This window comes from Acanthochromis polyacanthus, chromosome 14 (genome assembly GCF_021347895.1).
Source record: "Acanthochromis polyacanthus isolate Apoly-LR-REF ecotype Palm Island chromosome 14, KAUST_Apoly_ChrSc, whole genome shotgun sequence".
Classification (NCBI taxonomy): domain Eukaryota; kingdom Metazoa; phylum Chordata; class Actinopteri; family Pomacentridae; genus Acanthochromis; species Acanthochromis polyacanthus.
In genome coordinates this window covers 6,099,801-6,243,979 of record NC_067126.1, presented here as the reverse complement: position 1 = coordinate 6,243,979, position 144,179 = coordinate 6,099,801, and the positions used below count along the sequence as shown (strand labels likewise).

Sequence of the window (144,179 nt, the reverse complement as noted above, 5' to 3'; positions counted from 1 at the left end):
CAAAACTACTCAAAATTTGTTCAAAATCACCTCAAAACCTTCCAAATGGACTCAAGATAAGTTAGAAATAACTCCAAATTTGACCAAAGTCACTCAAGATTTGTCCGAAATCACCCAAAAACTTTTCAAAAAGACTCAAAATTAGTTCAAAATAACTCCAAATTTTACCAAATTGACTCAAGCTTGTCCAAAATGGCACAAAATCTGTCCAAAATCACCCAAAACTTTCCAAAATGACTCAAGATTTGTTTAAAATGGCTTGAAACTAATCCAGAATTACTCCAAATTTGTCCAAAATCACCCCTAAACTTTCCAAAAAGACCCAGGATTAGTCCAAAATAACTCTAAATTTGACCAAAATGACTCAAGATTTGTCCAAAATGTCTCAAAATCTGTCCAAAATCATCCCAAAACTTTCCAAAATTACTCAAGATTAGTCCAAAATAATTCTACATTTGACCAAAATGACCCAAGCTTCCCATCTTATTTCCTATTTTAATATATTCACCTCACACAACTTGGAAAGTTTTTGGAGACACCTAATCCCTTCTGTTTTTCTGATGAGAAAAGAAGAGCATGTAAGAAATGTAGTTGAATCTCAGTGGAGTGAATCATCCAGGCTTCTTTGCTTTAGTTCTTTCCTGTCAAAACAAGGGAGTAAAATGATGAAACAGCAGTTAACGTTTGAAGGTAAACCTTTTTACACATTTGAATGATGTTTTTGTTTTTATTCTTAACTTACTCCCAGGACCGGTTCAAACCAATCTGTCACCCAAATGAGCTACATCTTTAATTATGCAGAACTTCAAGCCTTAATACAATTCAAACAGCTGATTAATAAAAACATTCACCCTCTCTACAGTCATCATAAAGGAAGAAAAAGCTATAGAAACCGCAAATCTTTTGTATTCCAGGCTGTAAACGTGTTTGTTTCTGCTGTAAAGTTGCTCGTTTTAACATGGAGGTCTATGGGGACTGACTCGCTTTGGAGTAGCCTCTAGTGGACATCTGAGGAACTGCAGTTTTGAACGCTTAAACAAGGAAACTGCAAAGGTATTAATTAAAATAGATGCTTGAAAGGTCCAGTAGTAGACAGTTTATGAAAGTTAGTTTGATAGGAAGGATTTCAACTCTAAGGATAAAAATTTATCTCAGAATAAACTTTTAATAGAACAGAAATGTTTGTGTTAAGTGCAAATAAAAACCTAAAGTGGTGCAGAGCTGCTGTACAGTTGTGTCTCCTCTCATGCTGGGAAAACTGAACTCCTTGTTTCCTGCACAGAGTATTTATGGCTATTTTAAACCACCGTGTTAATATTTTTAGAAATACTCAGCCGCTACATCTCATTTCATTCCACACTGAGTGGAAGCTATTAAAGTAATAACCCGACTTTTAACCGTTATAGTAGATTTACAGGAATCATTTCTGCAACCTGTTTCTGCTTAAATCATTTTTTAGGTTTCTGCTTTACTGTATTTTTAATGAAAAAAATAGGATTTAATACCTAAAATGGAAATGTTTTGATCTGCTTCTTACACTGCTGCTCACAGACTTTTGTTTTCGTTATATTCTTTCTTCTTTTTCCAATAATAAAAACACTGGATCACAACAGTGATTTATTGATGATATATAATGATGCCACCTCCATGCACATTGAGGAATCTATAAAATAACTTTTGTTTTAAGTCTCTGTCGTTCCAAAGGTAAATCTTAATGCTGCATATGTGATATGTTAGATAATGTGGTTCTAGTTGGAGAGAGTCCTGGTCTTAACTCTGCTCAACATCTCTGGAAACCCTGAATATGAGCTCAGTCTTATCGCCCAGCATCAGTGTTGCACCTCACTAATTCTCTTGTGACAGAACAGGAGAAAATCCCCTCAACTTGTTTCCAGAAGCTTGTTGGAAACCTGAAACCAGAAGCGTTGAAACTGTTAGAGCTGCAGATGAGATGTTCGGCAGTAACATATGAATACACCCGTCAGGCGTCCAGCAGATTTAGCAAAAACACTCCAAAAGTCCCACATTGTGCCCGTTTTTATTAATGAAAGTCTCACGTTTCCAGAATGTCTTTCAGTTTTTAACCAAAAAACAATGCAAAGATCCTTCATTCTACTACGAAGGTAAAATTAGTTTCTGTAGTTTTAAATGCAGCTGCTGGCCACGCCTCCTTCAAGAAGAAGACTGTCTCTGCATCTGTGATTGACTGCGCAGAGCGAAATCAGAATGAGAAACAAATATTTTACTGAGCTCAGCTGCTCCCATTCAAAGTCTTAGCTATTTAAGCAGTAGAAAGATAAACGTAAGTAGAAAATATGTCCTGATTTTTTTAAAGTATACGTTTTGCTGCAAAATGTACATTTAAGTATGCAGTGTAATAAATAATAGTTGTGTTTTTGCACAGAGGCGTAGTTATTGCACCGTATTTAGAGTCAACTCAAGAAGTAAATATGAGTTTACTGCTGGCAGGTGAAACTAAATGAGTCAAATTGATCACAGCAAGAAGATATGAGACGTTTTCTGTCATCTAACCTTTAGTTTACATGAAAATATCCCAGAATTCAAGTATTTGGAGAGTTTGTTAGACAGCGTTTCAGTGAATAAATAAAATGAGTAGTTTAGTTGTGTAGCTTGACTGCCGGTTAACATAAAGTCTTGAAGTTCTGTTTCAGTCACTGTCTTACGCTTGAAATATATGTGAATGAAAACAGCTTTATTGTGAATTCAGCTGTGTTTTATGTGAGCACAGTGAGAGAAGCTAACGGATGCTAACAGCAGCTGAGTTTAGATTAAGCATGAAAGCACATCTAACCCACTCAGTCCTTGTTGACAGATTTCAACTTTCCATTGCTCTCAGTTTCATCTCTACAGTTTCCACAAAACTCTGACCCCTGAAATGAATCATGATTCTGCTGCGCAACCCTGCTGATGCTAAAATACCTGTTATTGTCGTGACGCCGCCATGAAAAATCCAGCAATCCACCAGGTGTTTAGTTCTTCAGATGCTGGCAGTGCAGGAAGACTCTCGTGTTCCCTCCTGCAGCAGAACATTAGGTGTGATTTACTTGTGACTTTTAGCAGCTCTAGAAAGTAAATAAATCAGGTGCATCTCTATGTTTTCACAGCTTTAAATTTACCTTTTAGGTGTTTATAAAACTCATAAAACACATACAAGTGATTTTAACACCATAAAACCATCTGGAAAACCTTAGTTCTAGTGAAACTTTAAGTGCTCTCAAGTCTTCAAATGATTTAGAGTGACATGAATAGAAAACTGGTAGTTCTGCCTCTTTATTTTTTCACTCCGCTACTGTAGATCCTGTCGGAATACAAAGCTGGAATGCATCACTTCATGTTGTTGGGTGTGTTTTGTCTCCTGGGAACAATGTGGAAACCAGATGTGGTGGTGAAGTGAAGCTTTATTGTGACATTTAGTGGGAAAGTAGCATTTTGTCCACATTAAAACAGGAAATGTCAACTAAGAACAATGGATCGTCTCTCTATTTTCCTCTTCTGGTCTTTATTTAGTCACTGAGGACACTTTCTCATTCCGGTGAATGAGAAAATGTCTCCAAACTTTTGACTTGTAGTGTAAGGTGCAGTTCTATGTGTGTAAATAGAAGGTGTGTATGCGTGTATTTCAGATTGTGTGGATGTGAAACTGTCTTTTCTTGGTTCTGAGGACATTTGACAAACATCGATGAGTGATAAATTCATAACGGAGAAAAAGAACCGCCCAGGAGGTGTGTAGTCAGCAGCTTTACAAACAGAAGGCTCTATATAAAACAGGTTTTATGGGCTCCGGGGCATTTCTACGTTTCCATACGGTCTCTTATCACCTTCCTGCTAGCGGTCGACGGAGGTTCAGAGGTCGCAGCTCGTCCAGACGGTTCTCCAAACAGCCCGAGGCTGAGTCCTGACAGCTCACATCGCTCTAACAGAAAGTCTGTCTGAGAAAGCTGCAGCAAAGACGGACAGCATAAACAAAGACCTGCTTTATTTACATGAATATTTAACGTACACGCAGGTAGGAAGCACATCTAGAGGCCAAACAGGGCATGTTACAGCTAAAAATATCATGCAGGGACTATACTCTGCATTAATGACACATAACCTCCTTGGCGGAGGTAATAAAGATCCAGTTCATGATTTGGCAGATTTAGGAACAAACAATCACAAAAAAACTACATTTTCTGGCTCCAACTTTCTCAAATGTGACTTTAAACTGCTTTTATAAGTTTAAAATGGTGATTATTTTTAATATATTTATGATCCCTGGGTTAGTTGGACAAAAACAAGTGATTTGAAGACTATTTTTCTTGTATTTCTAACATTTTCGAGACAATTTTATTAAAATAAAACACATTTTACTTGCAACCTTGAGTGTATTTGACTGCAAATAAGCATTTTCAGCTGCATTTGTTAACTCCAGCTATTTCATTTGTGACTTTTAGGGTTTTTTTTTTTTACTTTTAAATGATTATAAATCGAATATGTTTAAGTTCTCTTGGTGTATTGGTCAAAATCTAGTGATTTAAAGCCTGTTTTTTTTTTTTATTCTTACATTTTAGTGTCCTAAAATGAAAAAGAAACACATTTTAGTTGCAACTTTGCTGCACATATCCATTTTCAGCTGCATTTCCTGTCTCCAGCTTTCTCATGTTGACTTTTAGCTGCTTTTTTTTGCACTTTTAAATCTCTATAATTTAATATCTATGCAACCTCCCGTTACTTTTCTCCACATGTATTTCTAGTCACACAGATGATCAGAACCTGACCTCAGAGTAAAGGTCTTGCTGTTTAATCATCTTTACTCCCGTAGATGTTCTCTGAAACCTTCCTGCTGTTCGTTAGAATAAAAACTCCCTCACTAAACGCTTCTCGGAGGTGTTTCTGCGTGAGTCTGCAGAGATTAAAGCTGTGATGTAGTTTTCAGGTTAGAGGCGACATTTAAATGCTGCATGAGGAGGGAATCCCCTCTGTGATCGTCTGGTTTCCTGACGCTTAGTTCATTCGTTCTCCGGGGTTTCCCTCAATACAAACTTCACTCCGTCCATCAGCGGTTTGATCTCACCTTCTGGTTTTCCCATCAGTGACACCACACAGGAAAGGAAAAAGCTCTTTCTGTGAGGCACGCCTTCTGAAATGAGATCACTGGATGATGAATGAGTGTTTTCTGCTGATTTAAAGTATGTGAAGATGAGATGTGTTGAGATGTGTATGCTAAAATGAAATAAAATATAATTTAATTTAATTTCTGGACAGTACATGAAGCTGGGATGAAGCAGGTCAAACTAATTTTCAATTTTTTGTACTTTTGAGCTTATATTTTCATTTTCTTTTCAACTCAAAGACCCCACACTTTAACTTTAGCGTGTCTGTCACATTGTTCTTATTAATTTTGCTGCACTTCTTCAACAGTCTGACATCTATTTTATTTATAAATTATTTTTTGTCTATTTTTATCCCCTAATTTTTTAAAACTTTATTCCATTGTTCATTTTACAGTCTTTTACCATTTATTTATGTATTTATTTTATCAGTTTAAATACGTATTTTTATGCCCTCTAATTATTTTATTATTATTATTGTTATTATTATTATTATTAGCATATACATATATTTTTACCCTTTGATTCTTTTTTAAAACTTTATTTCATTGTTCATTTTATTTTCTTTTACCCTTTATTAATTTATTTATTATGTATTTATTTATAGTTTAGCCTTTATTTTTCTTTTATTCCACTTGTTCTTTTCCTACTTTTTTCTTTCCCCTCTATTTCTGTTATTATTACAACTATTATTATTGTTGTTATTGATGATGTTAATAGTGTAGTATATTTTGTTTTACTTTATTTTTTAGGGTATATTTTTATCCCTTTTTCTAAATTTTATTTCTTTCATTGTTCATTTTACCTTCTATTCATTTACTTACTCATGTCTATGTTATTATTATTATTATTTACTCCTATTATTATTATTTTTAGCCTCGTGTTTATGGTTTTACCTTCTATTTTTATTTGATTCCACTTGATCTTTCCCTGTTCTTCTTCTTTCCATTCTATTTCTATTATTATTATTATTATTATTATTATTATTATTTGTCCTCTAATTGTTTTTTAAACTTTATTTATTTCATTGTTCATTTTACTCTCTTTTTCCTTTATTTATGTATTTATTTCACTTATTTACTACTGTTATTATCATCATTTTAAGCCTTGTGTTTATGGTTTTGCTTTCTATTTTTCTTTTATTCTATTATTTTATTCTACCCTGGTGTTGTTGTGTTATTTTATTTTGAAAATCTTGTACCATGTCTGGCCTGACCAGCCTTCCTTCAGTTTTTAAAAGCTGCTCTGTAAATCATTGTTATTATTTTGTGCTTGTAGCTTCTGTTAACTCTCAGACATTCTGTCTCAGATTGAAATCCCTCCTATCAGGAAGTAGTGCTATCAGGGGGATTCTGGCTTTTACTTTCCAAACAAGCATCACATTCATGTACGTTGCGTCATCCTCTGCAACACACCTCTGGCTCGGCGAGGAAGAACTTTTCCTCCTCGGGGGAACGTCTGCAATGCAGCTGTGGTGTTTATCAGTGAAGCAGAGGAATGTTTTCTATTGGTTCTGGTGAAAACGGCAGAATGGAACCAACTTTCTTCCACAGAAATCTGCAGCAGCTCCCCCAGCTGTCGGCCTTATCGGTGCTTCCTGTGTAACAGAAAGGTCTGCCAGCAAACACAACAGCAGCCTTTTGCCCCATTTCCAACCACACCTTCAAATATTCACTGGAATCTGCAGTAGAAATGATTTAAATTCAAACTTAGAGGTTCAGCTAGCATCTTACCGGTCCAGAAATGGAATAAATGTTACCTTAGTGGTTCTGGTACAGGATAATATCTGGTCAACGGTGGCCTTAGAGACAAACATACAAAATATTGTGAATTAATTTGTCTGGATTCAGAAGAAAATAAAATATGATTAAAAAAACATCTACTGACTGTTGTTTTAGCAGCATGTGGTTAACTAGAGTTTGATACAGATTAATGGAATATGGATGTAAAATCGTTTCTACTTTGTTGGGTAAATGTGGTTAACCCTCCCGTTGTCCTCATTTACAGGCATCAAAAAATATTGCTTTCTTGTCTGAAAAAAATCCAAAAATTCAGCAAAAAAATTCCCCAAATTTCTGAAAATTTGCAAAACCTTCAGGAAGAAAATTTCAATAATTCCTTAAGTTTCCTTTAAATTTTTATTTTTTAAAATCCACCAAATTTGACAAGAAAATTATTGTAAATATTTTTTTTAAAAATTAGTAAAAAAAATCTTCCAAAAAAAATCGTAAACAGTAAAAGTAAGTAAGTAAAACTTATAATATTTTCTTTAAGAATATTCACACAAAAATCAACCAAAATCCAATGACTTTCACTGGATTTTGGTTGATTTTTTTGTTAACGTTCTTATAGAAACATTTTTAAAATTTCTTTTTTCCACCAAAAAATGTTCAGTTTCCCAAAAATCTTGAAAATGTGGACATCAGAAGTTTCACTGTGAAAATATAATTTTTTTTCAACATTTTCAAACTTTAAAGTGGGTCAATTTGACCCACAGGACGACACGAGAGTTTAATCAAATGCCGTCTAATACAAACATGATGTTTGATGACATAATTAAAGATATTTAAAGACTTCAACCCTCGTGTCATCCTGGGGGTCAAATTGACCCATTTTAAAGTTTAAAAATGTGAAGAAAAAAAATTCACAGTGAAAACTTTTTCAACAGTTTTGGGAAGTTTTTGGACTATTTTTATTGCAAAAAAAAAGAAATGCTAAAAAAATGTTTCTTTAAGAACATTCAGAAAAAAATCAACCAAACTCCAGCGAAATTCACTGGATTGTATGCTGAATGTTCTCAAAGAAAATATTAGAACTTTTACTGATATATGTGGAATCACTTTAGATATTTCAGGATTTTTTGGAAAATATTTGTTCATTTTTTGAAAATATTTTTTAATTTTTATTTCTTGCCAAATTTGGAGATTTTTTTTTTTTAATATAACTTTTAAGGGGATTTTTAAAAAATTTCTTCTTGAAGATTTTACAGGTTTTTTAATATAAATTTGGGGAATATTTTACTGAGTTTTTGGATTTTTTTCAGACAAGACAACATTTTTTTTGATGCACATAAATGAAGACAACAGGAGGGTTAACATCAGTTCATAGCTAAAAGTTTGTGGGGGGTTTTCAGCTGCACTCAGAGGTGTTTCTAGTATTCTGTCCCCATTTGGGCTCAGTCTAAATACTGAACTGAACAGTTCTCTGTGGATGCATTTACCTTTTTCCATTAATGTGGAATCTGGTGCCTAGTTTTTGTGAAGTAGACTTGATTACAGCAGAGTTTTTCCATCTACATTGTGTATAAATATGATCTAAACAGAGAGCAGACTTTGTGTTTGGTAACTTCTGACTGACAGACACACCTGTTCTACATACTTATTCATATTTACAGTAGTATTTCTTCCAGGATGACAGTGTTCTTGTCCACGGTTCATGACGGGTCACTGGATGGTCTTATGTGAATGATGTGACTCATCCGCGTTGGCCTTTCCTCTGACCACATCTGAACCCAGATGAAGGTCTTCTAGTGGAACGTCGTGATCCAACACCTCACTACTGAGCCCTGCTCTGGTTTTTCCTTTAATTTGTCGCCCATCTCTGTGTAGAGATTCATAACCACAGACTGAGGAGAGGCAGTTTGTGTTTTTTTGCACAAACTTAATTTCCTGCATTTAAGTGAATTGTAATGCACTATTTGCTTCTTTTCTTCAATTTGTGGTTGGGATGTTTTCATTTAGGGCTGCTCAGCGGCGTAGTGGTTAGCACTTTCGCCTTGCAGCAAGAAGATCCCGGTTCAAATCCCAGGGTGGGCCTGGGATCTTTCTGCATGGAGTTTGCATGTTCTCCCTGTGTATGGGTGGGTTTTCTCCAGGTACTCCGGCTTCCTCCCACAGTCCAAAAACATGCTGAGGTTAATTGATCACTCTAAATTGCCCGTAGGTGTGAATGTGAGTGTGATTGTTCGTCTATGTATGTAGCCCTGTGACAGGCTGGTGATCTGTCCAGGGTGTCTCCTGCCTTCGCCCGAGTCAGCTGGGATAGACTCCAGCACCCCCCCGCGACCCTGGTGAGGATAAAGTGGTATATAGAGAATGGATGGATGGATGTTTTCATTTACATTAAATTAAACACCAAATTTCAGTCACCATTTGACAATTCAAAGTCTAAATGAAATATATAAAATAACTTCATATAAAATAATTCATATTTTATAATATTTAATTTATATTAACGTACCCTTTTAACTTATATAGTAAAATACATTAAAAAATGTATATATTACAATATTTTAAAGACATAAATCAATTGTTATATAATTAATATCATTTATGTCATCAATTTAGAATGACAAGCATCACTTATTTCTGATGTTAATGTCCAGTTTAAAATATTTTTTGAAGCATCAAATACTTAATTTCTCACAACTTTGTGAATTTTAAAGCTGTAAATGCTGCTATTTTAATACTATTTTATTCTTTTCTGCTTCAAATTATGGTTTAAATGTTTGTATTCACATTAAATAAAACACACTGGTAAATTTTTATGCATTGTTCAACAGATCTAGTAAAATGAATAAAATAATTTATATATATATATATATATATATATATATATATATACATATAATTCACCAAGAGTTGCAAAAAGGACAATACTTTAGACAGTCTGAACTAAAGAAAAACAAATAAATTATTCTTTTTTTAAAAAAATATTGTAATCTATTTTTATTTCATTTTTAAAATATATATGTGATACAATAAAGTATGTATCATAATATTCATTTTTTTAAATAAAATAAAAATACAAAGTATCATATGTAATTATTTCATATATTCCATTTTAGGCTTTGAAACATCAAGTGGTGCATGAATTTGGTGTATTATTCAATGTAAAAATTGTGATTATGATTAAATTCACACATTCAGTGTAAATAAAAACATTTCAATCATAAACTGATGCAGGAAAGACAGGAAATTAAGTATTTGTAGCTATAAATAAAGAATATTTTCGAGCAGACTTCAGCATCAGATAAGGAAGGAGACTCCTCAGACTTAGTCCGCTTCCTGGAGACCGTCCCGGTTACTTGGCAACGCAAAAACCTCGCCGACCAATCAGAGGCTTCGTTCGGCGCATTGGTACAAACAAACTGGAGCACTTTACGACTCTGTATTCTGCCGATGATGAACGCTGGACTTTAAGGTAAATACATGAACTTCTTCCCGTAGCTACAAATAGGTATATTGTTCTCGTTGCGGTTTCAAATAGTAAAATACACGGCGGAGTCACGGAGGGACTGTGTCGCGTCACGGCGGCGTCTCTCCCTCCGTGGGTGGTGCTCCGGCGGTATATAACAGGCGTGTCTCCGGCGGACGGTGTGGTTCAAACGCTGACTTTTTACTCGGTGCATGTGTGTCTCTCAGGCGGTGGATTATGTGGAGGTGTGTGCACGAATTGCCAAGCTAACATCTGTTTTTTCGGGGGACTTTGAATTCTCACAGAGCACCATTTTGGAAACGTATGTACCGTTTTCTTCTGTCTCTCTCTCTCTCACGTATGTCGGGTTTGTACGACGCTGGTATGTGTTTTGTCAAGTTTGAGTCGCTAAATTAAAGAAGACAAAAAAAAAAGTTTACACAGCTGGAGCCATGATTTAGAAACGTGACACCGGCTGGGAAACGTTAGTCTGGTGTTAAGATGCTGTTTGAGCTGTTTTAACTCGCATTTTTGTTAAATCTGGAGGATTTAATCGCCATATGGATCGACTAAACAACCATATTTAACGGTACTAAGTTTTAAATAGCGTTAGCAGTTAGCACTAAGTTGTTGCACTCGCCAGGGGTAAATTAACAATCAGCTGGAGCAAATAATTGCCGTTAACGTTTGGAGGAAACGTGAGTATAACGGTGATTTGTCCGGTGGAGGTGTTTTTTTTTTTTTTTTTTTCACTCCGGGACCGGCGTCGGTTTCGGGGCACTTTAAGCTAGCTCTCGCGCTGTTTGTACTCTCAGCGGTTCTGGAATGAAAAGCCGGGCTCGTGCGTTGCCGTGAGCGTTTCTAGAAGCCTCACGCGCTCCGTGCTCCGGTCATGTGCCCCCCCCCCCCCCCCCCCCGCTGCTGTTTCAGTGACTTTGAGTGAAGTTTTATTTACATTTATATGTGGGTTTTATGGACGTTTTCACACAACTTCTGAACCGGACCCGACTAAATACTGAAGGTGTTTGTGTTTTATCGTGACTTGGGATTAACTAGACTTCTCTGATTTGCTTGTTTTGTGTTATATGAACCCCGAGCAGCAGTTTCTGGGTGTTTTTGGTCACATTTGTACTCACTGCGGCCTCAGCTTTGTTGCAATGTAGGAGGCTAGAAAGAGAACAGGTGCCCACGTACGTTACTGATACTGGGGGGAAAAAGTCACTCTACAAACTATAAATCTATGGCTACATACATTTTCATATCTGCTCTGTCTAAACACAGACTGCAGATCAGCTGACTTTCACGTCGTTTTGAAAGTTTTATTTACTTTTATTTGTTGGTTTTATGGACATTTTCACACAAATTCTAAGCTGAATCCGACAGGAAATCAGCCGAACTTGTCTGATTTGTATGTTTTTGTTTCTTTTGTGTCATATTTAACCATCTGCACCCCAAGCAGCAGATTCTGGGTGTTTTTTTTTGGTTTTTTTTGGTCACATTTTTACTCACTGTGGCCTCAGTTCTGTTCTGATGGAGGAGGCTAGAAAGAGAACAGGTGCCCACGTGTGTTACCAATACTGGTGGAAAAATAGTTAGTGGCTCCACCAACTATAGATATATTACTACTTATATTTTCATATCTGTTCTGTGCAAACACAGCCTGCAGTTCAGCTGACTTCCATGTAGTTTTGAGAGTTTTATTTGTATTTGTTTGTAGTTTTATGGATGTTTTCACACAAGTTCTAAACTGGATCTGACTAAATACTGAAGGTGTTTGTGTTTTGTGAGACAAAAGTCAGCTAAACTTTTCTGATTTGTGTGTTTTTGCTTTTGTGTCATATTTAACCCTCTGAACCCCAAGCAGCAGTTTCTGGGTGTTACTTTTGGTCACATTTTTACTAACTGTGGCCTCAGTTTTGCTCCAATGTAGGAGGCTAGAAAAAGAGAACAGGTGGCCACATGTGCTTCCAATACTGAAAAACCTACTCACTCCACCAACTGTAGATCTGACTACTTACATTTCCATATCTGCTCTGTGAAAACGCAGCCTGCAGTTCAGTCAAATAGTCTCTGAATTTTTGTTGCTTCATTGCTGGACACAGTTGAGCCATTAATGGTTTGACTTCTACACCAGGGAGTGCAGAATTATTATTTATATATATATATATATATATAAAATTTTATTTTAATTTTTTTACAGAATCCTGTTAGAGTAAGCACTGCATTTTTTTTGTCAATTATCTTAAATGAGATTTTGACAAAAGTCCCAACTTTAAGATTGGATTTTGTTACTTTGCACGGTCATAAATGTTGAAAATTGGACAATTATGGGTCTCTTAAATAGTCTTTTTCTTTTTTTTTCTAGAGATAACATGCATTTCAAACTTGCCATCAGGTTTGACTTTTAGGCTACATAGCAAACACTTTTGCACATTTTTAAAATTACATTTCTTTTAATAAAATAAGATGCGTAGCGTTAGCAGGTTTTGATGAAATAAATGCTTCATTTTTTTTGCAAATTTTTTCAATAAACTTAAAAAAGCTAAATAAGTCGCATAGAGTTAGCAGGCCTTGACATAATATCCCTTTAGTGTCCTGACAAAACGTTGCATCGCTCGTGAGTAGTTCAAGGAAAGTTGTAATGTTGGACGTCTGACAATTCTGGCTCTGATAAATGATGTAATTTTAATTCTTTTTTTTTTTTTATAAGCTAGCCTGCCAGGTTTGGGTTTCAGACACCACAGCTAAAGCTTTATTTTTGTCATATTTCTTTAGATTTTGCACTTTATTTTTTCCAAAAAACACAGATTTCACCTGAGAATGAGTTTTATAGCTTATTAACATGCTGTGACAGTCACAATGTTGAAAAACGCTGCTAGCAGATGCTTTATTTTTGGTATTTTCTTTAAAATGAGGCTTGTACAATGAAGACATTTTGATGAAATACTTGGATGTTAAGCTTGGGTTTTGTTATGTTTCCTGGTGGAACAGCATGTCAGAGATGCGTAGTTAGAGGAGGGTCATAATGGTAAAAACCAGACAATCTGGGTCTGATAATTGGTGTAATGTTGGTGATTTTTAAAATATATTTTTAGCAATAACATGCCTTTTAAAGTTGCTGCCGGATTTGGGGTTCAGACGTCACAGCAAACACTTTATTTATGGCAGTTTTTAAAAATGAGACATGTATGGTAAAGAGGTTTTGACCAAATACCACGATTTTAAGCTTGGACATTTATTTTTAATGTTTTCTTACTCAACAGCATCCTACAGACTGTGTAGCTCGAAGGTCATTGAAATGTTGAAAAATCTGACAGTTCTGTGTGTGATAAATGGTCGGATTTTGATGATTTAATAAAAACCAAATTAAAGCTGGCATTCATTTTAAAACTTACTGCCAGATTTGGGCCACAGAGGGCTAAATTGGTTTGGTTGGTAGATTATTCTTGCTTTGTGTCTCATTTAAAAGCCTCCTCTAACACTTTTCTTCTTTCCTGCCCTCCTAGTTAATCTGAACTTTGTGTGAAGATGGATAACCGGGAGGAATCAAAGAGTTGTTCTGTCAGCGTCCTGACCTGGGAGCAGGTGAGCCGGCTGAATGACGTTCTCACCGAGGTGGTTCCTGTCCACGGACGGGGGAACTTCCCCACCCTGGAGGTGCAGCTCAATGACATTGTGGCTCGAGTTCGCTCACGGTTGGAGCTGAGCGGCATCAGGGTGAAGGACGTCCGGCTCAACGGCTCCACGGCCAGCCACGTTCTGGTGCAGGACATCGGCTGGAGCTACAAGGACCTGGACGTCATCTTCAGGGTGGACCTGCCACACGAGGCTGAGTTCAGGCTCATCAAGGACGTGGTGCTGGGAACCCTGCTGGACTTTCTGCCAGAGGGTGTGAACAAGGAGAAAATCACCCCCATGACTCTGAAGGAGGCCTACGTCCAGAAGCTGGTCAAGGTCAGCACGGAGCAGGACCGCTGGAGTCTCATCTCCCTGTCCAACAACAATGGCCGCAACGTGGAGCTCAAGTTTGTGGACTCGATACGGCGCCAGTTTGAGTTCAGCGTGGACTCGTTTCAGATCGTGCTGGACTCCATGCTGTCCTACTACGAGCTGGCCCAGGCGCCCATGTGCCAGGCCTTCCACCCCACCGTCAGCGGGGAGAGCATGTACGGGGACTTCAACACGGCGCTGAGCCACCTGAGGAACAAGCTCATCGCCACCAAGCGGCCCGAGGAGATCCGGGGCGGCGGCCTGCTCAAGTACTGCAACCTGCTGGTGCGGGACTTCCAGCCGGCCAGCCAGGAGGAGTTCAAGGGCCTGGAGCGCTACATGTGCTCGCGCTTCTTCATTGACTTTCCTGACATCGGAGAGCAGCAGCGCAAGGTGGAGGCATACCTCCAGAGCCACTTTATTGGCGAGGAGAAGAGCAAGTACGAGTACCTCATGATCCTGAAGCGGGTGGTGAACGAGAGCACCGTGTGCCTCATGGGCCACGAGCGGCGGCAGACCCTCCACCTCCTCTCGGCGATGGCCTTCCGGGTGCTGGCGGAGCAGAGCACCATCCCTGACGCCTCCTGCGTCACCTGCTACTACCAGCCGGCGCCGTACGTCCGAGACCTCAACTTCAGCAACTACTACGTGGCCAACCAGAACATTCCCACATGGCTGCCATGTAACTGACGCAGCAAACGGGAGGGCATCGCTGCTGCTGCTGCTGCTGTTTGAGAAGAGAGGAGGAATAAAAATAACATAAAAATAAAAACATTAATGTAGAGGCAATAAATGCTATGTTCCTCTCAAGGCACAATTATTTAAGTGGACAAGTGTTTTGCTTTTGTTTTGGAATCCTTTCTCATTCCTTATCTTCAGAGTTGTCTAGGTCATTGGATAGAAAGTGACATTTTTAAGTGTTATTTAGATTTAATTTTCCTCATGTTTGCTTGTTTCCCTGTTTATTATTCTTAATGGAGTTGTGTTATGTGCCTTAACCTCCAGGTTTACCCCTCCAGTACTTTAAGTATGGGCTATTGTTTGAAGAAAGGGAAGATAACGTACTGTAGCCTTCAATTTGGTTTTGTTGTTGAGGGGGAAAAAGAAAAAGTGAATCGCAGAAAAAAAAAAAAACAGAAAATGTTAAAAAATATTATTGTGGAATGGGTAAAAAAAAAATAGGTGACGGCGGAAAAAAGGAAAAAAAAAGCTGATCACCGGTGTTAGTTTACTTGGGAGGTCTAAAAGGTGGTACACTAATAACTTTAGGTCACATCCAAATCATTGGGCAGTGAGAGCTGTCAGCGTGTAAATATCTGTCCTCCACGTCTGAGGCCATGCCTGATGTGCCAGCAGTGCCTGTGACTTGTAAAACAATGCAAGAGAAATGTGTTTTTTTATTTTCCACTGTGAAGTTCAGCCCTCCTCCCCGTTTATCCATTCAGAGTGGAAGCCTGGTGTCGGATAGACGAGCTCCTGCGTGTTCTTTGAGGAGTTTTATCCTTCTCCCTGTTTTTTGTTTTTTTTTTAAAAGTCGCTCGGCGGTGACCTCCGCATATCCCAGTCCTCTGGTTATTGTGGGAGGCTGGCTGACAGGACCGGGGGGGGGGGTTCCTGCCCTCGCCGAGACTCATGGAGCACTGGGCCGACTGGCTGCCTCTTCCCTTAAAAGGAGCAGCACATGGAGGCTCGCCGGGTTCTCCCTCACCGCCCTGAAATGGGATCTGGAGCTGCAGCGGGCCGTCTATAATTACTCCTCTTTTCCTGGGGCAGCTGCAGCGGCGTCGCCACCTTACATGAGCGGATCTGAATGGCCGAGACCACGCAGCGTTTGAACCCCTTTTGTGGTCATGCAAGGACGATGCGACGCCACCCCCCCACCCCGTTCAGACGTGATTAACGCTCCGACCCGCGGGCCGCCACAGCTGTGACGGAGTTGCCCCCATGAATTTCTATTTCCAGCTGAGCCTATTATTAGCTGTTAACTTTTTTGAACACAGTGCAGCTCTTGGCCTCAGCTGTTCCTGCTGCCGGCCGTCGACTCTCGAGAAAACTTCTCATGACGTATGCGACCACTCCCATCGCCCCCCCGGTTCCTCGGAAGCCTAAATCGGGCTCCTCACGGCCGGTGTTGGCTCCAGATAAACTCTTATCAGGCCCACCCATGGGGGATCGTGGTCTTCTCGGTCACATCTGGGCGTATCGAGCCACTCCATTTTTGTAGGAAAGCTGCCGTAGTGTTTAGTTTTTTTTAGACAACAGGTGAGGTGTCACACGCCGTCTCGCTCCGGACCAAAGTCTGCTTTACAACCAGCAACTGAAGCATTCAAGTGCCTGTCACTTCTGAGCGTATCTTTTTAAAAAGGGTTTTTTAATGGTGATCAGGAAGGAAAAAAACAAACAAAAGTGCTTATTTTTTCTAGCGTCTCTAAACCCTGTGAAAGTTTGACTGTCATCACTGTACTGGTTTGTGGGTGAATGCAAACATGCTTTTTGGTTGGGAGGAATGTTTTTTTTTAAATTTAAATATTATTTACCCCCCTTTATTTTATTTTATTTCAATCCCAAACCACACTTTCCCTTAAAACCCATCTAGTCATTGCTATTCTCAGCCGTTTTCTTGTTTATTTTTTTCCTTAAAAGTTTTGTTTGTTTTTTTTTCTTGGAAATTCAACTCTATTCGCAGCCTTAACTTAATCGGGTTAAAATGAGTTCTTCTGCCCCGTCTTTGGAACCAAAGCGACACCTGAAGTGCACTGAGGAGGCTGGAGGTGGACCAGCCCAGACTCCCGTAAGACCAGAAGCACTTTAAAGACCTCATTTTACTCCCAAACCAACCGCCTGAGAGGAATGTACATAAGCTAAACTTTGCTGGAGGGAGTCGAGCTGGTTCTCAGGGACATGGACTGTTTTTGAGGACGATGGTTTCCCCCCCTTTTTTTTCTTTTTTTTCTTTTCTATGCGTGAATTAGAGACGCCCACTCCTACCTGTCTTCAGTTTCTCTCGTAGGCGGCAGACTTTAGCAGTGATGGGTTTTATCGTGACCCGGTTGAAGTCGTCTCCTCGCTCGTAGCGCCGACATCCATCACCAAAGACAATCTTTGAAGGCTTTGAGGGAGGAGAGCTTTCAGAATCTCCATCATTCCTCTTTCTTTATCTCCTCTGAGCGATGATAAATCAGATCCTTTCAGAAACTGAAGTCTGCCGTTCATAGGGAGGATGAATCTTTCCTCTGGCTCCTTGTTGACGGGTCGCTCGTCAAAGAAAATACTTGTATTTTCTCGACACCTGATGGTGAACGCAGCCTGGAATGTATGAATCCCGTGTTCACGGTTATCGTAGCTTTTTCTTTTCTGCTTTCTTTCTGTGAAAAGCTTTACCTTCCCCCTCCAGCTGAATCCCTTCCTTCGTCAGGGTTTGTCTGTATGTTCAGCTCTTTGTGAGTGACGGAAAAAGCAAAAAAAAAAAAAAAAACTAAAAAATGAAGAAGATGAAAAGTAGTTTGCCTTTTTTATTTTCTGGCCTCCACCTTTTCTTTCTGCTGTAAACTCGTCGGTGTTAGTCTCTCGCTCGCCTCGGCTTCAGTTGCCTCGTTCGTTGGGCCGTTGTTGATCTTAGTGCAGCGTGTTTTGTTGTGTTTCTTTTCCGTTACAACACCTGTAGATGTATGTTTGAGCCGAGCGGGTGCAGGGAAATCTGCGGATTAGACTTGTAGTGATTCTGCCTGTCCGAAGTCTTACACCAGAGGAATGTGACGGAGCCTCTCTGGAAGCTCTCTACAGTTTCTATACGAAGAGTTGTGAATTTTTTTTAACCATTTTGCAGCAGACGTGTGTTTACCGCGTGGAGGTTTGCATGTGTGTATGAAGGGATGCCTGTGTTTAAAAAAACAAAACAAACGGGGAAGGGGGTTAAAAAGTTATGAAATTTTGTCGCACTATATTTTTTTGAAATAGATAATGCAAGGAGGAGCTTTTGTCGGCTTTGTGACGATGACTTTTGATGGTTACAACCATTATGCTATTTCATTTTTCAGCACTTTTACCTCATTTGAGTTTTTCCTTGGAATGGAAATGTACATCAGGAAAATGTGTTTGAAGAGGAAATAATCAATAAAGAGTATTAAATGCAACGTCTGTGTCGGCTCACGTCTCCTGTGTGTGGCTGTAGCTCAGAACTGGAAGGCAGGGGTGTCCAACATGCGGCCCGTGGGCCAAAACCGGCCCTGCAGAGGCTCCAATCCGCCCTTCAGAGTGTAAAAATTACAGAGAAGTCATCAACTGCAGATTGTAAATTAGCCAAACTATAAATTTAAAATGATTTCTAGACAAGTTATGTTGATCTTAGAGTAAAATACTCGATTGTTCTTTTGTGTCTCATTTGTCGTATTTTGTCTTTTGTCTGAGTTGTCGTTTGCCTCATGTTTTTGTTGTTTACTTTTTGTAACACTTGTTTTTTGTCTTGTCAATTTGTGTTTTGCTTTTTTCATTGTTTTTTTTTTTCTTGTTTTTGTTGTTTTTATGGGGTTTTTGTGTGGCTTGTGTCATTTGTCGTTTTGTTTCTCGTTTTTGTCATTTTGTCTCGGTTTTGCTGTTTTGTTTTTTTGGTCTGGCTTTTGTTTGTCATGTTTTTGTCGTTTTGTTTCCTTTTTTCTTGCTTGTTTTTTGTCTTGTCAGTTTTTTTTTTGCTTCATTTTTTTTGTCTTGTCATTTTGTGTTTCGCTTTATTCACCGTTTATGGTCGCTTTGTCTCATGTTTTTGTCTTTTTTTTCCTCATTTTGATCGTTTTTTTTCGCTTTATTCGTTGTTTGTCTCACTTGTCGTTTGTACATTTGTCGTTTTCTCATTTTTGTCTTTTTTGTCCTGTTTTTGGGTTTTTTTGTCTGTCATTTTGTCTCATGTTTTTCTCATTTTGGTCGTGTTTCGCTTTATTCGTTTTTTTTTGTCTGACTTTGTCGTTTTGATCGAAAGTAAAATACTAGATTGTTCAGTTCCAGATACAGACTATAAAAATGACCCAAAATAAGCAGTTTCCTCTGAGTAGATTCTGTAAAAAAGTAAAAATTCTGCTCTCCTCTGTGCAACCGTCAAACCATTAATGACTCACCTGTGACCAACAGTGAGTCGTCTAAAATTCAGTGACTATTCGGCTGAACTGCAGATTGTGTTCACACGGAGCAGAGAGGAAACAAATTAAAAAATTAAGTTTAGTTTGAGGAGTCACCAGTTTCTTTTTTTTATCCAATATTCTTAACACATACAGACTGAGTTTTCTCTACTTTCAGTCATAATTGTGCTGTTTTCATAGAGGTACAGGACTTTATATTGCCGTGAAAAATGAGCCCACAGTGAGTAAAACTGCTTTGGGTTCAGAGGGTTAACAAATCTAACAAAACTTTTTTCCCCTTAAAATCAGGAAATAACCCAGAAGTTTCTTTATTAAATATCTTGTTTGTGAATTTTAAAACTCAGATTTATTCTACTTCATTCCACATCTCATGTACAAAGAAATAAACATTAAAAATACACCATTTGAACAAACAGGATTCTGTTAAAACTAAATAATTCTGGACTCCTTTGTGGAACCGTGAAGCCATGAGCGGCTCAGCTGCAGCCAGCAGTCGCTTTACAAAAATTCAGGGATTTTTTGTTTTAAATTTGGTGTCAATGGAGATGAGAGGAATTTTGTGAGAGCTGCTTCCAGCTTTTAAAATTTACTTTATAAATAATCATCAGCAACACCTTCTTACAGTTTCTGTTAAGACTTGAACAAAATCCTATCAGGAGATCTGTTTTAGGTGCTATCAGTTCAGTGGAAATGTTTTCAAAATAATACAAAATAGCATTTTTCAAGATACTCTGGGAAGTAAGTAGGCAAATGCTATGTGTGTTGTTTTGGCTATTAACTTCATACAAAGTGAAATAAATGGAGAAAAATATATTATTGTTTAATATTTACTGCTTTGATAGCTCATACTTCTGTCTCTTCACCACTCTGCTGCAGGAATCCTTGTTTTTAGTGCAAATGTTTTTAAAATGAAACAATACTTAAATAACAATTGTTAAGACATTAAAGACGTCCTTAGCCCAATAAAAATCAGGAAAATATAAAGTTATGAATGATTTTTTTTTGCCAGTTAATTTCATATAAAGTGCAATAAATGGTAAAAAAAAATAATAATATCTTTTAATATTTACTACTTTGATATCTGATGCTTCTTTCTTTTCACCATTTTCTGCTGCAGGAGTCCTTGTTTCAAAAGTTAAGTGCAAATGTTTTCAAAATAATACATAATACTTAAACAGAAGCTTTCAAGATGCTCAAAGACCCAAGTAGGCAAATAAAACTAGCCTTGCAGCAAGAAGACCCCCGGTTCAAATCCCGGCCTGGGCCTGGGATCTTTCTGCATGGAGTTTGCATGTTCTCCCTGTGCATGTGTGGGTTTTCTCCGGCTTCCTCCCACAGTCCAAAAATATGATGAGATTAATTGGTTACTCTGAATTGTCCGTAGGTGTGAATGTGAGTGTGATTGTGTGTCTGTATATGTAGCCCTGTGACAGACTGGTGACCTGTCCAGGGTGTCCCCTGCCTTCACCCAGGTCAGCTGGGATAGACTCCAGCACCCCCCATGACCCTAGTGAGGATAAAGTGGTGAATAGAGAATGGATGGAGGGATGTTTTTTTGGCCAATTGACTTCATGTAAAGTCCTATAAACTGAAAAAAAATCTTTTAATCTTCCCTACTTTAATATCTAATAATTCTGTCTCTTCACCACCTTCTACGTATTTCTTTAAGATTCTTTCTGTATATTTGCTGCAGAATTAAACCCCTTTGTGACGGATGTAAATCTTAAACATTTGCACTAAAATGTTGTGAAATGAAGCCCCGATCGCTTCGCTCTGGTCAGAAGAAACGTTTCATTTCTGGACCCAACATGTTTCCGATGGCTCCAGCTGGAGTTAAACCGTCCTGTCGAGTTCGGACTTGTGGCATCCTTTAACCACAGATGTTTTCCGTCTCCATCACCGGGGAAGCGGTTAGCGGGGAGATCCGCCGGCTCAGCAGTCAAGCTCTAAATCCATGTTCTTGCTGATGCGAGTGCGGTGGAAAGCGCTGGTCCTGCTGCCAGAGTTTTTATTGGGTAATAACAGCCTGGACGTCGCTCTTAGTGAGGACGGTCCTTTAGGAGGACTTCAAAGTCCTCGAAACACTTTGTAGAGTCTCTGCTCATAACCGAACATGAAAAGGAAGCTTTGGCTGCAGATTCGTCATGTGTGTGTTTATTCTCATGTTTTCTTAACCAAAGCTCGAGGTCGTGTGTAAATCTGCATGTTTTTCCTCCATCACGTTTGCTCGTTTGTCCTCTGATGGTCTCTATCAAGATTTTCCACTCAAACCGCAGAAAAATTTGAGGAAGTTTCCCAAATGACGGCAAAAGTAAATGACAAATTTCTGCTGTTGTGTGTCAGACATTTGCAACAACTCAAAGTGGACGGTGGGGAAGTATTTTGAATAAGCGATGGGAGCTGAAGTGTTGACCGCCAACTGGGAAACGTTTCACCATTTGGGTTTTTTACCAAATGAGACTCTTCTTGTCCACTTTGGTTGCATTTCGTCAATTGTGTGCAGTTCAGTGCATCACTACAGTAGAGGCCAGATGTGGAACTTTACCACATTCAGTACAAACTCCATCCAAATATCGACTTTTTGTACAGCTGCTACAATAGAGCCTTTGATTTAAGTCTGTTTTACATAGGTTACATCACAATTATCTGAGAACTTCTGTAGACAGTGGCTCAAAAATTGCATGAAAAGCAGCAAAAGTGTCACAAATGTTAATATAGATTTGGAAACCCAAAGGTTCCCATGTTAAAGTATTCCAAACAGACATGTGCTTTTAGATGAATGTCCATTTTTCACACCTGTTGTCAAAAACTGTCACTATGGAACACATTTACATGGGGTTTTATGGTTCCCATTTGGACTTCCCACACCAAAAAAAGAATTTCCTGTTGGATTATTGATAGGAAGTTGGAATATTTTACAGAACAAAGCTGCTCCACGAAGCTCCTGGTTCCAACTCGAAGGGATGTAGCAGCAAAATAAAGTTAAACAGCTGGAAAAATGGAAGTTAATGCAACATAAATCACTCAAATGAATCACCTAATGCAGACTCCACAGTATGTATCAAAATATATCACCACAGACTGCAGTTCAGCACTAAACTTTTTGTTGTTTGTTTGTTTTTTTGTTGTTTGAACATTTAAAAGCTGAGACGGATTTATACTATTTTGTTCTGCACTTCTCAAGTAAAAAAATGTTAAAAATATACCATTAGAACTATCTGGATTCTGTTAAAAATAAAAAATTCTTGACTCTTTGGTGCAACCGGCCATTAGTGATTCAACTGCAACCAACAGTTATGTTGCAAAAATTCAGGAACTTTCCAGATGTGAAGGAATGTTTGTGCACAGATTTAGGACTGTAATGACGTCCAGAGAGCACGTCTGATGTGGCTAATCTATGGTATGAGATAGGGTGTTTGGTGCAACTTTCACTACATTTTGTAAGACACGTGATCATGTGAAATGAGTCAACTCACCTTAGTAAAACTTCCAGTTCCAAAGAAACGGGAAGAGCTTCCAATGCTGCTATTGTAGTGGCTATTGGATCCAAACAAAGGGGCTTTTTCACAACATGGATTTTACACCAACACCACGAAAAAGACAAAACGCCAAAACAAAAACAGTCTGACCAACTTTGACTGAAAATCTTCCAACTTTCAACCATTTTTAAATAGAATTTTCCAAAAAACTAACTTTTAATTCTAGCAGCCAAAGACTAGAAATGATTATGTATCATTATAGAAGATATATTGTCTCTCTGTGGTCCTTCTGCCCATTGGATCCCATTTTGAGGCAACTCTCAAGTTTTATCTAGAGGGCAGTGAGCCCTTTGGGAACCAATACAAAGGTATCCCAAACTGACATTTGTGTAAAGTCAAGAAGTTTTGTAAATGGACATCCCAAATGTTGTAAATGATCCAGATCAGGGTCAATGGGACAATCTGTCAGTTGGGTTGGTTTCCAGATCATTAAAACTTTCTTGTGTGAATGATCTGAACAGCAAAAAGTTTCTCGATTGGACTGCTTCATTAACTTCAACCTTTAATTTATTAAATCCAACCCTGACCTCTTTTCTCCTGAGGTTTTTCTGTTGTTTCATGCAAATAAAGCTGCAAAAATCACAATGAAATTCTAAGTTTTAGCATGTTCAGAAGAAATCTCACTCAAATTTGACAGAACTTTCAATCATTTTAAACAACTAACTTTTTATGCTAGCAGCCAAAGAGAAGAAGCGATTATGCATCCTTGTAGGAGAAATATTGTGTCTCTGTGGTCCTTCTGCCCATTGGATCCCATTATAGGTCAACTCTCAGGCTTTATCTGGAGCACAGTGAGCCCTTTGGGAACCACTACGAAGGTATTCCAAACTGACTTTTGAAACTAAAGTTTTGTAAATGGACATCCCAATTGTCAAGAAAGCTCTCATTCCACATCAAATGCGACATTTTTTGCCATCAGTTGGGTTGGTTTCCTGATATTACAACCTTGTCGTGTGGACGACCTGAACAGCAAAAAGTTTCTTGACTGGACGTCAAACAGGACGAGCCATCAGTAACTCGAAAAAATTCCCTTTTGGAGGAATTTCTTTGCAGGTAAACAGACATGGTTTCCATTTGTCAAAGTTCTTCTTCCATTCAACAAACGTGCTCTCTGGACTTTATTACAGTCCTAAATCTGTGTGCAAATGTTCCTTCACATCTGAAAAGTTCCTGAATTTTTGCAACATAACTGTTGGCTGCAGTTGAATCATTACTGGCTTCACGGTTGCACCAAGGAGTCAAGAATTTTTTATTTTTAACAGAATCCAGATAGTTCAAATGATATATTTTAAACTTTTTTTAACTTGAGAAGTGCAGAATAAAATATTATAAATCTGTCTGAGCTTTTACGTAAATGTTCAAACAACAAAAAAACAAACAAACAACAAAAAGTTTCTTGACTGGACGTCAAACAGGACAAGCCATCAGTAACTCGAAAAAGTTCCCCTTTGGAGGAATTTCTTTGCAGGTAAACAGACGTGGTTTCCATTTGTCAAAGTTTTTCTTCTATTCCCTCCATACTCATGTTGATGCTGCGTCATCAGATTTAACCTTTAATCTACTAAATCCAACCTTAAACACTTTTCTACTGAGAGGTTTTTTGTAGTTTGAAACAAAAATCACACAACTTCTTATCTCTTCAATGAAAATGTGGTAAACCAACATCTTCACTGTTAAAAGAACTCTTTGACTGTACAAACTAGAGACTGGTGCTTTAAATGCAGCAAACCAACTGGGTTTCTCTTTAACAAACACTGCAGCTGGACCAGACACCTGAAAACTCTCTTTTCCCAACCAAGAGTTTATTAAAATCACTTGCAAAGCAGCACCTGTCATCTGGCAAAGACACCGTTTCATCCGTCTAAGTTTGTTTTTCATGAAACTGGTCTTCAGGGTGAAACTTTTTCTTCATTATGTTCACAACCCAAAGAGCAAAGCCCATTCTGATGAACTCTACATGTTTTATTTAGTCTTCTTGACAACTTTTTAAATAAAATCCTGATACTTTTGAATTAGAAACAAGTAAGAAACTGAAACAGCAACGCAAGCCAATAATCATTGTGATGGAACCAAACCAGATGTGTTGGTTTTAGCCAGTTTAGTACAAATCACAGACATTTTGCTGCGTTGCAGTGATTTCCCACCTACTACATCTTTTTTTCAGGATTCGATTAAGTTTGATCTTTCTATCCATGTAGAAAGTTACTTTTAACCCTCCTGTTGTCCTCATTTACAGGCACCAAAAAATATTGTTTCCTTGTCTGAAAAATTTTTTTTTAAAAAGTCCCCCAAATTTATGAAAAACCTTCAGGAGGAAAATAATAATAATTCCTTAAAAATGTACTTAAAAATTTTTATTTAAAAAAAATCCAAAAATTCAACCAAAAAAAATTCCCCAAATTTATGAAAAATCTTCAGGAGGAAAATTCCAATAATTCCTTAAAAATGTGCCTAAAAAGTTTTATTTAAAAAAAAATCCCCCAAATTTAGCAAGAAAATTCTAATAAATATTTTCAAAATATGAGTAAAAATCTCCCATAAAAATCGTAAAAATATCTGAAGTGATTCCATAAATATCAGTAAAATTTCTAATATTTTCTTAAGAACACACAAAAATCAACCAAAATTCAGCAAATTTCGATGAATTTTGGTTGATTTTTATGTGAATGTTCTTAAAGAAACATTTTTAACATTCCTTTTTTTTTCACTTAAAAATGTTCAAAGATTTCCCAAAAATGTTGAAAATGTGGGCATCAGAAGTTTCACTGTGAAAATATTTTTTCCCCACATTTTCAAACTTTAAAACAGGTCAGTTTGACCTGCAGGACGACACGCGGGCTAAATGTTGCTGTTGTGGACTAACTGACTTGTGCGTGATGCATAGACCCAATTTCATTTATTAAATTCAAGACTTTCCCTTTAAATTTGCTCATATAAATTAAAACTAAGATAGAACCACTGTTTGTGAGGTTAAATCTACATTTTCTGGATAATTATTCTTTAATTTGGCCAGGAATTACTGTGAATGCTTTAGATTTATTTTAAATAAGTTGCTTTATTGAGGACACAGTCATTCTGTCTCAGGTTGTAAAACATCAGAGATGCAGTGGGAATACACTATATTCCTCTTTATGTTCCACTGAAGAATCACATTTCAACATGGACGTGTTTCTCTGGAAGCAAATTCCTTGTTTGCTCTGGATTTTCCACAGAATTTACTCCCGCAAGTTTTCGACAACCTGGATCATTTCATCAAAACAGACCACGTGGTTAACCACTTTGTCTATTTTTAAAGAGTTTCCACCTAAAAGATCATTCCTGAATTCACTGAGAGGTCCACAACTGTCTGGCCAAAACACACAACCTTGGCCTCGATGGATAAGAGATACTGAGGAACACACAAGTAAATTTCTCTGTCAACAGGCCGAAATGTAAAAGCTCTGCCAAAACAAATTTGTAAAAGAGAGCAAGTCGTAAGAATGAGTCACTGAATACTGATGCTATCGTCCTGAAGAGCTCAGCTGCAGCTTTGTAGAAATGAAGGTCTGGATCTGTTGGTGAAGTGTGTTTATCCTACTTTTATACATATTTTGGAGAAAAAATCGAATGGAAATGGCCAAATTTGACAAAGAACAGATATGAATTCCTCCTTCGGATAAGTTTCGAATACGCTGTTCCTGCTTCTTGAGTTGTCTTTGTCTCTAGACAGCATGAAAATGGAGCACTAACTCCTGGGGAGTTCTCCTTATTTTTGTCTCATATGTGGTTAGTTTCTTCTTCTTCAAGACATTTGGACAGTTTGCAGCGCCACCTTCTGGCGACACTCTGCAGCCCAGTTCAAAGCAACTAATAAAAATGACAACTTATTTGCTTTTTTTAAATTTCCTGTAAAATTTTAAAATTTGCTTCCAATTTGTCAGCGCTTGGCAACCCAAACTGTTGACTGCACCGATTAAACAGACCAAAGTGAAGGATTACAGCATGCTTTCAGTAAACTTCATCTGATTTGGCCATTTCCATTAACTTTTTTTTTATTGTAAGACAAATATTAACATACGACTTTTCTTCTAAGTTTTTACATTTTAGAGTTGCACATCTCCTACTGTACTTTAAACATGTCTTATATTGTGAATGCATCGACAGGATCAGCGCCTAATTTTGTTGTTCACAAAAATTATGTTTGCCCTGTTCATTTTTGCGGAGCATGGTGGTGGCAGTATCATACTGTGGATCAATGTTTCAAGAGCCATAACTTGACAAATAATGTGGATTGAGTCTTGAAAATACCTTCAAGAAGCACTGAAACATTGACGGTCCCAACAAACTATCAAACTTACGGCAGATTTCTTGTGTTTACTGAGCAACTAAAGGTTTGACATGGAGCTGTTTTATTATTGGTTAGTTCCATTTGTTTGTCTCGTGCAACAAAACAAGGATTAAAATTTGGTTTTACACTTTTCCACCAATTTTACAGGTGGTAGAAATACAATCAGAAACGCAGTAAAGAAGACGAATGGAGGCTAGTAATAAATCGGTTTACCTCACTTATACCAACCCAGCTGACCCTAGACAGCTGGTTCCTAACAGTCAGACATGGATATATGTTTCTTGTTTTTTTATTTCTGTATCAGGATCTGTTTTGGTTCATTATAACCTTGTTAGCGAAGACTTATTCATTGTGTTGGTAAAGGGTGCAAAGAAAATGGCACAAAAGTCGACATGACCCCAACAATTTTAGGAATATTTGAAGGGTTTGGAAGCAGAGTGGTCTAAACCCCTTTCTGTAGTTCTTGGGAAAATAGGTTCAAAGTTTTGTGTTTTCAAGAATGGTGTAACATTGGGAGCACCACTGTAACTCTATATTGGGGTTGTGGGTTTAGACTAGTGAGCCACGAAAATCTAGACCATAAAATATTACAGAAATGTTACAATCTCAGTTTGGATTTTTTGTGGATTAGACCACTTATCTTCTAACTCTCTCATTTATCTGAAAAACTAGTGTTACCTATGAGACCAGATTTTTTTTTGACACGTTTTACTCAATAATATGCGCAGAAAAAGAAATGAGGTGTGAACTTTCCCGTTCACGTAGAAGCATGTTGGGTCATTTAAGTCACTCTTGGTTAAAAATACCCAGCAAACTTCATGTGTTGTGTTGTTTCTAACCCTATTTTATTAAGCTTCAGCTTTTCCATTCTCATTCAGACCAGTTTGTGATCACCCACACTCTTCTTCACAACTTGCTTCACCTTTTCTCGGCTGCAGCGTCTCGTTTCCTGAGTTTCAGAAAGAGCAGAGCGAGGCGTCCACGAGGGAGTTTCAGGCCCACAACAAAAAAACCACACAACCCCGGCGCGCCCCTCTGCTGCTCATGCAAACACACCTCCATGTGCACACGCCGACACAAAAACCCCTCCAGCGGCCAAACAATGCACGATTTCTGGAAAAATACCGGTACAAGTAAGCAGAGGGCAGCGAGACAAAAGGCTGGTGGACAGAGCAGAGAGGGTTTGTTGGGGTCGGTGGAGTCAAACACCTGCTGCCGGTTTGACAGCAGCTGAATCCTTTGCTGTTTCACTGCGGACTTTTTAATAGCTCAGAGCTTTACTGCACTTGTTTTGTCAGTCCTTTAACAGACAAGAGTACAGTACCGTCATTTTTAACAGGGGTCAGTAGACTTTCGATGAGCTATTGCTCTGATATTGGACTTTTAGTGGTTGTCATGAGAATTTTCACTTCAGATTTCAGTTTGCTTTGAGAAATCATCCAGTTACAGAGGTGATTTGATTGTATTTGTCCAGGATTATTGTCTGTCTTTGTCAAAATTTGACGAAAAACAGATAGAAATACCTCTTTTGAATCAGTTATTTCTACTTATTTTTTTGTCTTTGTCTCCAGACAACATTAAAAAAAATAGAAAACCTTTTCTGAGGGTTTCCCTTCATTTTTGTCTCATATACTATATTGCCAAAGGTATTGGCTCACACATCCAAATAATCAGAATCAGGTGTTCCAATCACTTCCATGGCCACAGGTGTATCAAATCAAGCCCCTGGGCATGCAGACTGCTTTTACAAACATTAGTGAAAGAATGGATCGCTCTCAGGAGCTCAGTGAATTCCAGCGTGGAACTGTGATAGGATGCCGCCTGTGCAACAAATTCAGTCATGACATTTCCTCGCTCCTAAATATTCCACAGTCAACTGTCAGCTGTATTATAAGAAAGTGGGAGTGTGTGGGAACGACAGCAACTCAACCATGAAGTTGTAGGCCACGTAAACTGACCTTCAAACTTGATGTGGCCTTCAGATTAGCTCAAGAACAGAGCTTCAGCAGAGAGCTTCATGGAATGGGTTTCCATGGCCGAGCAGCTGCATCCAAGCCGTACATCACCAAGTGCAACGCAAAGTGTGGGATGCAGTGGTGTAAAGCACGCCGCCACTGGACTCTAGAGCAGTGGAGACGCCTTCTCTGGAGTGACCAATCACGCTTCTCCATCTGGCAATCTGATGGACCAGTCTGGGTTTGGCGGTTGCCAGGACAACCATACTTGTGGGACTGCATTGTGCCAAGTGTAAACCCAGATAGCAAAATATGGGTGAATCAATGTTGAATCTATGTTGAGACCTAAAGTAGAAATTCTACAGAAAGCGCAAGGTTGATAAAATGTTGAGTCAACATTTGCTTTTCAACCATAAATCACACTTTACCCAGATAGCAAAAGATGTTAAATCAATGTTGAATTAGGGTTAAGAAGGTTGAATTGTGGTTACGGTTGAAGACTGATGGTTGGATCAACGTTGATTCAACAACATTTTGTCAACATTGAAGTTAGTGTTTAAAAGATGCCATTGAATCTACATTGTATTTTGGTTTAATTAAAATGTTTGACAGGTCAATGTTTAATTAATGAATCTATGTTTGCAAACATGTAAATCTATGTAAGCAAACGTTGACTCAACATTTTATCAACCTTCCGCTTTCTGTATAATTTCTACTTTAGGTCTCAACATAGATTCAACATTCATTCACCCATAGTTTGTTATCTGGGAAGTTTGGTGGAGGGGGGATTCTGGTGTGGGCTTGTTTTTCAGGAGCTGGGCTTGGCCCCTTAGTTCCAGTGAAAGGAACTCTGAATGCTTCAGCATACCAAGACATTTTGGACAATTCCATGCTCCCAACTTTGTGGGAACAGTTTGGAGCTGGCCCCTTCCTCTTCCAACATGACTGTGCACCAGTGCACAAAGCAAGGTCCATAAAGACATGGATGACAGAGTCTGGTGTGGATGAACTTGACTGGCCTGCACAGAGTCCTGACCTCAACCTGATAGAACACCTTTGGGATGAATTAGAGCAGAGACTGAGAGCCAGGCCTTCTGGTCCAACATCAGTGTGACCTCACAAATGAGCTTCTGGAAGAATGGTCAAAAATTCCCATAAACACACTCCTAAACCTTGTGGACAGCCTTCCCAGAAGAGTTGAAGCTGTTCTAGCTGCAAAGGGTGGACCGACATCACATTGAACCCTATGGATTAGGAATGGGATGTCACTTATGTTCATATGCGAGTGAAGACAGGTGAGTGAATTTTGGCGATATAGTGTATGTCTCATATGGCCAAAGTTTGAGATTTTTGGATGTTGACAAACTGTTTTTATCACAGGGATCTTGTGGAGGTTATTGTCAGAAACATGAGTCTGTCACAAAAAATAATCACGCTCTTTCACAGATTTATTAACAGTCTTGAAATATGACAACATCTGCTAGGTCAAAAATATACATACAGCAACTATAATATTCGATTCAAGTTGTCCATTTCCTCCTCAGTTCCGTTCTTCTGGTTTCCATCTTCTGGTTTCTCTTTGACTCCTCTGGACAGAATTGGTTCAGTTCAACTAAACTTGTCTTTCTGACTCAGACTTGTTTCTTCATCAGTCCACAGGTTCTTCTATCCTGATGGAACCATTTCTTTACCACGTCTGATGTGTGTTTGGCCTCATTGTCTTGTTGAAACATCCAACTGTGTCCAAGATCAACCTTCTTCTGATGGTTTTAGGTTTTCCTGAAGAATGTGGAGGTGATCCTCCTTCTTCATTATTCCATTTACTTTGTGGAAAGCTCCAGTTCCACAGAGCATGATACTGCCACCACCATGCTTGATGGTAGGTTTGGTGTTCTTGGGGTTAAAAAAAAGACCTGCCCAAGACAGTCTGAAACCAGGACCAAAATCACACCTGGAAAAGTCCAAAAAGATGTTCCAGACCAGTCAGAATACAGTCTGAAACCAGTTCTAAACCAAAACTGACACCATTTAAAAAAAAAATAAAAAAAAATCTGAAACCAGTCCTACAAAAGTCAAAAAACCAGCACAAAATGGGGACCAAAACAAAACCTAAACTGCTCCTAAAAAAAGTCCAAGATCTGCCCATGACAGTCTGAATCCAGTCCTCATCCAGGACCAGATCCAGAGTAAAATAAATCATAAACCAACTTTAAATCACATCCAAAACCAGGAGAACCAAGACTGAAACCAAGCTTAAAACAGTCCCAATAAAGTCCAAAAGCAATTCAACATCCAGTCTGAAACCAGTCCAGAAGTTCTTCTAGAAAGCCTCAGAGCATGATACTGCCACCTCCATGCTTGATGGTAGGTTTGGTACTCTTGAGGTTTAAAAAAGACCTGCCCAAGACAGACTGAAACCAGTTCTAAACCAGTCCTAAAATGGTTTCAGGTGCAATAATTCAGTTTCACGTACAACATTGTCAATGTAATGTGCTATATTTTAGTTTTATTTTATTTTTCTGGTGAAACATTTCACATTTTCATGTGTGATTTTACTTATTACCCTAAGTATGATTGCAAGAATTACTTTCTACTGTCATATTCCAGTCTTATTATAGCATTTTTATTTTATTCCTGTCATGTTTCATAGTTATATCTTATTATTTTTCTGCTTTTTAGGCGCTGCATTTTTTACGTTATGTCACTTTGTTATTTCTGAGAAATATCATCAAGTTTTATCTTATCTCCATAAATTCAGCAGCAAACTCAGAGTACTGAACAAAAGAACACCAGACCTTTGTCCTTTACCGTACTGGTGGTTTTAATCAGAATTAGAAGCATAAAAACAGCTTTACCTGCAGCACAACTGCACCTAGTGAGGGAGCTAACGTTTTATTGACATCATTGCTCTGCAAACATCGACTCGTCTCTTGGAGATAAAAGGTCAAGAGTGACGTTTGGCTTCTGTTTGTGCTCCAGTGGTGTCTGCAGGGGAGGTTTTTTCGTCTTGTTTAACTACACCCACGTCTGTTTGACTGAGTGGGACAGGGTAAAGTTAGCATGATTAGTCATCACCAGAGTAGGAGGTGTTCCAGGAATCGTCAGACTGTGATGTGAAGGATGTTTCAGCGATGCTCCAGCAGCCACTGAAGGTTTCCCAGCTGCTCACATGTGAACAGTTTGAATGGAACTCATCTGTGCTGTAATTAACGGTGAAAAATGCTTCCACCTCGCCTCGGTTGCTTCCTGTTTTTGGGGTCCTCGCGGTCAGCGTGGATTAATTAGCGCTCTGCAGCACACCATCCAGGAGTAATGAGCTCCGATAGCATCTGTTTCTGGGATGATGGTTTCAATGATGTGTTCATGTGTTCGCTGTGCAGACGGAGGCTTGATGTTGTCAAAAGTGACTGGAGGATAAGTTGCCATGACGGCCGACTAAACAGGGATGAGCACATGTACCTGGATGTGAAGCCTCAGTGAACATCCAGGAGTTCCTCTGGTGACTCTGGGAGCTTTACCGACTCATTTACTAATTACTTCTTGGAGGCATCACTGATTCCTTGCTCCGAATATTTCACTGCAAACATCCTAGACTGTTCCTTTCTTCTCTTAAATTTTAATCTTCAGGTTCTAAATGAAAGATATGCAGCTTCTACATGATGTCCCTACAGTCTGGACACACAGGAAGTCTCATTAACTCTAATTTGTTTGCCTCAACAGATTAAATACGACTTTGTAAATGGGCGTGAAGTATGGACATGCCGAAAGATAGCAGATGAATTTAATGCTCATCAGTCAAGGAGGATTTCACTTGGCTTTTCCACGGTGGTGAAGGTGGCTAAAAAGTTTAAAGAAACAGGCAGTGTCATGGACAAACCCTGTTCTGTTTGACCAAATGTATCAGTCGAAACGAAACAATTGGTCATGGATGAAGTTCATGCTAGCACTAAAAAAATACCCAACCCTAACCCAATCTTTCCATATGTCCATCCTTCACGTCCACTGAAAGGTACCAGTTCAACGCTTTCTTCTATTGACAAAGCCATATTTAATCTGTATAGGCAAAACAATTACAGTTAATGAGATTTCCTGTGTGTCCAGACTTTAGGGACACTCTGTGTAACATCCAGAACCACCGACAAACTCAACAAATCCCTAATATGCAAGACCTGACCCACCAGTTATAATGATTTGCGATGACACGCATCAAAATCTGCATTCAGAGTTTGCTGTAGAGTTAAATGAATGAATGGATGGATAACTTGTTGGTGTTGCGACTAAATGACATGGTGTTGGGTTGGAATTCCACAAGTTCATGGAAAGCAGGATCGGCAAGAAGAAGGTCAGACTTCATGGTCTATGAGAGCAAAGCTTGTGAAAGTTTCTGCATCCATAAATAATCTTCACTCCAGAAAGATGTCCACTGTGGGGGATTCTTATGGTATTACTGTGTTGCTGAGCTTTATTCTGGTTTTTCTAGAGAGGAGAATTCAAAAATCTTAACAGTTTTAAGTCTTTTTTCTCTTGTCATGGTTAAAATCGTCTTTCTGAGACAGCAACTTCAAACGCCAACAAACTGGACTCACTGAGCTCTAATTCAGTTTCAGCGATAAGTCGAGATATGTAAAATACTTGACGCAGCAAAAGAAAAAAACTGCTCTGACTTCTGAGAAACACAGCTGGTCTTGTGGGTTTCTGCTGACAAAATCTGACAGGATAACAAGAAGTTGAGGTTTAACCCTTTAAAAAAGCTGCTTAGTGAAGATTTTATCATACAGAAAACGGAAACTGTTTGTTTCTGATCCTTTAATCGCTGAGATAATTTAGGACTAGAAATAACTAAAAGTATGTGGACACTCAAGAAATACGCTCATAGCTGACTGCTGAACATTTAGTTCCACTAGTAGCCTTTAATAAGTCTGTTTTAGAAAGAAAACCCCAGAATATTTAGAAGTACAAGTAAAGATAGATGTGCTGCATTAATATTTCCTCTAACCCTTTAATGCAGAACGTCTTCCACTGGATATGGGTCACTTTTGACCCATGTTGTGTGTGAGAAGGTTAAAGCTCTAAACCCTAAAACCTGCTGATGGGTTAGGAATGCACATTTATTTTTTAAAAAATACGCAATTTATCAGAGTCAGAATCTGTAAAAACCAAATGAATAATTGGATTTTCAAATTTTTGATAGTCGATGAACAACTTGAGTGTTGAAATACAGAACCAAATCTACACTTAAAATCACAATATTTCTTCAGAAATGTTACAAGTTTGCTAAAAAAAAATGTTTGGACAAATCACATTCTGTAAAAATCAAAAAATTCTGGGATCCTTTGCACAACTGTGAAACTATTCATCACTCCGCTGTGACCAACAGTCACATGATAAAAATTCTGGGATTTTTTGGCAGTGTCACTATTTTCTCCAGTATAGGTTAAGATTGTGTTTTATACAGTTATACCATTTTTTTATTTCATTTTTCTTTGTCAGAGCCAGTAATTACAAAAACAAAAGGAATCATTGGATTTTTATCTTTCTGACAGTCCTTGAACGACTCGACTGTTGAAAAACGTGAGCAAACTTAAGCTTAAAATCATGATATTTTATCAAAATCACTTCATTCAACATGTTTTGTTAAAAAAAAAAGCCAAATAAAACCATTTGGACAAACCACATTCTGTAAAAATAAAAAAATTCTGGGATCTTTTGCACATTTGTGAAACTAATCGTGGGCCAGCTGTGATGAACACACACATGACAAAAATTCAGGGATGTTTTTGGCTGAACTACAGAGGAAAACTGCCAGAAAGGCATCATTATATATCTGTTCTATGCACTTGTGAGCACAAATGAAACAGTTCTTTGTGATTTCTGGTGTTAAAACGGCTTTAGAAGCATTTGAGCCACTTGTACTTGTGGTTGTTGTGTTTCTATAGAACTGCAGGACTTGATGTTGAGCCACAGTGAGTAGAAATGAGACAGGAACTGATTGATGAACTTTAGATACTGTGAGATATTTAAATGAAGGTGATTTGACTCGCTGATGGTTTAAAATCACCTCGTCTCACCTCTGCTCCTCGCTGACAGATGTGCTGTTTGACAGAGTGCAGCTGGAGGCCGATCAGACATCCGAAAACAGTTTATAATAGAAGCGGCATGTCAGAGAACATTAGGAGCACACAGAGGAACTCAGGGCCAAGATCTGCTGTCAGAACCCAGAGGAGATGAACACTTACGTAATCAGACGTGTGCTGAAGTCTGCATGTATCGACATGAACCAGATGATCAGATCTGTGGGGTTTACTGGTGTTAGAGCAACTGGAGGGTTTAGTTCTGGGAAGGCAACCATCAGAGCGTAGAAAAGGACTCGAGAACACGATGAAATTCTCTGTTTCAGCCACAGCTGGCTTCATCCTGCCACCTGTTGTCTCCTGTTTGAGCAGCTTGTTTGATTCCTGAGGAGGGAGGAAGGTTTGCACAAGCTGCTCCACTTCTCACACTTCTTATTTTCCACCTTCGTTAGTTTCCGATGCAGGTCAGAGTCCGTCCAGGTTTAACGTGTGACGGAGCTCCAGGCAGTGAAGATGAGTCTCAGATTATGGAGGTGTTAAATCCACAATATTTACTGCTTCTGATTTTGGGGAGCAAAAATGTGATCTTTATAAAACAAAACTCGCACTCTAAAATAAATATATTTTAAAAATCCTGTACAGCTAAATGATGAAAATGACTGAAAATATCTGCAAATTAATCATATTTTTAGATGATTTAAATACAGTAAACTAGTGTAGTTTCACAGTCACATAACATAAAAGAACAAATTACCATTTGTGATTAAAAAAATTAATTTGCAGTGCAAATATTATGTACTTAAAGTATTTTACAGTAATGATATAAATTAATTTGTTTAAAATAAATTTAATCTGTAACTTACCAAAACTAGGAAGATCTGTGAAATAACAGCAACAAAAAAAAATTCAATCCTTTTTCTGTGATTTTTATTAATTATTTTTATTTATATATACATTTTGTTGCCTTGTTTTTCTACTTAAAATGCATATTAACTTTTTTTTAGTGACTTTACTCATTATATATTTAACAAAGTGAGGGAATTCTAAGATTTATCATTTTACTGTTGTTTACGTTTTCTCTGAAATATCGTGTTTTTCTTAATTTAAATTATAATTTTTTTAAAACTGAAGTTTACCACACCACGATGCTACCTCCACCATGCTTCACGTCATGATGCTGCCACCACCATGCTTCACGTCATGATGCTACCTCCACCATGCTTCACGTCATGATGCTACCTCCACCATGCTTCACGTCATGATGCTACCTCCACCATGCTTCACGTCATGATGCTACCTCCACTGTGCTTCACGTCATGATGCTACCTCCACCATGCTTCACGTCATGATGCTACCTCCACCATGCTTCACGTCATGATGCTACCTCCACTGTGCTTCACATCATGATGCTACCTCCACCGTGCTTCACATCATGATGCTACCTCCACTGTGCTTCACATCATGATGCTACCTCCACCGTGCTTCACATCATCATGCTTCCTCCACCATGCTTCACGTCATGATGCTACCTCCACCATGCTTCACATCATGATGCTACCTCCACCATGCTTCACGTCATGATGCTACCTCCACCATGCTTCACGTCATGATGCTACCTCCACTGTGCTTCACGTCATGATGCTACCTCCACCATGCTTCACGTCATGATGCTACCTCCACCATGCTTCACGTCATGATGCTACCTCCACTGTGCTTCACATCATGATGCTACCTCCACCGTGCTTCACATCATGATGCTACCTCCACTGTGCTTCACATCATGATGCTACCTCCACCGTGCTTCACATCATCATGCTTCCTCCACCATGCTTCACGTCATGATGCTACCTCCACCATGCTTCACATCATGATGCTACCTCCACCATGCTTCACATCATGATGCTACCTCCACCATGCTTCACGTCATGATGCTACCTCCACCATGCTTCACGTCATGATGCTACCTCCACTGTGCTTCACATCATGATGCTACCTCCACCGTGCTTCACATCATGATGCTACCTCCACTGTGCTTCACATCATGATGCTACCTCCACCGTGCTTCACATCATCATGCTACCTCCACCATGCTTCACGTCATGGTGCTACCTCCACCATGCTTCACATCATGATGCTACCTCCACCATGCTTCACATCATGATGCTACCTCCACCATGCTTCACGTCATGATGCTACCTCCACCATGCTTCACATCATGATGCTACCTCCACCATGCTTCACATCATGATGCTACCTCCACCATGCTTCACGTCATGATGCTACCTCCACCATGCTTCACGTCATGATGCTACCTCCACTGTGCTTCACATCATGATGCTACCTCCACCGTGCTTCACATCATCATGCTACCTCCACTGTGCTTCCCATCATGATGCTGTCTCTTTTTTAAAGACATTCTTTGTGCAAAGAATGAGCAGAATTGAAGCAACAGAACAGAGTTAAACTTTTGAGTTTTTGTCTGGGTGAAACTCCAAAAACACTGAAAACTACTTTTCCCATGATGCAACTCTACAGTATTTCCCTCTCAGACATATAAACACACATATTTTTATATGTAGAACTGTCTAAACGTGTAAACTTGTCGTACAGTGAGTAGTTTAACGGATGTTTGAGGACTGAGGATGAGTGAGTCTGTAACTGCCTGACTGAACGCTTATCCCATTAGTGTGTTTTATTTCCTGTAAACCGCCACATTTACTGCAGCTATCGGTTCTCTGCAGGACTTCATGTTTCACAGCTGCTTCACTCGAGATGGAAATAACTGTAAATCTCTCACAGCCCAAACCCGAAGTGTTGCTTTAAAATAACACTGACGGACTTTTCATAAATGAAAATGTAGCAAACTACAACTCACACTGCATTGCAGCAGGAAACATCAAATCACAGAAAACAGGATTTACAGCCTAAAACTGTTTTATAGAAGTAAGCAGCTGTTTTGTTAGCAAATGAAACATTAAAGTTGAAACAAAGCACATCTCATTGTTTGTTTTCTCAGAATCATGGGTATTGTAGTTCTTTCATGACAAATGCACTTGTTGCATGTCTATTTCATGACACAGGTGCATAAAGCTGTGAAACACTGTGTAAATTGCAAAAAATGCATGTATTCGTGTTTATTTATTGCAATATTTTAGGGTCTGATGAAGGTTTAGCACCAAAATATTATAAATAAATGTGTTTTTGCAATTTAAACAGTGCATAGGCATTTGTTTGGGAATCAATATTGTCGAGTTTTGAATGTAAACAAGCTGCAGGAAGAGTAAACTACGACTCCCAAGTTGCGTTTTAGCAAGAAACATCAAATCAGGCGTAAAAATCTTTCTAATAACCGAACATAAATCATGATTTACAGCCTCATTCACTTTTTGTAGAAGTAAGCAGCTGTTTTGTTGACAATTTCAGCGTTGTAATTCTCCCAAAACAATTCTCATTGGTTTCTCCTCCGTAGCGATGATGCTGAGCAATTTAAACAGTCTGTGGGAACTTGTTTTGAAACCGATTTTGATTGTTTGAGTGTAAGCAATGTAAAAATACTGAAATTTCTCAGAAACAAAGATAAAAATATTCAAATTACCATATCATCCAGGAGAGTTCAGTAATATGGTAAATGGTCCATATTTATATAGCGATTTACTATACCTCTATACCTGCAAGGTACCCAAAGCACTTTACATTATACGTCACATTCACCCATTGATGGCAGAAGCTGCCACGTAAGACGCTAACCACCTTTGCTCAGGGACACCTTGACATGAGCACAACGAGCCAAGGATTGAACCGGCAACCTTTGGGTTACTAGATGGCCACTCTACCCACTGAGCCATGCCGCCCCAATAGTCAGCCTGTTATTTAGAAGCACACATGGAAATATATATATATGTATATATATATATATATATATATATATTCTTGTAGCGCATCCTAGTGGTCAAATGATGCAACAGTTGCAGAGAAAATACTTTGTTTTAGAGATTTAAATGCTCACCAGACTCTTGGTAATTCTACACGATTATGCATTTCAACACTTGTTTTTGTTAATATTTGCTAATAACTCAAACGTTTTGCTGACATTTTTGTGAATTTTGCAGATTTTTCAGGTACCGTCACAGTTTTGTGAGCAAAAAGTTAAATGTACCTCCAACTGTGAACTATTGGTGGCGCTGGAATGGTCTATGCACTGATATTAATCTTGGCATTCAAGAATCGGGAGATTTCCTCTAATCAATGTGCCAAATTTCACCACTTTTTACCTTAAAATAGTTGCTCTAATGGACATTTAGCTCCTCCCACTTTGCAGCTCCATCAATTATAAATGACTTTACTGCACTGCCCGGTGGGGACAACAAAGGACATAAATCAAATACACCCGTGTTTTAGTTGTCTCCAAGTGTTGATTCCAGGTGAGACGCTGTAGGTGGATCAATCAGAGGAAGTTTGGAGGCTTTAAACACAAATGGAGAAGCAGAACCTCAACAAAGGTGAGAACAACAACCAAATGAGTGGCTTTAAACTTGCAACTGTGCGTCTTTACGCAGCAGCTACTGTGGTACAAACAGTGCTGAGTTGGTGTGTTAGTCGGAAATGCACAAATATGCTGTGTAAAGACGCGTAGGAAACTCAAAGTACAAATACAATGAATTATAGTATTTGTTACACAAAAATGTAAATAATTCCTAAACATCATCCACAAAATGTTCGGAATGTGCAGCAAATCTGACCCTTAGACATTAAAATCCATATTTCTTCAGATTAACATTAAAGTAAATGAATTCATAATTGATGTCTACATTTTTTTTAACCTATTTGAACCTTTTAAAAGCTGTTAAACTGAATTCAGGCAGAAAATGTGACATAAAATCAGATGTAAAAGAGGCAAAATCAGTTAATTTGGGTCCGTTTTATAGAATTAAGCAGCCATTTTGTTACCATATTCAACAGTAAGGTTCTCCTTAAACAATCCTCACTGTTTCTCCTCCATAGCAGTGGTGCCGAGGCTCATGGGTATTGTAGTTCTTTCAGCACAGAGAAACGTATTGCCGCTGCCACCACTGTGCTTCACTTTATGAACTTATCAGACAGCTTCCAGTTCATGCACGTCAACAATGAATCTTCTGAGCATACTAAGGTTAATCAAGGAGTTCCTCAGGGTTCTGTCTTAGGACTGATACTGTTCACATTATACATGCTTCCTTTAGGCCATATTATTAGGAAGCATTGTATTAATTTCCACTGTTACGCTGACAACAGTCAGTTGTATTTATCTGTGAAACCAGATGAAACTAATCAGCTAGCTAGACTGCAAGACTGTTTTAAGGACATAAAGACCTGGATGACCTGTAATTTCCTACTACTAAATTCAGACCAGACTGAAGTCATTGTATTTGGCCCCAAACATCTTAGAAACTCGCTTTCAAAGCAAATAGTTACTCTGGATGGCATCACATTGGCCTCCAGTACTACTGTGAGGACTCTTGGAGTTATTTTTGACCAGGACATGTCCTTTAACTCACACATAAAGCAAGTCTGTAGGACTTCCTTTTTTCACCTGCGTAATATTGTAAAAATCAGGAACATTCTGTCTCAGAGTGATGCAGAAAAATTAGTTCATGCTTTTGTTACTTCCAGGCTTGACTATTGCAATTCCTTATTATCGGGTTGTCCAAATAGTTCTCTCAAACATCTACAGTTGATCCAAAACGCTGCTGCGAGAGTACTGACAGGAGTTAGCAAAAGAGATCATATTTCCCCTATACTTGCTTCTCTTCACTGGCTTCCTGTTAAATCCAGAATAGAATTTAAAATCCTTCTTCTGACATATAAAGCTCTTAATAACCAATCTCCATCATATCTTAAAGATCTCATAGTACCATATTATCCTAGTAGAACTCTTCGCTCTCAAACTGCAGGCTTACTTGTTGTTCCTAGAATTTCTAAAAGTAGAATGGGAGGCAGAGCCTTCAGTTATCAGCTCCTCTCCTGTGGAACCTGCTCCCAGTTTGGGTTTGGGAGGCAGATACCCTCTCTGTTTTTAAGACCAGGCTTAAAACGTTCCTTTTTGACAAATCTTATAGTTGGGGCTGACTGGGTGACCCTGAGGGGGTCAGCTGGTGTCTTCATAGCACAGCTGACTTCCTCCTTTGACATTCCTTCGTTCTGCCCCTAGTTCTGCTGCTATAGGCCTATAGGCTGCTGGAGGACCTCTCTGGATGCACTGAGCCCTTCTCTAATTAACTATCTATGCATTTACTATATATACCGTTATTTCATGCTTCCACCACCGTGCTTCACCTCCTGAGCATGTAAAAAGTGTTTTATTTTTCTGTGAGGTGCTGTAAAGTAGAAATATAATGAAGCTTGGAGTGGAGATATTTAACCTTAGTGTCGTCCTGCAGATTTTAAAGTTTGAAAATGTGGAGAAAAAAAAATTCCACAGTGAAACTTCTGATTTCCACATTTTAAACATTTTTTGGTGGAAAAAAGAAATGTTTAAAAAATGTTTCTTAAGAACATTCACATAAAAATCAACCAAAATCCAGCGAGTTTCACTGGATTTTGGTTGATTCTTTTGTGAATGTTCTTAAAATATTGGAAGTTTTACTGATATATAAGTAATCATTTTAGATGTTTTTAGGATTTTTTCGGAATATTTTTACTCTTTTAAAAATATTTGCAAGAATTTTCGTGCCAAATTTGGGGGATTTTTTAAAAAAATAAATCTTTTAAGTGAAACTTTTAAAGAATTATTGGAATTTTCTTCCTGAAGGTTTTACAAACTTTTAGAAATTTGGGAAATTTTTTTCTGAACTTTTGTATTTTTTTCAGACAAAGAAACAATATTTTTTGGTGCCTGTAAATGAAGCCAACAGGAGGGTTAAAAAACGTGAAATTACTGACCAATTTTTGTTTATTTCATGAAGTTTTTCTGTTTAATTCTGCACAGTTTGCTGCTTCTTTCTGACCAGTGGTGTGTTTGTCTGTTTAAAACTCTGATTTATTGGGACTGTGGACGGTGTTCAGGTTGTGTTTGTTCTGCAAAAGCAGCTTCCTGCACACTGTAAACAATCCCACAATTTCACTATTCTGAACAGAACTGAAGTGTTGCGTTCCTTAAAAAAGAACCGGGTGCATCAACGGGGATAATGTGTTTACATGCCTCAGTGTCTCGGCTGGTATCAACACGACGCAGATGTTTCCTACAGTAAGTAAAGGCAGCTTATCTCCTACTGTACGTCTGCTGCAGCCAGATACAGAACGCCTTTTTATAGACACAAAAAAAATGCATTTTATATTTGTAATTTTTAATTTTGTGTTGTGAGAAGCTTGAGTTTGCATTGAAATTAGTTTATCTTGTTTGTTTTTCAAGGTAAAGATGAGAATTTGTCTTTTTTATATCAGCAGAGCAAGTTAAAACTAAAATACTGAGAGGTAATTCTACTTATTCCACTCTGTGAGAAACAATGTCCTGTTTTAGATTATGTCTCTGGAACGAGAAGCTCCAACAGAGTTCAGAAAAATGAACGTGTCCATGATCTCGCAGCGTTTTTCTTTATGGAGCTTCATAAATATGCGTCCAAGAGGCTGGAACCCACCGATGTGAGACTGCAAGCTGCTGAACTTGTTTGTTTTCAGATGAATTGTCATCAAGAAGTAGCTGATTTACTAAACAGTGTGAGGTTTATTTCCAAAAAGCAAACGTGGAGGTTTAAGTTTAGCTTTAGTCGAATTATGGGCAGGAGAAGGTTGGAAAAAGTCAAACAAATACCTCAAAAAAAGATGAAAGAATCTGTGGATACTGTAAAGCTCCACTCATGCAGATGTACACTGTAAAAAAATTAATTGTAATTTTTTTGAACAATTTATTGTTACTTTACAGATTTTCCCAGTTTTCTTAAAATACAGATAATATCTACATACTAGCCATTAAAAGGGTCTTTTTTTTTTAGAAATGACAATTAATTAGTTTTTTCATTGTTTTTACTGCATTTAAATAAAAAATATCATTATTTCACAGATATCCGACATTATTTGAAAGAACACTGGATTAAGAAGTGAAACATAGGAGATAATATCTACATGCAAACTATAAAAAAAGAAAATAAAAATGGGCCAAAACTGTAAATGATTTCCACATCAAAATTCTGCATTTTTTTCTACGATAGTTTTCTTTATTGCACTATTTTTACTGCTTTAAATTCTCAAAAAAAATGGCTTTTTTAAAACAGATATTTACTACAGATGAAAACTACTAAAAGGACAAAGGACATAAAAAGTGTAACTTACAAGTGAACTGAAAAAATAATGAAACAATATCAACAATAAAAGTCAAAATGTACCTTTTACTATCATTTAAACTAGCAAAAAAATTGTTATTTTGCAGATATTCCCTGTTATGTGAAAGAAAATTTAGTATATTAAGGACTGAAAACTGTTATATAATAGTAATAATTATAAAAATTCTAAAACTGTGTATTTGGATGCATTTCATTCTGCTAAAAAATATTATTTTACAGATATTTACTGTTTATGACATATTTCTTTCACAGATTTTTTCTGAACCCTTGCTGCCAGACCTTCTCAGTTTATTTCATGATCATGATTTATTTTTTTATTCTGTAGTTTAGTATTTGTCTCTTTTATAATGTGCTTATAGCGCTTCACCTCATGATGCAGCCACTGCCTGATATTTTAGTTTATGACTTTGTCTGGAAGGTGGAATGTTTGGTCAACGCTTCGTTAATGTGTCTCAGTTTAAAAATAAAATATTTGTCCCTTCACCTCTTAAGACTTTTCTGTAGCACGTTTCTGCAGTTGGTTAATTAGTGTTTTAAAAAGACACAAACCCAATAAAATGTGTGGTTTTATGTAAAATAAAATCAGCTCATGAGTCTCCTCTGGTGGCCACATCTCCTCTGCCCTCTAAACACTTTCACTGCTTTCATTCCAGCCAACATATGTTCAGCTGAACCTCTGCTACATTTCTGAGCTGATAGATGGCAGAGCAGCAATGAGCCAACCAAAGAACACTCAACACCATCTGCTTTTCTTTAATCTATCAGCAGTAATCTGTGTTTTATGGACTGCTGGATTGTAGTCTTCTTCATGGTATGTTGCTTTTTTATTTCTTTGTCCTGGGAATTCAGTTGAAAATTGGTGCAGACATTCATGGTCTCCAGAGGCTGAATCCTGAATGTCTCTGATGGAGCTCGTCATCTTTGAACCATTTCTGTGGAGCTTCGACTCCAGGATTTCTCTACACTTTGCCACTTTCATTTTACCCTCTACCTTTATGAGCTCTCCAGGACCTGAAACATCTCCACGTCATGATGCTGCCACCACCATACTTCACACCATGATGCTGCCTCCACCATTCTTCACGTCATGATGCTGCCACCTCCATGTTTCACACCATGATGCTGCCACCACCGTGCTTCACATCATGATGCTGTCACCACCATGCTTCACATCATGATGCTGCCGCCACCATGCTACACATCATGATGCTGCCACCTCCATGTTTCACACCATGATGCTGCCACCACCGTGCTTCACGTCATGATGCTGCCGCCACCGTGCTTCACGTCATGATGCTGCCGCCACCATGCTACACATCATGATGCTGCCACCTCCATGCTTCACGTCATGATGCTACCACCTTCATGCTTCACATCATGATGCTGCCACCACCGTGCTTCACACCATGATGCTACCACCACCAGGCTTCACATCATGATGCTGCCACCACCATGCTTCACACCATGATGCTACCACCACCAGGCTTCACATCATGATGCTGCCACCACCATGCTTCACATCATGATGCTGCCACCTCCATGCTTCACGTCACGATGCTACCACCTCCATGTTTCACGTCATGATGCTACCACCTCCATGTTTCACACCATGATGCTGCCACCACCATGCTTCACGTCATGATGCTACCACCTCCATGTTTCACACCATGATGCTGCCACCACCATGCTTCACATCATGATGCTGCCACCACCGTGCTTCACATCATGATGCTGCCACCTCCATGCTTCACGTCATGATGCTACCACCACCATGCTTCACATCATGATGTTGCCACCACCATGCTTCACAACATGATGCAACCACCACCATGTTTCACACCATGATGTTGCCACCACCGTGCTTCACATCATGATGCTGCCACCACCATGCTTCACACCATGATGCTGCCACCTCCATGCTTCACGTCATGATGCTACCACCTCCATGTTTCACGTCATGATGCTACCACCTCCATGTTTCACACCATGATGCTGCCACCACCATGCTTCACGTCATGATGCTACCACCTCCATGTTTCACACCATGATGCTGCCACCACCATGCTTCACATCATGATGCTGCCACCACCGTGCTTCACATCATGATGCTGCCACCTCCATGCTTCACGTCATGATGCTACCACCTCCATGTTTCACATCATGATGCTGCCACCTCCATGCTTCACAACATGATGCAACCACCACCATGCTTCACATCATGATGTTGCCACCACCGTGCTTCACATCATGATGCTGCCACCACCATGCTTCACACCATGATGCTACCACCTCCATGCTTCACATCTAACCAAAAATATGTAAAGGAAGCTAGTTTGTAATGTAAAAAACAAACTTTTAGATGTATTTTTTCTAGTTAGATATGACAGCTCCTGACTGTATCTCTGTACCAACATGTTGGCGTTGATGCACAGCTGCAATAAACAGCAGCAGCTAATTAGCTTTCTGAATGTATTTACCTTTACTTTTACTCATATCCAGCCTCACAGATCCACTAAAACGACTACTGACCCTCTTTTTCTTGCACTTTTCTGTCACGCCAGCTTGCTGTGCTTCAGATTTTCCTCTGGTTTTCAGCTATTTGCTTCTGCAGACATTCAAGTTGTTGTTTTTTCTTGCCTCTATTATTCTCTTTTATTACGCTGAAGACCAGACATCTCGGATCAGCACAGATTTTTCCTCAGGGTCCTGAATGTTTGGAGTTTGCGGTTGAACGGGACAACCCGACACGTTGGCCGAGCAACAGCGAATAAAGTGAGTCCCTCTGCTGCAGTATGGGTGTTCAGAGCAGGGAGACCTCTCAGCAGGAGGAGAGGTAACGACGCTGGAAACCGTTCAGCTCCTCGGCCTTCACCAGGAGGTCTCATTAGTGCGCCCACACGCTTTTTATGGCTTTGACCGTGATGTTGACCGAACACACAGTCTGGTCACATCACGCACGTCAGAATTTGCCCCTCTTTCTTGTGCTGCTCCTAATTACTAATATGGACAGTTTCTAATTTTTTATCATCTGGACATCAGACCTGGTTTGAATGAGCCAGAGGTCACAGAGTTGCTGAATGTGAGCTTCAAAGGAAACGCTGAAGCCTGTGAGCATGTATCGCTCATGGAAGGCCTAATTACATCCACACATGGGAGGTTTTTGACTTTCATTTTTAGCTTATTTCGAGTTTCAGGTCTCTGCGTTGCATTTGCGGTTGTTTTTTCAGATAATTTCTCGGTAATTTGTTTGGATATGTGTGGCTGTGTGAACCCTGTTAACCTGTAAACATGAATCATTCTGACCCACATCCTCCCTACAGGTGTGAGGAGCAACGCTGGGTTTTAATACTGGAATATTTCCCACATTATCAGTGAAGAACAGCTGCACACCACTCCAGTTAAGATGAGTCACCAGGATCTGGGGTTGAGGTTTGCTTTGACCAGGTGAGAATGTTTCTGAGTTTTAGATGACTTTCTTAAACTAGTTCAACTCTTCAGGGAACATTTATGCTTAGATCTACAGTGTTTATAAGACTATTAACCCATCTTTTTGTCTTTTTTTTTTTGCTTCCCAACACTGAATCATATTTGTTTTAATTTGACTTTTTGTACTAGAGATTACAAAAAGACTCTTTTATGTCACAGTGCAAACAGATTTCCACAAACTAATGTCAGTTAATTAAAAATATAAAATAAAATAAGTAATTGGATGATTGTTCACCTCATTCCAGTCAGTTTCTAGTAGATGCACCTTTGGAGTGTTACAGTATGGGTCCTGTGTTGGTCACCTGGATGCTGCAGTCTTTACTTCATTCTTCTTTGTAGATCTGTCAGGTTGAATGGAGTGAACAGACAATAATTCTCAGTTGGACTGAGGCCTGGACTCTGACTTGGCCTCCAGAACTTTCAGCTTGTTGTCTTTAAACCATTTCCGTGGAGCTTTGGCTGTTTGCTTCAGATCTTGGAGGAAAACTAACCTTCTCCAAGTCTCAGTTCTCTCCAGACTGCATCAGGTTGTCCTCCAGGATTTCTCTAGGCTTTACTGCATCTATTTACCCTCTACCTTTAGAAGCCTTCCAGGACCTGCTGCTGAGAAACATCATGATGCTGCCACCACCGTGTTTCACAGTGTTGATGGTGTGTTTGTGATGATGTTCAGTCTTTTGTCTCCATCAAACATATCATCTAGTCTAATGGACATAAAGCTCCATCCTGGTCTCCTCAGACCAAAGAACCTTCTTTCAGGTGTCTTCAGAGTCTCCACATGTCTTCTGGTGAACTCTAGTCCAGATTTAATTTGAGTTTTTTCCATCAGAATCTTTCTCTTTGTCTCTGGTGAAGAACTGGTGAAGAACAGACAACAGTTGTTGGATGAACAGTCTCTAACATCTCAGCTGCTGAAGCTGGAACTCCTTCGGAGGAGTCATGGGAGTCTTGGTGGCCTCCATCACTAGTCTCCTTCTTCTCGGTCTCTCAGTTCTTGAGGACGTCCTGCTCCATCAGATTTATTCATGTTTCATCTTCCTTCCATTTCTTAATGATGGATTTAACTGGACTCCAAGAGATCTTCAGGAACTTTTTTCTTGTTTCATCCTGACTGATGCTTTTCAGCAACCTTTTCTCAGAGTTTCTTGGAGTGTTCTTTCGTCTTCATGGTGTAGTTCTACTGGGTACTGATCCACCAGAGACTGGACCTTCTAGATAAAGGAGTCTTTATACTAGAATCACTGAGATACATTCACTGACCTCAGATGTTCTCTGCTTCATTAATTGGCAATTAAATGTCTTGAATGTCCAAATCACAGGAGCTGAAACTTTTAGCTGCAGGTAAAACTGTCATAAATGAAGCTTTTTGGTGCTACAGAGACATGTTTGTTTGGTTCAGACCGAAGCAAAAATCACCTCATTTTTATTGGTTTTTTTTACAGTGGAAATAAAATCAAAAATGCCTACTTTCACTAAAAGTATGACTCATATTGCAGTCATAATATTTGTCAGGTTTATTTCTTGTGCATGTCGTTCAGCTCCAGTTCCGACCTTCACATGACATGCAGACTAATTTACTCAGCAGTATTTCGTTTTTCATCCACATCCTAAATTATTATTATTATCGTAGCTAATAGATACTTGTAGAGGTCCTGGCTGTGCTCCTGCAGTATTTAGAGTCCATCTGCGGTCACTGATTGAACCACTAAAAACTCATTTCTGTGTCTGCATATTTAGACGTTTATTCCATGAAAATAATCCCCGTCTGAATCCATTCTCAGCCATGGGTTTGACTGCTGTATAAAAAAACACTCTAAGGACAAGTTAACAAGGAAAAAACTCCATTTTCATTGCACTAAGACTTCACTTTGGGTGAAATTACGACATAATGAGCTCGTTTTTGAGGGAAAATGTTAAACAAAAACAGTATTCTAAGTGACATTTACCTAATTACAACATTTCCATGATGTTCTAAAGCTCATTTCAGTGCGTTAATTTTACTTCTTTGCAGCTGCATTGGTTCAGTCGCTGTTGTTTCATCTCTTGGATGATTTGAAAAAGTTCCTCCTCGACTCTCACACCGTGGAGATTTATTATTTAACAGTGACTCTCTCTGACTGCTTTTCTAACCTCACAGTTTCCAGCAAACAGCAGAAGGCAAAGCAGTCAAATGTCAAAGTCCCGAAAGCCAAAAACTAACATTTTGGTGTGAAAGTCTTTCCCCTCTGGTGGAGATTCCGTCATATAAAGCTCCAGTCAGCAGCTGTGGTCGACTTATTTTGGCAGAAATGCTGGAAACCGGTTGAAACTGCTAATTAAGAAAGTCGACCTGACAGATTCTACACACCGGCTTCTCTAAAGGTCACTAATTAACGCTTCACACACTGTTTGTTTGCTCTTGTTTGGCTCAAAGTCCCAAATGTCATCCCCAAAAGCCTGGATTTAGCCACAAGCCAAAGATAATCAGTTGACTGGAGGAGTGGAAAAAAAAAAAAAAGACAAAACAAAACCAAATAAAAAATAAAATTTTCTTATTTAACAATCTGGAATCAGGGAAATGTGACTTTTTTAAAAATATATAATTCCAAGAAAATATAAATGAATAAATAAATGAAATAAATACAAGTAAATAAAATAAAATAAAATAAATTATAATAGTCACTGATTGAAGGTATTTGCCAAAATAGTTACAGATTAATTTAATATTTGGCAGTTAATCGATTAATAGTTGCAGCTTTAATTACTGACAATGCAGACACACATTAAAGCTGCTGTCCGGAGTTTGAATCGCAGCGCCTCCTAAAACACTGTTGGTCCCTCCCTCTGATTTCACCCCTTTATTTGTGTGCACGCGCGCAGTACATGAGAGAAGTGCCCGGAGTGCTGCAGCATCTCGCCTGTTTTGCCGTTTTCCCCTCTTCTACATTTAGCATATTTAGTAAATAATAAAAGAATTACGTTAGAATGCTGTATTGAGTCTAACTTGTCCTAATACCAAAATAACATGAATCTGCTAGGACGAACGAGTAAAGTTTCAATATGTGATTACACTCGTGTATCCCTCTCGATGACGTTGTTTATCAAACTTAGTGCATTTACGCGTGTATATGTGTGAGATTGTTTATTTATTTCTATCTAGAGTTCAGAATTGCATGACTCCTCTGACGAAGAGTATGTCCCAGACGCCCCAACATCTTCCTCCAGAGGTCGGGCATCTAAACGAAGCCGTCAGGCGGGCTATGGAGGCCGTGGCCGGGGAGCGACGCGAGCACCCCGAGCCAAAAAACGTCCTGCAGTCTCTTGGCCTGACAAGCCGTGGGATTGGTAACTTTTCTGGAAGTTGCTGATCCCTGATGCTCTCTCCTCCACAAGCAAAACAAATGTGCGTGCGGTTGCGTAGTGCGTAGCTCGCCCACCTCTGCATGGGCTTGCTTGCTGTGCGCGTAACCGTTGATTGACAGCATGACAAAGCTGAAGCTCGAACTTGATTGGTCGGCAGCGACCGGCGCTTTTTGGAATAACATGGGGGTCTATGAGAGGAAGGCGGAGCTCATGAATACATTTTCATATCGTGTCATACTAACTTTATATTATAGTATCGAACTAGACTAACACATTTAAGCTTTGTTAAAAAATGATACATAAATTGAAAACAAACGGAAACTCCGGACACGAGCTTTAATGTTAATATTTAACAATGTAAATGAGTGTCCTTTTAGAATAATACTACAAATAAAAACTATTTAGGTCAATTTTTGTCTCAATTTTATGTAATTTTGAGCACATTTAGTGACATTCTGGGCAGCATTTTGGTCACTTTTTGTGTCATTTTCAAGATTTCTGGTCAATTTCTGCATCGTTTTGGGCAAATTTTGTCATTTGGGGCAAGTTTCAAGAGATTTTAGTCCATTTTTGGATAATTTTAGAAATGTTTAGGTCATTTTTTCATAGTTTTATGTCATTTTGGACACATTTTGTGTCATTTTTGGCAAGTTTCAAGACATTTTAGTCAAATTTTGGGTCATTTTACATCATTTGGGGCAAATTTAATGATATTTTCATCTCTTTCTGGGTAATTTTCTAGATGTTTTGGTCCATTTTTGCATCAATTTGGGCACATTTTGTGTCATTTGGCGCGTTTCCAGACATTTTAGTTTATATTAGGTAATTTTTGAGGTGTTTTGGTCAATTTTTGCATCATTTTGGGAGAAATTTTGTCATTTTGAGCAAGTTTCAAGATATTTTAATCTCTTTCCAGGCAATTTTCCAGATGCTCTGATCAATTTTTACATAATTTTATGCTATTTTGGGCAAATTTCCAGACATTTTAGTCACTTTTTGAAGCATGCTCAAATGCTTTGTTTAATTTTTGTGTCATTTTATGATATTTTGGGAAAATTTAGTCATTTCAGGCAAGTTTCAAGATGTTTTGGTCAATTCTTGAGTCATTTTGGGCACATTTTGGGCATATTTTGAGTCATTTTTGGCAAATTTCAAGTTATTCTAGTCTCTTTTGAGTCATTTTCAAGATGTTTTAGTCAATTTTATGCATCATTTTGTGTCATTTTGGGCAAGTTTCGAGACATTTTAGTCATTTTTGGAGTCATATTTGAAATGTTTTTTTCAAATTCTGTCTCATTTTAAATAATTTTAAGCAAATTTTGTCATTTTGGGCAGGTTTCAAGATAATTTAGTCTCTTTCTGGGTAAATTTCAAGATGTTTTGGTCAAATTTTTGCATCGTTTTATGTCACTTTGGGCAAATTTCAAAACATTTTAATCACTTTTTGGGTCATTATTGAGATGTTTTGGTCTATTTTTGTGTGAGAAAAGTATTTTTATATACATTCATGTATCAGTGATGTGTGTGTTTTAATGCAGATCTTGATGCTGGCTGTAATTTGAACTCTGTTCCACAGGCAGCTGATGCTTCTTTGTGTGTTTCGTCCAGTTAATCCTCAGCCGCCACGCCAGGAGGCCCGTAGAAGATGGATTTGCTGCCCGGCTCTTTATTTACAGGACAGACAGCAGCGTTCGTCCGTCCACGTCCTCCTTAATCCAGCAGAGAGATCAGAAAAGATGAAGATGGGCCGTGATGAAAGAGGCCGGACGTGGGAAGGTCGGCCGGCAGCAGGTTGGAGGTTTTTAATCAGACGCTTCTTCACTTCCTGGAACACGATGCTGCTCAGTAGAAACACCTGCTGTTTATCCTCGTTCAGCCACTTGTGTGTCTCCGGCTTTCCTGTGGTCTGACAGGAAAACACACCTGAGAGCTGAGATGGGATCAGACTAATCTCTGGAGGTGAGTCAGTCACACCAGTTGGTACAACATTAGGAAAGATTTCAGATAATCTACATTTACACAAAACATGAAGCCACGTGAATCTAAAGGTTTATTGTCTTCGTTTCTACCTGTCTTGTCATGCTGTATTGATTTTCTGGTCAATAAAATTCTGAATTGTGGAAATTTTTACACAAACGTAGAAAATGATGTCCCATCCGAAAGATGATTCTGGTGATATTCACTTCATGTCTCACAATTCTCTATAGTCACATGCCTGGTACAGTGGAAAGTATTCAGATCCTCTTGAATTTTTCACTCTTTGTTTTATTCCAGCCATTAACTAAAATCTTTTTTTTTCTCATTAATGTACACACAGAACCCCATATTGACAGAAAAACACAGAATTGTAGACATTTTGGCAGATTTATTAAAAGAGAAAAACTGAAATATCACATGGTCAGAAGAGACCAGACGGACCTTGAAGTGATTAAAATGCTTGAACCATTGAAACTTCTCTGAAATGAAAAAAAAAAACAATCAAATGTAAACTCTGGAGTTTTCATAGCTTGGATTTTCATCTGCAGCGTTTCAACATAGTTTTTTTTTTTTTAATCAGCTGAAAGTGATGGATTCTTCTTTCCCATGTGCTGGATGGAATTTAACATTTCCTGCCTTTGAAATTTATAGACGTTTAATATTTGACAGCATCGTTACTGAGAATCTACAGCTTTAATTGCCATTTACAGTTCAGCTCAAAATGAAACCTATTCATGTCAAACTGACTGAGTAACGTATGGACAGTTTCAAGAAAGTTTGGTTAATTATTAGGTCATTTTCAAGAAGTTTGATGTCATTTTGGGCAAATTACACAACATTTTAGTCACTTTTTGGGTCATGTTCAAGATGTTTCTGGTCAAGTTTTAAGTCATTTTATCTAACTTTGGACAAATTTTGTGACATTCTGGGCAAGTTTCAGGACACTTTAGTCTCCTTTTGGGTCATTTTCAAAAAGCTTTGGTCAATTTCTGAAATTTTACATCAATTTAGTGTAATTTTGGGCAAATGTAAGACGCTTTAGTCATTTCTTGGTTCATTTTCAAGATGTTTGGTCAATTATTGTGTCGCTTTATGTCATTTTGGGCAAAGTTTCAAGACATTTAATCACTTTTGGGGTTATTTTTGAGACGTTTTGGTCAATTTTTGTATCATTTTGGGCATATTTTGTGTACTTTTGTGCAAATTTTAAGACATTTTAATCTGTTTTGGGGCCATTTTCAAGGTGTTTTGGTAATTTTTTGTGTAATGTATCATCTTGGGCAAATTGTGTGTCATTTTGGGCAAATTAGGACATTTTAGATGTTTTGTGGGTCATATTGCACATGTTTTTCCCTATTGGACACATGTTTGCAATGTTGGATAATTTTGGACCATTTTGATATAATTGTCAATGTGTTGTCTATTGTGTTGGCAAATTGTGACGAACCTTTGGGTATATCAAAAAGCATTTTGGTCAATTTCTATAACAATTTCAAGACTTTTGTGTCACCATGGGCATATTTCATCTAACTCTGACAATGTTTTTTCCACATTTTGGATGACATACTAAACTATGATTTTGGTGACATTTTGAGTGACATACGAAACTGTGACTTTTTAGGTCCATTTTAGACGACATACTAAACTATGACATTTTAGTGACATTTTGGATGACATGCTAACCTATGATGCTTTAGCGATATTTTACACGACATGTTAAACTATAACATTTCTTCCACATTTTGGAGGACATACTAAACTATGTTTTTTCCACATTTTGGACGACATGCTAAACTATGTCGTTTCTTCCACATTTTGGACGACATACTAAGCTATGACACTTTAGGGATATTTTGGACGACTTATGACGTTTCTTCCACATTTTGGACAACATACTAAACTATGACGTTTCTTCCACATTTTGGACAACATACTAAACAATGACGTTTTTTTCCACATTTTGGACGACATACTACACTATGACGCTTTAGGGATATTTTGGACGACATACTGAACTATGACATTTTGGTCATTTTTTGGAAAACATACTAAACTTAAGCATTTGTTCCACATTTTGGAAGACATACTAAACTATGACATTTGTTCACATATTGGACGACATACTAAACAATGACGTTTTTTTCCCACATTTTGGACGACATACTAAACTATGACGTTTCTTCCACATTTTGGACGACATACTAAACTATGACGTTTCTTCCACATTTTGGACGACATACTAAGCTATGACGCTTTAGCGATATTTTGGACGACATACTCCACTATGAAGTTTCTTCCACATTTTGGACGACATACTAAACTATGATGTTTTTTTCCACATTTTGGACGACATACTAACTTATGACATTTTAGACGACATACTAACCTATGATGTTTAGCGATATTTTACACGACATACTAAAGTATGACCTTTTTTTCCACATTTTGGATGACATACTAGACTATGACGTTTCTCCACATTTTGGACGACATACTAAACTATGATATTTTGGTCATTTTTTGGACGACATTCTAAACTATGACCTTTTTTCCACATGTTGGACGACATACTAAAGTATGACGTTTTTCCACATTTTGGACAACATACTAAGCTGTGATGCTTTAGCGATATTTTGGACGACATACTAAACTATGAAGTTTCTTCCACATTTTGGACGACATACTAAACTATGACATTTTGGTCATTTTTTGGACGACATACTAAAGTATGACGTTTTTTCCACATTTTGGACGACATACTAAGCTATGATGCTTTAGCGATATTTTGGACGACATACTAAACTATGATGTTTTGGTCATTTTTTTTATGACATTCTATTATATTCTATATTCTATTATATATTTATAATTCATTCATTTTTTGGAAAACATACTAAACTTAAGCATTTGTTCCACATTTTGGAAGACATACTAAACTATGACATTTTTTCCACATTTTGGACGACATACTAAACTATGATATTTTGGTCATTTTTTGGACGACATACTAAACTATGACCTTTTTTCCATATTTTGGATGACATACTAACCTATGACGCTTTAGCGATATTTTGGACGACATACTACACTATGAAGTTTCTTCCACATTTTGGACGACATACTAAACAATGACTTTTTTTCCACATTTTGGACGACATATTAACCTATGACTTTTTTTTCCACATTTTGGATGACGCTTTAACAATATTTTGGACGACATACTAAACTATGACATTTGTTCCACATTTTGGACGACATCTTAAACTATGACGTTTTTTCCACATTTTGGACGACATACTAAACTATGACATTTGTTCCACATTTTGGACGACATCTTAAACTATGACGTTTTTTCCACATTTTGGACGACATACTAAACTATGACATTTCTTCCACATTTTGGACGACATCTTAAACTATGGCGTTTTTTCCACATTTTGGACGACATACTAAACTATGACGTTTTTTCCACATTTTGAACAACATACTAAAGTATGACCTTTTTATCCACATTTCGGATGACATACTAAATTAGGACGTTTTTTCCACTTTTGGACGACATACTAAACTTTGACCTTTTCTCCATATTTAGGACCACATACTAACCTATGTCGCTTTAGTGATATTTCAGACGACATACTGAACAATGACGTTTTGATCATATTTGGGACGACATACTAAACTATGACGTTTTTTTCACCATTTCGGATGACATACTAAACCATTACGTTTTTTTCCGCATTTTGAACCACACACTCACCTATAGTGGGTGCAGAAAGTATTCAGACCCCTTGAAATTTTTCACTCTCTGTGTCATTGCAGCCATTTGCCAAAATCAAAAAAGTTCATTTTATTTCTCATTAATGTACACTCAGCACCCCGTCTTGACAGAAAAAAAAACTGAAATTTAGAAATTTTTGCAAATTTATTAAAAAAGAAAAAGTGAAATATCACATGGTCAGAAGTATTCAGACCCTGTGCTCAGTATTAAGTAGAAGCACCTTTTCAGCTAGTACAGCCATGAGTCTTCTTGGGAATGACACAACAAGTTTTTCACACCTGGATTTGGGGATCCTCTGCCATTCTTCTTGCAGATCCTCTCCAGTTCTGTCAGGTTGGATGCTGAACGTTGGTGGACAGACATTTTGAGGTCTCTCCAGAGATGCTCAATTGGGTTTAGGTCAGGGGCCTGTTTCACAAAGCAGGTTCAAGAAACTCTGAGTTTCTTCCGCGACTCTGAGTTGATCTACTCTGAGATAGAAAACTCTGAGTTTTCGGTTTCACAACGGCTGATTTGAGTTGGGTTAATCAACTCGGAGTAGTTTGACCCGGAGTTACGCGCGTGCACTGCAAGTCTGAAAAGACAGCATCAATGGAACCCCGATTCGACGAGTCACCATGGAAACGGGGAAGCGAAAGGCTGCGTTTTTGAAATGGAAGTTTTTAACGCGCTCATATGGCGAGTTTGAACACGTTTTAAGAAAGAAGTGCAACACCGCTGCAGCTGCAAAAGAGAGAGAGACGGCGTGGAGAACAGCCCGGATCAATGCGTAAGTTTAAATATAGTCCTTTGTAATCATAATAATATTACAGGGAATAACTGTCTGAATGGCAGCCTAGTAAGTTATTTCATTTAGGTGAAATCCCGACGGGGCAGCAGCTTAAGATGAAATATAAAAACATTGTTCAAACAGGTCAGACCTCGGCATTATCTCATGGAGGTACTTCATGTTGATCATGTTTTACATTGTAAAGTAGCCTAAATATTAAGTGTCTGTTTGACTGTGCAGTTGTTTTATCCACACATAGTCTAAATGTCTGCATCCATATCATGTCCTGTTAAATAATTAAGCCTATTTAAACTAACATAGACTTCTGCTCAGCCAACAGAAAGAAAGCAGATGCCTGTAAAACGGTGGAATAAAATGTCATGGATGCATATATATATATATATATATATATATATATATATATATATATATATATATATATTTAGTTCTCTTTTGTGTCTTTTTTTGTCTTTTGGCCCCTTCACACCACAAAAGACCTGTAAAGTAACTGTAAGTCGGCAATACTCCAAACATTTATCCAAATGGTAGTTTAAGTTTTATACAGAGGTATGTTACTGATATTTCTCTTCCCATTCAGATTTTAGGTGGAATATAGAGTGTGACATTTAGCCTACACTGAAGTATTGCACATTCTCATCCTTTTTAACAGAGCATGACTGGACAGCAGCAGGATGGTTCCTCAGCTTCCACTGCACAGACTGACACAGTGAGATGGATGTTCAGGAAACACCAGAGCTTCATTCTGTGGAATTCATGTGCAACTGTATAATTTAATGTCCTCTATGTATTCCCAGTTATCAGTAAAACAGATTTACAAACTGCATTTGCTGAGAAAGATCCAAAAAAAACAGATTAGGAGGGGAGATCTGGAAATTGAAATACTGGAGCACAAGTTAGAGGTGGTGATGGTCACAGGTGAATTATGTTAACTACTGGAACATGAACTGAACTATCTGTTTTATTTGTAGGAAATAAAGAAGACCAAATGAAATGTGTATCATGTCTTTATTTGCTGTGGTGGTGATGATGGTGACTTAAACTCTAAAGTGATTATTGCATACGGTGTCTCTGACTGCTCTGCTGTCCTGAATAGCTGCAGGTGGATGGGCTCATCATCTGGGTCTTCAGTTTGTAGGGCAGGGTGTTGCTCTCCTCTAATAGTGGTAATATTATGAAGAACAACACATGCCACAGTAATATCACAGGCCCTCTCAGGGGTCACCCTGAGGAGACGTAGGCTCTGGAAACGGGCTTTCAGCAGGCCTATGGTCATCTCCACCCGGGCTCTGGTCCTGCAGTGAGCCCGGTTGAAGTTCTGTTGGGGGCCTGGTTCAGGGTCAGGGTATGAGGTCATCTGCCTGGGTTGGCATGGTAACACCTGTCACCCAGCAGAAGGCCATCAAACTCTCCTGTAATGTATAGTGGATACATCAGAGCATATTAAAGGAGGGAGACAAGAGAATTCTATTGTGAAAATCTTTAGGCTGCTGACCACGCTGCAGTCTGTTGCTCAGGTTAGACTCTCCATAAATCCTGGAGTCATGAACAGACCCAGACCATGTGGCCTCCACATTAGAAATGATGTATACAGCATCACATATGATCTGGACAGTGCAGAGAATGACAGATGTTGAACTATGATGCAGTCTTTAACATTTAGAAACAGTCGTCAGTCTACCTGTAGCCTACCTGCACATTTATGCTGTGAATGGACTTCCTGTTCATGATGTGAGGGAGCTGTGATGGGGATGTGTGTGCATCTATGCAGCAAATCACACTGGGAAATCCTAAAAGAAATTAAAATGACTAATCCCAGTATGAGGCTGCAGCCCAATGTCATTAACAGAATATGATTTAAAATGAATTTAACAGATCTCTACATCATTCACCTGCGATTCTGTGGAACTCCTCCTTGATGCTCTGACAGGTTTATGTCCACAATGATGAGTAAAAGTCGTTTCAGAGCCAGGAAAACTTTTCTGACTGACCTGCATACAGTTGTCTTACTGTAGTGCTCTGCATCCCCGATATTATATAAAAACTTTCATTTGCAAAGAACCGCAGCGCAACACACAATATCTGCTGGATGTGAGAGCATGACTGCGGCTGGTAATGTAAATGTAAGGACGGATTAGGTTGTTTATGTAGATTATGGACTTGAAACGATTACGAAACGGTACCGCTAAACCGATAATTGTCCGGAAACGCGAGAACATTTATGCTCGGTCTGATAACAATCTACCGACGAATATTTAATTATCTGTGCAGTAATGCTGCTCCTTTATTCACTGGATCGTTAATAAAAGCTGTTCTACGCCAAAACTCGCTCGCTTACTGACTGAATGAATGAGGAAATGAAACAGCGTGTGTGGCTGAAAGAGGGCGGAGACGGAGAGAAACTCGAGGTTTTCTCAGATAAACCTGCTGGCGAGCAGGTTAGAGTCATAGAGTCTGTTACTGCGGTAACTGACCGAGAGTTGAAGTTACCCCTCTTTGTGAAACAGGCTCGAGTTACCCCTCTGTCTCAGGGTTAAGTTACCTCGCTTCGTGAAACGGAAAACTCTGAGTTTCCCTCATTTCAGGGTTAAGAAACTCAGAGTTTTCAGTGAACCTGCTTCGTGAAACAGGCCCCAGGGCTCTGGCTGGGCCAGTCAAGAACGGTCACAGAGTTGTTCTGAAGCCACTCCTTTGTTATTTTAGCTGTGTGCTTAGGATCATTGTCCTGTTGAAAGGTGAACCTTCAGCCCAGTCTGAGGTCCTGAGCACTCTGGAAGAGGTTTTCCTCCAGGATATCTCTGTACTTGGCCGCATTCATCCTTCCTTCAATTGCAACCAGTCGTCCTGTCCCTGCAGCTGAAAAACACCCCCACAACATGATGCTCCCACCACCATGTTTCACTGTAGGGATTGTATTGGGCAGGTGATGAGCAGTGCCTGCTTTTCTCCACACATACCGCTTAGAATTAACACCAAAAAGTTCAATCTTGGTCTCATCAGACCAGAGAATCTTATTCCTCATAGTCTGGGAGTCCTTCATGTGTTTTTTCAAACTCTATGCGGGCTTTCATGTGTCTTGCACTGAGGAGAGGCTTCCGTCGGGCCACTCTGCCATAAAGCCCCGACTGGTGGAGGGCTGCAGTCTTGGTTCTACTAGATCTAACCGCCGCCTTTGATACAGTAGACCATCACATTTTATTAAATAGACTGAGGAACCTGGTCGGCCTCTCTGGTACTGTTTTTAACTGGTTCACGTCCTACCTCACTGACCGAAGTTTCTTTGTAAGTATGGATACATGTTCCTCAGGAACCCATAAGATAAAGTGTGGGGTTCCCCAAGGGTCAATTTTAGGTCCAACTCTTTTTAATCTTTACATGCTGCCCCTTGGGGACGTCATCAGGAGGCACGGTGTCAGCTTCCACAGTTATGCTGATGATACGCAACTGTACATCGCCGTGTCTCCTGATGACACAGGGCCAATTGATGCCCTTTTTCACTGTATCTTAGACATCAACTCATGGATGGCAGCAAACTTCCTGCAGCTCAACCGGGATAAAACAGAGGTTTTAGTTATAGGTCCTGAAGGCCAGAGAGAGAAAATTTTACCAAAGTTACAGGATTTTAAACCCTCAAAATCAGTAAAAATCTGGGCGTGATTTTCGACTCTGAGCTCACTTTTATTCCACACATCAAAAACATAACAAAGATAGGTTTTTACCATCTCAAGAATACAGCCAGAGTCCGCCCGTTCCTCTCTCAGGCCAGTACGGAGGTGCTGATGCATGCTTTTATCTCCTGTCGTTTAGATTACTGTAATGCCCTGTTCTCTGGTCTTCCTAAAAAGAGCATGCATAACTTACAATCATTACAAAATTCAGCCGCACGAGTGCTGTTGAGGACCAGAGGGCGGAAGCATATTACACCTATCTTAAAATCGCTGCATTGGCTCCCCATGCGCTTCAGGATCAATTTTAAGGTTCTTTTATTAGTTTATAAGTGTCTTAACAGTCTTGGGCCTTCTTATTTGTCTGCAGTACTTTTATTTTATCAACCCTCGCGGACCCTGAGGTCCTCTGGTGCTGGGTTTTTTAACGATACCACAAGTTAGAACGAGAACACACGGGGAGGCAGCATTCAGTTATTATGGCCCCCGATTGTGGAACACCCTCCCAGAGAACCTCAGGGCCGCAGAGAATGTTGATGTTTTTAAAAAGAGGCTCAAGACCCATCTTTTTAATCAGGCTTTTAACTGACTGATTTGAATTCTTTATAACTTCTTAAGCTGACCTCTATTCTTACATTTATTATTGCTATTTTATGTATAAATTTTTACTTTATACATCTTATTCTTTTAGCCTCAGTTTTAGCTTCCATACCTTTTATTTATTGATGTATTTATTTATTTGTTTTACTGTTTTAGTCCCTCGATTCTCCAGTGTTTCCTCCTGGGGGCCTACCACACCTGGAGTTGATTCTGGTCCACTGATGGGGGTGCTGGCCCGTGGATGGCCCTGGCCCGGGTAGCTGGAGAGCTTCACACCTTCGTGTGGAGCCTCTTGTCTGCCTGGGCTGGGGTGGTCCTTGTGTCGGCTCCCCTGCAGTCATGGTCCATGACTCCTCTCGGTGTGTGTGGCCCCCAAAGGTAGCTCTTCCTCACTTCGGATTTCGGTGCCTAGCCATATCTCTTTTAGATCTCTTACGGACAGATGGTGTATGTGGGTGTGTGTATGTTGGTATGTTTGTGTGTGTGGGTCTGTATGTCTGTTCGTATGTCTATGTATGTGTGTGAATGTATATGTGATTGTGTATCTGTGTGTATATTTGTGGGGGGTGGGAGGTTTCGGGTTTTTCATAGTGTTTTATATTGTGTTATTCTTGTTTTTATCCTCTGTGAGGCACTTTGTGTTACTGTTTTGTATGAAAAGTGCCATATAAATAAAGTTGATTTGATTTGATTTGACTTGTGGAACTTTCTCCTATCTCCCGACTGCATCTCTGGAGCTCAGCCACAGTGATCTTTGGGTTCTTCTTCACCTCTCTCACCAAGGCTCTTCTCCCACCATTGCTCAGTTTGGCTGGACGGCCAGGTCTAGGAAGAGTTGTGGTCGTCCCAAACTTCTTCCATTTGAGGATTATGGAGGCCACTGTGCTCTGAGGAACCTTGAGTGCTGCAGAAATTCTTTTGTAACCTTGTCCAGATCTGTGCCTTGCCACAGTTCTGTCTCTGAGCTCCTTGGGCAGTTCCTTCCACCTCATGATTCTCATTTGCTCTGACATGCACTGTGAGCTGTAAGGTCTTATATAGACAGGTGTGTGCCTTTCCTAATCAAGTCCAATCAGTTTAATTAAACACAGCTGGACTCCAATAAAGAAGCAGAACCATCTCGAGGAGGATCAGAAGAAATGGACAGCATGTGAGTTAAATCTGAATGTCGCTGCAAAGGATCTGAATACTTCTGACCATGTGATATTTCACTTTTTCTTTTTTAATAAATTTGCAAAAATTTCTATATTTCTGTTTTTTTTTCTGTCAAGATGGGGTGCTGAGTGTACATTAATGAGAAATAAAATGAGCTTTTTTGATTTTGGCAAATGGCTGCAATGATACAGAGTGAAAAATTTCAAGGGGTCTGAATACTTTCCGTACCCACTGTATGTCGCTTTAGTGATATTTCAGATGACATACTCAACTATGACTTTTAGATCACATTTGGGACGACATGCTAAATTCTGATGTTTTTTCCACATTTTGGATGACATGGTAAACAATGATGTTTTTTTCTATATTTTGGATGACATACTACACTGTTTTTAAATATATTTTGGATGACATGCTAAACTACGTTTTTTCCACATTTTGGATAACATACTAAACGATGACGTTTTGATCATATTTTGGACCACATACTAACCTATGTCGCTTTAGTGATATTTCAGACGACATACTAAACTATGACATGCTAAATTCTGACGTTTCTTCCACATTTTGGACGACATACTATAAACTATGACGTTTTTTTCCCCCTACATTTTGGACGACATACTACACTATGATGGTTTGGTCATATTTTGGATACTTACTATTTTACTTATACTTATATACTTATATTTTGCATACTAAACTAAAACTTTTTTTGTAGTAGGATCGCAATCATGTCCTCGTCAGCAGGCAACTGACACAGTGTTCTCTTGTTGGACATGGTTCCAGCGACGCCGTGCCAGCAGCTTTATCTCGCAATGGGAAATCCTTAACAAAGCTGTGGATCCAAATAAACACATTAAACACAACTTACACCACTTTAACAGAGGAAAAGTACTTTAATCAGAGTGTATAAAAACCCCAAATGAAACTTAACGGTACAACAAATGTGAACAATAACCAAGTCACTCGTTGGCTGTGGTCGAACCAACCTCCATTCATCACTTTGAAATTATATATATATTAAAACAAAAACAGTAAAGATTATATACATTTCCAAGAAGATTTGGCTCATTTATGTACATTGAGAGAATCACAGCTCTGACAAAGACTTCAGCGACCTGAAGCACCACATTTCCTCAAAGGCTTCATTTGTGGCGCTTTTACGTCTTAATTTATGTAAAAGCAACAAAAAAAACGAGGCATTTTGTCAGCAGAGGTGGGAATATTTGAGTTTTCTTTGCAGTTGGTCCTGGAATAATCTCACCGAACTTCCTCGTACTAAGAAAAATCAGATTTAAAGACAGATTAATGTTCTATTTCCTCTACGAATTGATTGTTAACAAAGCCTCAAAGTTTACAGCTGAACTCTTTCATAGTGTCAAATGTGTAGACAAACAAAAAAACAAGGCTGTGAGGGTTTAAAAGTGAAATCAGACAGACCAGATGAAGGTGAAAGCAGCAGCTTTAGTGGAACTTTTATTGTGATAGTGTTGGTTCTCGAGGCACCGGACAGACTGGAGCTGCTATGTAAAGACTTAGTGAAGCTTTGAGACGATCACGGGAAAGTTTCCAGAGTTTATTTCAGCACGTTTGATTCACCTCAACGAGGTTAAACCCATGAGTTTAATCAGAACTGTGTCATTTTGGGCAAGTTTCAAGATACTGACAAGAAGGGGCTACTCTTCTTGTCATTTTCAAGATGCTTAGTCAATTTTTGTGATATTTTACCCATTTTGGGCAACGTTTGGCATTCCAGGCAAGTTTCAAGACATTTAGTCAGTTTTTTGGCCATTTTCGATACATTTCAGTCAATTTTTCCATCATTTTGTCATTTCGGGCACTTTTTGTGACATTCTGGACAAGTTTTAAGACATTTTAGTCTCTTTTTGTGTCATTTTCGAGATGTTTTATTCATTTTTTTGCATCATTTTGGGCAAGTTTCAAGATATATTAATCTCTCTTTAGGGTAATTTTCAAGATATTTTTGTCAATTTTGTGTAATTTTGGGCACATTTGTGTAATTTGGGGCAAGTTTCAAGAAATTTTGGTCTCGTGTCATTTTCGAGATGTTTTGATACATTTTTTCATCATTTTGGGCATGTTTCAAGACATTTTAGTCTCTTTTTGTGCAATTTTCAAGATGTTTTAGTCAATTTTTGCATAATTTTGGGCAAGTTTCAAGGCGTTTTGGTCCATTTTTGTATCACTTCATGTCATTTTGGGCAAGTTTCAAGACACTTTAGTCTCTTTTTGTGTCCTTTTAAAGATGTTTTTGTCAATTTGTGTGACATTCTGGACAAGTTACAAGACATTTAGTCACTTTTTGGGTCATTTTCGAGAAGTTTTGGTCAATTTTTGCATAATTTTGGGCAATTTTCAAGACGTTTTAGTCAAATTTGTTTTGCAATTTTTGAGCTGTTTTAGTCAATTTTTGCATCATTTTATCTCCTGGGCAAAATGGTAAAAGATTGTGTTGTTAATGATAAATTTGAGCTTTTTCTATGTTTTTTTTTGTTCCCAAAACATCCATATCCTTTGATTTTGTTGATCCTAGTCATTTTTACCATGTTCCTCAGCATTCTAATGTACTATAAAAAGCGAAACCATGGCCTGAAATAAACTTGAAAGTCTTTTTCCTCCAATATGACACAAATATAATACCATAAATGATGAAAAAAGTTAAATTTCTTTAATTATGTTACAGAAAAGACAAAAGACTGGAATCTTGACAGAGACGTGTTGATCTTCTCATCTAAACTACTGAATAGATGATGTGAAGTTAATGTTATGGTACGTAGCTAGCTAGCTGAGCAGCAGCGTTTTAGTCTGTCGAGGAAAATCCCACAGAAGCTAATGTTGTTCTTCTGGTGTTGCGACCGCAAGAGAACACAGACGCCATTATTACAGCCTACCAGATGGGAATTTCCAACTTCCGGAAGGCTGAAACCCGTCGTTAAGCTTCGCTTCAGAGTCTCTGCTGCAGAATTTAAAGAGCGTGGAAACCCAGACAGACGTCATAATCCCCAAAGTCTGACCCACATTCTGGAAAACCCTCAGGCGATGCTTCAGGAAACTGTAAGGCATAATCCAGAAACCAGAGCAGATCCACATATAGTCACGCTGGTCTAAATGTGGCCCCGAACTCTTCATTTGGTCCTTTTTTTTGATGGAACAAAAAGAGAGTTTCCCTCATGGTGGTTCTTTAAAGAGGAGGTTAAGAGTTCAGGCCAGACGCCAGTTAAAGGTCCGACCGGTTGGATGTCACAGATTGGAGGCCTCTGATGGATGGTAGGGTCCATTCACCTGAGAGGGAGGAAAAGGAAAAGTTAGACTACTGGTGCATCATGAGGGATAGACCAATTATATGGGCCAATAGTGGTCATTTTTCCAGTTATCAGTTAGGTTATTTTTATTAAAGATCAACTGTTATGGGTTTTTTGAGGCTAATGCTGATTATTGGTCATCAAGAAGGGCTGATAACCAGTACACATTAAATGTAATGTTTTGACAGCATGTGATAGCAGAGAACCTGTCATTCATAACTAGATTTCTTCCTGAATAAGGGTGACTATAATTGAATATGTAAAATAAAAAACAGGAGTGATTAAATCCGGACACTCTCCTCTGTTTATGTGGGAACGACTGACAGAAATGTTTCCAAAATGACTCAAAACTTTTCCAGACTGACTCCAAAAATATTCAAAATGGTTAAAGTCGTCTTGACAAAAATTAAACTATCTAGATAAAAAATATCTACATAGTGATTCAGAATTCTATAAAACAGAAACAGGAGTGATTAAATCAGGACGCTCCGGTCTGTTTATGTGGGATCCACTGACAAATCTTCAAAATACCTAAAAAAAAAGTCATCCAAAATGACTTAAGATTTAACTAAAATGACTCAAAATCTTTCCAGAGTGACTCAGCATTGATGAAATTCTGTAGAATAGAAATGAGAGTGATTAAATCAGGACACTCTCCTCTGTTTATGAGGGATCCACTGACAAAAATGTTTCTAAAATTACTCGAAACTTCTCCAAAGTGACTCAAATTTTTTTCAAAACAGTTTAAAACGTTGACGTTAAAAAGGTTATTTTTCTTTATTTATTCCTTTGAGTTACAACCGGGACCCGAGTTTTGTGTCACATGTGGATACGTGTGCTGGAAGGACAATAAAGAACCTTGAATCAGTCCTTGTTGATTATCAATTATCATGTCGGCCCTGAAAAACAAACAAATCGATCAATCCCTGTCCATTATGTTCTGAATTTAAACTGAATCACGAAGCAACAGACTAGATGTATAAACAACACAATAATGTAATCCTAAGACAACGTGTCAACCTAAACTCTACCTGATTACCACTTCTGTCCAATAACTTCCTCAAATTTGGTCTGACTCCAACAAGAAAACCTTTTAATACATGTGACAGGAATGGACATATCAAATCACTTTTCCTTCACATTTCATCCCAACTGACTGAAGAGAAACAGTTGTAGTCCGTTTACAAACTACAGCATCGTGCCAGCAACTGTAACCATGACAAGCCTATTCCCTTCAGACAAGTACTGTTCAATGCAATAAAGTCATTATTCAACGAACAAAGCGACAGGCGGGTTTGTTTCACTTTGTTTCTGAGGGAATCAACACCCTGAAGGGTTTGTACGGCTGAATTGGAGGCGTTCTGTAAGGCGAAACTGACTGGCGGTTTTATCTTTTAAATTCACGTTGCTGAAGAGCTTCAATAATCTGTAATTTAAGATCACCTGTAATTCTCTCACGCTGCTCAGTGATGCAGGTAAACACAGACGGCTGCAGCTTAACGTGCAGTTTCTACTTTTAGAAGAGCATCAAACCAGCAATGAAGGATTTATTTGGAGAATCAAGTCAACTTTTCTAGTCCTTCCACCTCAGTTCACCACATTTTAAAACTCCTGACCGTCTCATGTCTGTGGGACGTTTTGCTGTGCATGTTATTAAGTAAAACCTTTTGAGTTATAAAGTCTTAAAGTTGTGATGATTTCTGCAGGGCATGGTGGTGGCAGTATCATGATGTGGATCAATGTTCGAAGACTCACAACTTGAGAAATAATGTAGCAAAAGTCCTGACATTTTGCAGGTCCATTGACATGTACATCTGGTCTCCAATGCTACAAGTCTGATTGGATAGAATAATACAAACCAGTTATATGATGGTGCAAAAATTGGTCAAAAACTTCAGTGTTTCTGTCTATTCCGATGTTCCACCAACCATAAAACCTTTATTATTCACCAAGAGAAGCTAAATGTTTTTCCTGTGCTTGACACTAATAAGAGCTTTACATTTTTTCTGGGCATGTTATTAAAAAAAATAGGTAAATTAGTTTTTGAGGTCAAATTTCTTAAAGTAAAGTCGTGTGGATTCATGCTGAGCATGGCGGTGGCAGTATCATGCTGTGGATCAATGTTTGAAGTGTCATAACCTGAGAAATAATGTCGCTAGAAGCCTGAAATTTTGCAGGTTCACTGATATATATGTATAGTATTTAATGGTCCAACCTTGCTTTGATAGAATGATACAAACCAGTTATGATTGTTTTCTGTTCTGATATTCCACCAACCATAAAACATTTATTTTTCATCCTAAAAGCCTCTATTTTATGTAATTTCCAATAATAGAAGCTTTAGCAATGCTGCCAGTCAGATACTTTCTGAAAAAAATATTAGAATTACATGTTTTAGCATATATGTCAAATACTTGAACATGCATTAAGCAGGTATGATGGTGAAACCACTCTGAAAGTAGAAAAGCTGTATAATAATGTTTCTGGACTAAAAGAAAAATCATCAAACTCACAGTGCTTCAAACAGTTGCACGCAGGGTTGTACCAATAAAGACTATACATTCATTATCAGTGAACCTGTAGAATTTCACAACTCCAACTGCACTACTTCTCAAGTTATATCTCTTCAAACATTAATCCACAGCATGATACTACCACCACCATGCCCTGTATAAATCAACATGATTTCACCTTCTTTAAGACTTTATAACTCAAAAATTGTTACATATAAAATCAGATTATACATATAGTCAACTTGATCAGTAATCAACATTTGAGGAATATTTGATGAATTGAGACAGAATGACCCATTCACTCTACATTTAGCTCTATTTTTGGTCTCTACCAACTCCTCCTGCTTCTTCTAGCTAGTCGCTAACTAAGATTATCTGCTGTTTAGTCCTGTGCAGTTAGCATACAGTACATTTTAGAGCTTTAATGCTTAAAACGACACCAATAAAGGAATGAAAACGAAGCAATGTCGCTCCAAAGCTTTAAAAACTCACTATAAAGCACTTTAATGTTGAGGGGAGCTGCAGATGTTAGTGTTGTCATATGTCATTATTTCATCACATTAGAGAAATGTGCTAACCCAGCTAGTGTGTGATTTGTGTACTGTAGGAATTTCTGACTGTATTAAAAGCATACCCAAGGCCCTGAGAGAGATACATCTGAAGAATCGGGCTGCATTTCAGCACACAAAAACTCTTTTCTTGGACTCCATCATTGCTGAAACTCAGCCGAAATTCAGTCTAAACTGTTTCTGAGTAGCAGCAACTCACAGGTGTCAATGCGAATGTTGTTGCCAAGTCCTGCTGGCCGGCTGCAGCGCTGACGAGAAGAAACTCACTGTACTACAGCCTCAGAGGAGGCCAGTCCATTGTGTTCACATACTGACTGTTAAATTCCCTGTAAAAGGCTGAGGTTGACCTAAAAATACGTTCCTTACGAGTGAGCCAAGCCCAAGAGAACACCAGCACAGCCAGAGGGAGGGCAGCATCTGAACTATTAGACTACTGAGTCTGAGCAGCTTCTCACTACAACACATGATGAACTGGTTCCAGAACTAATTCTAATATACTGTACAATGTATTCAGAAAATCTTAAAGTCTGCACTCTAACCTCATTTTATCTGAAGTCCAAAAAAACAAGCCAATAAATGTGAAAAGCATAACAGAGTTCAACACTTTCTGACATTTTATATCAGAATTAAAAGCTCTTCTAATTATTATACCTCCTGCTAGTTCCCCTATTAACTGAAAGTGACTCATATACAAGTCAAGGGCAGCGGCTATGACCTGGACTGCTGGCTGCTACACTCCACTGACTCAACTCAGCTAAATAAAACCAATTATCCTGGTCCACCAGGACTTTTTAATAGTCTTTTTTATTGTAAGTACTAGCAATTTTGGAGCTTTATTGTAAATTTTTGCACCTTATTTCTTCAACCAACATGATTCTTTGTCTTTTGTGCATCGGGTTCCTTTCTTGAATGTAATCAGAGTTACTAGAATCTTTGAATTTCACCACAAGGATGAATAAACACGCTCCGCTTAAAACATCCCCCGCCTTATATATAGTACCTCTAAGTGCAAGAAATAATAATATATACTGGACGATACACCTACAAAATGATACATCTTCACTACAATAAAAAAAAACAAACAGTCAGGTCAAGGTCATACACCCCAAAAGGCACATCTACATTACCAACAGGCTTAGTGTGCCCAATATGACTGAAATCCCTCAAGTAGTTTGTGAGATATGCTCCGGAAACGAAATGTGGACGTACGGACGGACATACGGACGGACGTGCCCACGCCAATATCCCCCTCCATGCCTACGGCCGGCAGGGGATAAAAAAAAGCATCCATCTATCCATCTATTCATCTATATATCCATCTACCCACCCACCTACCTGTCCACCTACCTACCTACCATCCATCCATCCGCTAAAGTCCAAATTTCTATGAAGCTAGCACAAGATGAACGGATCTCTACAAAGCATAAAGTTAAGATGAAACATTCATCCACGTTTTGAGCAAGAATCACATCTTCCTTTTGCCTTCTACAATCACAGATAACTTTTATCACTGTCTTTTAGTATATTTAACTCAGCAGGGCTATGGAAGAGACACTGCCATTGATTAAAAAAAAATCTCTAAGCTTTATAAATACTCTGCAAACTTCATCCAAACAAAGAGCAGCCGTGGCTTCTTCTAAATTGTGGCCAAATGCTTTGAAAAGTGAAATAACTGATGCCCTTAAAGTAAGGAAAGGCTGTAAAAAGACAGTTTTGTAGTTATTTTAGTGATTGCAATGTGATAACATAATAGAATTTAACAGCACTGGCTGGGGCCAAGCTGAGGCCTGGTAGACCAAGAAAACCTACAGAGAGGATCGTTTGTAGGGTTTGCTAGAAAGGAAAATCCTAGTTCTACTCAAAAAAAATTTCTGAATCAGATGTTTGCACTGGAACATCTAAACAACCTTGATGTGTTTTTTAAAGTAGTCCTGTTTTGGGGGAAAAAGGTTGCAGAATTTCATGAAAGGATCACCTCTTCAACTGTTAAGTGGGTTGTTGGATCAATCATGCTTTGGGTTTGCATTGAAGAATGGATCCAGTTAAATATCAGGTACTTGTGGTAGCAAACATCAGACATACACACGTGGACAAAATTGTTGGTACCCCTCAGTTAAAGAAGGAAAAACCCACAATTCTCACTGAAATCACTTGAAACTCACAAAAGTAACAATAAATAAAAATTTATTGAAAATTAAATAATCAAAATCAGCCATTACTTTTGAATTGTTGATTAACATAATTATTTAAAAAAACAAACTAATGAAATAGGGCTGGACAAAAATGATGGTACCCATAACTTAATATTTTGTTGCACAACCTTTTGAGGCAATCACTGCAATTAAACGATTTCTGTATTTGTCAATGAGCGTTCTGCAGCTGTCAACAGGTATTTTGGCCCACTCCTCATGAGCAAACAGCTCCAGTTGTCTCAGGTTTGATGGGTGTCTTCTCCAAATGGCATGTTTCAGCTCCTTCCACATATGTTCAATGGGATTCAGATCTGGGCTCATAGAAGGCCACTTTAGAATAGTCCAACGCTTTTCTCTCAGCCATTCTTGGGTGTTTTTGGCTGTGTGTTTTGGATGGTTGTCCTGTTGGAAGACCCATGACCTGCGACTGAGACCAAGCTTTCTGACACTAGGCAGCACATTTCTCTCCAGAATGCCTTGATAGTCTTCAGATTTCATCGTACCTTGCACACTTTCAAGACACCCTGTGCCAGATGCAGCAAAGCAGCCCCAAAACATTACTGAGCCTCCTCCATGTTTCACCGTAGGGACAGTGTTCTTTTCTTCGTATGCTTGGTTTTTGAGTCTATGAACATAGAGTTGATGTGCCTTACCAAAAAGCTCCAGTTTGGTCTCATCTGTCCAAAGGACATTCTCCCAGAAGCTTTGTGGCTTGTCAACATGCATTTTTGCAAATTCCAGTCTGGCTTTTTTATGAGTTTTTTTCAGCAGTGGTGTCCTCCTTGGTCGTCTCCCATGAAGTCCACTTTGGCTCAAACAACGACGAATGGTGCGATCTGACACTGATGTACCTTGGCCTTGGAGTTCACCTTTAATTTCTTTGGAGGTTGCTCTGGGCTCTTTGGATACAATTCCAACGATCCGTCTCTTCAATTTGTCATCAATTTTCCTCTTGCGGCCACGTCCAGGGAGCTTGGCTACTGTCCCGTGGGTCTTGAACTTCTGAATAATATGAGCCACTGTTGTCACAGGAACTTCAAGCTGTTTAGAGATGGTCTTATAGCCTTTACCTTTAAGATGTTTGTCTATAATTTTTTTTCGGATGTCCTGGGACAATTCTCTCCTTCGCTTTCTGTTGTCCATGTACAGTGTGGTACACACCTTTTCACCAAACAGCAGGGTGACTACTTGTCTCCCTTTAAATAGGCAGACTGACTGATTATGAGTTTGGAAACACCTGTGATGTCAATTAAATGACACACCTGAGTTAATCATGTCACTCTGGTCAAATAGTTTTCAATCTTTTATAGAGGTACCATCATTTTTGTCCAGGCCTGTTTCATTAGTTTGTTTTTTTAAATAATTATGTTAATCAACAATTCAAAAGTGATGGCTGTTTTTGATTATTTAATTTTCAATAAATTTTTATTTATTGTTACTTTTGTGAGTTTCAAGTGATTTCAGTGAGAATTGTGGGTTTTTCCTTCTTTAACTGAGGGGTACCAACAATTTTGTCCACGTGTGTAAATGAGTCTTCTACAACAGTCTAAGGATTCTAAACCGACATCAAAAAGCACTTCAAGAGCTTCAACTTTTGGCCCTCGCAGCCCCCTGACATAAACATCATAAAAATCTGTAGATAGACCTCAAAAGAACAGAACAGGCAAGTCAGTTCAAGAAACTTACATAAATATAAGCCTTTTAGAGGAAGAACAGGCAGAAATCCCCCCAAACCAGGAATAAAATGCGCTACAAAATGCATTTACAAGCTGAGATCGTTGCCAAGTGGTTATTCTACAGTTCTGATTTAAGTTTAGCTTCAGGTCCTTTTCCTTTATGTCCCAAATTTTTGCTGTATATGGGAAATATTTTTTTCATCAGCCTGAGTTCACTTCAGGATTCAGTTTTTATAGTTCCAAAGCAGCTATAGGCAATGTGATCCTTGATAATTTTGTGATAAGCTGCAAGTTTACGGGACTTGGAACTGAAGCTCCGACAAATTATTATTCACTAATGCAACCATGAATGGGATGTCAACTAATAAACCATAATGCTAAACGTGTATCTGTCAGCTCGGCTTGTCCTCACATGACCACCAAGGACACGACACGTACACATTATTAGCTCATATCGCTGCCAAAACACAAGTCCATAGACCTGTGCATGTTGTAACTTGCACTACCAGCTGCATAATGGATCCAATATGTAGATTTGCACAGCAGTTTGGCCATGTCCAGTCTAAAAATGTTGCAAAAAACAATTTCTTTAAAAAAAAAAATCAATACAGGATTGTGTTTTTTGGCAACAAACCAGACAAGGTAACCTCTCTTTAGCAGCTCCCTCTACACTGTCCTCAGTAATCAAACCGAGTCCTCCTCCTGACAGCTCCAATAAAGAAAATGAAAGCATTAATCATTTCATGGAAACTTTTATACATACTGGCATTGGAAAACACATTTAACAGTAGGTGAGCTAAAGTTTACAGCTCAGTCTGATCAGAAACGTCCACATCTTCATCCAGAATCGAACAATCCACAAAGGAAATATTTACTTTTTAACGAGTCAACACAAACTACAAATCACCACAACGCAAAGGTAGTCGGATCACGAGGAATCAAATGTATGACTGAAAAGCCTCCTAAACATTTGCTTTGCGGGACTTTACCATCAGAATAAAGCTGCTAAATCTTCATATGTGATTTATGCTTTGTACAGCACCAAAGTCTTGCTAAATCAAAGACAAAGCGTCCTGGACAATCGCATTTTAATTGCAGCCGAACTGATGTTGGTGCCGTTTATAGAAACGCTCGCACATGCAGTAACAGACGTCCGCCATCTCTGGTTTGTATCGCTAAGATAAACATAAGAGATAAAAGAACAGACTTTCTTGTGCTTCAAAAACAGCCGTTGACGGAGGTTAAATTTCCATTAACACACAATAAACACACAATGCCACCTGAAAATGCAAGATGAATTGGAAATACTTGAAAGGATCAACACTCGCTGCTGTAAATTTAAAGATCAGAGCTCTTTCAAGTTGCAGGATTCATTTTTGTTGAGTTAAAACAGAGCAAAAGGGAACATTTTTCTAAAATTCCATATGTTTTCTTGACATGAATTCCATATTTTGGAAAGAGACCCCATAACTTTTGGTATACAGTAAGCTTCCACGCCTGTGGGAACTATTTTCTACACGAGACTTTCCAACATCGCCGTAGACAGGAAGTCAGGGGTTAAATGAGTCTGGCTGAATTTACATAGTCTGGATGTTTTACCACAGCACTGACACTGAAACTGAATGAATATCACAGGAGAATGTAAGCCGTGCACATGACAGGCTAATTGTATCATTAGTTAGAACATAAGATGAGATATTTCCGCTCATACAGTGTTTGAAAGGTTCAGAAAATTACCGGATGCTATTTTAACTCTCACGATTCATTAGAAAACACAAAAATGATTCATCTGGTGGTGAGAATATATCAAGCTGAGGGAATGCTAGGAGGTTATGGAATTGAAAAAGGTAATGTGATACCAGTGGATTGCTAACTTAAGCATTTTAGCAATTATTTTTTGAAATTTGTTTGAGTGACATGTAAACCACGGCAGTCATGAGTTTACAAAGACTTTTAAAACTCTGAATCTTCTATGATTGAATCATCCATCCATTCTCTATACACCGCTTTATCCTCACTAGGGTCGCGGGGGGTGCTGGAGCCTATCCCAGCTGACTCAGGCGAAGACAGGGGACACCCTGGACAGGTCACCAGTCTGTCGCATGGCTACATATACAGACAAACAATCACTCACATTCACACCTACGGGCAATTGAGAGTGATCAATTAACCTCAGCATATTTTTTTTTTTTTGACTGTGGGAGGAAGCCGGAGTGCCCGGAGAAAACCCACACATGCACAGGGAGAACATGCAAACTCCATGCAGAAAGATCCCAGGCCCACCCCGGGATTTGAACCGGGGATCTTCTTGCTGCAAGGTGAAAGTGCTAACCACTACGTCACTGTGCAGCCCCTGATTGAATCATTGAAACACAAAAAACAATCATGCATTTTGTTTTTTTTTATAGATTTCTTACAGGCTATCTGTAAATATAACCAAATCTATTAAAGATTTTTTGTGCATATGATCAAATGTGCTGGGTCAAAAATCTACGTACAGAAATGCTAATACTTGGCTAAACGTCTTTGGGCATTTTCACCTCAACTATGCACTTTTGACCACCGTCTACAAGCTTGTAGAGGTTTTTTCTTCATCAGTCCGCAGGTTCTTGATGGGTTAAGTCAGGACTTTGGGGAGACCAGTCTAAAACCTTCATTCTAGACTGGTCTCCCCTGTCTAGAATGTGTCTTGTTGAACAGATCTGGTTCGTAACAGCTGGTCCGACCCGAGTCATTATCAGGGAAGCTGACTGCGTTGGAGCAACCCATGTTCATGTGTTGGCTGACAGGATTGTCGTCCTCTCCACTGTCTGATAGAACCATTTCTTTACCACGTCTGATGTGTGTTTGGGCTCATTGTCTTGTTGAAACATCCAACTGTGTCCAAGATCAACCTTCTGCTGATGGTTTTAGGTTTTCCGGAACAATGTGGAGGTAATCCTCCTCCTTCATTATTCCATTTACTTTGTGGAAAGCTCCAGTTCCACAGAGTATAGTACTGTCACCACCATGCCTGTTGGTAGGTTTGGTGTTCTTGGGGTTAAAGACCTGCCCAAGACAGTCTGAAACTAGTCCTAAAAAGTTCTAAAACCAGAAGCAAAATCAAACCAAAGCAAGTCTAAAAAAATGTTTAGAACCAGTCAGAAAACAGTCTGAAACCAGTCCAGAAGCTCTTCTAGAAAGCCTCAGAGCATAATGTTAAATGCTTCACCTTCTCTCCTAACATATTTCTACTTAGTTTTTGTTCCATCTGACCACAGAACTTTCCTCCAGAAGGTCTTTTCTTTGTCCATGTGATCAGCAGCAAACTTCAGTGAAGCTTTAAGGTTCTGCTTCTAGAGGAAGAACTTCCTTCTTCATGCAGCCTCATGTTGAAGTAAAACATGTTTGACTGTAGATTGGGTTTATTCTCGTCTTTTTACAAGTGAACCCAATCCGTCCACAGGTATGCTTCGGTCAAGTGAACGATGGAAACGTCCTTCACAGAGTAAAACAGCCCCAGAGCATGATACTACCACCTCCATGCTTGATGGTAGGTTTGGTGTTCTTGGATTTCAAGGCCTCAGCTTCTCTCCTCCAAACATATTTCTGATCATTGTGGCCAAATAGCTCATTTTTTTTCCGTCTGACCACAGAAGGCATCTCTTCGCTCTTTACTATCTTGATCAATTGTCTGTCAGCTGCAGGTGATAAGTCTGTGTTTTCTTCATGACTGTAGCAGCAACACAACTGTACCATGAACTTTATACATACAGTTGATTGCACTGTTAATATTACTCTCTGAAGCTGATTTAAAATGGCTCCAAGTGACTTTCTTGACATGTTCAAGTCAATAATTTGATTTTTCAGATCTTTGCTGAACTCCTCAGAGTCTAATGAGTGGATTTAATGGGTTCTACTTAAATTGTCTCGGGAGTCTGCAGCTGTAGTCAATTGTAATCGCTCATGAGAAGCTAAGAGGTCATGAAACTAAGAAAGCACAACTTTCTACATCATCAAAACTGATAATTCAAGTTGCTGTATTTTGACTATAATTTTCTGTGATGGAATCATTGTAACACAGGAATCTTTGTCACAACAGAAGTCATGTATTTTGGTTCTTTCAGAGATTTATTAAAGGTCTTCTAGAAATATGACAAAATCTGCTGGGTAGTCAGTGGAAACTCATGACTGCCACAATATACATGGTATTTACAAAAGGATGGAAACTTTTGTTCACGTTTCTTATGAGTCCTACTTACTCGTGCGTCATACTCCAGCACAAACGGAGGGATGTCGATCTGCTCAGGTCTGATGCAGGTGAAGAGTTGCTGCAGGTTGTCCAGGTAGCGAACTTTGTCCTTCAAGCCAGAAACACTGAAGGTGGTGAAGAACCATGTTGAGACCTGTACAGAAAACAAAGAAAGAGGAAGAAGGAAAAGGACTTCATCAGTCATCAATGGATCTTATGTTATCAAGACGTTAATCTTGCCAAAGAGGAAACTGTTCAGCGTTCTGAAGAAACAACTAGATTAACTCTAATGAAACTTTAATGATCAAAAGGGAGAATCTGGCGAATGGAACAAAAAGGTTCTTCAGTTCTTGTAAACAGTTGAGCAACTGATATAAACCAGAAAACACTCAAGGACAGTTTTTCTTTGCCAACATCAAAATATTTACAATTTTTAAATTTTCCACTGGAACCAGATAAGCACCTAAACAAACGGTTTGATGGAAATTATGGTGATTCTTGGATAACACCCATCTTTAGACTGTTGGGGCTTTGTAAAAGGACGTGATCATTCAAAATTTAAAGAGTCAGACACCAGATTACTGAGCTATTAAAATAACTGTGTTGCTTTTGGAGGTCAATTTTGCAAGGTTAAGTGGGTTTGGGAGTTTAATTTGCACAATGCATCAAAGTTGTGGCATTAGGTTGTGCGCAGTGAGACAAAATTAGGCTAACAGATGCTTGGCAAATGTGGTAGAAAAGTATGAAATGTAAAAAAGAAGTGTGCAGTACAAGTCCTGATGTTGATGGAACAGAAGGAACAAAAAGACGCTCCATGCCCCACAATGGATAGTCTCAGAACTCTTCGATCCACCCCTAAAATAAGCTCTGCTGACACTGCAAAGTGAAACCAATCCTACCTTGGAGCGAAATGTTGGATGGACAAAATAGAAGGCCTTCAGATTCTTCTTAAACCTGCAAAACACAAACCAGAAGAGGAAGAACACTTTTCAGCAAGGTTGTGACTCACTGTTTCTGAAATAAAAACAGGGGAAAACTTAGGTAATTTAAAGAAGGATCAATTGTCCGAAATGACTCCAGTTGGGTTTCCAAAAGATGCAGGTTTGCTCTCCAAAAAAACCCCACAACTTCAGAGATGATGAGCCTGTTAATCGGCTTGGAAACTTTTAGCAAACATATTGTCTAAAAGGCTGGAATTGCATGCACACTTTAGATTATGATGCCAATGCTAACTACACAGTTCTTATGTTCCATCCAAGCTAACATAAACATCAATCACAAGAAAAACACATCATGGACATAAAGATATTCTGTCAAAAAAGCCAACAAAAAATACCAATTAATTGATCCTTAACAAGTATGTGTGAATCCGAAGTTGAATATCTTATTTCTGTGTGCAGTGAGCTCAGTTGTTTGTCTACAATCTTTTAAAAATACATCAGTGAGCCATGGTGTTGTTCTTATGTCATTGCAAAGGAACTGGGCATTATGACTCACAAAGATGATCTTTTAATTCTAACATTTATAGAGATCTGTCTTTTGCCTCTCTGCAGGCGAAGAGCAACAAAGAGAACGAGGAAGTCGGAAAGTTTTAGAAAAAATAAAACTGGACCGGTGCATTGTTGGTTTTGAAGGTTCCGTTAACTGGATCTTTTTAGAGGGAACAAGTCGACCTTTGAAACAACAGTGGGCTATGAAAATGTTGTAGATCATTGAAGTAGGTTATAGGCGAGAAATTCATGGCTCCGCTTGGGAAGTTTGAGACACCTTCGGGAGAGATTTCACATTAAAACGAAGGGTAAAGGTTGCACATAAAAAGCATGGAGGGATGGCGTTAAGGAGAATAACAGGATTAACTGAATCTTGACTAATTTCACAGGAAAAAATACCAAATATCCTCTTTTTACTGTGTTTGATTTACCCAGAACTTCTGGATTTAAAGCAGTTTAACAAAAATCCTGTTATTCAACCATCTGATGATAAATGGCGGTCAGCTACATTGGGTATTTTTAACCGCAATAGTGGTAAGCTTCAGCAAAGTTCATCCAAAGTTATGTTTCTCAATAACTACCAGACAGATCGTCACAGAAATCGGTAAAGACAGAAAGAATTCTTCTTTCTAAACATGTGAAGTTTGGGGATTAACCCTGACTTTGAAAACTTGAAAACCTTGTGAACTTGTGCATAAGATACATCAGTTCTGAAGTGGTTGTTGGGCTGCAACTACTGACTATTTTCATCGTTGATTGATTTGTAGATTATTTCCTTTAGTTGTTGGGTTTGTAAAACTCAAATGGTGCTTCTCCAAGGTTTTCTTTTGTCCAAAACCCAAAGATAATCGTTTACTGTCATAGAGGAGCAAAGAAACCAAATCTTTACACTGAAAGAGATGGAAATTAAAGGATGTTTTCCTTTTTCCACTTTTTAGTAGTTGAAGAAGTAGTTGCAGCGCTAAGTGATTCCCTTATCACTCTGCCAAGGAACACAGCGGTGTTATGTGTTGATTGATGTATGTTTGTCTGGTTATCTGTCTGTTAGCAACATTACTCAAAAACGAACTAACGGATTTTAATGAAATTTTCGTTGAAGGTCAGAAATGACACAAGGACCACCTGATTAGATTTTGGCAGTGATGCAGCTTATAGTCTGAAACCACGGACTTGTTAAAGATTTCTGTATCATTGTGAGATAGCTGCACAGCCTCATTGTAACCATGACAACAAGTGAACACTACGTCAGCTGCCTGCTGACGATCACATGATTGTGATCCTACTACAAATCTACTGCTGAGGAGTTATCGGGACTTATCCATCAGAAATCACACAAGGAACAATTGATTAAACTGTGGGGGTGTTTCTGAGTCCCATCAATTCCTGCCACCCGCTACATATTTAGGTCACTCAATTTGGTATCCGTACATAATGTACACATGCATAACACACACTTGTGCTCAGCATAATATCATTTTGTTAGTGGATATCTCCATATTAAATGACCACATTTTATTTTGCCGTGATATTTGCCACAAATTTTTTCAACATCTCAGCCGTCAGAAATGATACAACTGAGCAGCCTTGGAGGAGCACTGCACTCTAAATTCAGTATTTATCTGAGTCTTCTACTGATGTTTTTCTCATTCTCTTCTTGATTATTTCTGTAATTTTACAGATCTGTGAACCTTTTGAACCCTATTTTAAGTTGGGGGTACAAACAACTTAGTTTTGCCGGATCAAAATGTTCTCAAAACTAAATGACTGCCACAGGTGTTCCTAAACTAGCTTTGGAGCTGGAAAATCCACTTTTAGTATTTTTTCTTCATGAAGGACTGGTTTGATTTCTTTGAAACTTTTTGAAGGGAAAGTCTTTTGTATCGATTGAAAACATATTAAAAAATTACGTTTTTGCATGATTGTGTTTATGTTTTCTTGAAGAACTGGCACTAAGTGACCCAGGAGCAGGAGGAAGGGATCCTCCGTTATCTCAACGTGGAACTGGAGGTCCGACCCTCGTCCAAACCCTTCACCCTCGGCTGCAAACCGCCGCACAGCGAGCTGGAGGTCACGCTCTGACGGCGCTGGCAGCAGAAGCAGTCGGGAGGCAAAAACCGAACCGGTACAAGCCAAAGATTCCCAAATCACTGGAGCTAATCTCTGCTTTTGATGCAACAGTGGAAGCATGAAAACACTCAGTGAATCTCTGACACAAACAAACTTGCATTTACAAACTGATCCCTAAACAGAAGTCACCACAATTCAGTCACTGTTTGTTCATTGTCACAGCAGTTGTGGGTTGGATAAATGTTAAAAACATCTGTCTGCAACCTAATTCTAAAGCAGAAAATGAAACTAAAACTACATTAAAAAGTCATATTTTAAGACAAGAACTGCAACATTATTATGGTAATAAACAATTTAAGGCTCTTTGTGTTTTACATCAACACTATCTGACTTTAGGTTTAATTAAAAAACCTTTACCAGACTCATTTTTTGCTGGGTTTTCATTGGCTACTCGTTTATTACTATTATTACAACTAATTTTAGTCATTGATTCTTCTATTGTTCACTTACATACATATTTTAGTTTATTGAATGTCTTGTTTAGTAGTCAATTTTTTATGATTTTTTCATTTCTTATAATTTTCTCATTTTGTGTTTATAAAGTGAGGGGTGGAGGGTTGTTTGTATAGTTTTATTGCATTTTTATTCCTCTTTTCTGTAAATTACTTTGTGTTACAGTTCATTTGTATGACACGTGCTAAATAAATAGTCTGATTTATTGATTAATTTATTGATATTAGTTAAAAACTAAACTAAAATGGTTCAAGACGGACTCCTGGACAAACAAACTCAACTTATAGTGCTTCATTTCCTTAAAGAAGTGGAAAACTAGAATAAAATGTTTTGTTTTTAAATTCAGCTGCCACTGAAAACAACCAAACAACCAGAAATCCAACTAAAAACACACATTTCTACCAAAAGTCTAGAACCATGATGTTTTTTTTTCTGCACCGTTTGATCAAAAATGAAACAGAAAAAGGATAAAAATAAAGAACCTAACAAAACTCATCTGTCTCCTGCAGAAACTAATCAACAAATCCGCACTTAGCCAAACACTTTTGGAAACTTCTCTGTTCATGTCTGGCTTCGGGTCGGCTTACTAAGTTACTGGGAGCCAAAACGCATCTGCAGCCAGTTGGACAATCAATGAGGTTAAATGTGTAACAGAAAAGCAGCAAGAAGTGAAACCTGCTTTAAAATGAGACACACATCCTGACAAAAGAGCTGTGGCAGGAATAGAAGCTGAACATCTACAGATGGAATTTGATCCCTAAACATGATAGAACACATGAGACACTTTGCTTGCAGAGCAGAAAAAGAAAATTCACCAGAACACAGAGACCTGCTGAACCTTAACACTTAAACTAGATTTTTATGTTTGTGCTTCAAAATTGATCAGAAATGAAAACTAAGCTGATGTCTGATATAACTGGAGTTGTATTTGACTTCAAGTAAACACAATTAACATGCAGTAACCCTCTGAAAACTAGATGAAGAACATCTTTTATTAAAAATAGCGCCATTGTTCAGAGCCACAAACTGCAAAAACAGAAAAAAGTGAAATTAAAAAAACGGCAAAAATGAATTTAGGCTTAAAATTGTGATATTCCATCAAAATAGCTTCATTTTATGTGACTTTTTAAAGTATTCTGCAAAAATAAATAATTCACTCGAAGCAGACTTGGTAAATAACAAAAAAATCAGACCTAAATGTAATTTGATCCCTAAACATGTCATAAAACACGAGACACTTGCTTGGCACCAAAACACCTACCGTACATTAAACTAGATTTTCATGCTTGTGCTTCAAAATCCATCAAAAATGAAAACCAAGCTGATGTGTATCTAGTTGATGTTGTATTTTATTTCTAAGTAAATACATTTAATATGCATTAATCCGATGAAAACTAGATGAGGAGCATCTTTTAATAAAAATATTGCCGCTTTTCAAAGCCAGAAACTGCAAAAATAGGAAGAACTGCATTTACAAAAAATGGTAAAAATGAACATTTAACTGTTAAAATTGTAATCTTTTGTCAAAATCATTTAATTCTATGCATCTTTTTAAAATATTCTGCAAAAAGAAAGCAGATTTTGTAAGCAACCCTAAAAAACCAGACCTAAAATGCCTGCTAAATGACCGTCTTTTAGAGGAAATCAGCAGGTTTTCTACGTCTAAAGTTGCACAACTAAATCTAAACCGCAACTTTCATGAGTCCAAACGTTCTGAGAGTTTTGGTGAAATAACATTTTAAGGTAAGCAGCATTCAACCTGGGCTCTGTGATGAATAAGCATCAGTTATAGTTTATGACTAAACGGGGTTTTCCTGCTCTGACGAAAGAGGAAGCTGAATGAATCACTGATTTCATTCATATTTGGTAGCGATGACTGCATGAATGGGGCATTTTTAGCGGAGCTTTCCTTTAATCTCCACTGAAATACAGCAACGGAAAAAGTTTAACAGCATTTAAGGGGATTAATCCTGTAATATAATGGGTAAGCATTGAGAAAATAGACGTTTTCTCAACAGAAAAATGGAAATAAGCTGTGCTGAATGCACCAGAAAAGATGAACCAGGAGGGGTGAAAGGTGCAGGATGACTGCTCGGAGTTTCCCAGCGACACAGGAAGCTGCTCGGTTTTGAGAAAACAGAAAGACAAGAACTAGGAAGGTGTTATAAAGCCACACAGTTTCTCTTTAAGTAGCCTCCAGTTTAATAGAAAAAAAACCCCTGTGACATTATTTTGCTATACCATAAACTCATCTAGTTTCAGCTGCCTTATTAAACCTGCAGTTGATTAAACACTAAACGATCCTTCCAGTTTATCACCACTTGTGTCATATTTTAGTAGTTTTGGAGCAGTTTATTTTAATAAAGATAACATTTATTGACTGATAAATCCAGTGTAGACATTGTTAATGTGGTAAATGACTATTCTAGCTGTAAACAGCTGATTTTTAATGGAATATCTCCATAGGGGTACAGAGGAACATTTCCAGCAACCATCACTCCTGTGTTCTAATGCTACATTGTGTGAACTCATGGTGTTGAAAGGTTCATTGATGATTAGAAAACCCTTGTGCAGTTATGTTAGCACATGGATAAAAGTGGGAGTTTTCATGGAAGACATGAAATTGTCTGGATGACCCCAAACCTTTGAACATTAGTGTATGTTATTATTTTATGTATCCACATGAGATGGCATGAAATCACGTACTCAGGTCGCGGTTGTAAGCTGAATAAAGGCAGGAATAAATAAATAAAAACAATGAAAAACAAGTGTTTGACAGTGGTAAAGTGAGAGCTGTACCAGCATGCAAAATGACGTGATTAGCAAGTATGCTGAATGTAAAATGAGCATAAAACCAGCTTATTTTTGCCATGAAGGTGGTTCTTTTGTGAAATCACTAGCTCACCATCGTTCTCGGCTCAGTGGATCTGCAAACCTGTTGAGCTGTATGTTACTAAAACAAGTAAACCAAGCAGCTGCAGTACTACAAACCTACATGCATTCAGTTGGAGATGCAGAAAATGCATGAATATGTTTTTAAGTTTGCTCCTGATCTGCTGCCAAGTCAGTTTTACGCTGCTGGTAACGTCTGTAATACTAGAGAAAAGACGATGTTGAGTTCTCTCTACTTCTAGTCATGGCTGTGTGTCTTCTGCTTTATACTGCAGTGAAAAATGAGCCCACAGTGAGCAAAAACGAGCAAAAAACACCAAGAAATCAGAGTTTGATGAAAAAACCTTTACAGTTGACCAAGAAAGTTGTTGTCTGTTATCTGTGAGTTTCAGGTTTTGTTGAACCGGTGAACACAAAGAAAGTCTGGCTTTGTCCAACATGCTTCGTTCTACACCCTCAGATTACATAAATGATGTTATTTTGAGGCAAAATTGAAAGTGAATCAATTCCAAATGTTTGAAAATCGCCTCTAATCGTACAACCGTTTGATCAAAACTGTGGCTGGTAAAGTTAAAACAGGAGAATCTTTTCTGCTCTAAATTAAGGGAATTCTGAAAATCTTATTAACTATAATTTAATAACAACAAGAAGTCGGAACCTTACAAATATTACTTTAGATCACACGAAGAGGACTCTGCTTTGTTTTTTGAGGATGTGGCTCCTATTAGTCTTGATGAAAATACTCCTCAGTGGTGAACCTCATAGCCGACTACAAAGGCAGAGGCGCTGGTATCGATACGACTCATATGAATCAGCGAGTATTTGATGCGATGTTGTTCCGTGAATGTGATGAGAAACATCCTCCAGTTCGCTCACAATTTAAAAATAACAGAATCGCTGATTTACATCCAGATCCGACCTCTGGGCTGCATGTGTCGGGTGTTTCTTTAAAAAAAACTACCAGTCAAAAGCTTGGACACACCTTCTCATTCAATGGATTTTCTTAGTTTTCACTACCTTCTACATTGTAGATACAGACTGAAGACATCAGAACTGGGAAGCAAGATATATGGAATTATGCAGCAAACAAGGAATTGTGAAAAAATTCTAAATATGTTTTACATTTTAAATTTCTCAAGTAGCCAACCTTTGCTTTGATTACTGCTTTGTTGTTTTCTGGATGAGCTTCCTGAGGCAGTCACCTGAAATGGTTTCACTTCACAGCTGTGCCTTGTCAAGGTTAATGTGTGGAATCTCTTGCTTTCCTAATGAGGTTGGGACCATCAGTTGTGTTGTGTACAAGTCAGGTTGGTACACAACTGACAGCCCAATTTGACAACTGTTAGAATCCATATTATGGCAAGGGCCAATCAGCTAAGTACAGAGAAATGACAGCCCATGATTACTTTAAGAACTGAAGGTCAGTTAGTCTGGAAAATTGTAAAAACTTTGAATGAATCCTCAAGGAACCATCTAGGAACAACCTAGAAACCTACAACCATCTATGAACTACCGAGAAACCAACCAGGAACCATCTATGAACTACCTAGAAACCAACCAGGAACCATCTATGAACTACCTAGAAACCAACCAGGAACCATCTATGAACTACCTAGAAACCAACCAGGAACCATCTATGAACTACCTAGAAACCGACCAGGAACCATCTATGAACTACCTAGAAACCGACCAGGAACCATCTATGAACTACCTAGAAACCGACCAGGAACCATCTATGAACTACCTAGAAACCGACCAGGAACCATCTATGAACTAACTAGAAACCGACCAGGAACCATCTATGAACTACCTAGAAACCAACCAGGAACCATCTATGAACTACCTAGAAACCAACCAGGAACCATCTATGAACTACCTAGAAACCGACCAGGAACCATCTATGAACTACCTAGAAACCGACCAGGAACCATCTATGAACTAACTAGAAACCGACCAGGAACCATCTATGAACTAACTAGAAACCGACCAGGAACCATCTATGAACTACCTAGAAACCGACCAGGAACCATCTATGAACTACCTAGAAACCGACCAGGAACCATCTATGAACTACCTAGAAACCGACCAGGAACCATCTATGAACTGAATGCAAGAGTGAAGGCAAAAGGACCAACAAGTGCTCAGCATCTCTGGGAACTTCTTCTAAACTGCTGAAAACCATTTAAGGTGATGACCTCGTAAAGCTCATGGAGAAAATGCTAGGAGTGTGCAAAGAAGAATCTAAAATATAAAACATGTCTTTACTTATTTCACACTTCTTTGTTTACTACATGATTCCATCTGTGTTCATTCATAGTTTTGATGCCTTCAGTGGGAGTCTACAATGTAAACAGTCATAAAAATAAAGACAAAACATTAAATTAGAAGGTGTATCCAAAGCTGAAATGCTTCACTATAAGTTCAGAACAACGATCTGCTTTCAGAGCTTTGATTACGGCTCAGTCACAGCCAATATATCAGCCTCAAGGATTCACTTCCAAGGTTGGATTTCCTCGTCCAAATATGGCTGCCAGATTTCCAAAAACCCGCAACGAAACAAAAGCTTTTTTTTTTTCTTTTCCAAAAAACGTCCAAACAAACCGCAGCCTCGGTGGTGTCGTGCTGCAGCGTAAACATCGTACGCGGCTGCAGAGGTCAACAGAAGGCCAAATGACAGCAAAACGTCAAAGATGACGCAGCATTTTTCATCTTAAAGCCATAAGGTCACTGGGTTCGAAACTTTTTCACATTTTGTTCAGCTAAAACAAGTGGATAGGCTTACGTAAGAAACAAATTCAGCTTCTAAAGAGCTGTCAAACCTTCGTAGATGAAGGAATTTTGCTGACTTTTGGGTCGATTCCTCAAAGAAAAACCCACTTTCTGTGATTCTTTGGTGCATCTGAGTATTCAAAACAGCAGCAGAGTTTATTTATGCTAATTCTGCTGTAAACCCAGAACAAACAGTTCCAGCTGAGTGGGAGGTTAAAGGAGTAACTGTTTCACACTTTTCCTTCTTGTCAATCATTGTGAGACAAAAATTAAAACTAAGTTGATCTCTGATCTAATTCGACTCCAAAGTAAACACATTTAACATGCATTAAACCTCTAAAAACCAGCATGTTGAAAGGCAGATTATTTCTATAGTTACACATTCTTTAGAGCCAGAAACTATAAAAACACAAAAACCTATGTTGAAACGGTGTGCAAAGTGAACTTCTGTCAGGAAAATAAATCAAATTTAAACTTAAAATTGTGGTTTTTCATTAAAATCACTTTGTTGTACGCATCTCATTTAAATATTCTCCAAATAATAAATCTCTTCCTTTAAAGAAGACTTGGTAAATAACAAAAAAAAAAAACAACTGCAGACACGAGACTAAAATGCACCAACTTTTCAGGTGAACTGCAGGCCGTGTTTACAGGGTATGGAAGCAAATGAAAAATGCATGTAGCTAAATGTCTGTAATATGCAGATTCAATACTTTTTTTTTAGAAAATGTTCTACAAGTTATTTTTTTTAAAACAGATAAAGATTTTTTCAATTTGATTTTTATGATTTATAGGATTATATTTGTCATACTGCAAAAAAACGACACTATACTGCAGTGAACAACGAGCCTTCGGGGGGTAAAACTTGAAATAAGCAAATAAACAAAAAATTCACAAAGTTACATTTTTCTTTTAGAATTATTTATTGCTTTATAAATTTGTCATCTTTGACTTGTCTCTACTTCTAGCCATGGTTGTGCAGCTTATGCTTCATACTGCAGAGAAAAACGAGCCCACATTAAGTAAAGATGTGCAAAAAACTGCCTGAAATTGGAAAAAGAGTCTATAGAGTCTAAAATCTGACTGACTGATTGATAAAATAAATGTATTAACTTGCACGATTAACAACTTTATACCAGCATTCCTCTCTAGCATTTTATTTTTTACCATAACCAATTCTTAAACTCTCAATTGCACCATATTGCAGAGAAAAATGAACCCACAGTGAGTAAAGATGTGCAAAAAATGCCCAGAAGTTGCAGAAAGTGTCTATGGTCTAAAATCTGACTGCCTGATTGACAAAATAAATATATTCACAATTTTCTCTTTGCACTGCAGTCAAAAACGAGCTCACAGAGAATAAAAACGCGCAAAAACAGGATAAATGCTTTGAAACCCAGTCTACCGAGTCCAAAAAAACATCAAAAATCTTTAAATCTAACTACAAAATGTTGCACATGTGTGTATGAAATACAACATTTCCCAGCATGCACTCAGCTTAAGGTTCATGCACAGCTCTTACAAAGGGAGCGTGCTGCAGCTCAGGTGAGTAAAACGTCACACTTACTTGGCGTCCACGATGTCGTAAAGGTGCTTGAGGAAGTCGGAGTCCAGATGGTTGTGTTCTCCGGTCAGAGTGTGGAAATAAACCATCACGTACTCCTTCACCGTGATGTGGTCCATGACGTGGATGAAGTACAGCAGGGCCTGCACACGCACACACAGTAGACTTTAACACCTTTTTTATGCTTTTATTTTAGCTGAATAACCTGTTTTGGATCACTGTTTTTTTAAAGGTTGTAGTTGGTGATTTAATATTTGAGCCACAGGTAGTTAACGGAGAAAAAATTACAGACATGAGACTAAAATGCGTTCATTTTCGGGCTGAACTGCAGGCAGTGTTTACACGATATGTAAACAAATAAAATTTAAAAAATGCACGCAGATTCATATAGTATGCAGATTCACCATTTTTATCAATACTTATAACACTTTAAAACATGCTCTATATCCTGATTCAAGGTAGTTTTCTTTCATGTTTTCCAAACAGATAATTAGAGATTTATTTAACTTTAGTTTTTTAGGATTTAGAGCATTATATTTGTGTCATACTGCAAAAAAACAGACTTTAAATTGCAGTGAAAAACTAACCTACAGGATATACATGCTCCTAAAATGTATTTACTACTTGAGAAGTTAAATATTTGACCATGCAGACACTAAAACTGCTTACAATCTAAAATAATTTGGGATTATATCTACAGTGGGTACGGAAAGTATTCAGACCCCTTGAAATTTTTCACTCTCTGTGTCATTGCAGCCATTTGCCAAAATCAAAAAAGTTCATTTTATTTCTCATTAATGTACACTCAGCACCCCATCTTGACAGAAAAAAAACGAAATGTAGAAATTTTTGCACATTTATTAAAAAAGAAAAACTGAAATATCACATGGTCAGAAGTATTCAGACCCTGTGCTCAGTATTGAGTAGAAGCTCCCTTTTCAGCTCGTACAGCCATGAGTCTTCTTGGGAATGACGCAACAAGTTTTTCACACCAGGATTTGGGGATCCTCTGCCATTCTTCCTTGCAGATCCTCTCCAGTTCTGTCAGGTTGGATGGTGAACGTTGGTGGACAGACATTTTGAGGTCTCTCCAGAGATGCTCAATTGGGTTTAGGTCAGGGCTCTGGCTGGGCCAGTCAAGAACGGTCACAGAGTTGTTCTGAAGCCACTCCTTTGTTATTTTAGCTGTGTGCTTAGGGTCATTGTCCTGTTGAAAGGTGAACCTTCGGCCCAATCTGAGGTCCTGAGCACTCTGGAAGAGGTTTTCCTCCAGGATATCTCTGTACTTGGCTGCATTCATCCTTCCTTCAATTGCAACCAGTCGTCCTGTCCCTGCAGCTGAAAAACACCCCCCCCACAACATGATGCTCCCACCACCATGTTTCACTGTAGGGATTGTATTGGGCAGGTGATGAGCAGTGCCTGCTTTTCTCCACACATACCGCTTAGAATTAACACCAAAAAGTTCAATCTTGGTCTCACCAGACCAGAGAATCTTATTCCTCATAGTCTGGGAGTCCTTCATGTGTTTTTTAAACTCCATGCGGGCTTTCATGTGTCTTGCACTGAGGAGAGGCTTCCGTCGGGCCACTCTGCCATAAAGCCCCGACTGGTGGAGGGCTGCAGTGATAGTTGACTTTGTGGAACTTTCTCCTATCTCCCGACTGCATCTCTGGAGCTCAGCCACAGTGATCTTTGGGTTCTTCTTTACCCCTCTCACCAAGGCTCTTCTCCCACCATTGCTCAGTTTGGCTGGACGGCCAGGTCTAGGAAGAGTTGTGGTCGTCCCAAACTTCTTCCATTTGAGGATTATGGAGGCCACTGTGCTCTGAGGAACCTTGAGTGCTGCAGAAATTCTTTTGTAACCTTGTCCAGATCTGTGCCTTGCCACAGTTCTGTCTCTGAGCTCCTTGGGCAGTTCCTTCCACCTCATGATTCTCATTTGCTCTGACATGCACTGTGAGCTGTAAGGTCTTATATAGACAGGTGTGTGCCTTTCCTAATCAAGTCCAATCAGTTTAATTAAACACAGCTGGACTCCAATAAAGAAGCAGAACCATCTCGAGGAGGATCAGAAGAAATGGACAGCATGTGAGTTAAATATGAATGTCGTTGCACAGGGTCTGAATACTTCTGACCATGTGATATTTCAGTTTTTCTTTTTTAATACATTAGCAAAAATTTCTACATTTCTGTTTTTTCGGTCAAGATGGGGTGCTGAGTGTACATTAATGAGAAATAAAATGAACTTTTTTGATTTTGGCAAATGGCTGCAATGACACAGAGTGAAAAATTTCAAGGGGTCTGAATACTTTCCGTACCCACTGTATCTATAAAATTATGTTTATTAATATTATTTCTATTTTATTATTGCTGTAAGGCACTTTGTGATTGTTTTATCTGTAAAAGGTGCTATATAAATGAATTTTACTTACTAGATACATGCTTCTGAAATATATTTACTACTTCAAAATACTTCAGTGAACAAAACGTGGAATAATTGACCCTGCAGAGGTTAAAACTGTTAATTTAAAATAACTCAGGATTTTTATTTTCCAAGGTTGCAGCTTTAGTATTTTTGTTGCATGGTGACGCAGTATTTGAGCCACAGGTACGCCGATACATGCTTCTAAAATGTATTTACTATTTTCAAATGCATGTTGAGCAAATAAAAAGTTAAATATTTGATCCTGCAGATATTAAAACTGTTAACAATTTAAATAACTTGGGATTTTTTTCTTCTAGGGTTGTAGCTTTATTATTTTTCAAGTATGGTAATAAAGTATTTGAGCCACAGGTACTCCAATACCTGCTTCTAAAACGTATTTGCTATTTTAAACAGTGTGCTGAATGAAGAAAAAGTTAAATATCTGATCCTGCAGATGTTAAAACTGTTAACAATTTAGAATAACTTGGGATTTTTGTTTTATAAGGTTGCGGTTTTGGTATTTTTGCTGCATGGTGATGCAGTATTTGAGACACATGTACTTGCTAAGCACATGTTTCAAAAATATATTTACTACTTCAAACTTTGGTTAAAACTGTTAACAATTTAGAATAACGTACAAACACACGTTGCAAGATCACAGGATTTGCAACAAAATGCAGATGCGACACGTTTATGTGCACACAAACAAAACACATTTGTCCAAATTGCAAACATGGATGAGTGTGTTTGAATACAGATGCAAAGTTAAAAGGACAAACACAGATTCCGTGAACACGCAGAGACAGAAGCTGCTACATTCAACCAGAGAAAAGTCAAAACTGACTGACTGCAATGTCAAGAAAAGGCTTCTATTTTGAAATAGCCTCAGATTTTGGTACCTTTTCAATGTCGATGAGGGTCACTGGGATGTTTCGTCCAACCACGACCATCACTGTCCGTCCACACATGTCCACACCTACAGAAACGCACATCAACACAACAAACGGTTCAATTATGACTTCTAAATCTCGATTTCCAGAGTCTCAGAAGTTAGAATTTGCAGCTTTTTGCACTTTTGTGTCTTTGTAAATTCAACATCTTTAAGGTTTTGGACAAAATAAGAAGCCTTTTAAACTTTTCCCTCAATGTTCTAACATTTTGTAGATTAAATAATGAGGATGATAGGATATTATATAATTTGACAGCTGTTTAACAGATATAGTTATAATAACACATCATTTCATTTGAATAACTCCAAAGTCAGTCTTCAGAGTTAGTAAGTCGCCTGCATCTGCAACAAATAACAATTACTATAATAATTTAATGATTTCCTTGATTTATCAAACAAAAATGCCAAACGTTCTCTGGTTTATGATTCTTAAATGTCAAGATTTTCTGCCTTTTAGTGTTTAATCTAATTATAAATAGATTTTTTCTGTGTACATTTTGTTTTTGGACAATTTGTGCGACAAAATAAGTAAATTAGAAGGCAGTTTTCATTACTATTATTACCATCATCATCATGTTTATTGCTGTTATTGTTGTTGAAACAAATTATTGAACAGTTCTTATTGAACTATCGGCTCTTAAATTTAGCTTTAAGGTTGTTTTAGGCTGCTGCTACCTAACATTAAAGATGCTCTTTGTGTACTATTGTAATGCACATGCATTAATATGTGCAATTCTGCTACTTCTACAATTAGTACTTATGTAAATTTTGATTTCTTTTTTATTTTGTACAGCATTCCTTGAATTTTTACCCTATCTTTGCTGCTGTGAACGGATTAATAAAGGCTTATCTTTTGTGTGATTCATGTGAAATCAGAGACATATCATCATTTTTCTTTATTACTGGTCTGTTTTGTGTCATCTATCACACACCTCCACACTGTTTTATGCTGTTTTTCTCAGCTTAACACGCCGTACTGTATCTATTACCTTTAAAATTAAAGATAATCTTTGCAAAAACAGATGCTTAAAACAATCAGAAAGCTGGGTGTTCTATAGTTTGACAAAGCATGTTAAACACAGCATTAAAGTTTTTCAAATATCATTTTACATCCGACAGCTGAAGTTGCACAACAACACTGCCTCCTACTGGTGAGGGTGTAAAACTGCACCTCACAGCTCAAAGTTCACAGAGATGATGCATTTCATTTACGTGTTTTTCTTTTTAAATCCTGCAAACAAAAGCTGGGTGAGTGGAAGACAGTATAGAAACTTCAACCACACACACACGCCCCTTTGTTTCGTTTCACATTTACAGAAATGAAACGCACGATAATGGAAGATATGAGTAAACTCCTACCGGTTTGGTATAAGGCTTTCAGTGCAGCGATGTCTGACAGATCTTCTGCTCTCGCTCGACACAACCAGCGACTGTAGCTGAAACAGACACAGCTTTAATTTATGGTGCATGGATGAAACCACACCACATAATACAGAGTGGACATGCATCTGAAATACTGCAACCATTGCCTTCATAGAAACTTTACTAGAAAGTAAAATATAGAGGCATTTGGGAGTTAATAATTGATGTGTTAAAGCTCTAAATAATCTCTGCTTGACAGTTCCTCATGCAGTAAATTAATTTGTTGTCAGCTATAAATAATAGGTTAAACTTGGGAAAAGAAATATCACACTGCAAACTCGGAGGCCTTTTTTAATAGTGGAGGACGAAGTATTCAAATCAGTAAAAATAGTTAATGCTGCTTCTAAAAGTGGCACTATTGCAAGTAAAAGTCCTGCATTTATAATTGTACTAGCTAGTAAAAGTTTTAGAAGTATTAGCTAAGAAAGCGCACCAATCTTCTGAACCTAACAACCAGCCAATGTGTGTGAAAGACGTGCTACCTTAAATTTATCAATATCATTTATCAGAGACAGAAACTGCAAAAACAGAAAGATGCATCAGATGTTCAATGTGCAGCTTCAAACTAATCAAATCTAAGCTTAAAAATTATGACATTTAATCAAAATTATTGCAAAATTCACATTCTGTATTCAAATCTGCTCTCTTTTTAACCAAGAAGCTATTAGAGGCTCCATTTTTTACAGTGCAGGAAAGACATTAGAAGAGTATTGTACAAGTTGAATTTTTTTTTTCATTTTTGCAAAATAAGTAATCATTATTTTTCTATCTATGGCATTATGAATTTTGCATATCTTGCCATAATTGAGCTACTTCAGTCGAGGTGCAGGACGTTACACTATAGCGAAAAATGAGTCAAAATGTCAGAGGAGCTAGTGTTACTCGTAATGTAGCTCATGCTAGCGTTCCTGTAATGTAGCCAATTCTAGCATTCCTCTTAATGTACACAATACTAGTGTTATTCTTAATGTAGCCAATGCTAGCATTATTCTTAATGTAGCCAATGCTAGTGTTCCTGTAATGTAGCTAATGCTAGCGTTACTCTTAATGTGGCCAATGCTAGCGTTACTCTTAATGTAGCCAATGCTAGTGTTACTCTTAATGTAGCTAATGCGTGTGTTACTATTCATGTAGCCAATGCTAGTGTTACTATTCCTGCAGCTAATGTCAATGTTACTGTTACTGCTTTGCAAAAGTTTCTCAATATGAGAAAGTTGTGAAAATACACAAGAATACAAAACATACAGTACATGAATATCAAGGACAGTATCAAGATGCATAATCTGGAATCTTATAGCAACTGGTTTAGCAACAGGAAGAATGTAAACAAGAACTAAGAAGGCTTGTAAAAAGCTCCCTGGTTACGTATTGTGGAGATGGCACCATGGCTAACAGTTCAATATGTTGATCCTTCATGGTATATTACAGAGTATTATTACATAAAAATGAGTGTTAACGCAGTATGTTCCGGCTCTGTTAGCATTTGGTTGGATTCTTACTTTCTCTGGTGCTGTTTCTGCATGGCTGCCTCTGACATCTGGCCCTGTAAGATCAGTTTCCTCTGTTTGTCCACGTCGCCCTCCATCCGAGCGAAGGCATGATTCCCCACTTGACCCAGATCCAAATCCAGGTTCTCCTCCTCGCAGTCATCTAGAAAAACAGATAGCGAGTGGATATTTAAGTTTTTAATCTTTAATGGAGTTACTGTAAAGTTATATGCAGATGGAACAGATGTGCATATTCAAATGTGTTATATTTAAACACAAATATGACTGAAATTACACTTTTTACAGAATGTATTCAGTAAAACAACAAGAATGTGGCTTCTTTCTTCTCTAATATGCTAATTTTTTCCTAAAAATATTCACTGCATGCTTTTATTTATCAGATTACTAATCTTCCTACTAATTTGCATTAGTGTCCTGGCTTGTCTGTGTTTATTTATTACACACATCCATTATTTGCATGTGTTCGAGTCCACCACATGCATCGCTGTATGCATGTCCATGCATTTTATCGACCTCCACAAGGCCGCATCTGTGTGTTAGCGTGCATACATCAGCCTGTTGTTATTGGGTTTCTCTTGCAGGCTGCTGCTTGCTTTGGATCGACACCCTGAAGAAATATCACTCTGCTTTGAAACGCCAGGCCAGCAGACATCACACTGGAGGTCAGCGGAGGCGACTGGCTTCAACGTGGAAACCACAAACAGTAACACATGGGCTGGTGTTACTTTTACAATCCTCCTCACCCAAAACCTAACATTTAACCAGAGCTTCGGTTAGGTAAACTGGAGAGGTCATAGAAAATGCAGGTTTTATGGGCAGTTTAGGGCCTGAAAGGGAGATCAAACTGAAACTATCAATAGTTATTGTTAATGTAGATAATGCTAGTGGTACTGCTAATGTAGCTAATGCTAGAGTTTTCATTTAGCAGACACTTTTATCCAAAGCGACGTACAGCACAGGTGCAGGACATTACAATAACAGTAATAATAGTCACAATGTGTTTTTGTTGTGCTTTGTCTTATTTCTATGCAACACAGTCAGTTACAACACCATCACGGGAACATTGAGCCTTTCTCAGTCCCTTCAAAACTACAGTAGAAGTGGTTTCCTTTCACATACACTCACTGGACACGCTATTAAGTTCACCTGTTCAACTGTTTGTTAATGCAAATGTCTAAACCGATCACATGGCAGCGACTCGATGCACTTAAGCATGTAGACGTGATCAAGAAGACTTGCTGACGTTCAAATGGGGAGGAAAGGTGTTTAAAGCGACTCTGAGTGTGGCTGGTCTGACTACTTCGCAAACTGATGATCTACAACCATATCTAGGGTTTCTCAGAGAACGAGCCAAACAAGAGAAAATATCCAGTGAGCAGCAGTTCTCTGGGAGAAAATGCCTTGTTGATGCCAGAGGAGAACGGTCAGAATGGTTTGAGATGATAGAAAGGCAACAGAGACTCATAACCACACCAAAGTAGCATCTCTGAACACACAAAACATCCAACCTTGAAGCAGACACAGCAGCAGAAGACCACAATCCTGTCAGCTAAGATCAGGAAACTGATGCTACAATTCACCAAAGCAGACAATGGAAGACTGGACAAAGGTTGCTTGGTCTGATGAATCTCGATATCGGGTGAGAAATTGGCGTAAACACCATAAAAACATGGATCCATCCTGGCTTTCATCAATGGTTCAGGCTTCTGGTGGCGTAATGGAGAGGGAGATATTTTCTTGGCACAAACTGAGCATCATTTAAACCCCACAGCCTCCGAGTGTTGTTACTGACCATGTCCATCTATTTATGACCACAGAGGACCTTCTTCTAAAGGATACTTAAAGCTGAAATCATCTCAAACTGCTTTCTTGAACATAACAATGAGTTGAAGCATAAAAACACCAAGGCACTCTCTGGGTGAATAAAATGCCTTTAATACTACATGGCAAGTCAAAAAAGGAGACAATAAGCCCCGACGCGTTTCAGCCTACAAGGCTTTCCTCAGGGGGACAAACAGAGTAAAAGGACACACCATGTGGTCCTTATAATCAAAAGAACCAACCAATAGAAATCCTCCACCTGTCAAGGAGGAAGTGGAGAGAGTAACCAGTGCTTGCAAGCACTAAAAAAAAAAAAAAATCTAAGAAAAACAGAATAATCAATATCCTCATTTTTTGACTTGCCATGTAGTATTAAAGGCATTTTATTCACCCAGAGAGTGCCTTGGTGTTTTTATGCTTTTATTACGATTTTTCCCCTACCAAAGAGCACCTCTGTTTTGTGAATATTTACTCAGTGGATGTCCAGGAAGCGTTCCTCTTTTACCCTCTTTTTTGATAACAATGAGTTGACTGGACTCCAATGGCCTCCAGAGTCAAACAATCTTTGTCCAAAATCATGTCAATACGGACCAAAATCTCTGAGGAACATTTCCTTGTTGAATTGAGGCAGTTCTGAAGGCAAAAGAGTCCAACTGGTACTAGACAGTCAGTAATTATCATTTGGAAGTACAACAACAGCCAGGTACAACAGCTGATCTACAAGACACTTTCTGACATTCAAGTCCTTCGTCTACCTTATCAGTTAATACACTTTTATTATTAATGAATCCATCATCATCAAGTAAACTCCATAAAAGCAGCCTGCAGCTCTGTCTTTCTATGGAATAATACTGATTTCTTGGTTACAGAAAGAAAAAAACTGCATAAAAACACGACAAAAAAGCACCTGCTGCGTTCGGACTCCCAATTGTCATATTCAGACGACATTGTGTGGAAAACCTGATGTCATCCAGTAAGGAAGCAGTGCATGAGTGGGCGTGCAGGAGTAGGTGTGTGTGAGTCGGTAAAAGGTAGCCAGATGTTCCACTGACCCAGTTAAAAAATGTTTTTCCATGTCCTCAGACTGACTCAGCGACTACCTGAACTTAAACAAACGATCCTCACATTCAGTCCTGCCCCAGAACTACATCTGTGGACAAAACCTAATGTTGTGGTCGACTAACCGGGTTGTTAAACAGTCAAAATATTCTCAGTTAATGCTGAAGTGCCTCAAATTTGTCAAAATTAGGGTTGAGGTTCCCTTTCTTTGGTCAGAAATAAAGTGGAATCAAGTGAGGGACGTAGAAGCAGAGTGGTCTAAGTCATAAAAAATCCAAACTGAGTTTTATATTATTTCTGTATTATTTTATGGTGTAGACCAGGGGTCGGCAACCTTTAACACTCAAAGAGCCATTTTGACCGGTTTCCCACAGAAAAGAAAACACCGGGAGCCGCAAAATCTTTTTGGCATTTAAAATGAAGACAACACTGCATATATCGCTTTTTTACCTCTATGCCCTTGTTAATCAGTCGTGATTAATTAATTACAAAGCCTCTAATTAGATAGATTCATTTTTTAATTGTGTCCTTCCACTAATATTTATCTTACTTGGTTAATGTCATTTTTGCTCCTGGACCTCATATGTTACGTAATGTTAGCTGGAAATCAATATTTTGTGAATGTCTATATAACTTGTAAAATCTAATTATCTTAAGCTAATAACTTTTCTCCGGTAAGTCGCTGCCCTATTTTCCAAGACGACACTCCTCTGACTCTCTGAGCTGCTGCCTGGATGCTGGACGTGTTCTTGCGACTAACGTGTATTACCCTATCATGAGTACTTTTGACTCAAAGACAAGACGTGTCTTTCTTGGAGTGGAGCTTTAATACAGGCTTGCCATTCTTGAGTACAAAACGATGTGAAACTACAGGCGTTGCTTCTCCAGGAGCAAAACAAAAAAAGGCACGAAACGTGCGGGAATCGGAAGCTCCGTGTTGTCTCTCTGCATCAATTTGCGCTCTCATGTCACAGGGGAAAACCCCAGCAGCACATCCGGTGGAGTGACACGTCAAAATAAGAGCGGTAATTTCACAATAAAATTCTCTATATTAAAATGCACTGAAAGGCAGAACAATTTATTTTCCAAAGGTTCAGGGAGCCACAACAGAGGGCTGAAAGAGCCGCATGCGGCTCCGGAGCCGCGGGTTGCCGACCCCTGGTGTAGATTTTAGTGGCAAAGTGGTCTAACCCTCAACCCATATATAGCGTTACAGTGGCACTTCAGATGCTAGACCATTCTTGAAAACACAAAACTTTGAACCCATTTTGAGGGTCAGACCACTCTGCTTCCAAACCCTTATTTAGCCAACTTTCAAAACTGTAACAGGAATTCCACTGATGTTTAACACAAGAAGGAGGTTTAAATTCAAAACCACTTGAACAAATACGACGCCAAACCATATAAACAGATTGCCGACATTTTCATACAGTTTAAAATGATTTCTTACCTTCCAGGGTTCCGGGTTTCTCAGCGATGCGGATCTGTCTCTCCGGGACGACAGGTTCACCCTCGGAGTTCCCGATGTCAGCCGGAATAAGAGGCAGGAAGGTCTTCTCCTCGTCCTCAGAGCGAGGATAATAGAGAGGCAGCAACTTCTTGAACACAGGCTGAAACAACACACATATGAAAATTTAAAGTCTTTTACTGACTACAAGTACTATCTAAGCTTATCTCTTCCTGTTAGTTGGACTAGATTTTGCCAATTTCCTTGTTTGTAAAAAGTTGGTACTAAGTTTGAACAAATTTCTTAATTTGGCAGCCCTATCAATCAGTAATCAGTCAATCAGTGACACAAAATTTAAGACAGCGATAAAGACATCTTGAATGTGCTCATATGTCAGACAGATTTTCAGTGACTCGGACAAAGTGATGCTGTTTTAGTGAACTTTACTTCATAAATCTCTATCCAGAAGGCATTAAACACCACAGAAGACTTTGTCATGGTGCCCACTGCTAGTTAAACTCCTGCAATGTCACCATAAATTTGAACCTCCTCTGGTTTCTACAGCATTTAACAATAAGAGGCTCCTCCTGGTGGAAGAACCAGGTACTACAGCTGATCTACGACATATTTTCTTTTAATTTAGTTCAATGGTTCATTTTATTATTATACTTATTCTGTTATTTTTGCTAAAAATATATTTAAAAAAGTAAAAGTGATGTGTTCTGAGAAAAAATGGAATTGTGGATAAATTAAATGGTCTTTTTGATTTATAAGAATTAAATTAAGGGTATTTGCAATAAATATCCAGTCCAGATATTAAACTGGGTATTTAAATTCATCTAAACGTACATAACTGCGACACAAAGTGTATTTTTTGGTCTTTTCTTCTCCATTTTACATGCATAACTACAATAATTGTATATTTGGCTTTATGGGTTTCCATAAAAAGTCGTTTATGCTTAACAGTCCACCTGAACGCCTCCAAACTCCTGTTTCTTTGCTAAATGTGCTGCTCTTGCTCTGACATGGTGTTACATAACAGGAAGGATGAGAAAAAAATGGACTTAACTTAGAGGAACATGTGTGTTCAGGCTTTCAGAAGGTTGGAGAAATTAACCGGGAATCACTCTGCTTTGATGATCAAACACATTCTCAAACTCTCCCTTTGCCATTTTAACAGCTGAATAAGATTAATCTGACTCTATGAACTTGTTTTCTCTGAGTTTACAAAACTGAAATTACATTTTTAGCAACACCATTACACGGAAATTATGTGACAAAGACATTAAAGTGACCAGTGAGGGTTAGAAATCCAGCAGAAATTCCACATTCTACCTTTCACACACTGGAAAATTATTCCGCACACAAATGATCACCAGTGTAAGATGCAGTTAAAAGGCAGCTGGCACAGATTAAAGCCAAACAAACCTCCTCTGCGTCCGACACGGCGAAAACCACCGTCTCAATGCGGTTTCCGTGATTCTCCAGGAACCTGCGCACTGTTCCTGTAAACACAAAAACACAACTGTTAGCTTAAATATTAGGACAAAACAAGTAAAGGAACTTGGAATTTTGATCAACTAAGATTACAAAATGGACAAAAAATGAGAAAAACGCCTTAAAAATTCCGGTGTTCCCAAAGATTTTCATAGATACGACAGGGAAAAGCAGCTTTTGTAGAAAAAAAGAGTGATTTCATGCTAACTTTTCTATGGATCAGATCTCTTTCTCCACAATACTACGGACAAACACTTTGGAAACTGGCAAAACATTCAACACAAATGCATTCATTTTTGTGTATGTATTTACTAAACAAAAATAACATTCCAGCATTAAATCTAAGGTTATATTTTGCAGTTTTGTTCTCGGTTTATGGTCATTTTGGAAGATGTACTTTGTGTTAATGCTTAGTTTTAGCCTCATACTGACATACGTTTCTTCATTTTGCAAAATGCATCTGAAACAGGGATGCTTTTTGTTTCAAATATCAGATTACGATATTACTGTGTGCTAAAGTCAACACATCAGTGAAGCTAAATGCCAGTTTGTTTGTCCTGAGTTTGGTATAATCAAATTTGTGTCTGTCTGTTCAATTTCTTCATCTAATTTAAAGCATTTATAGCGGATCTGTGTGGGACTGAAGTTAAATTCTGAATTTCCAAGATAATTATCAGTGGTTTTGTGAAACAGAAATCCTGACAGATGACATAATAAATAAAAAACAAGTTCGGTAAGTGCTACCACGCTAATAAAAGCTCTTTGTGCATCTTTCGTAAGTCTCTGTAACCCTGAACAGTTTCTGGGAAATGTTTTTGTTCCTGTTGTGTTCTTCCTCACTGTAGGTTAATTTTTCACTGTGATAAAAAGTCCTGAACCTTCAGGGAAACAGAACAACGATGACTGGAGGCTTTAAACACAGAATGCTTTACATCATAAAAAACTAGAAAACGGAAGTTGAATTTTGTTACACATATACACATTTGAGACACGTAGAATAAAGTGATTTTGATCAAATTCACAGATTTTAAACCTAGGTTTGGTTACAAACATCTGATGATTTTTTCTGTTTTTATGGGGTCATTTTGGGGAATATTTAAACCAGTCGGTCAGTGTTTTTGTGTAACTGTGAGTGTTTGTGTCTTACTGAAAGCGATGTGTGTTGCGTCCACCAGTGGATAGCCTCTTTTAGTCGTACTGACGACGCAGAGGCCAACCGACGACATCGACTGCTCTCTGTGGCGACAAGAAGGAAAAACATCACATTTCTACAAGATACTGGTTGGATTCACAAACAGTCTGTCATTCTATCAAATCTCTTTAAAAACACACATACCTTTGCACACCAAATATTAAAGTCCTTTATGCTATTAAAGGAATTTATTAAGTTTAAGAACTGCCTGTGCATAACTTAGCATACAGTTTTATTGTTCTGTCTTCACATTTTATACTCATTTATTTATACTCATGTATTTTACTGGAAACACACATGAACAACTACATTTTTCCTTCCACCAAATAAATTATATTGCAACTCTTACATATTGAGATGCTCTGTGACTTTTGCACTTTTAAACTTTTAAGAATGAACATGTTTGGTAAAACCACATGCAGCTTTTCTCCAAACACTGTCACTGACATGATTATTGTGAAAACGCTCCTTCAGAACGGGCTGGAAGGCTCTGAGAGGCTTTCATCAAACCTCTGTTTGTTTGTCTGTCGGGGTCAAACGTTGTTTATCAAACACTGAGGGGAAGTGAAAGGATAAAATCTGTCCCGATCACTCAAATCGACTGATATGAAACGCTGCTTTGGAGGACGAAAGCCCAGTCAGCGGGGGTGAGGAGTGTTTGATTCTTACGCTGCCAGCTGCATGATGTTTCTGTAGCAGCTGTATAATGAACTCTCTGCTGCCGTCCTGTACTTGGTTTTGAACTTGGGTCCCACCGTGTGGATGATGAACCTCGCTGCCAGGTTAAAGCCTTTGGTCAGCTTCGCCTCGCCGGTCCGACATCCTGCAGACAAAAACATACCATGGATTCAGTGCAAAAGAAAAAAACTCTTCACAGCTTCAACAGATGTGTTTTTAAGAGATAAAAAGACATTTTTATATGTAGATGTAGATCTTCAATTCAGCTTCAGCATCTTTGCATTTTAAACTGTGAGGCTGACTTCAGGGATGCAGTATGAACATTAATTCTTCTGTCAGTTCTGTTCCTTCTGCTCTGATCCACACTGTAGTTCAACAGTATTTCAGTCGTCCTAAACGTTCCTATACTGGATAAAGGAGCTTTATTATGAAGATCAGCTGAGCATCAGGCGCCTGCTTACGTCTAATCCTCCCGCTGACATTTATGTTTTGCTGCTGCTGGTCACTGAGCTGAAATCGACTTTTTCTCAGCAGTCAGAGCTCATCTAAACGTTCCAACCTTTGAGTTTGAGCAGCTCGTCTCTCAGCTCCGGTCCGGCCAGCTGGTGGATGCTGTCAGAAACCGGGTTCTTGTCCGTCAGCGACTCGTTGCTGGTGTTCACGATGGCGGTGCAGTTTAGCAGAGCGACATCCCCGGTGCTGGTGGGGAAAAACAAGCAAAGAAAGAAACAATATAATGAGAAAACACACTTAAACATACAGGCACAATCACATCACAAAATAATGATCTTTAGATTTAGCTTCAGTCAGAATCTTGGAAGAAACACTAAACTAGTTTGGTCTAAGTTTGTTGCATTTTTTTCTTATTTATTAACTTATCTTTTTACTGTTTTATCATTTCTTTTTACTTTATTCATTTATCATTTTATTATTTATGTATATATAATTTCATTGATTTATTCTTTAATCTATCATTTTGTTTTATTTCTTATTTATTAATTTATTGAATTTTCAATTTATTATTTTTATTTACTTTTTTACCATTTTATTTATTGTTTTATAATTTCATTTTTACTTTATTCATTTATCATTTTATTATTTATGTATATATAATTTCATTCATTTATTTTTATCTATCATTTTGTTTTATTTTTTATTCATCATTTTATTGAATTTTCAATTTATTTATTTTTATTTATTTTTTATTTATCAGTGCACTGATTTATTTTTAATTCATTATTTTATTTTACTACTTTATTTTTTATTTGTTTTTATTTTATTATTTTTCTTGTAACGCATATTTCATATTTATCCTCTATTTATTGCGAGAAATGTGCTCCAGTTGCTATTTTATTGTCAGGTTTCTATTTCTACTTAATTATTTCCTGCAGAGAATCCTCGTGAGATTTCTCCTACCTCCAAACATATAACACACCTTTTACTTTGTTTTCATGCTTATTTAATCTGTTCTCTGTTTATACTGCCTGCAGTTCAGTCAGAAAGTCCCTGAATGTTTGTGCTATGACAGCAGAGTCACTAATAAATTCCCAGGGGCACTGAGGAGTGCAGAAACTTTAGCTTTGACATGTAGAATCAGGTGTTTTTGATTAAATATCACAATTACAAGCTTAGATATGGTTGTTTCCAGACCGAAAAGCACGCTGGAGAGTTAAAAACGCAACAATTTTCTCTGTTTTTATAGTTTCTGGCTCTGATGATGGTTCAATTTGGACAATTTTTTAAAAAACAAGATTCTTTTTAAAGCCATTGATGGATTTGTTGCTTTAGAAAGCTTATCAGACATGTGGTGTATTTGCATGGAGACAACCAAAGCATGCATTATCACATAACACCTTTACACTGCAAACATTCATCCAAACAAACTATGAAAGCACAGTACTTCTTCTGTTGCTTCAGCAGCGCTTTGGAAAGAACACTGAGGAAACGGTTGTGTTGAAACGATTTGATCACAAGACAATTTCAGACAGCAGGAGAAAGAAGGAAGAGGGCTTTTCTTTTGCTTTAGAGCAGGGGTGTCAAACATAGAGGGTCTAATCCGCCTTCAGGACGACTTTATGAAGAGTAAAAACTACAGAGAAGACATTAGCTGCAGATTGTAAATTAGTAAAACTGTAAATTTAAAATAATTTCTGGACCATGACAAGTTGTTCTGATCAGAAAGTAAAATACTGGATTGTTTGTTGCTCTTTTGTGTCTCATTTTTGTAATATTTTGTTGTCTGTCTTTTGTCATTTATCTCGTGTTTTTGTCATTTTGTGTTTCCTTTGTGTCTTGCTTGTGTTGTTCGTCTGTTTTTGTTATTATTTCATTGCTTTTGTCATTTTTTTTGTCTTGTCCGTGTGCATTTTTTGTTGCTAAATAACTTGTCTCTGTTTTGTTTTGTGTCACGTCTAATTTTTGTCATTTTGTGTCACATTTTCTAATATTTTGTCTTTTTTGTCTGACTTTTGTTTGTCTCATGTTTTTGTCATTTTGTGTTTCCTTTTTGTTTCGCTTCTGTTTTTGTCATTTTGTGTTTTGCTTCGTTTTGTGTACCGTTTTCGTCGTTTTGTGTCTTTTTTGTTATTTTTTGTCTCATTTGTGTCCATTTCTTGTTGCCTTGCAACATTTTGCTGGACTTTAGTCGTTTTGTGTTTTCTTTTTGTCTCGCTTCTGTTTGTTGTCCATTTTTTGGTCGTTTTGTAATTTTTTGTCTCTGTTTTGTTTCATGCCGTTTGTCTCATTTTTGTCATTTTGTGTCTCATTTTGTAATCTTTTGTCTTGTTTTTGTTGCAGTATGCTGTTGCTGTTTTGTGGTAATAATAAATGAGTCATAATGTCAAACCAAGCAGGCTGCAGATCTGGTAGTTCCTGTTTTATTATCGTCTGTATAAATCCTCCGGCTATGAATACTCCTGAAGCCAAACTTCTCTTTTACTCCCTGTTTAAAGAACGTTATTCTGCTTTCGTTTGAAGGTGTTGCGTGTAAAACTGTTCAGAGACACGATGACAGATTTATATTGTGACAACAACAGCAACAAACAAAGCCAAAGGAACGCCGCTGCCAGATTTTTCTGTGAAGGAAGTTCAGTGTGGGAACGGTTCGGTAGTAAAAAGCTCACATGGACGTTCAAACAGGAACAGAATTTTAATCAGCAGAAGCAGAAACATTAAATACAGAGTCTAAAAACAGCCGTTACAACAAATTACACTAACAAGTGGGGTTGTGTTAGCCTAGCCGTGCTAGACAACCCACAGCAACGAATTTAATTCTCTGCCAGGGTGGGTCTAGTTACCCTCCATAAGGCTCGAGGCTGGATTCTCCTAAAACTGGCCGGACCAATCACCATGAAGTGTAGAGTCAGAAGGCGGGCGTAACTAAGTGACGACAGAGGTGTGACGATTCTGACAGAAACAACCGGAAACAACTAGCCTAGCCGCGCTAGACAACCCACGGCAACGAATTTAATTCTCTGCCAGGGTCGGTCAAAAACGACAACAGTGGTTGAGCTCCATTAGCACCGACTCTGAATAATCTTTCTGTTAACATGTCTGTAATATACTTGAGCTTCACCCATTGACTGTATAAATAAGGCTTCACCGAACTACCGCATCCTCTGATTTCCGGCGCTCTAGGAGCCTATTTGTTGCACTGATTGGTTGTATACCTACCCAACTGCTGCAGAGTGATTTGATAGACAACCTTCCTACACCCTTGTGTCTTCAGACCTGGGTCTAGCGCGGCTAGGCTAGGGTTGTTTCTGACTAATTTGATTAATTGTTGATGAGATTTGCACCATTCTGGACACATTTCCATTCATTTTACACAAATTTTGCATCATTTCAGACACAATTTGAGTCACTTCAGATTAATTTGTAGTAACTTTGTCCATATTTTGCATTATTTTGGACATATTTTGAGTCAATTTAGACGAACCTTTAGTCATTTTAGAAACATTTTGAGGTGTTGTTGACTAACTTAGTAATTTGCCAATAAGATTCAAGTCATTTTGGACAAACTTTAGTTATTTTAGACAAATTTTGGTCTTTCTACACATAGTTCATTAACTGTTGGCAAGATTTGTCTCACTTTGGACACAGTTTCAGTCATTTTTTTGACATATTTTGTATTATTTTGGACATATTTTTAGTCATTTTAGAAACATTTTGAGTTGTTTCTGACTAATTCTGTTAATTGTTGACAAGATTTGTGTCACTTTGGACACAGTTTCATTCATTTTGGACAAATTTTGCAGTATTTCAGACACAATTTGAGTCATTTCTGACTAATTTTGAGTGATTTTGGACTCATTTAGATTAATTTTTAGTCATTTTGAGTTGTTGTTGACTAATTTGATTATTTGTCAATAAAATTCAAGTCATTTTGACAAATTTGATAAACTATAAACAAGATTTGTGTCATTTTGGACATATTTTCACTCATTTTGCACACATTCTGCATTATTTCAGACACAATTTGAGAAATTTTTGACTAATGTTGAATGATTTTGGACTAACTTGAAGTAATTTTGTACAAATTTGGCTATTTTTGATCATAGCTGCAGCACCAGCAGTGTAAAATGAACTTTGGAACCGAGCATAAAAATGTATTTACACATTTTCTGCATTAAAAAAGTGAATATTTACAGGTGATATAACCTTTAAATAAATGGAAACTGAAAACACAGTGCCTTAAAATAGAGTTATCACCAGAACAGAGGTGAAAAATGTGCCTATGAGGGACGTTTCGAACATGTGCAACCTCCTCTGAGTGTTTTCATTTCCAGCGGTCACGAGCTGAAGGAGGTCAGACTGCTGGAGGGTCGACGCTTCGTCGGCTCGGTCGTGTTGTTGCAGCAGGAATGTGTTTCCTCCTGATGACTGCCGCTGCAACAACGAGGCCTCACACAGAAAACGCTGCTAAAGACGGTCATGTGTTCCTGCACAAAGAGGATTTACGAGCTGCTCTGGAGTCTGAACTGGTCTGAGTGGAGACGCAAAGAGCAGAAACACAAAAACTACCGCCGACAACGCTTCAGTCACACAACGACCGATACTGGAGTTAAAATGACAACAATCACTCAACACTGTCGTTTCCCTGCTAGCGCTTTTCTTCTGGTGACTTTCTCTTCACTATCCGACATGTTTTTGTTGAATTGTGTAACATTAACGACATTTATAGTCATATTAAAGCTGACAGTAAATCCCAAAATGATTTAAAATTAGTCTAAAGTGACTCAAATTGTGTCTGAAATAATGCTAAATTTGTACAAAATGAATGAAAATGTGTCCAAAATAACACAAATTTCGCCAGTAATTAATCAAATTAGTCTAAAACAACTCAAGGTGTTTCTAAAATGACCAAACATGAGTCTAAAATGACTCAAAATATGTCTGAAATTATGCAAAATTAGCACAAAATGACACCTAATTAGTTCAAAATCACTCCAAATGAGTCTGAAGTGACTTAAATCGTGTGTGGAATAACTTAAAATTAGTCCAAAATGAATGAAAATATGTCCAAAATGACTTGAATCTTGTCAATAAATAATCATTATTATTACCTACAAATTACCCTACAAAAACTCAAGATGTCACTAGAACGACAAAAAATATGTCTAAAATTACCAATAATGAGTCTAGAATAACTAAAATGTGTCCAAAATGACTTGGATCTTGTCAACAATTAGTCAAATTTGTCAACAAAAACTCAAAATGTGTCAAAAATGACTCCAAATTAGTCCAAAATCACTCCAAGTGCAGCTAAAGTCGCACATAAATTGTCTGGAAAAAAATGCAAAATTTATGCAAAATGAGTAAAAATGTGCCCAAACTGACACATCTTGTCCAAACATTACACAATTTAGTCAAAAATTACTGCTTAAAATAAATAAAATGACTCAAAATGAGTCTAAAATGGCTAATATTAGTCTAAAACAACTCAAAATGTTTCTAGAATGACTCAAAATATGTATATAATGACTCCAAATTAGTCCAAAATGACTTGAATCCTGCCAACAATTAATCAAATTAGTCAAAGATAATTCAAACTGTTTCTAAATTTAACTAAATAGGGTCTAAAATGACTAAAATTAGTCCAAAATAATGTAAAATTTGTACAAAATGACCCCAAATTAGTCCAAACTCACTCCAAATGAGTCTAAAGTGACTCAAACTGTGTCTGAAATAATGGAAAGTTAGTCCAAAATTAATGAAAATGTGTCTAAAATTACTCAAATTCTGTCAACAATTAATCAGATCAGTCAAAAACAACTCAAAATGTTTCTAAATGACTAAAAATGAGTCTAAAATTACTCAATATGTCCAAAATAATGCAAAACCTGTACAATATCATTCCAACTGAGTGAATTTCAAACATTGATCCACAGCATGATACTGCCACCACCATGCCCACCGCTGTCTTTAAGGATTTCTAACTGAAAAACTAGTGATACCTTTGAGATTTTACATGTTTTGTTTCATAACATTCCCAGAAGCAAATTGGAAGGATTTTTTTTTAAAAATTTGGTGACTCGGCATGGAACGATTTTGGATTCAGGGCTAAAAATGGGGCAACACTCGATTTGATTTCACAGTCTCAGAACAACTAAGACAATAAAACATAACGTAAACCACCAGCTCCATGTGTAACTCTTTTAAAAGATCTTGTTTTCATGTTTTCTGTGTTGATAAAAAGCTGCTGACATGAAGAAACGTGACTCACAACAGGATGATCTTGCGGTTGATGTCGGGTCTGCAGGGGAACGGTGAGGGGAAGCTCTGCTGGCCCGGCGGACCGTCGCTGACGTCCTGAGGAGGCGCTTCCTCTCCATCCTCACCCAGCTGCTGCTGCCATGTGGGGAGAGTCTGGACGTCCACAAACTGGGAGCGAGCACCCAGAGGATCCATCCGTCTGGAGCTAACGGCTCAGAAAGAACAAAAGCTGCTGGGATATGAGCAGAGAGACGGTGGTCCTTATTTATAAAGACACGATACAATAAGTCTTTATTTATAAAGAAAAGACAGGCCTTTATTAACCCCATAGAGGAGAGATCTGCAGTTACAGCAGCAAAGAGGAGTCAACTTACACTCATTTGGAGGGATTCTGTATATATTTAGCATCATCTTGTACATATTTTCAGTCATTTTAGACTCATTTTTAGTCATTTCAGAAACATTTCGAGCTGTTTTTGTCAAATATGATTATTTGTTGACAACATTTGAGTCATTTTATACTCATTTTCTGTCATTTTTGACATTCTGAGTAATTTTGGACACATTTTGAGTGATTTTAGACTCATTTTAGTCACTTTGGGCTAATTTCGAATAATTTCAGATTAATTTAGAGTCATTTTAGAAACATTTTCAGTCATTTTAGACTAATTTTCACTCATTTTGGACAAATTCTGAGTAATTTTGGACACATTTTGAGTCATTTAGATGAAGATTAGTCATTTTGGACACATTTGGAGTCATTTTGTGCAGATTTGCATTATATCAGACATATTTTCAGTAATTTTAGACTTATTTTAAGAAATTTTGAGTAGACTGGATTACTTGTTGAGAAGACTCAAGTCATTCTGGACTAATTCTAGTTATTCTAGACTAACTGTCAGTCGTTATGGACAGTATTTTAGACACATTTTGAGTGATTGTGGACTAATGTGGAGTCATTTTGGAGTATTTTAAGTCATTTCAGACTAATTTTGAGTGATTTTGGACAAATAATGAGACATTTTGTGCAGATTTTGCATTATTTTTGACATATTCTTAGTCATTTTCGACGCATTTTTAGTAATTTTAGAAAAAAAATTTAAGTTGTTTTTGCCTGATTAATTGTTGAAAAGATTCAAGTCATTTCGGACTAATTTTAGTCATTTTAGACAAACTTTCAGTCATTTTGGATTTATTTTAAGTCCTTTTGAACACATTTTGAGATATTTGAGAGTAATATTAGTTATTCTGGACTAATTTTGAGTGATTTTGGACTAATTTCATATCATTTTAGATTAATTTTGAATGATGTTGGATAATTTGGAGTAATTTTTCGCAGGTTTTGCATTATTATGAGTAGAAATACTCACACAAAAGTATTTATACAGCACAGAGTTTTTGAATTTCATGCCTGTACACATCCGTATGTAAATTCCCCATGTCATATCTGAGTACATCTATAAGTGTCAGGCTTGTAGAAAATCCTGCCTGTGAGAAAACATAAACTGAGATTTTAGATGCGATTTTGTTATTTTAAGGCACGCTGAGCCTTCAACATCCAGCCTGACTGCAGCCACATGAACCACATCGCTCTGATTTCTAGCAGCAAACTCACCAAGAACCGTGCGTGTGATCAAATTGTCGGCAGATTGGAGGAGATAAACTCCACGCTTCAGTAAATACAAGCGTGACAGCAGCCTCTGTTTCCAGTAATGATGTTACCTCGGCTCCAGACACAAAGCAGAACAGATCTCATGAACCTCAGATAAACTCACTGCGTTGTGTTAAACCCCATGACAGTAATCTGGCTCTGTTACAATGCATACACACTTTATTCACTTATGACTTATTAAACATCATTCAGCAGCAAATTACATTCTCATTAAGTCATTTAGAGAACAAAAATGCTTCTGAAATAAAAAGAACCTGTTGCTTTTCTTGCGATTATGTAACTAAATATTGGATTTTAAGGTCAAATTATTATTTTAGAAAAACAACTGCATTTTCACCAACTTCTGCTTTTCATATGCGCTCAGTTGCTTATTTTCTGTCTTTAAATTAAATATATTTGCTTTCAGACGAACAAAACAAGCAGTTTAAAGAGTCCAGCTGTAATATTTGACACTGTGCTGCTGCTGTTTTAATGGAAGTAACAGCTGAAAATGACTAAATCAGGCAAACACAGGCTGCTAGTGTGGCAGCATGAAGAGGAATTAGTGCAGAGAAACTGTCAACAATTCATTTCCCCGCTCGCAATTCATCTCCCTGGACGTATTTAGGTCGGTTTCCAGTTCACATACTGTCGTAACAAATCATAAAAGCCTGAGTTCTGGTTAGCAACAACATATTTACCTACCTAGCCAATTATGTTTCCCCCAGGCAGAGGTGATGTTCACGCCAAAAAATGATCAATAAATTCTCAGAAAATGCTTGTAGACTCAGGAGGTATCGCAGTTCCTCGGAGTTCTCATAGCAGAAAGCGAAATAACCGCAATTTCAGCCGAAAAAGAAGTTTAAAAGTGACAATTAGCCAGGTTTACACATTTAGCATTCATGCTAGGAGCTGATTGCTGCAATGGAAAGCTAACGAAAGTTGATGGAGCAGCGTCCGGTCAAGACTTTCAAAATAAAATACCCCGAGACATAAAAGATTTAATTGTACAACTGTTGCCAGAATTACAAAGAAATTACGGAGGTACTCCTGGACGCAAGTATAAAAAGAAAGCCAAAATAGAATTTTCAAAAAGTAAATATAGGAATAAAAAATATATATTTACCACAATTTTGAACAGCACATTATTGTATTTCTTCGTCTTTCTCATACGTATCATCCTGTCCAAACATTTTACTAGGCTGTCTGTAAAATATTTTGTAATATTTCCATTTTTTTTGAAAAAATATACCAATGAACCTTTCCCATCTGATTACTTGTCTTTTTTGCAGCACAAGTTTCCTGAAATGTATATTTTAATATACAAATTAAATATTATGAATCTAAACAAAAAATCCTGTGTTGCTTCCATTTCCAGAAAACACACTTATAAAATCAGATTCAAAAGTTTAGGTTTCATGTTATTTCCAAACTAAAATCAAAGTTTTCCATGTCTCCTTTAACAAAATGACAAAAAAATGTGTCAAAGTTACTCAAACTGTGTTCAGAATTACACAAATCTGGTCAAAATTTAAAGAAATTAGTCAATAGTTACTCAAAATATGCCTGAAATCATGTAAAATTTGTACTAAATGATTCAGAATACGTTCAAAATGATAAAAACTTAAAAAAATATTCTTAGTCTTAAATCATCAAATAATTTAAAATTATTCCAAAATGACACAAACCTTGCCAAAAATTACTTAAATTAGTTTTTAAAAAAGAACCAAAACCCACCCAAAATGCTTAAAAACTAATCTAAAATGCATCACATTATATACAAAATAATCACTTTGTAAAAAAAAAGTACACATTTTAGGCAGACAAACAATATATCTATTTTTACTATTACTGTTCTAAAACATTCTAAAAATCAAACTATGAATGGCATGTGAATAAATATTTTTGTAAAAAACTGAAAAACGCATAATCAAATAAACAAGATGTAAGACGACATGTTGTGGAAGCAAAATATAAATATATTAAAAAATCCCTCACAAGAACATTAAAAAATATTCTTTTTCAAGAAAAGAGTCATGTTTTTCTGCAAAGAAAAACAATATGTCTTGATAAAGACAAGGCAATGTCTTGATAAGAAAAATACATTGAAAAGTAGCACAATATCTATTTATACATTTGTGATGTCTACTCTCAGATCCAATTCTCCACTTGTCCATTATAATTCGCAATATAGAGAACAACTGATGGTTTATTAAGACCCTACTTATGTCAGGATGCTGGATAATTAAATGACAAATACATATGGATGGAGTTTAATAAAAAATTGTACAAATTATTTAGTGTAATTTGCACAAATTTGCAAGTTACAATACAATACAATTCAATGACTTTATTAACTCAATTTATGTGAATGTGACTTGTTTCGGTTGTGTTAAGTTGTTTTGTGTCATGAGTTGATTATTTTTGCATCTTGTTTCGGTTGTTTTAAATTGTTTTGATTATTTTGCATCTTGTTTCGGTTGTTTTAAATTGTTTTGATTATTTTGCATCTTGTTTCGGTTGTTTTCAGTTGTTTTGTGTCTTGTTTTGATTATTTTGCATCTTGTTTTGGTTGTTTTGAGTTGCTTTATGTCTTGTGTTTGCCATTTTATCGCATTTTATCAGTTATCCTAAAGTAATTTGGTATATTTAATGTTCTTGTGCTCTGCTCTTTCCATTTACATGTCCTAATACCAAAATAGAACATGTTTTATTTTGTAAAGGAGCAGACACAAGAGTTTCCGGTCTTTAGGTGTTTTTTCCTCCTTGACTCAGCGGATCGTCAGCTCCTCATCAGCTGACTAATCAGCAAAACACACTTCCGCGGTGGCTATCCAGGAACCATTAGGAGAAGTTACCGCATCTTTGTAAACCGCAGAAATCTCGGAATACTCGTAAAATATACGAATCTGCAGCAAGACTTTATATTAAATGTTAATTTTGAAATTTATTTCCTAAAAAAACGACTCATTTAATAATATTCACGCTGTTTCTGGTGCTGCAGACAAAAGCAACAAAAACAGAGCAATCAAGACGCACGTACAAACTGTTAAATATATTTTCGAGCACTGTTCTGTTCAATAAAAGCCTTTAAACACTTTTAAAATAATATAAAATACACCTGGTAATATTTGTAAATGCACAAACAAGGTAGTGATGCACTCTTTTTAAACCCATGTGTGATCGATTGGTTGAGTCTAGATCGACAGCGCCGAGGAAGACAACACAAGTTTGCTAGTAGCATCGATTAGCGGTAAGAAACAAACTAAACAAACAAACACAGCGTCGCTAAAATATCAACACAATCGTTAACGGTTCGTGTAGCACTTACCGACACACATTTACGTTAAGTTTGAATTTACGTGGCACGTTTACTGGAGAGCATCACCACGTGGGTTCGGGAGCAACCGGGCTGCAGTGGTTAGTTGTGCTCGATTTGGTGCACGGCGGTGACCGGGCGGACGGGGTTTGTCTCTTAGAGCGTTGATTCAAAGTGTCGGGAGCGCTAACTCCGACCGTGCGGGCGTTGATGAGTAGAAAAACGAACGGATAAAGACTAACATGCTACTAAACATGCTAGAAATTCGCTGACAACTAAGTTTGTAGGTTAAATAACTCAAATTGAAATGGATAAAATACAAACTTTAGAATCGAAAACTTCACTGTACATCTGTAATTGTGAATATAGGAGATTAAACTGGTGATAACGTGGAATATGTTTGTTTGATTATAACGTAGCAATTGCACAGTTTTTAAGTTATTTTCGGGGTAAAATTAATATGAAATGAGACACTGTGCCCTCTGTAATGTAAAAATCATCCTATCTTTATGATCCAGATTGATATCACAGTGATTCTTATAACTGTGTGCCTTGGAATTAGTCCTATTTATAATAATTTCCCGAGCTGCAGTCGTGTGTGAAGCTGTGACTTGCTAATACTTGTTTTTGTACATTTTGTTTATAAGTAATTTGGGTGACTGACGCTGCTTTTTATTCTTCAGTGTTTTTTATTATGCCAGTCAAATGCAAGTGTTTTAAAGTATGATATGATGTGTTTTTTTTAATGTTTCTTACATTCAATTAATGGATCAGTAGTGATACAATTATATTTTGCTCTATGTTCTTGAGTAAAAGTGACAATATTAATATTCACATTTATTAAAATAAGAAAAAAATAGTATTTAGTGAGTTTTTTTTATGCATATTGCTGGGACATGTCCAAGTTCTGTATAAATATTGTAACCAGGGCAGCAGCTAACAAAGATTTTCTCTGTCAAATAATCTGTTTATTTTTTAATCAATGAATTGATTAGTTGTTTGGTTAATAAAAGCCAGAAAATAGTTTTTAAAAAAGCATTTTTTTTCCCCTGACAAATCCAAAGATACTCAGTTTTCTGTCAAAGAAGCAGGAATCAGAGAATTTAAATGGTTTTTCTTAACAAATATTCTAATTGATTGAGAAATTAGATTATAAAATAATAAATAAGAGCTCACTCTGCCAAACAGTCATTCTAACTGACTGGTGCCTTCTAGCAACTTAATTATTACTTTATGCACTTTGTATTTATTTATAAAGCAAAGAGAGATTAGTGATTATTTTTGTTGCAAAATTTGCAATAACAACAAAAGGACTTCTATTTTATTCTAATCCATTTTCAAAGTAGTTGTTGATTAATTTAAGAGTTGACAGCTGATTAATTATTGCAGCTTTATTTAATGAGTGAAGAAACACTGAACACAGTAAGAACAGGTATGATGACACTTACCGTCATCAAAAAAGTGAAAATACAATCTAAGTAGCAGCATAGCAACAAAACTAGCAATTAATACAAGAAAGCAGGCTAGTTAAAGGAATATACTTGAGGAAATAGTGCTTTTTTCTAGTAATAATTCGCTCAGTCAGAGTCTCTCTTGTGTTTGTTGTGATCCAGGATTCAGCCTCAGACGGCCCGTCATGGGTTTGACCAAACAGTATCTGCGTTACGTCGCCAGCGCCGTTTTCGGAGTCATCGGCAGCCAGAAAGCAAACATCTCATACGTGACACTCCGAGGAGGCGAGCGAGGACGCTACGTCGCCGTGGCAGCATGTGAACACGTCTTCATCTGGGATGTTCGGAAAGGAGAGAAGGTGAGAGTTACAGACGTCAACAAAAGTTTCCATCCCACTGTAAAGACCATGTTTACCATGACAGTCTAAAGTCTCCAGTGACTCCTAGAACTCTGCATTTTTTTTGAGACGAAATCATTGAAACACATTAATCTTTGTTGAGCATTTTAGTTCTTTTATGGATTTATTAAAGGTCTTCTGGAAGTATGACAAAATCTGATGGGTCAAAAATATACATAGAACAAATTGAATTATCAGTTTTGGTCAAATTTTCTTCGTTTCATGGCCTCTTAACTTCTCATGAGTTTTTTTTTATTTTTTTTTTATTATTATTATTACAACAGTGAACATTAAAGACATACAAACAGGTCACTTTTACAATATAGAAGATAGTGTTAAACAAAGTAGAGAGCAAACAATAATAATGAGTAATAACGATTATATATGCAACAAAGACGAAACAGGGAGAAAAGAAAGGTAAAAATAAATGGAAATGAAAGCAGAAATAGCTGTTCTCTGTGTGTATGAAGGAGGGAGTGTGTGTGTGTGTGTGTGTGTGTGTGTGTGTGTGTGTGTGTGTGTGTGTGTGTGTGTGTGTGTGTGTGTGTGTGTGTGTGTGTGTGTGTGTGTGTGTGTGTGTGCGCGCGCGAGTGTGTTCGCGCATATTCCATATATGATGTATAATATATATGCTGATAATGATAGTGATATAAATAAGGAGATCAATGAATAATAACAGTTATTTACCTTATTACAATAATAATAGAAAACATAACAATTGTCAAAACAAGTGATTGAAACCGGACAATCCCCACACACAGAAACCACACGGGGGGCAGGGCAGAGGGGCACGACCACCCCACCGCAAGGCCGTGCCCAAACCTAGCACCTCCCCCCCCCCCCCCCCCCCCATTTCCCTTCCTCCTTTTCCCCTTTATATATTTTTTATTTTATTTATTTATTCATTCATTCATTCCCTCTTCCCCTTTCCTTTTCCTCCTTCTCATCTTCTCTCTCTTTTTTTCTTTTCCTTTTCTTTTCCTCCTTTCCTTTCCCTCTTTTCCCTTTTCCTCTTTTCCTTTCCTCCCCCCTTTCTTTCTTCCCTCCCTCTTTTTCCTTCCCTTCCCTCTCCCTTCTTCGTAGGCCCCCCCCCCCCTCCTTCCTTCCCTTTGAGTGTGTGTGTTATTATGATAATGTGGTGCATTAAAAACAGGGCATATGAGGTGCATTAAAAAGCGAAGGGAAGGCAGGCAAGGAGTTTGCTCCATCAGCAATAACCCAAGACCCGGACACGGCCCCGCGACAAGGCAGGCGCGCCCCACCACCCAGGCCCCACCGCATCCACTGCGCGCGAAGACAGCCCAGCCCATAAGCACTGCATTCAATCAAAAAAGAGAAACAAATAAAACTAAAAAATAAACAAATAAAACAAACCATAAAGAAAAAGAAAAAAAAGAAGCAGATACATATCTTATTGACAGTAATGCAAAATAATAAATGCATAAAAAAAATAAAAGCACAAGAGAAGCAGATTAATGAAACAAACAAACAAACAAAGGGGTATTTACATAGATGAAAACAATACTAGTGAGTGTGTCTATTGGAAAATGTGCTTCTGTATGTGTAGGTATCTGTGTTCTAGGAAGTTTCTGTTGAGTTTTATATTGAGGTTATTGGTGGACAGGCAACAGGAGAAAAAAAAACAATAATAATAATAGTTCATTAGTTAATAACCTTTTTTTTTTTTCTTAAAAAAAGGAAGAAGTTGATTGTATTGTATTGTAAATATACGAGATAAATTGTGGTGTTGGAATGATATAGTGATCAGCTATAAGAGCAAGTTATGACTGTAAGAAAGAAAGAAATGGTTTCCAGGCAGGGTGATGATTGTTTTTCTTGAAAGATGCTTTCTTGGTCAAATTTTCTTCGTTTCATGGCCTCTTAACTTCTCATGAGTGATTCTGATTGACTTCAGCTGCTGACTCCTCTGAGTAAACATACAAACAGAAATGTTCATATTTGGTTCAATCTTTCCATTTCCACCTCAGTTCTGTTCTTCTGGTTTCAATCTTCTGGTTTCTCTTTGACTCCTCTGGACAGAATTGGTTCAGTTCAACTAAACTTGTCGTCTTTCTGACTCAGACTTGTTTCTCCATCAGTCCTCAGGTTCTTGATGGTTTAAGTCAGGACTTTGGGGAGACCAGTCTAGAACCTTCATTCTATCCTGATGGAACCATTTCTTTACCACGTCTGATGTGTGTTTGGGCTCATTGTCTTGTTGAAACATCCAACTGTGTCCAAGATCAACTTTCTGCTGATGGTTACACGCATACACACACACTTGGACTCATGAACTGAGGACTGAGCTCACATTCACACACATGCCCATCCTCCTACCAAGCCGCCTCCACAAGCTTCCCACTCACGATGCACAGTGGGCAGGAATCCCGTGCGCAGCGCACCACGTATGGCGCAGCAGCTGTATAGGAGACCGACTACTGTGCTGAGCTCCCTGTCCCATTACCCCCCATCCTTATCCCAACTGACCTTGTCTAATGTCATGCTTTGCTTGTTGCGGGTTTGTTTTTTTCAGGTTCCTTCTCAAATTGAATTTCCCAACTTGGAGGTTTGATTTGGTTTAATGAACCTTTTTTTTTCATTTTACCCTCTGCTATCCCTACCCCGATCCCAAATGACTTTGTTTTTCCTTTTCCTCAAGACAGGCGCCCTCCTAAAGGTGCAGCAGCCTGAAATGAAATTTCATTGCATATGAAAGTGTGCAATGACAATAAAGGTTTGATTGATTGATTGATTTTAGGTTTTCCTGAAAAATGTGGAGGAAATCCTCCTTCTTCATTATTGCATTTACTTTATGTGAAGCTCCAGTTTCACACAGCATGATACTGCCGCCACCATGCTTGACGGTAGGTTTGGTGTTCTTGGAGTTAGACAAAGACCTGACCAAGACGATCTGAAACTAGTCCTAAACCAGTCCCACAAAGGTCTAAAACCAGGACCAAAATCAAACCAAACCATGTCCAAAAAATGTTCAGAACAGACAGAATACAGTCTGAAACCAGCCCTAAAAAGTCAAAAACCAGTACAATATTAGGACCAAAACCAAACCTAAATTACTCAGAAAAAACGTTCAACACATTCTGAAACCAGTCCTCATCCAGGACCAGATCCAGAGTAAAATAAATCCTAAACCAACTTTAAATCACATCCAAAACCAGGAGAACCAAGACTGAAACCAAGCTTAAACCAGTCCCAGGAAAGTCCAGAACCAGTCCAACATCCAGTCTGAAACCAGTCCAGACCCCCTTCGAGAAAGCCCCACAGCATGATACTGCCACCTCCATGCTGGATGGTCGGTTTGGTGTTCTTGGGGTTGAAGGCCACCACAGGACATGGACCTGTTGTATCAGTTTGATAAATTCCCACCAGATTTCACCCAGTTTGTGTTTCTGTGCAGGTTCTGATCCTTCAGGGACAGAAACATGAGGTGACCTTCATCTGTCCTTCACCTGATGGAGTCCACGTCGCCGTCGGTTACGAGGACGGCGCCGTGAGGATCTTCAGCCTCCTGAACGGAGAAACCAACGTCTCATTTAACGGCCACAAGTCGGCCGTCAGCATCATTCAGTACGACGCCCTCGGAGCTCGACTCGTCACCGGTTCTAAGGTGAGCAAATCAAAAGTCTGAGTTTGATTGCATTTTTATGGGCTTGAAAACCTCTGAGGTCAACATGTAATCACACAGTCACAAACGAAGGTGTTGAAAATGATAAATTGGGGTTCACGTGGTTGCAAGATGGGTTTTCAGTTGCTGATTTGTTGGTCAGTTTTACCCCTTTGCTATTTTCAAATCCATAAAACTCTTTAAAAATAAAAGCCCTGTATTTCTCAGTTGTTGATTTTTGCTGAAATTTGTTCACTAATCATCTCGTAAATTATGGGGGTTTTGAATTCAAAGAAGTAAACTAATGTTCTACATCTGCATTAATTTTGTTCTTCAATTGTGCAGTTTTTTGTTGCTTATTTGCTGTAGACCGTGTTTATTTGTAGTATTTATATTCATGATTGTTTATTATTTTTTTATCTGTAATAATAATAACAATTCCCACAAAGCAGATTTTTAATCTCTTTTTTGTCCAGCGTTAAGAGCTCTAAGCTGCTGATTTTTACTAAGATTTGTTCATTATTCATCTTGTAAACTATCAGAGGTTTTGGATGCAAATTTGAAAACCTAGTGTTCATAATGTGCTTTTACATTAATAATAGTATTCAGATATGCAGATTGTTTTGTTCTTTGTCTGTTGTGGGTGCCGTTTATTTGTAATTCTTATATTTATGTTTATTTCTGAATAGTTTTAAAATCTGTTTGACCGTTTTGATCTGTAGTGAGACATGCTAAAGCGACTGCAAATGAAATGAACCCCACAAATCACTATGTCGTCGAGTGTAGCTCATTATTTTTTTAATAAATAGATAATAATCAACAACTTACCTGCCTCATTAAATGTCATTGTTGTGGATTTTCTGCTCCTCCAGGACACGGATGTGATCGTTTGGGACGTGATCAACGAGTCTGGACTCTACAGACTGAAAGGACACAAAGACGTCATCACTCAGGCTTTATTCCTGAAGGACAAGAACCTGCTGGTCACCTGGTAACAGCTTATTTTATGTATAAAACCTGATATATCTGGTCCTTCTGCTGATTTACTGGTTAGAATAACAAACAGTTCATCATTGAAGATGGGAACGTTTGAAGGATCACTGAGGACGGTAATTTCTGGACAGAAATCCAAATTATAACATTTATTAGTGGGACAGTGATGATAATTAGAATTTATGTTGCTAAAAAAGAGGTTAAACTTACAGAACAACATTCAGGAGTTTAGTGCTGGGCAGCGTCGACGCCGATGGCTTATTTATTATTTTTAAATCTCAGTTTTTAGGTTCAACGATGAGCCGTTTTTTTTTTTTTCAAAAGATGTATTTTTATTCTCATTTTTGCTGGGAAATTTTACACTTTTTAATGTAGTGATTCCTTATTTATATTCGTCACGTGTTCATGCAGTACAGGAAGTGAAAGTTTTTCAGGATTAACAGGAAAACATTCCATTATAACAAAAAACATCAGAACTGATGAGTAAAGAGATGAATGTGTACATTAAAGACACACTTGCTTATGTATTAGAGGATGTACATGTTATTTATTTCTATACATGTTATTGATTGTCTAAATTTTATACATTTCTGGTTTTTGTCATCTTATTTTGAAGGGTTCTTTTAGTATGTTGCAGAGCCTTGTACTAATGTTTTAGCCTTTTCACATAATTTACTTCATTTATTATGTTATGCAAACTGTGGGATTATTAAAATGTCTTTTCTTGACATAATAATGCAGTTAAACACTTGCTCAAACCTGCCTGTGGGTTTAATTTGTTCTTTTACATGTTGTGTCTCAAACAAGCTGGTCTTCATTTTGACTGTTTCATGTGATTTTTTTCAGTTTTGGTTTCCTATAAGATGACTTTAATTTCATTAAATAAACCCTCGTGGGCTGTTTTCTAAAGGTTTCTGTGTGTTTCTGTGCCTGTGCAGCTCCAAGGACAGCTTTGTGAAGTGGTGGGATCTGGACACTCAGCACTGCTTTAAGACGCTGGTGGGACATCGCAGTGAGGTCAGAGGATTCTTACACTACCATTATTCATTAAGTCAGAGCTCCAGTGTGTTTGCATCCGTCTAAACTCCAACACAACAGAGAAATCACGAGCAGGTTTCACTTCTTAAACCTCCTGATTTCTGCTGAAACAGCAGCTTCAGTCTGAAAACAAACATTTAACTGATTCCTGAACTGAATGGAGGCTCCTTACTTTGGGTTTACTCCATCTCAGAACTTTGGGAAAAAAGGTTTTTTTAATTTTCTCCTACTTTATTTTCTTTTTAAGGAAATATTTTTTAGTTTTTGTTTTGCTTTGATTATCAAGCATCATTAGGGGTATTTATTGTCTTTGCATGTCTACAACAGAACTTTGTTGGCACTTCTAACAAGAAAAGCACTCAGAGAGCAGTACTCCGCCAAGGATGCTCAGTTCTATCATTTCTGACGGATTAAATGTTGAAAAAAGTTGTGGCAGAAACCATGCTGCAAAAATGACCTTGCTCTGAGCACAGGCGTGTGTTCTGCATGTGTACGTTATGTACAGATACTGATTCACATCACCTAAGTATGTAGTGGGAAACTCAGAAACACCCCCACAGTTTAATCCGTTGTTCCTTGAATCATTTCTGATGGATAAGTCCTGATCAGTCCTCAGTGGTGGATCTGTAGTAGGATCACAATCACGTGATCATCAGCAGGCAGATGATGTAGTGTTCACTTTTGATTAAGTTATTTTAAGTTATTTTAACTCTTATTTTATGAAAGTTATTTTAAACAGCCCTTGTTTTCTGACTCTTGTTTTTGATCTTTTTACTGTTCTGACCTTTTTTTAATGATTTTATAAATGTTTTCTTTTGTTTTTCTTTTAATAGTTGTTGTCATCTTCTGTCTTAATGTCCTTGTAAAGCACTTTGAATCGCCTCGTTGTTGAAATGTGCTATATAAAGAAATTTGCCTTTGCCTTCACTTGTTGTCATGGTTACAGTGATGCATGCTGCTATCTCACAATGATACAGAAATCTTTAACCAATCCGTGGATCCAGACTATAAGCCGCATCACTGCCAAAATCTAATCACTTGGTCCTTGTGTTATTTCTGATCTTCAATGAAAATTTCATCCAAATCTGTTTTTGAAAAGTGTTGCTAACAGATGGAATAACAGACAGACAAACCAACGGTGATCGTCACATAACTCCACCGAGTTCCTTGACGGATAATAATAATAATAATAATAATAATGATGATGAGAAGAAGCTCCTTGCACCGTTGGAGCTCAGACCGTAATAATATCTTCAGCATCCAGGAATTGTTTTAAAGATGCTCCTTTGCTCTGATAAACTTCCCTCTGTGGTGTTAGTATTTAGTCTTTTTATGATGACTGAGGTGATTCTGGTGTGTTTAATTCCTCTGTTTCTCCGTCAGGTTTGGGGCATGGCGCTGCTGAACCGGGAGAACCGGCTGCTGACCGGATCAGCTGACAGCGAGCTGCGAGCCTGGGACATCCGCTACCTGGAGGAGGTGAGGAGGAGCTCAGCTGCTTAATGAACAACAGAAGATGACATGTAGATGGAACGATAGATCAGCTTAGTGGAGAGGATCCATGAATAAAAGCAGTTTGGAAAATGTTGTAATACACTCTGCCTTTTCCTCCTTCTGCCGTCATCATTTCCTCATCATAAACTATCATTAAGTAGAAGCTTTTACACAGTTTCATTTCATAAAAAACTAGTTATTCAGCATTTTAACTTCCTGAAACACATCCACACATACAGCCAGTACAGAAGATATTAGAGCTGCTATGAGGGAAAAAACAACAGTTTAATGTCATAACTGTGATATCTCCATGTAATATAGGAAAATAATGATATGATTTCCAAGAATTTTTAAAGAAAAAGGCATCTACTGTAAAAAAAAACAAATTGTAAATATGAGAAAAGTTACACATTTTACAGTAAAATATGTTTACTGTTTCGAAAATAAAGTTAGAAAAAGAGTAAGAAAGTAAATATTTGGATAATTAAGCCCTCATTCTGTTAATAAAAGTCTAAAACAATTGAGGTAGGTAAATAGATAAATACTTTATTCATCCTTTAGAGGAAATTCAAGGTGTCCAGTAGCTCAGACATGTTATATTTAAGGAAAACGACGCTCAAAAGAAGGTGTAAATCATGCTAAAAATGCTGGTATTTATGATAAAAAGTGCATAATTGTTGGTATTTACAATAACAGAGTGCAAAAATGTGTAAAAACAGCTAATACTGTAGGCAGGAGAATTATCAGTTTTATTGTCAAAATCGAAGAGAAAGCGAAAAGTAACGTGAATATTTTGCCGTAATTTAGATAAACCTAACATAAGCTTTTACTGAGTAAGAAGTTGGACCATTTTTGGGGGTTTTATCCTCTTTTAAAATGCAGCTGTGCGTCCAAATGATGCCACATAAATGACAGAAATTGCTTTTATTGATGGAGATGCATCTTTTTATGGCATTAAAACCATTTTAAGGCAATTTTTTTTGGCTATATTTTCCTCTTAATTAAATCAGCCGCTGTAAAAACACTCTGTTTGGTTGTTTTGTGCTCAGGAGAAAGCAGAAGGAGAACCCAGAGTGAAGAAAGGAAAAACTCTGCTGGACGAAGACGAGGACGAAGGCAAACAGGAAGAGGAGGATGAAAGTCTGGACGAGGTACGATGTGCTTTTTAATGTATTAATGTGGGGAAAGAGGAAGTTTTTAACTGAATTTTAGTCATTATTAGGCAGTTTTTGGTCTGAGGGATAAAAAAATGATTTCTAATTGACATAAAGCCTGTTTAAATGTGATTTATTTTACGTTTTTTGACTAAAGCGGTGCAAATTCTTGAACTAAAATGATTGTTTTTGGTTTTAAACTTGGCTTTGCGTCTGTTTTCTCATCCTTCAGCGCATCCTAAGCTGTAAAAAGGCCGGATCGATCCTGAGAGAAGCCAGAGATCGAGTCGTTTCGCTGACGACAGACGCCAAAAACAGAATCATTGCCTGTCATGTGAGTGTGGAAGCTTCTTCTGGTTCTACTCTGTGATAATTTAGCATCTTTCTCTGCTGATTTTGAGTGTTTTTGTGTTGATTTTACTTATTTTTTTGGTCATTTTGGGTCTTTGTGGGGATTTTTCATCTTTATGTGCACATTTCACACCGTTTTGTGATAATTTAGCATCTTTCTGTGGTGATTTTTAGTGTTTTTGTGTTGAAATTGCTCTTTTTTTGGTCATTTTGAGTCTTTGTGGTAACTTTGCCTCATTTTGTGGTGGTACAGTGCTTTTTGTGGTGATTTCTCATCTTTTTCACACCATTTGGTGCTAATTTTGCATCTTTCTTTGGTGGTTTCTCAACTTTTTGTGCTGATTTTAATCAGAGCTTGTTACCTCTAAATTCATCACTGGTTTAGATTTTAGCTGCAGGTGTTTAACACTCTGTATCTGTTTCACCTCATTCAGGGCAACGATTCAGTGCTGGAGCTCTTCACTGTTCTGTCAGAGGAGGAAGTGCAGAAGAAGATGACCAAGAAGCTGAAGAAAGCCAAGAAGAAGGCGGCAAAGTGAGCACAGAAAACACTGATATTTATATTGAATGACTCTTTCTGCTACAGCTGAGTCTGAACTCGACAAACTGAAGCTTGTTGTGTTGCTGTTTGTTTATGTAGATCTCAGGAGGAAACGGGAGAAGAAGCAGCAGAACCGGTGGTGGAGAAGATGCTGAAGGACGAAATCATCAGACTGATAAACATCAAAGCTTCTGCTAAGATCAGGTCAGTATGGAGATGAATGTTCATGGAAGAACACAGATTCAGCCTGAAACCTCCTCTAACCGTCTTCATCTCTGCTCCCTCAGGTGGGTGGACTGTCTGTCCTGCGCCGGTGGAGAGCTGAAGGTGGCGCTGCTGCTGCAGAACAACACGGTGGAAACCTACAGCCTGAAGACTTCAGACAAAACCCCCACAGCCAATAAGACGGCTCGGCTGACGCTGGGCGGCCATCGCACCGACGTCCGGACGTTGGCCTTCAGCTCCGACAACCTGGCCGTCCTGTCGGCCTCCGGAGACACCGTCAAAGTCTGGAACAGGTTAGCCGTTAGCCATTAGCTGCTAGCTGTTAGCAGTTAGCCATTAGCAGTTAGCAGACTGAGACTGATGCTCCAGATTTAAAGTTTAAATGTTAAACGCTGCCTCCTCTCAGGTCCACTCTGCAGGTGATCCGGACCATGGCCTGTGAATACGCCCTCTGCTCGCTGTTTGTACCCGGAGACAGACAGATCATCCTGGGAACCAAGGTGTGCCCATCCTCAAATGTTAATAAACTTCATGAAAGTGTTTTTTTCTTCATCCATTTCATTCTGGATTCACTGCTGCTTAGAAGTCACTGTTGTGTTTTCTGAACCCAGAACACACCAGCAGGTTTGGAAGGCATGTTGGATTTAAAAATGTTGCTTTAATGGCACTATTATTCAGATCTAGACCCCGTAAAATCAAAGAATTGCCAGATTTTAAACTTTCTGGTGGTCCCTGAACTACTCATCTGTCATATCCAGTTAAGACAGACATCCAGATCTATCGCTAAAATCCTGATATTTCATCAAAGACTATCCACATATTCCCCATCTCATTTAAAAAATTGCCAAAAAGAAACAATTTTCTCCAACTAAATTCTGTAAAAATACAAAATTTCTGCACTTCTTGGTGCAACTGTGAAGCCAGCAGTGACTCAGCTGTGACTAACAGCCAAATAGTAAAAAATCAAGGACTGCAGGCAGTGTTTACACAGACAAGTGTGGAAACAAAAGCAAATTAAAAATGTGGGTAGTAATATATTTATATTATGTAAATCCACATTTTTTTCAGGATTGTTAACCTCTGGGGACAATTGGAAAAATATTACACGTTGATTGCAGATTTTTTCAAGTTTTGTTAAATAAGGAATCAAAGAAATTCCACTTTAAGTCCTTTTAACTTTGCTCTGTCTCTCCAAATACATTCCTGAGTTCTCTCTACTTCTAATCATGGTTGTTCTGTTTCCACAGAGATGCAGGACTTTATGTTGGAGTGAAAAATGAGCCCACAGTGAAAGTTTATTTTGATAAAAACTACCTGTTGACTTTCAGAGCAGCTTGTCTCTTCTGCTCTCTAAAAGCCGTTTTTATTTCCTGTCAGAGCGGGAAGCTGCAGATCTTTGAACTGGCCTCTGGAAGCCTCCTGGAGACGGTAGACGCTCATGATGGAGCTCTGTGGTCGCTGTGTCTGGCCCCAGACCAGGTAAAGCCGTCTGGACTCACTCCTGTACTACTGACAGGTTTACAGGAGTCAAATCTCCATTAAACTGCTGCTTTTCTGGTTTTTTTTTAATAAGTTTTGTGTGTTTCCTGTAGAGGGGGATCGTCTCAGGAAGTGCAGATAAAACAGTGAAGTTCTGGGACTTTGAGCTGATAAAGGACAAAGAGTCTGGACAAAAGTAAGTGTTCACCTCAGTCCAAGCTCCAGCAGGAACATGTGCATGTCTGAATTCATGCACATCTGGAGAATATTTTCTCACTAAAACAGCTTTTCTTGCGTATATCTCAATGAAAAACAGGTCAGCTGCTTATATCTGCTGCTACGATTCTTAAATGCTAATTTTTCGCTCAAAAAAGCCACGTTTTGTTGCACATATCTGCAAACATCAACAAATTCCTCTGTATTTTGCTCCAGTGAGACCTTCATATTTACACCAACTGCAGCAGGGAGCTGAGCAGAAAGTAGATTTTCTAGAAAGTAGCAGAATAGTAGCATCATAGACGTGAAAAGTAGGGTCAGTTCAGCTTTTACAAACCAGCAGTTCCTCCTGCAACTTTCATTTATGATGATTTTGTTATATTTAGTCACAGCAGGAGGAAAATGCTGCAGTAGTCAATATATTATCTGTGCTAAATAACATTTTTGGGCTCTTTCGTTGATGTTAAATCTAAACAAATTGAGTATTTCTAAGAATTTCTACTTGCAGATTACTGCTAAAAAAGTTGTTGAAATGTCGTTTTGTGTGTGTTTTGTGTTCCAGGAGGCTGACGGTGAAACACACTCGCACTCTGCAGCTGGAGGAAGACGTTCTGTGTGTGAAGTTTTCTCCCGATCATCGTCTTGTGGCCGTTTCTCTGTTGGATTGTACAGTTAAAGTCTTCTACACAGACACACTGAAGGTAAATCCTGCAGACGTAAATAAAACTACAGCATGTTTTGTTTATATCGGACAGCATCTGAACTCTCTTCTTTTGGATGTTTCAGTTCTTCTTGTCTTTATACGGACACAAGCTGCCGGTACTTTGTCTGGACATCTCTCATGTGAGTACAAGACGCAAAAATATTCACAGTCAGCTGCTTTTAGGCCTATTGATGGTGATGCTTTGGGTTATTTTGCAGAATGATGACAGTCGACAGCTATGAGAATTAGTCAACTCTGCTGAATGGTTTCTGATAGATTTGCCACTTAAAATAATGATACTTTATTTGTATAGCAGTCTTTAGAACAGCATTCACACAGACAATCAAGCAGGACATCAAAATAAATAGTAAAACGATAATAACTGAAGAATTATCTAGATTATCAAACAAAGGAGCGAGGCAGTTTAAGAAGTGAAGACTCAGATTGCAGATTAAAAGTCAGAAATTAAAGAAATAAACATAACTCGGCAGCTAAAATTAAAATAAAACAAGAAAAGCACCCAGAGAGTGCAGTTTTCCACCAAGGCTGCACATTCCTTGTATCATTTCTGACGGCTAAAATCTTTAACAAATCTGTGGATCTAGACTATGAGCTGCATCACTGCCAAAATCTAATCACTTGGTCCTTGTCATTTCTGATCTTCCCTGAAACTTTCATCCAAATCCATTAGTCTGTTTTTGAGTAATGTTGCTAACAGACAGACAGACAGACGCTGGTCATCCCATAACTCTGCTGTGTTCCTTGGTGGAGTAATAAACAGATAAATGGTACATAGAAATAGAAGACTAAAACTAATTCAAGTTAAAGGTGAACTGCACATAAAAGTGAGTCTATAAAAGACATTTTCACTACAGATACACCACTAAAAGCGTATTTTTTTGTTGTTTATATTAGATCAAAACACAGAATTTGTGATGTCACAGCTCGTTCTGTGTACATTCAGTGTATATTGAAGGTCTGGCGAGCATGAAAACACTTAAAACTAACTTTTGAAGTATTTTGAAGCAAGTTTTACTTCCTAGCAGTCTTCCTTTTAGCTCGTTTCGTTGTAATACCCGGTAGAATCGCATAAAACCAACCTGTATCAGCTCAGAAAATGAGCTCTATTACACGATAAGAGTTCAGAAACCCAACGGGGAACCTTTAAGAATCTCTTATTAGACTTGTTTTTACAGCCAGTGTTGCTCTTTGTATTGGATAAGACTCATAACATCACCTCATCGTCCTCCCACGCTCTGACTTCTCTGTTCTGTTCTACCAGGACAGCGCTCTCATCGCGACCGGCTCGGCCGACAGGAACGTGAAGATCTGGGGTTTGGACTTTGGCGACTGTCACCGCTCCATGTTTGCTCATGACGACAGGTGACGCCCAAACCAAGCACTCTTTTTTGTTGTTTTTAAATCAAATAAGCGGTGAGAAGTTCAGGACTGTTCGGGTTCCAGCTCTGACTTCATCTGTTGTGTTCTGAGAATCTGCGTCCAGTTAACTCGACTGACTTCACACCAGCTGCTCTTTCATCTGGTTTCTCATGGATCTCATCTCACTCGTCGTTTCTCACTTTTTTCCCCTCTTTTAATTAACTTTAATCTCTTCTGGTTTATTTCACTTTCAGCTTCGTTCCTTCCAGATTTTCTTTCTGTTTGTCCTCCACAGCGTCATGTTCCTCCAGTTTGTCCCCAAGACTCATCTGTTCTTCACGGCTGGAAAAGACAAGAAGATCAAACAGTGGGACGCTGACAAGTTTGAGCACATCCAGACACTCGAGGTGATATTCTCCTCAAAGCTCTTGATGTCTGGAGATCAATGGCTTTGCACGCACTGAAATTAAATACTGACCACACCTCATTCATCAGCTGTGAACCAGACTGACTCCAACATGACAGAGAACACGTCAGTCTTTAGTCTCCAATGACGCTTAGAATTTTCTTTGATGGAAGCATTGAAAGGCATGACTCTTTGTCACAAATAGCAGTCTCTGGTTCTTTCATAGATTTATTAAAAATCTTCTGTAAAGATGATGAAATCTGCTGGGTCAGAATATATATACGTTCACCAACTTAACTGATCAATTTTGATGATGTAGAAAGTTGTGTTGAGCCAAATGTTCTTAGTTTCATGGCCTCTTAACTTCTCCTGAATGATTACGATCAACTACAGCTGCTGACTGCTCTGATAAACATGAAAATACACAAACAGAAATGTTCATATTTAGTTCAATTTTTCCATCTCCACCTCAGTTCTGTTCTTCTGGTTTCAATGTTCTGGTTTCTCTTTGACTCCTCTGGACAGAATTGGTTCAGTTCAACTAAACTTGTCGTCTTTCTGACTCAGACTTGTTCCTCCATCAGTCTACAGGTTCTTGATGTGTTTAAGTCAGGACTTTGGGGAGACCAGTCTAGAACCTTCATTCTGTCCTGATGGAACCATTTCTTTACCACGTCTGATGTGTGTTTGGGCTCATTGTCTGGTTGAAACATCCAACTGTGTCCAAGATCAACCTTCTGCTGATGGTTTTAGGTTTTCCTGAAGAATGTGGAGGTGATCCTCCTCCTTCATTATTCCATTTACTTTGTGGAAAGCTCCAGTTCCACAGAGCATGATACTGCCACCAGATCCACTCATTAGACTCAAACACTACAGTGGAAAGTCTGAGGAGTTCAGAAAAAGATCTGAAAAAGCAAATTATAGACTTAAACGGAAACAACTTTAAAATACATGATTGTTTTCTGAGACAAAGATTCATGTGTTTCAGTGATTCCATTGTAGAAAATTCAGTTACAGGAGTCATTGGAGACTCTAGACGCTCTTTAAAAGTGTAATTTGTTCGTAACTGTAGATTCAGGTTATTTCCAGACAACGCAGCAAGCGGTTTCTTTGGTCATCCGTTGTGTTGCGTGAATATTTGCTAAAAACGAGGATGTAACACCCGTTATAAAAATAGAAGTTAAAGCCTTTAACAGTTTAACATGGGGAAAGGTGACATTATTCTGAACAGGTGATTTATTAGACGATTCTGAACGTTTGGACCAAATGTGATAGAAATCCATCTAAGAGTTTTATACTCTTAAATTCAGTGTTACTCAGATCTTTTCCTATTATTCCTTCCTTTAAAAGGCCAAGATGACTTTGAAAACAGCTAAAAAAAATTAGAATCAACCACAACTAAAACATTTAATTTTGTAGGAACACTGCACCGAATTCAACAAACGCCTCGCAGAACAAAGGACATTTGTAAATACAAAATGCAAATTTGCTTGCTAATGACGTTCAGCTGTAAGCCACTAGCTGGGGTGGGGTTACATTGTTCTTTGTGTTTTTCTCGGTAGTAAATGTGTGTTTCTTGCAGCCTCCTCGTGTTTTTACACAGAATTAGTTTTGCCTCGTTTATAACCGTCCTCTCCGCCCCTCAGGGCCACCATCGGGAGGTCTGGTGTCTCGCCATCAGCCCAAACGGCGACCATATCGTGTCGTCATCTCACGATAAGTCTCTTCGTTTATGGGAGAGAACCAGAGAGCCAATAATCCTGGAGGAGGAGAGGGAGATGGTGAGGACTTTAACAAACACTCAAACACACACAGAGACTGTTTGTGCCTCTAAATAACTATTTTTTTTTGTCTTCACAGGAGCGAGAAGCAGAGTTTGAGGAGAGCATGGCCAAAGGAGACGTGCCAGTGGTGAGCTCAGACTTTTCCTCTGATTGTTCCTACAGTTGAATGTGGATCTCTGACAGCTTCAAGAGTCAAAACCAGGATCCTGTATTCCTGTTCCTGGATCACCACTGACTTCTACTCAGATTTCCAGGCATAATTAACAGTATTTGCGAACAAAAACAACCCCAGACTCTTGCATTCTGGGCTCTGTGCTGTATTTCTATCAGAATACATTCTCAGCCCTAAAAACACCACAGGAAACACATTTTAAGTGTCTTAATAATATTTTTAGTGCGTTTTTTGTCACAAAAGGTTAAAGTTAACTGAGATTAAACAGTGTCCTTCACATCCGGTTTGCTCAAATGTATGAAATAAAGTAACTTCTGCTGTTTTGTGTTTTCTTTCTGCAGGTTCCTGGAGAGACTCAGGGAGAAGCAGCACCAGCCGGGAAGAAAACCATGGAGACGGTCAAAGCTGTGAGTTTACTTCACCTGCTACACTATAGATATCATTATTAGGGTCTGAGCAGCAAAGGCACAGTTCTGAAGGCCTAAAGATATTTGAAACGCATGAAAATTTGCACACATTAGGACCGCCAAAACTGTGACGTTTTATGGAACTTGCATAGGTGTGAGTCAAAATGGCTCAACAGCGCCACCTGGAAAAAAAAACAGGCTCTACAACCAGTACAAGCTTTACATGTGTGGTCAAAGTCCAGGTATGATAGCATACCGAGGTCGATATACAGTCACAGTGATGGCGCCACCTGGTGGACAGTTTTGATAGGTAGCCATCAAAAAGACCATAGGCTGAAATACACTCTGCTGCAGCGCCACCTGGTGGACATGCTTGGATGTGAGGACCCGACCAACGCTGCTTTGATTTAGATTAGCATTTAACCCTTTACGCTTCAGTGCGTCGTAGGTGTACCGCCGGCGGTACACCTACTAATTTGCATAGGAATTTCAAGAATGTCCAACGGCTGCAAACACGATTATACAAACACTATACACCGATGGAAAGCTTAGATTCTCATGAATCCGCCGGTATAAACCACTTTCAGATGCGATTACCACAGCGGGTGAGAAAAACACATTTGTCCGACAAAAACAAATATTCATCCATCCGTTCTCTATACACGGCTTCAACGCACACAGCGCGACTCACATTTCCGGGTTTATTATTACACACACAAAAAAAATTCCACAAAAAACGGCCATAATCCAACCTTTTACATCCAGATGACACAAGCCAGTAAACTATTTTATCCAAAACATGTCCTGAAGTCGGTATAAAATCCACGAATCCGTCGTTTTCAAGGAAATGCACCTCGCGATGTGCGTCCAATATTCCCTGTATTTTTCGTAATTTTTTTTATTTAAAAATAGAATATTAGCGATTTTTTGTACTGAAAACGGCTGGAATTGACTGAAGCTTAAAGGGTTAAGACAAAGTTCCTATATTTACCCGCAAAAACTGTCCTTTCAGACACAGAAAACTAGGTTTTTATTGACAATAAAAGCTGGAAATTAACAGGTGTTTTGCCTTTTTGTTGATGTTCTTCCTGTTCTTTGCAGGCCGAGCGAATCATGGAGGCTCTGGAGATTTATAAAGCAGAAGCCAGGAAAATGGAGGAGCACAAATACGCCTGTGAGCACGCAGGAAAAGAGGTATTTTATTACAGCTTTAAAGTTTAAGGAGCGGAGCGTCAAAACCCTCAAACATGCAGTGGTACGACATCAGGAGGGGCATCGAATAAACAGAGAACCGGCCGTATTTTAGGAATATTTGAAGGTTTAAATGGTGTTTTTGGATGCAGAATGTCGTTTCAGTTTCATTTTTGTGACATCAGCTCGTGTTTTTTGCAGCTCCCTCCACCCAAACCCAACCCCATCCTGGTGGCCTTCAACGTTACGGTAAGTTATGAGAAATAAACGTCTGACCAGCACGTCCTCCTTCCAAAACTAAATGCATCTGCAGGTAGTAACTGAGTCTCTTTTCTTTCAGCCTTCCCGCTACGTTTTAGACGTCATAAAGAAAGTCAGATCGAGGTGAGACCCAAACCAAACTGATCGTTGTCTTCCTGCTTTGTTCTCTGCATTTTAACCCACTCTTTGTTCTTTTTCTCTGTTCTCTCACCAGTGAGCTGGAGGTTTCTCTGCTGGTCTTACCGTTTCCGTACGTCCCAGAGCTGCTGCAGCTCTTCAGCAGCTACATCCAGCAGGGTCTGGAGGTGGAGCTGGTCTGCAGATGCCTGTTTTTCCTCCTCAAGTAAGATGAGCATCCATTAGAGTTAGTTTAGCTCTTAGTGGGACGACAGCAGCATGAGATAACCTCAAATGAAACGTTATAGGTGCATAAAATGGAAAATCTCTATTTTGACCTCAGATTTGGTCGATACGGTTTTGATTGTCTTTGTTTTTACAGTTTCTGGCTCTCATCGATGAAAGGTTTGGAAGCAGAGTGGTCTAACCCACTTTCTGTCGTTTTTGAGAAAAGTGGGTTCAAAGTTTTGTGTTTTCTAGAATGGTCTAACATTCAAAGCGCCACTGTATCGCTATAATTGGGTTGTGGGTTTAGACCAGTTTACTAATAAAATCTAGGTAATAAAATATTACAGAAATTATTTAAAACTCAGTTTAGATTTTTTTGTGGTTCAGACCATTCTGCTTCTAAAATAAAATGGGATTCTGCAAGTTTTCAGTCATTTTATATAATTTTCATTTCATTCTAAACAAGATTTAACTAATTTTTGAGTCATCTTGAGAAGTTTTTTGTCATTTCTGGACAAATTTTCTGCAATTCTGGATCATTTTCAAGTCATTTTAGACAAACTGAGTCAATTTGGATGGTTTTTAAAGCATCTTGGACAAATTCAGTTTCTTTCTACAAATTTTCAATCATTCAGGATCGTTTGAGAGAAATTCTGACTGATTTAGCATCATCTTCCGATCATTTCGGACTATTTTCATGTCTAAAATTTGTCATTTTGAACAAATGTTTGTCATTTTAGATCATTTCTGGAAAGTTTTCTGTAATTTTTTCTATAATTCTGGACCCTAGACCATAAAATATTAGAGATATATATATTATTTTCTGTGGGTTAGAACATTCTGCTTCTAACCCCCTCAGATGATTGACTTTTGATGGTTGCTTTTGTCGTTTGCTTCTTTCCAGGATCCATTTCGGTCAGATCTCCAGTAACCAGATGCTGCTGTCCGTCATCGATGAGCTTCGGACCAACACGCTGTCAAAAATCACCGAGATCAGAGTAAGAAACGTCTGGAAAAAGAGCTGAACTGTTTGTTGTTTTGTCCTGTATAAATGGTCTTTTTAACATTTCCTTCTTCTTTCTTTTTTCCAGGATGTGATGGGCTTCAACAGCGCCGCCCTGCAGTTCCTCCAGAGAGAAATCGAGAGCAAAGAGGACGTGATGTTCTTTGCTGACGCCACCGGAAAACTGGAGGAGAAGAAGAAGAAGAGGAGGAGGAGAGAGAGGGCCGTCCTCACCATCGCCTGAATAGAACGAACTTTATTCTCATTATTCGTTTGTGTGTAAACATCCTCATCCAGAAAGTTTCACACTGTTTGTACGTCATGAAGTGTTTTTCATTTCCCAAATAAACTGGAGATTTTCTCACAGGTTTAATAGCAGCTTTCCAACAAATAAATCCTCAACGGCAGAGTCAAATGTAGCATGTAGCTTCTTTAAAGCACTATAGAGTTTAAATATGTAGCGCAGGTTTGATTTAAGCTGCTTTCTGTGCTACAAGCCCTCAGGGAGACATTCAGGAAGTGAGGGTAAAGATGAGCCTACCTGAGCTCAGGACCACCTGAGTGAAAGAAAAAAAAAACTAAAATCAGGGAGATGTGACTCGACTTTATAGCCGTAGTAACTTTGCCTGGATTTATTATCCCGGAGCCTGCTAGATGTGGTAAATATAACTCATAGGAGGGGAGAAAAGCTCTCGAATGTCAACTTTTAATCCTCTGGCCTTTGGAGAAGCTTCGCAGCCACATCACACACTTCATTTTCCACCAGCGTGTTTATTTCCTGACCATGGGGCGCGTTTGGAATAATGAAACGAACCTTTTAAAACACCTCTCGCTCACTGTTATAATCTCAAAAAACAAATTAACTGTGCATACAGAGGGCTGTAAAAAGCAGAAAAAACGTTCTGCTTTATAGGCCTGGATTCTGTCTGCCTGCTGTAAATGTCACACCTACCTAAATTAAAAATTCTTCAGGAAAATCCCAGGCCGCGCTGCTGCAAACCAACAGCGCTGACATCGTATTAACGCCCAGCGGCGGTTTGGATTAATCATCTCTGATTAAAATGGGGAGGGGGATGCAAAGTTTAAATGAAGGTTTGTGCAAAAATGCAAACGCATAGTGAAATAACGGCACAAAATGAAGCTTCATGCTGAAACTGAAACCCAGAAACTGGATTTTTATGTTGTGTTTTGCTCAGTAACAGAATCTCATACAGAGTAAATGCACAAATCCTGACTTTATTGTCCATCTGAGGACTTTTTAATCACATTTTTGCACCAGTTTATGTGCAAACAAGTTATGTAATAGTTTATTTTTTAGCTTTATGCTTTCTGTGTTGGTGTCAGGCTGCAAGTTTGACTTTAACTGCTACATGCATATTAAATAACATTTAGATTTTAGGTATTTCTTGGAAAACGATTGAATAACTGCCAATTAATTAACAATAAAGGACTTTATTATGTGTTAACTAGACGTCAGATAACTTAAAGCCTCAAACACAACATCTGGATTCATAAGTTGGATTATCTTTAAGACTGGTTGATATGAAGTAACTTTCTAAGCTAGCTGAATAAAGTTTGGGTTGTTAGAACATTTCCTGACCAGTAAATACTGGGAAAAGTTTCCTCCACCAGTGACAACAGGTGAAGAATTCGCAGACTTTTATTTTCTGCACACAATATTATGAGCGTAACATTTAAGATTTGCATGAATTCTCTTAAATCGCGACTTAAAATGTGTCTGAACAAACATGAATTCAACCTTTATTTAAACTCGGAGGTGCAGAAGCTTCATTTATAATGCAACCGAGTAAGAAAACAAAAGGTGCAGAAACACAGATAAGAAACGAGAAGAGCAATTAAACATTAAAAGGCAAAGTTAGTGAAATATTCAAAACATTTATTCATTCTAGGGACCTTTCTGAAAAGTTCAAAAAACGTCTTTAGTTGTCAGAATGTTCGTTTTAATGACGGTGGACAGCACCTCAGTCCAAATCTTTTAAAGGTGCTCATTAGGATTGGGATCTGACCAAAGCATTTAAATCACATAATGTTCATACTAATCATGGATATGTGCGGCTGTGACATGATGGATTGTGCACCCATCATTTCTGTTATTGCAATTAAAATGCTATTGAGAGAAAAGACCAGTGATAACATGATGTTACTGCACATAGAGCTGTGAGAGAGCACTTGAGTTTTATGGAAGCAAATAGTGTTTAATAATGTTTTTCGAGCAGCAGTAGGGCTCCTTCATATTCACTAGATGGCAGTCTTGTCTTTCCTTAAACCAGTTTAGCTTTTCCCGTTTGGTATCTGGGTTCTCAGGCCTCCTGCCACCTGCTGCAGATTTCAGCTCATAATAACGTTGGAGAGTGAAGAAGAAACCAGAAGTCAGATACTCCATCATCTCTGCACCGGCGTCCACACAGGGCTTCATTTTAACAGCTCTGGTGGTGAAATCTGATTTATTTCAGGCACTGTTCTTGTTTTAATATTCAGTTTTGGCTGCTGGTTCTTAGGTTAGTTAATTAAATGTATCATATGGTGAAAATTCTTTGTGGTTGTTTTATAAACTTTGAGGTGTAAAATAAAAGCTGTCAAGTATTAGCCTCTCAGCTGTACAACTAAATAAGAATATAACTGTGTGCTATGTGACACCTAATATAACCAATAGTTGTCCAACTAAAACAAATGATTCTATAATTGACAAAAATAAACCAGATTTGCTGCATTTTGAGACAAAAGAAATACAAAAAGGCTCACTTTGAGGACATATTTGATTAATGGGCTAAAAAAAAGAGGCAAAATGTGGGACCTTTATAAGGAAAACTAAATTATCTGGCAAACAGTTTAAAGAGAACTATCTAAAATGTGTGTTTTCTAACAAACACGGCTGTGCACAAAAGTTTAAGGTCACTTATAAATGTCTTTATTTTTGAAAGAAAAGCATTTTTTTCAATGAACATAACATTAAATGAATGATAAATCCAGTGTAGACATTGTTAATGTGGTAAATGACTATTCTAGATGGAAAGGGCTGATTTTTAATGGAATATCTCCATAGAAGTACAGAGGAACATTTCCAGCAACCATCACTCCTGTGTTCTAATGCTACATTGTGTTAACTAATGGTGTTGAAAGGCTCATTGATGATTAGAAAACTCTTGTGCAATCATGTTAGCACATGAATAAAATTGTTAATTTTCATGGAAAACATGAAATTGTCTGAGTGACCCCAAACTTTTGAATGGTAGTGTAAATGTTACAGTTAAAGTCTGGCCCTCTGTGAGGTTTTTTAACAGAATATACACATAGAAACTTCACCGTCTTCTTACAACAAGAATATTATTGGGTTTTTTTTAACCATTGTTAACAGTATTATTATTTGCCTGTAAGGCTAACTAGCACATTTAAGATAAAATTTTATGGTATACTAGCTTGCTGTAGCATTAGCTAACTGATTTTGTGTTAAGGTAATAACATATTGCTATATTAGCTCGCTGTAGCATTAGCTAATAGATTTTGTGTTAAGGTAATAGCGTATTGCTATATTAGCTCGCTGTAGCATTAGCTAACTGATTTTATGTTACAGTAATAACATATTGCTATATTAGCTCGCTGTAGCATTAGCTAACTGATTTTATGTTAAGATAATAACACATTGCTGTATTAGCTCGCTGTAGCATTAGCTAACTGATTTTATGTTAAGGTAATAACATATTGTTGTATTAGCTCGCTGTAGCACTAGCTTACTCAAACTGTTTACAGAGAAATATGCCAAATATGTGTTTTTAACACACATGTTGCACATAAAGTCAGATCAACATCAAAGCTTGAGAATATAGTTAGTTTTATGCATAAGAAGGATGTCTATATTGTTTAACGTTACTTGACATTTAGTTTTATTATTGCACAGCTGTAGTGTAGTCTGGTATGATTTAATTTCCTCTAAATTTGCTAATTTAGGCGTCAGTCTTGTTTACATATTATGCTGATATTCATAAAAGCAACACTATTCTTAATGTGGTCCTTCTTTCCTCAGTTTATCATAATTTTGCTATAACTTTACTATCACTGATATTTAAAATTTAAATTCATGACAAAAATATTGCTAGTGGTTACCTGGGATGCTTAATCTAATGATAATGATATATTTTTATACTGCTGGTGCACATAATTATTATTATAACAGTTAATGATGGTGTTTTCACCCGTTTTTATCTTTTGATTCAATAAACAAGTGCAACATGTGAAAACGGACCGATTATGGTTTCTTGGGAGCAGTGGCTGCAGAATGTGCTGATGTGTTGTTCTACAGCCTGTATTTACGTTACAGCATGATGGACAGCAGATTGTGTTACTGGATGTCGTCTGCACTGCTACAGTCTGTCATCGTATGGTGGGCATGACATTATGTACAGCGGGACACCGTGGGCTGCTACTCTGGATTTGGTGCCGGCGAACGTGATCCGAGCTATAAATGTGTTTGACCCATAGCTGAGATAGAAGCTGCAGGCGGCCACAGGATTCATCTTACTGCAGCGACGCTCGTCCACCCGGCAGTTTACACAGAGTCCTGTAACAACAGAAATGTGTGACAGATACTCTACGCGTCCATTCTATATTCATGCAGTTAAATATGATCCTTTAAGCTGTTATAATGGAAAAAGTACAGTAAAAAAGACATCCAGTGTGGTCCAATACACAAGTCAAACGATGTTATCTGAGCTAGAACTACACTGCTAAATAAATTATGTTAAAATGAAGTTATATTGTAGCTTGTCTGCACATTTGGAGTCATTCTGGATTACATTTGAAGCATTTTGGACTAATTTGTGACTTTACTTGTGCCATTTCAGGTCATTTTGAACAAATTCTGAGTCATTTTGCACATTTTCATACGATGCAATTTGCCTTTATTCATCCCACAGTGGGGAAATTTGCATTAGTACAGCAGCAAAGGGGGTAATGCAAACATTTAAGAGACATCAGTGGAAAAATAAAAAATGATAAAACAAAAATATACATAACTGTTCGTCCATATTGTCCAAATTCTTCAGGATGGAAATAACATTGTTGAACAGATTCTTTTATGATGAATTATGAGTCATTTTGGACAAAGTTTTGAGCATTTAGAACTAATTTGTGTCATTTTTGATACAATTCACATCATTTCAGACACATTTTTAGCCATTTTACAATACAATAATAAAAGAAATACTTTAAATCGTGTCAATTTTATTTAAAAATAAGTATATTTTGGATGTACTTATAAGTATTTTTTATAGTCAACAGCATATTGTGATATTAGCTTGCTGTAGCAATGGTTAAAGCCTAAAATCGAGGCCCAATTTTTCTTTTCTTATTAATGTAATTCTGAATGTTTATATCAGTTCAGCGTTATTTCTGTTGCAGTATATTACAAAATCTTGCATAAAATCAATTTTAAAAATGCCTCTGAGTTGCAGCTGGGTTTGGTTATTATTGCTATGCAGACCAGAATTAGGTCAAAGTCACAAATAAGGTAATTATTAAACCTCCTGGACTTAGTAGCGCTTGTTTGTTCTCTAGTAATATTGAATTCATGATGGTTTCAGGTGATGAAATGATGTAAACATGTCCTCTTTAAGCACATCTGTCACCAAACAAGCAGTAATTAAACTTTCCTTGTACTTTTGCAAATTAAATCTCCAGCTCTGCCTTATAATAGTTGAGAAAACACCAACAATTCCAAACATGATTTCATCTTCATGTTTTCACTTTTAATCCAATTAGCCCACTAGCTCATTAGCTTAGCTTGTGACATCCAGGAACATTTCCCAGCAGCGCGCTCGGCTTCCTCGATGACCTCAGAGGGTCGGCAGAACGAGCCGAGCCGGCAGACAGGCCATCCATCAGCCCGCCAGGCCGCCAGTCATCCAGCGACGTGTTAAATCTGTGTCCAACACTCATGAATGGGTCCGTACCTGCTGTGAGATATGAGGTGATGGATGCAGCTTCAGCTTCGGCAGGGTGGAGGCTGCAGGCAGCGCTGACTGATGAGGTGACGGTGCATGAAGAGGCGGCCAGCAGAACCGCTGAACCGAGCTGAACTGCAGAGCTGAGAGCTATGAATGTTTCTTTTCTCCGAGTCTTCCCTCAGTTTTTTTTTCCGTTTTCTGTCCTCAGACTTTGTACGCTTCGTTCCTTGATGTTTGTTTGTGCGATCGCTCTTTAACTGGCAGTTGAAATCTTTCTTGTTTCACTTTTTCATGGTCAGAAACAACACATGCAACCTTGACGGAGCTTTTGTTTAGCATTACTTCTCTTAATAATAAAATACGAATTATAAGAATGAGAAAACAGATGAAAAGTAGCCACTGTAAGCCACCAAGTAAGTTTATTTATTAAGTTAAAGTGAGTTTTGACCCAGGTAGCAAAGATAAAGACCTTTATTCAAGCAGATGTCACATATTTGGTTGGGCCTGCAAGAAAATCTACCACTTTCTTCACTTTTTCATGATCAGAAATGACAAAAGCATCATTATAAAGCACTTAATGTAGCTTTTCTTTACCATTAATTGTCTAACTAGAATGAAAAAAACTGATGAAAAGTTGCCACTGTGGACGTCTGAGTTTGCTTTTTGTTTTGTTTTATGTCACTTGGTACCAAGAAAAGTATATTTTGTTAGTTTAAGTGAACTCTGAGAATTTGAAATGTGTTCTGCTGTTTTTTAAGTGAATTTGTCATCATGCATCAAAAAATCCTAATTTTCCACGTGAACTGTGATGGTGAAGGTGTAGAAAAACAGCAAAAATAACAAAAGACACCCTTCAGAATTCAACAGATCATGTTCCCAGGGAGGTTCATATCATAGACCACACTTATGGATTGGTCATGTAAAAGATTTTACCGCTTTTTCAGTTTTTCATGGTCAGAAACGACAAAAATATCATTATAAAATTCTTCACTTAGCTTCTGTTTATCATTAGTTCTATTATTAGGAAAATATGAACAATCATAATAAGAAAGGCAGGAGGAGCCAATAGTCAGTAATAGTCAAATTTAATGCACGATCCATGTTGGGGAAAATACAGAACGATAGAAAGGCATTAATACAATAGCATGTTTTAGAAAACAACAGCCCAAAATAAATGCAAAAATCATATTTTCAGGAGGGGCTGTACAGTGGGGTGGTGGTTAGCACTTTAGCCTCGCAGCTAGAAGATCCCTGGTTCACGTCCCGGCCTTCCTGGGATCTTTCTGCATGTTCTCCTTGTGCATGTGTGCGTTTTCTCCAGGTTCTCCGGCTTCCTCCCACAGTCCAAAAACATGCTGAGGTTAACTGGTAACTAACTGATCTGTAGGTGTGAATATGAGTGTGATTGTTTGACTCTGTGACAGACTGTTACCTGTCCAGGTGTCTCCTGCCTTCACCCTGAATCAGTGGGATAGACTCCAGCCCCAATGACCCTAATAAGGATTAGACGGTGTATAGATAACGGATATTTTCAGGAGACTTCACGTCTTATTAAAAGGAGGAAACCTCCATGAACCTACACACGTGGACAAAATTGTTGGTACCCCTCAGTTAAAGAAGGAAAAACCCACAATTCTCACTGAAATCACTTGAAACTCACAAAAGTAACAATAAATAAAAATTGATTGAAAATTAAATAATCAAAATCAGCCATCACTTTTGAATTGTTGATTAACATAATTATTTAAAAAAACAAACTAATGAAATAGGGCTGGACAAAAATGATGGTACCCATAACTTAATATTTTGTTGCACAACCTTTTGAGGCAATCACTGCAATTAAACGATTTCTGTATTTGTCAGTGAGCGTTCTGCAGCTGTCAACAGGTATTTTGGCCCACTCCTCATGAGCAAACAGCTCCAGTTGTCTCAGGTTTGATGGGTGTCTTCTCCAAATGGCATGTTTCAGCTCCTTCCACATATGTTCAATGGGATTCAGATCTGGGCTCATAGAAGGCCACTTTAGAATAGTCCAACGCTTTTCTCTCAGCCATTCTTGGGTGTTTTTGGCTGTGTGTTTTGGATCGTTGTCCTGTTGGAAGACCCATGACCTGCGACTGAGACCAAGCTTTCTGACACTAGGCAGCACATTTCTCTCCAGAATGCCTTGATAGTCTTCAGATTTCATGGTACCTTGCACACTTTCAAGACACCCTGTGCCAGATGCAGCAAAGCAGCCCCAAAACATTACTGAGCCTCCTCCATGTTTCACCGTAGGGACAGTGTTCTTTTCTTCGTATGCTTGGTTTTTGAGTCTATGAACATAGAGTTGATGTGCCTTACCAAAAAGCTCCAGTTTGGTCTCATCTGTCCAAAGGACATTCTCCCAGAAGCTTTGTGGCTTGTCAACATGCATTTTTGCAAATTCCAGTCTGGCTTTTTTATGAGTTTTTTTCAGCAGTGGTGTCCTCCTTGGTCGTCTCCCATGAAGTCCACTTTGGCTCAAACAATGACGAATGGTACGATCTGACACTGATGTACCTTGGCCTTGGAGTTCACCTTTAATTTCTTTGGAGGTTGCTCTGGGCTCTTTGGATACAATTCCAACGATCCGTCTCTTCAATTTGTCATCAATTTTCCTCTTGCGGCCACGTCCAGGGAGGTTGGCTACTGTCCCGTGGGTCTTGAACTTCTGAATAATATGAGCCACTGTTGTCACAGGAACTTCAAGCTGTTTAGAGATGGTCTTATAGCCTTTACCTTTAAGATGTTTGTCTATCATTTTTTTTCGGATGTCCTGGGACAATTCTCTCCTTCGCTTTCTGTTGTCCATGTTCAGTGTGGTACACACCTTTTCACCAAACAGCAGGGTGACTACTTGTCTCCCTTTAAATAGGCAGACTGACTGATTATGAGTTTGGAAACACCTGTGATGTCAATTAAATGACACACCTGAGTTAATCATGTCACTCTGGTCAAATAGTTTTCAATCTTTTATAGAAGTACCATCATTTTTGTCCAGGCCTGTTTCATTAGTTTGTTTTTTTAAATAATTATGTTAATCAACAATTCAAAAGTAATGGCTGTTTTTGATTATTTAATTTTCAATACATTTTTATTTATTGTTACTTTTGTGAGTTTCAAGTGATTTCAGTGAGAATTGTGGGTTTTTCCTTCTTTAACTGAGGGGTACCAACAATTTTGTCCACGTGTGTATGTTGCATGCAGCATCCCTTTACTATAATAATTATCTACAACAACAACAACAAAATCATATAGAAGCACATTTAAGGACTTCATGTTTCTGAAGTTAAACAAAAACTTCACTAACCTTTAAAAGTCACTTTTTCTTTATGTCAATCCCTCCAAGAAGAGGTCAAATGACAGTTTATAGGTTTACATACCTTGGCAACATTTGTGAAATATTGTCCTTTTTTTTAGAGAATATGATTGATCAAGGAAACACTTTTCTTTCATTTAGGGTTAGTGCTCAAAGTTTTTATTGTATTTGCTTTGATCATTCATGTTTTCATTAAAGAACAGTTCATATTTTACTAATTCTGGCAGGTATGGAAACTTATGAACACAACTGTATGTGACAAACTTCTGAAAAGTGTTTCAACATTTAAATCTGTGCTGCTATAGTGAAAAAACTGTAAATCTATGAAGTTAATCAATGAAAATGATTGGATCTG

At 38.1% G+C, this 144,179-nt stretch overlaps 3 protein-coding genes across 5 annotated transcripts; 2 read left to right on the top strand and 1 right to left on the bottom strand.

Moving 5' to 3' along the window:
* The first annotated feature begins 10,466 nt into the window (after positions 1 to 10,466).
* Positions 10,467 to 18,430, top strand: tent5c (terminal nucleotidyltransferase 5C). Its single transcript, XM_022209982.2, has 2 exons — positions 10,467 to 10,629; positions 13,814 to 18,430. Exon 2 carries the CDS (start codon positions 13,836 to 13,838, stop codon positions 14,985 to 14,987), a length of 1,152 nt encoding a protein of 383 aa, XP_022065674.1. The 5' UTR covers positions 10,467 to 10,629; positions 13,814 to 13,835; the 3' UTR covers positions 14,988 to 18,430.
* A 44,872-nt stretch (positions 18,431 to 63,302) lies between these two features.
* gdap2 (ganglioside induced differentiation associated protein 2) lies at positions 63,303 to 113,941 on the bottom strand. 3 transcript variants are annotated; one of them, XM_051959132.1, is made up of 14 exons: positions 113,923 to 113,941; positions 108,951 to 109,172; positions 102,786 to 102,925; positions 102,218 to 102,371; positions 101,504 to 101,592; positions 100,288 to 100,364; positions 98,863 to 99,022; positions 94,524 to 94,674; positions 92,962 to 93,038; positions 91,553 to 91,629; positions 88,229 to 88,368; positions 77,830 to 77,884; positions 76,941 to 77,084; positions 63,303 to 65,729 (listed from the first exon to the last, which is right to left on the bottom strand). In XM_051959132.1, exons 2-14 carry the CDS (start codon positions 109,133 to 109,135, stop codon positions 65,688 to 65,690), a joined length of 1,491 nt encoding a protein of 496 aa, XP_051815092.1. In that variant the 5' UTR covers positions 109,136 to 109,172; positions 113,923 to 113,941; the 3' UTR covers positions 63,303 to 65,687. The 3 variants fall into 3 exon arrangements, with proteins under 3 accessions (XP_051815092.1, XP_022069992.1, XP_022069993.1); XM_022214300.2 differs by lacking the exon at positions 113,923 to 113,941 and adding an exon at positions 111,297 to 111,528; XM_022214301.2 differs by lacking the exon at positions 113,923 to 113,941 and adding an exon at positions 111,297 to 111,528 and having other exon boundaries at positions 108,951 to 109,169.
* wdr3 (WD repeat domain 3) lies at positions 113,702 to 134,897 on the top strand. Its single transcript, XM_022214299.2, has 27 exons — positions 113,702 to 113,844; positions 115,524 to 115,720; positions 119,175 to 119,384; positions 120,254 to 120,372; positions 121,313 to 121,391; positions 122,796 to 122,891; positions 123,956 to 124,057; positions 124,293 to 124,394; positions 124,846 to 124,946; positions 125,052 to 125,156; positions 125,240 to 125,470; positions 125,584 to 125,677; positions 126,555 to 126,656; positions 126,770 to 126,852; positions 127,435 to 127,573; positions 127,659 to 127,715; positions 128,858 to 128,958; positions 129,251 to 129,362; positions 131,008 to 131,142; positions 131,222 to 131,272; positions 131,659 to 131,724; positions 132,826 to 132,918; positions 133,117 to 133,164; positions 133,256 to 133,299; positions 133,391 to 133,519; positions 134,426 to 134,519; positions 134,613 to 134,897. Exons 2-27 carry the CDS (start codon positions 115,547 to 115,549, stop codon positions 134,766 to 134,768), a joined length of 2,823 nt encoding a protein of 940 aa, XP_022069991.2. The 5' UTR covers positions 113,702 to 113,844; positions 115,524 to 115,546; the 3' UTR covers positions 134,769 to 134,897.
* The last annotated feature ends 9,282 nt before the right edge of the window (positions 134,898 to 144,179 follow it).

Excerpts from the sequence above, each read along its gene's own strand:
- gdap2 (XM_051959132.1), bottom strand. The coding sequence starts at position 109,135 with ATGGATCCTCTGGGTGCTCGCTCCCAGTTTGTGGACGTCCAGACTCTC. Across the intron at positions 102,926-108,950 it reads AACCGCAAGATCATCCTGTT|CACCGGGGATGTCGCTCTGC; the intron begins GTGAGTCACGTT and ends TTTCCCCACCAG. Across the intron at positions 77,085-77,829 it reads ATCCAACATTTCGCTCCAAG|GTCTCAACATGGTTCTTCAC; the intron begins GTAGGATTGGTT and ends TTTTCTGTACAG.
- tent5c (XM_022209982.2), top strand. The coding sequence starts at position 13,836 with ATGGATAACCGGGAGGAATCAAAGAGTTGTTCTGTCAGCGTCCTGACC.
- wdr3 (XM_022214299.2), top strand. The coding sequence starts at position 115,547 with ATGGGTTTGACCAAACAGTATCTGCGTTACGTCGCCAGCGCCGTTTTC. Across the intron at positions 122,892-123,955 it reads ACATCCGCTACCTGGAGGAG|GAGAAAGCAGAAGGAGAACC; the intron begins GTGAGGAGGAGC and ends TTTTGTGCTCAG. Across the intron at positions 128,959-129,250 it reads ATGTTTGCTCATGACGACAG|CGTCATGTTCCTCCAGTTTG; the intron begins GTGACGCCCAAA and ends TGTCCTCCACAG.